Source organism: Pyrus communis, chromosome 8 (assembly GCF_963583255.1).
Source record: "Pyrus communis chromosome 8, drPyrComm1.1, whole genome shotgun sequence".
NCBI classification, from domain to species: Eukaryota; Viridiplantae; Streptophyta; class Magnoliopsida; order Rosales; family Rosaceae; genus Pyrus; species Pyrus communis.
This window is the reverse complement of record NC_084810.1, coordinates 15,706,752-15,850,395: the sequence shown is the minus strand read 5'-3', so window position 1 is coordinate 15,850,395 and position 143,644 is coordinate 15,706,752. Positions and strand designations below refer to the sequence as shown.

The window sequence follows — 143,644 nt, the reverse complement described above, 5'->3', positions numbered from 1 at the left end:
TTGATGACACATAATTTAGTTTACAAATTTAGGCTACAAATTTGGTCTACCTAATAGTGTTCAAGAATATATGCTTGATGGTTTATGTATAAAAACCGTTAAATACTAGATCATATAGGTTGTTTTAGGCATATTGGTCCTATTTGTCATTTTTAGAATGTTATTTTCCTTGGATGGTTTGGACTAATGTATCATGTTGGTATTTATTTTATAGACTACATCCTAGCCAATTGGGGAGGACTTGCTCCTTTAACCGATTAGAGGTTTTAACCATTTGGTGGCAAATTCGGATTAAACCACTGCAAAAAAAAAAAAAAAAAAATATATATATATATATATATATATATATATATATATGCTTACCAGACGAAAGGATTTTGTCTGGCACAAGAAGATTTCGTCGCCTAATATTTTGTATAACGGAAATCCTCAAAGATATGTAGAGTTTCTGATGATGTTGCATCTAAGCATGGACAACCCCGCATTCGTGGCCGCTCCAAGTCAAGAACTAATCGTCGTCGCCCAAGTACCAGGGGAGCTTTTATCCGTAAGAGCGCTTTAGTTGATAAAAGACGTAATAATTTCTACTTCTCCGGTATATAACTCTCGGGATGTGGACCCTTCGCCTCAAACGACTGGTGCGGATGCGTCATTTATCGAACAAGCTCTCATGGTGAAACCTACAATGGTGCCACTGCAAGCTATCCATCCGACTAAGAATATGATTTTCGCTGATTAGGTAGCGGGTGAATTAAATGATTTAGTTTATTCTGAAGCTCCTCCAAGTTTTAATCTTAAGACAATTTCGAAAGCTTGCAAGGACTCTCAAGTTGTGATAGATATGGTTGACTTATAGATCCTTTCAAAACCAACAGATGCAGGTTCTGTCTCTTCTGCGTTCACTCTGGTGGTTTCATCATATGTGGGTGATGATGGTTTCACTTTGGGTGTTAAAATAGTTGCTTCGGGTTCACGCTCCAGTGAGGGTGCGTATTTCTGATGATGCCACTCGTCGGGTGTTAAAAAGTTGGCTTCAATTCATGACGGTTCAAATCTTTTGGATGATCTGGTGCTATTCAAGATCACATTGTGTCTCATTACAAAAGTTTGTTTTTTTCAAGTGATGATACAGTAAATTCTGGGATTGTTGAAAGAGTAATTTCTCCTTGGTGATGGCGGAGAAGAATATTTCTTTGCTTAGGGTGCCCATCTTAATGAGATATTTTCAATGGTACAAAGTATGGATCCTTCTAGCTCTCCTCTAGGCCAGATGGGTTTAATTGTTGCTTCTTTGTTTCTTATTGGAGTATTGTTGGTGCAAATGTGGTTTTGGCTATTCAGCGTTCCTCTTCATTTTAATTCTAATTTGGTGGTTATCCTAATATTCCAAGTGCAGATTCAGTTTCACAACTCCGTCCTAATACTTTAGCCAACTTTGTTTTCAAAATAATCACTCAAATCCTCACTTATAGACTGAGGCCAATTGCACCCAATTCTTACTTTTGAATGCATGAATATTTTACATAAAAGATGTGTGGAGGGTAATGTTGTCCTAAAGTTAGACATTAGGAAAGTTTTTGACCTTTTAGACTGGTCTTTTTAGTTATGGGTTCTGTTAATTGGGTTGAGGAGTTTCTTCATTCTACACACACACCTCTCTTTTTATATCAATGTGCAAGTTTCAGGCTTTTTCTATTACTCTAGATGAAATTGGTACCAGGTGAAATATCTTGTATATAAAAAATTATAATCCGCTGGATTGACTAGTCAAACCCGCTAGTCAACTAAAATAGATTTGTTAGTCAATAAATCGAGGATTCAATTACCAATTTCAATGCCCAAAAACTATCCTAGTTATTAAGGTTGTAGTTCGTTGCAAGTTGTTAATGTGTCAAATGGGCAAGATTGTGAGCACATACCAATTTAATGATCAATAGATATATGTAGCATGTATGTGTATGTGAGATGTGTGACACAATAACAATAACTTGAATACAAGATATTTTTGGCCAGAAAAACCCACCTCTGGGTTAAAAAACCAGGGACTCTCCACTGAGTCCAATCCACTAGTGCAAACAAAGGTTCATACAATGATCACACAAGCTCAACTCCTAGATCCATATCTATGGAGTAGCTTTACCTTTGTGCAACCTCGTCTTACATAAGATGAACTCCTTCAGTCTTCATGAGATGGGGCAACTCCTTCTGAGCTATTCACCTTGTGGTACCGAGATCAACACGATCAATGATGTGATATGATTTTATGATATGCACATGAAATCTAAATTCAAATGACCAATCAGATTCTCTAGGCAAACTGTTGAAGGAAGAATCTAACTTGAAACCAAAAGCTTGGTCTAAAAATGAATTTAAAGCTTAAAACCAAACTAAGACATAAATCCAAAACCTTAAAACAATGCAACCCTAATATACAATGATTGGGTGTTTAATGCATGAGGAAGGTTTAGCAGCTAAAGTTTCATAAATAGAGAAGATGCAAGCTCAAAGCCTTAAAGAAACCTTCTCTAAAAATAAGTTCTAGATCCCCAAAGAACAATCTGCAACCCTAGAAGCAAATGTACCCAAGGAAAACTAATTTTCCATTAGCCAACTTGTCCCAAGGACACTTGTCGGTTGTAGATGAGATCTAGGCAGATCAATGGCCAGAAATTGACTACCAACAAAAAGGTGTCAGTCAACCCATGTGGACTGTCTTAATTTGTGTAACAAGACAGCTGGAAGGTAGTGCGCAAAATTGACTAGACAATTAAACTCGACAGAATGCAACACAAATAGAGATATGAAATGCACATGCATGAACAAACCCTTGAGTTGAAATGTGTCATTTCATGAACATTTCCTCCAGCAACAACAACCCATAATCAAAGTATATCCTAAAGCTAGATTGAGCATGTGTGATGGTTCAATTACAATATTTGACAAGGAAGGCTAAACACTTAAGACTAGACTTTACACAAAAAGGGTCTGCTAGGGAGATCCGTTTTCCCTCTTTAATCATGTATCATCGATGAGGTTCTTAGTCGTGGTTTAACTTTGTTAGTCTCTTCTAGGCATTTGTTGCTTATGCATGCCCATCGTGGTCTATTTATCGCTTCACACGTTTTTTTTTTTTTTTGCAAATGATATTATGATTTTCTTACTAGGAACTCATTGCAATCTTCATCGTCTCATGTGCTTTATTGTTGAATATGGACTCAACTCAAGTCAACTAATTAATGAATCTAAATCTTTAGTGTTTGTGGGTAAATATGCTCATCAAACATATACGTTTATTACGAAACTACTTGGAATTGGCTTAGGTTCTTTTCCTTTTAAATTTAGGGTTTCTAATATTTTAGGTTTGTTCCCTGCGTAGTTACTTTCAAGACATTACAAATATGCTTTCTCAAGTAGGGCATCTTCACCTTATCACTTCTGTCATTCAAAACGTTCTCATTTATAGCTTCTAGGTTTACGCTTAGTTGTGTGTTCTCCTAATTACAACGTTAGGTGGAGAATTTTTTCTGGTTAGCAAATCCTAATTCTCATGGTGTTCCTCTTGTCTCCTGCATTATGTTGTCATCCAAAGACTCTTGGAGGTTTAAGGTTGAAATATTTGTCAGTTATGAATCGATCTCTTTTTGTGAAACATTGCTCGGATATGCTTAAATCGCCTTTTTTTATGGCAGTTTTTATGCACGCCCATTTCATGCATAGAGGTTTGATTCCTTTATTCACGTAGAAAAACTCTTTCATTTGGCTTGGTCTTAAGAAGGTTATTCCCATTATCTCACCAAATTTGACATCAGTCCTTAAAGAGGGTTCACAAATTTCTTTTTGGTCAAATAATTAGGTAGGTAGGCTTTTAGTATCACATCTTGAGATTCCTAATGCTCCAGCTTATACTATTCATACTCATATATGTAACTTACTTCCTAATGTGGTGGCTTCAATTGATGTTACTCATCTTCCTTTACAAGCATCCACAAATTCGTTGTGTTAGTCAAGCTCTTTATCTTGCCTTCTTTCAACTAAAGAGGCTTATTCTCATTTGCTTAGTTTTGACAATCAGGTACCTTGGGGGAAGATAATTTGGTCTTATCGAATTAAGCCTCACAAAAGTCTTCTTGTTTGGAAGGTGTTGCAGGGACGCCTTCTCATAGGCAGGCCTAGCCCAGGCCCAGTGCCACTAGGGCAACTGTCTAGGTCCCAAAAATGAAGGGGGCACCAAAAAAAAAACCGAGTAACTAGGTATAAAATAAATAAATAAATAAATAATATGACCAAAGCCTAAATAGGGGCTGGAGGGCAAAGCCCAAATTGACAAAAGACGAAAAAAAAGGCCCAGGTTTTGGGCATTACAAAAAGAAAAAAATCAAAGAATTCTTGATTAATTAAATTATTTGATTTCATTTCAAACCCAATTTTTAGGTTCAATTTTATCAATTTTTATATGTTAGACTATGTGTTGGTGTTTTTATAATATATAATATGTGTTGGAATGATAATTTTGATAGGAAATTTTTGTTATATCATGTGTAGGTAATTTTTGCAAACAAATTATCGAAGCCATGTCTTTTAGGAAACAACTCGCTGGCAATATGAAAAGGAAAAAAAAGGCAAAGGATAATAAAATTGCCAAAAGTTTAAGAGGATTTCTTAATAAATTTTTCTCTACTAAGAATGAGTTGGTTGAAAATTTGAGAGAAAATGATGTTGGTGAAGAGTCACAAAATATTGTTGGGGAGTCTCATAATCATGAAATTGGTGGTTATGTGGAGAAAGATGTTAATGAAGAGTCTCAGACCATGAAAATGGTGGTAATTTAGAAGAAAATGTTGGTGATGAGTCTCAATACCATGAAAATGGTAGTGATTTAGAGAAAAATGTTGGTGATGAGTCTCAAGACCATGAAAATGGTGGTAATATAGATTTAAATGTTGATGATGATCATATTGGTGTAGAGGAAAATATTGTTGATGATGATGATCATGTCTTAAAGTAAAATCTTTTTTTGGAGCATGTCAATGCATATATACAATGTTTTCCAACTCTACAAAGTTTTAGAATATTTTGCTTGAACATATTGATGGGTTAACTTTGAAGTCATTGTTTCTGAAGACATACGTTTCAATGTTGCTATAAAGGCATTGGAAGCACTTGTTATCTTTTTTGAAAACTATAGAGAAACTGGTTTTGCTTCTACCATGCGTGATGCTAAAGAAATTGCACTTGATTTGGAAATTGACCCGTTTTTCAAACTAAACGTCATAGACCTAGAAACAGACATCATGATGAAGTTTATGGTAATGAGAGGGAACAACAGTCTACTGAAGAATCATTTCGAACATATTTTTTTCTTGTTATAATGGATATTGCTCTTTCTTAACTGAAACACAGGTTTGAACAGTTAAAGGCTTTTGAATCTATTTTTGGCTTCTTGTTTGATGCACCGAAGTTAATTTCATTGGATGATCAAGAGCTAAAAGAAAATTGTATAAATCTTGAAGCACATTTGAAACATGGAAATATCATGGATGTAGATGGAGTCAACTTATGTTCCGAATTACAGGTTTTGCAACTGATGTTACCTGAAGAAGCATTTCTCTCTAATAACCCTTGGACATCCATAGAAATAGCAAACTTTATAAAAGAAACTGACACGTGTCCTAATGTCTTGATTGTTTATCATGTAATGTTAACTGTACCTGTGACCATGGCATCTACAGAAAGAAGTTTTTTCAAAATTGAAATTATTAAAATCTTACTTGCGGACTGTAGACATCAAAATTTCGGTGAAATGAATGTTGACCAATAATTAAAATTTCAACGCTCACGTGTCACATAAATTTTACATGTAGCGTGTGACTCAACAAAAAATCGAAATAAATTGGAAAGGTCATCAAATAGGACACGTGTCATTACCTGGCAGAAATGATTTATTTCATCTGATTATTTAAATCCAAAAATCAAGTTTTAGAATTCTATAAATAGGAAGCCAAGGCATTCCTTTCAAGGGGAGAAAGAAAGGAAGAAAGAAAGAAAGAAAGGAATTTACATCACACCAAAACCTTGAAGCCTCGAATCTCTAAAGCTCTCAAGCAAATCCCGAAGGATCAAGAAAATACTCTTCATTCTTCATAAAATCCTCCTTCAAGGCCAAGCCCCAACGGCCCTTGAAGAACTCCAACTGACTCAAGATCAAGCCCCGACGGCCCCTTGAAGAAAGTGTTCATCATCCGTTCATCCTAAGATCAAGCCCCAACGGCCCTTTGGATCAACAACCTCAACAAACCCATACACCCATTCTTCAAGATCAAGCCCAACGCCCCTTGAAGATCCGTTCATCAACTATTCATCCTTAGACCAAGCCTCGACGGCCCTTTGGATCAACAACTCATCCACAAACCTACACCCTACGAAGATAGAATCAGAGGATCAAATTACAAAGAGATTGTAACCCCAAAATCATTAATACAAAATATATTTTGTACACGGTATTCTTGTTTCTTGTTGCAGGAATTTTTCGTGTTTACAAACCTGGCACGCCGGGTGGGATTTATCTCTACCTCTCATCTCTATCCTCAAATCATCGAAAAACGCAAATGGCATCAAGAAAGGATCAAGTTGTTCCTGCATTAACTCTGTCAAAGGAACAAGAGCACTTGAGGTACGAGCCTGTGATCACCCTAGCCTCGCTAAGGGCATCAAAGGGGGAAAGCCCGAGGAAATACTCAGAGTCCCTACTCTCCGACGCTGATTCGAGCGGTAGTACAACCATGCAAGTCATGACCACTGGAGCAACTTCAATCGAGGAGCAGCTAGCTCAGATGAATGAAGCAATCGCAAAGCTCACACGGACTGTGGAAGAGAAGGACTTGCAGATTGCCGCACTTGTCAACCAACTAGATGCGCTGCCCGACGTGAAAGTCGACCCAAATATTGGCCTATTAAAGAAAGAAGACGACGAAGAAGAGGAGCCACCAGTGGAGAAAGTTGAAGAGAAGCTGAAGCTAGACCAATCAACGGCATTCATGGGATCTCTCTCTATCCAGCAGCTACAGGAGATGATCGCAAGCACTGTCAAGACACAGTACGAAGGAAGTTCGCATGACTCCGTACTGTACTCAAAGCCTTACTCCAAGAAGATTGATGCTTTGAAGATACCAAGGGGTTATCAGCCCCCAAAATTCATGCAGTTCGATGGAAAAGGCAACCCGAAGCAACATGTCGCCCATTTCATTGAAACTTGCAACAATGCTGGGACAGAGGGAGACTACCTCGTCAAACAGTTCGTGCGTTCGCTGAAAAGTAACGCTTTTGACTGGTACACTGACCTCGAACCTGAGTCTATCAACAGTTGGGACCAGCTAGAAAGGGAATTCCTCAACCGTTTCTACAGCACTCGTCGTACTGTAAGCATGCTAGAGCTGACCAGTACGAAACAGTGGAGAGATGAACCTGTCGTCAACTACATAAATAGATGGCGCTCCTTAAGTCTGGATTGCAAAGATCGGCTTTCTGAAACCTCTGCCATTGAGATGTGCGTTCAAGGCATGCACTGGGGGTTAGATTACATCCTCCAAGGCATAAAACCAAGAACATTCGAAGAGCTAGCAACTCGTTCCCACGACATGGAGCTGAGTATCGCTAATCATGGGAAAAATGAGCCAATTACTAACTTCAATAAGGAGAAAGTATTCGCCCCAAATGTAGACAAGACCGGGAAGAAGCCCGCTAAGGAAGCTTTCACCGTCAACACTACCCCCATCAAGACCTCTTCAGCGCCCATCAAGACCTCCTCAGCGCCCATCAAAACCTCCTCAGCGCCCATCAAGATCTCCTCCAAGAAGAAAGCGAATGAGATAAAGACAAGTGAGCCTTCTCGCACCCAAGACAGATACAAGAGCACCTTGAGAGAGTTGGAACAGAAAACGTACCCTTTTCCTGACTCTGACATGGCTGCCATGTTAGATGACTTGCTGGAAAAAAAGGTGATTGAGCTACCCGAATGCAAGCGTCCTGAAGAAATGAATCGCACAAACGATCCTAGGTACTGCAAGTACCATCGTATTGTGAGCCATCCTGTTGGCAAGTGTTTCGTTCTCAAAGAACTCATCGTGAAGCTAGCACAACAAGGGCAAATTGAGCTCGACCTTGAGGACACGGCCGCAACGCATACCACTACAATTGCGTTTGGATCGTTTAATCCTGTGCCTCTCCAAATGACACCTGACCGTTCCCGTGAATGCTTAAGTTGCACGGCACCTCCTACACAACCATCACTGGAGAGAAGCGACCAAGATACACGTGCTGATGATGAAGAATGATGGATATTGGTAACCTACAAAAAGACAAGGAAACCAAGACCACAAGTCATACAGCCAAAGGTGGAACAAAGAAGAAATCACCACGGCCGCAACAATGCGAAGCCTAAAAGAAACATAAAGCATAATAAAACAACATATGCTAGGGAACCTATGGAGCAGGAGCCACGCATTCCCGTTTCCTTGCGTGAGTACTTCCCGAATGACTTTTTCCAACAGTGCACTACCGTGGCCTGTCACATGGTTGAAGTAGAAATAGAAGAGCCCTCAAAAGGCAAAGCTATCGCCACTGAGGTAGAAAAGACCCTTACACCTGGAGAAGGTCTGCCAACACACACTTTAGCATCGAGGAAGCGCTACCATTGCCAAAAAAGATGCGAAGAGCACTAGCAGCAGTCTTGGCAGGTCCCGACGACCACGAAGTGCAAGAAAGTAACAACGAAGGCTCAAAGCTTCAGCCACATGAATGTGCCACATGTTGTGCCACCCATGACGTAATTAACTTCACTGACGAAGACCTACTGTTGGGATCAAAGCCTCACAACCGTCCTCTCTTCGTCTCCGGGTACATAAAGGAATACAAAGTCAACCGCATGCTTCTGGATGGTGGGTCGGCCATAAACATCATGCCAAAATCAACAATGACCATAATCGGCATCAAGGTGAATGAACTATCCCTGAGCCGTCTGCTGAGCCAGGGTTTTAACCAAGGAGGACAAAGGGCGATAGGCATGATCCGAGTAGAGATGACCATGGGTGAGCTCAAATCAAGCACGATATTCCACGTGATTGATGCAAGAACTTCCTATAGCTTGCTCTTAGGAAGACCTTGGATCCACGCAAATGGGGTAGTGCCGTCCACCCTTCACCAATGCCTAAAATTTTACCGAGAAGGAGTGAAGGTGATCCAAGGTGATACCAAGCCATTCACCGAAGCCGAATCACACTTTGCAGATGCCAAGTTCTACATGGATGAAGAGACGGTACCCGAAGCCCTTCCGGAAGAGATCAAATCCACGGGCAGAGCAGCACCTAAAAAGCAGGAGTGGCAAGCCATGCCTAAAAAGCAAAAAGAGCAGGCCGTGCCATCTTCAAGCAAAGACGATGACGAGCTTGCTAAACCTGCAACAACCAAAGGGAGTAGGATGCCGTCAGAAGGACCGAACGCACCCATATTCCGGTATATCCCAATGTCAAGAAGAAAGAATGGTCAATCTCCATTCGAAACTAGAAAAGCCGATACACAGTGGCACACGGATAATGTGAACTTGCTCAAGACAAATGCAGTTTTGCCTTTAACACAGCTCGGGGGTGCTAAGGTCGCAAAACTACCACAAGGCTTCATAAAAGCTCTACCAAAGAAGGTGGAATCAAGCTTTCTTCCAACCAAGAGGACCGAGGAAGGTTTCGACCCTAACGCCTACAAACTCATGTCAAAGGCCGGGTACGACTTCGCTTCTTCTGCGGAGGCTGGAAAGAAGGTTTCAAACACTGTCAATGACGAAGAACGTAACCTCACCAAAACTCAAAAGAAGTTGAAGGAGCATGGTTACAGAGTTGACAACAACAAAGCCGAACTTGGTTTCACACCAAATGCACCTGTGACGATTTCAAGCCAAGCGAAAAACACTAGCACTCAATATGTCAGCATGAGCATTGAACAAGACCAAGAAGAGCCTAAACCCTCCCCTCGGACGTCGGTCTTCGATAGGATGAGCCAGTCAAGCTCCAGAACTTCAGTGCTTAATCGCATTGGTGGTCAAGACCGAACCTCTGTCTTCAAGAGGCTTAACGCGCCGACATCCCAAAGCTCTGTTTTTGAAAGGTTGTTAAAGCCTAAGAAACAAAGCAACACAGTTATCTCTCCTCTGCGACGATCAGCTTCAGAAAGATTTGAAGATAATGAGAAGCCTTTTGGAAAGAGAAAGACAACACCAAAGGGAGAAGAGCTCGATGGGTTAGGAGAAAAAGACGACGTTCGAAGCTTGATTCCTTCAAGGATGAAGCGCCAAGCAATCCTAGAGGTTGACACAAAAGGACCACTGAAGGTAAGGAGGCGCATCATCGTCCACACTGGCAAATCTTCATGCCAACAAACCCAAGAGAACGGCACTGAAGATGAAATCCCTAAGAAAGATGTCACTTCTGGCTCTTTCAACTCAAAGTCTTCACCTTAACCGCTGGGGGCATGCTCCAAAATCATGTCAGTCAAGTCAAGTGAAGATGAAGGATGGATTCATGTCACTCCGAAGAAGCTGCACGAGAAACATATGTCTTGTCCACAAGTTCACCAATCGGAAAGGGGGCAAAGCAGCTACCGTCAACCTTCAAAACTACATGAAAATGTTAAGGATGATGAAATTACAACACAAAGATCGTTCACGCGGGATCTTTTCTTCCTCGAAGACGTCTTCAATTTCTCGATCAAGGCTCCTTGTTATGAAGATTGTGAGGAATGCATTTCGAAGATCGCTTCGAAGAAATTGGACAAGCAGCAACCATCTTGTCCACAAGTTTATCAGTCGAAAAGGGGGCAAAACAGCTCCTGTCAACCTCCAAAACAATGTGAAAGTGTTGGAGATAATGAAATTTCGACACAAAGATCGTCCATCCCCATCACAATGTGCGACCTCTTCCCAGAAGACTTCTTCAATTACCCGGTCAAGGCTCCTTCCTATGAAGATTGCGAGGAACGCCTCTCCCAGAACACCAGACAATCCTTATGCCGACAAGCTCGAGAAGACAGCACCGAAGAGGAGATCCAAGATGTTTTCCACGTCACGGTTCAAGAAGGTAAAGAAGACGAAATCCCCGAGGAAGACGTCACTGCTGCACCACCACAGCTCGAAGATGGGGGGCAAGCCACAATCGATGATCTCGAGGAACTCAACTTAGGTACAAGCAAGGAACCAAAGCCTATCTTCGTAAGTGCATTATTAAGTACAGACGAGATAGAGGAGTATTATCAGCTGTTGTTAGAGTACAAAGACGTCTTTGCCTGGACCTACAAAGAAATGCCCGGCCTGGACCCTATCATCGCTGTTCATCATCTTGCGGTCAAGCCTGGAACACGGCCGATAAAGCAAACTCAAAGACGCTATCGATCTGAGCTTATCCCACAAATCGAGGTCGAGATTGACAAGCTAATCGAAGCAGGCTTTATTCGAGAAGTGCAATACCCCAAGTGGATCTCCAACATCGTCATTGTCCTTAAAAAATCAGGACAAATACGTGTTTGCGTAGACTTCCGGGACCTCAACGATGCTTGCCCAAAGGATGACTTCCCCTTGCCAATCATTGAAATCATGGTGGATGCAACCACTGGCCATGAGGCATTATCATTCATGGATGGCTCTTCTGGGTACAATCAAATTCGCATGGCCCTCGAAGACGAGGAACTAACAGCCTTTCGTACTCCAAAAGGTATCTACTGCTACAAGGTAATGCCCTTTGGTCTAAAGAACGCTGGAGCTACGTATCAACGCGCAATGCAGAAAATCTTCAATGACATGCTACACAAAAACGTAGAATGTTACGTAGATGATGTGGTGGTTAAGATGAAGAAAAGATCAGAACACTTGAAGGATCTGCGAATAATGTTCGAAAGGCTGCGAAAATACAACCTCAAGATGAACCCGTTAAAGTGTGCGTTTGGCGTCACCTCTGGAAAATTCCTCGGCTTCATCGTCAAGCACCGTGGTATTGAAGTAGACCAATCAAAGATCAAGGCCATTCAAAGCATGCCCGAGCCAAGAAACCTGCACGAGCTGAAAAGTCTACAAGGACGGCTAGCCTTCATCAGACGCTTCATCTCCAACCTCGCAGGGCGTTGTCAACCGTTTAGTCGCCTTATGAAGAAAGATGTTCCATTCGTATGGGACAAAGCATGCCATAATGCTTTTGAAAGCATAAAGAAATATTTGTCAAGTCCACCTGTCCTGAGGGCACCTGTGCCCGGGAAACCACTCATATTGTATATTGCTGCTCAGGAAAGTTCAATCGGAGCACTCTTGGCGCAAGAGAATGAATCCCAAAGAGAAGGAGCACTTTACTACCTCAGTCGAACTCTCACCGGCGCTGAGTTGAACTATTCCCCAATAGAAAAGATGTGCCTCGCTTTGGTGTTTGCCATTCAGAAACTCAGACATTACATGCATGCTTACACCATCCACTTGGTTGCTAAAGCCGACCCTGTCAAATACGTTATGACTAAGCCAGTCTTGACAGGGCGACTCGCTAAATGGGCTTTGCTTCTTAATCAATATGAGATCATCTACGTCCCAGCTAAAGCCGTCAAGGGACAAGCGCTAGCAGACTTCCTTGCCGATCATCCAATCCCGGCTGATTGGAAAATCTCAGACGACTTGCCTGACGAGGAGGTGTTCTACATCGACATCTTCCCGACATGGACGATGTTCTTCGACGGATCCGCACGAGCAGACGGAGCAGGGGCAGGAGTAGTATTCATGTCACCACAAAGGCACATACTACCTTACTCCTTCCAATTGAATGAGCTATGCTCCAACAATGTTGCTGAGTACCAAGCATTGATCATCGGGCTCCAAATGGCGATCAACATGGAAATCACAGCTCTTGAGGTATATGGCGATTACAAGCTCATAATCAATCAACTCTTAACTGAATATGAGATGAGGAAAGATGATCTCGTCCCATACTTCCGGCTAGCGACCCAACTGCTACAAAGGTTCGAAGCTGTGACACTAGAACATATGCCAAGAAAGGAAAATCAAATGGCAGACGCTCTCGCCAATCTAGCCTCAAGTATGACACTAGGAAAAGATGAAGTTGCAGACGTGCCAGTTTGCCAAAGATGGGTGATTCCGCTCGTTAATGAAATGTCACTAGATGATACAAATGTCATCTCAGTACTTCCAGTCGATGCTGAAGAGTGGAGACAGCCGCTGATCGACTACTTAGAGCACGGAAAGCTTCCAGATGATCTTAGACACCGTTCCGAAATACGTCGACGAGCACCTCGCTTCCTTTACTACAAAGAAACACTCTACCGACGCTCTTTTGAAGGACTGCTCCTGAGATGCCTAGGTGAGGAAGAAGTTAATCAAGCCATGGAAGAAGCACATTCAGGTGTGTGTGGGGCACATCAATCTAGACCAAAGCTACATTTCCAGCTTAAAAGAATGGGTTACTACTGGCCGAGCATGGTGAAGGACTCCCTGGAACACGCCAAAAGGTGTCAAGCCTGCCAATTCCACGCCAACTTCATACATCAACCGCCTGAACCATTACACCCTACAGTTGCTTCATGGCCGTTCGACGCATGGGGATTGGACGTTGTAGGACCAATTACGCCAAAGTCATCTGCAGGGGAAGCTTACATCCTAGCTGCAACAGATTACTTCTCCAAGTGGGCTGAAGCCATACCTTTAAGGGAAGTAAAAAAGGAAACTGTTGTTCGTTTCATCAAGGAGCATATCATCCATCGATATGGGGTGCCTCGCTACATTATCACTGACAACGGAAAGCAGTTCTCCAACCGACTCGTGGACGAGCTTTGCGACAAATACAAGTTCAAGCAGCACAAGTCTTCCATGTATCATGCTCCGGCCAACGGCCTTGCGGAAGCATTCAACAAGACGCTGTGCAACCTCCTGAAAAAGGTAATCGGCCGAACAAAGAGAGACTGGCATGAAAGAATAAGTGAAGCACTTTGGGCATATAGGACTACACATAGGACTCCTACCCAAGCTACACCTTATTCTCTCGTATATGGCGTAGAAGAAGTTCTACCGCTTGAAAGTCAAATCCCCTCATTAAAGATGGTTATACAAGAAGGCTTGACTGATGAAGAAAATGCAAAGTTGCGCCTTCAGGAGTTGGAAGCGCTGGATGAGAGAAGGCTCGAAGCTCAACAACACTTGGAATACTACCAAGCACGGTTAGCCAAGGCATTCAACAAGAAAGTCCGCTCAAGGTCTTTCCAAGCCGGAGATCTCGTGCTGGCATTGCGTAGGCCTATCATTACAACTCATAAGACAAAAAGCAAGTTCACATCAAAGTGGGATGGACCCTACGTAATACAAGAGATCTACACCAATGGCGCCTACTTAATCATGGCAGAAGACGGGTTGAAGATCGGCCCCATCAACGGCAGATTTTTGAAGCGCTACTACCCCTAAAGCAAACGCACCACGCTCCTGGCCCGCAAGAGCATAAACTGTGTACGGCAAAATCATCATCAAAACCATCACTCATTTGAACTATGTTATGACTTGATCTCTTCTTTGGAAGAGTACGTAGGCAACTTGAAACTTCAAAACTTCAAGTACAGTCACATAAAAAATAAAAAATAAAATAAAATAAAATAAAAAATAAAAAAAAAAACACTTTGAAGAATAAAGAGCAAATTCAAGAATGCAAACATTTTATTGCTTTAAAGGAAAAAGTCTGATTACAAAAGAAAAAAGGGCAGAAGACACTACTCGAAAACTATGTCCCTAACACTAAGGAGGCGGTCTTCAAGCAAGCCTTCCAAAGCCTTCAAAGTCTCTACCTCGGTGAGAGACAGGATGGGCAACTCCATAGCCATGTCTTTCTTTTGTTCTAGGCGTGAAATCTCCTCTTGGCATTAAGAAAGTGTAGCTCCCTGCTCCCCAAGAACACTTTCAAGTTTTGATGCCTCGGTGCCCAGCTGTTCTTGTTCTCGCATCAACGTATCTAGACGTATCCGGACGGAAGCTAAAGAAGCCTCTGTAGATTGATAATCTCCCGAAGCAGCTTGCTGAGAAGACCGGGCTTGGGTTAGTGACAAGTCTATTGCAGCAAGTTGGTGAGCTCTAACATCTGGACTCAACTTCTTCGAGGAAATAACACGCAGGGAAGAATACTCAGTTGAGGCGGCCATAATTTCGGCAATCCTGATCTTCAAGGATGAAGAATCAATGTTAAGATTGTCAATTGCAGAAATAAGCTTCGACAAGTCCTCCTTAAGCAACGCAAGGTCCTCCGACGGGCATTTCGAAATCCTCCCCTCAATATGGCTCTTGATATCCATTGCCGCACGAAGATTGATGCGATGAATAAGCTGCTCAGTACCACTAAGGTTTGGCCCTCTCAGAGAGATCTCAGAGCTAGCTGGCAAAGGTGTAGAATGCATGACGGGATCTTGCATGCCTCCACCTACACACGGCAAACTTGGGAAACTTGACGAACTTGGGATAAGCTCTGTAACAGGTGGATCCCCAATCTCCTCGCCTGTAGGTAGGTCGCCTCCAAATAGCATCTCCGTATAAGAATAAATACCTGTGGTCGCCAAGTCAAAAGAACAAGAAGGCCCAACCTAAAGAAAACAAAGAAAGCTGTTAGAAGCAAAAGCTAGAACAATGAAAGCAGAAGAATTCATAAGAGAGAAGAAGATGCATACGTCTTTCTCAAACGACACACTGCCATCAAGTTGAGGGAGCCTAAACACTTCTTTCTTCTTATGACGAAAATTGACATCGCTATCGGCCTGAGCGCCTTCAAGACGTCGCTTGTTTAAAACTTGTTGACCCTGCCGCAAAACAAGTCCATCTTCGTGCGAATCAACTTCATCACCAGCCTCTTCAGATACATCCAGATGTTGAGAAGACAAGCGTGGGCATTGAGGGACTAAAACCACTGGTCTATCTTGCAAAGTAGCAGCACTCGCGCAATCAAAAGATATCAGTTGTGTAGGAACCACAGAACACCCCTCCTTCAATACATTAAGGTGTGAATGAGAAGAATTGGTACCACTTGCCATCCCCAAATTCTCATAATATACCTTTGACCACCAACTTACGTAAGCACGGGTTACTAGACTACTCTTGAACTCGTCTTTGGCCGGCAGGGTGACAGAAGCATTTGTACATGCACGGGTACAAGACTCCCAATGCATATACACGGCTTGCAAAGAGTCTAATTGTTTTTTTTCCTTCAGCTTGCCTGGCACATGTTGGACAAAACCAAATTGCCTGCTGAAACGGTGGGGACTATACGGCTGAACAATGCATCGATCTTCTTGCCGCAAAGAAACATACCCTGAGCGAAGACTTATAAGGTAAGATAAGTCTGAGAAGCAAAGATGCGAATCGTCCATGATGCCTCGCCGCACCGAGCCAACTCTCGCCAGATAGTCCATCTTCAAGCCTTCGCAGCTTCTAAACAGTGCTTGCGCCTGGGAATCATCGAGGCTTTTCGAAGAAAGCACGCCAGAATACTTCGTCATCAAAGGCCCTAACTTGTTTAGAGTTGAAGAAAAAAAAATGAGTACCGAAGTACTCACCCAACCAACCATACACATAGTGGTAGGGAAGAACCGCGGCACGATCTTCAGTGTTTGCTGAGTTCGAAACAGCACTCAAGCCATTATAAATATTGGCCAAAACCGGGATAGCAAGACTGAAAGATTCACCTGCAGCCATCTTGCTAGCAACTTTGAAAACCCCAGGACGAACAAAGTTGACGTCGCCGATTGGAAAAACAAACTTACAAAGCCAACAAGCTAAGAAAGCAGCTAGGTAAGATTCTTCCACATGCTCTGATGCTATGCCAAGGTCCTCAAACGCTCTCAACTCGGCAGGGGAATGGCGCCTAGCTGAACCAATGGCACCAGATGGATATGAGTCTCCCTTTGGCTTAGTGGTTTTGTTGCAACTTCTTCTCTTCGAGGACTTCTTGTACCTTGTGTCCTCCCAATACCAGAAGCGGATCCATGAAGAAATCTTCACGCCTGATTTACTTCGAGCATTTTGGGAAAGCTTGTGATATGCCCAAAATAAACAGCGACAACTCGCAGGCAATCCTCGGTTATTGCAGAGAGAAAGTTCCTCCGCACTAGGAACGACCTCGTCATAAAACTTACCTTGGATTGGCAATCCCCCTATCTTGTGGAGATCCCAAAGTGAAATTGACATCTCTCCTTGAGCTGTATGACGCGTGTTAGTCGCTGAACACCAATGCTCGAAGAACGCATGAAGGACAGAATGATGGAGATCATAACTAAACAAAGACGCGTACACGGCATGGTAAAGGCCCATGCTAGTAAGCACATGTTTAGATCGGCCCAAGACATCTTCAAGCCACTCCCAATAAGACTCATAAAAAACAGCTTCTCCGGTAGTCGACAAGGCATCATTCCAAGCCATAGCTCCGCTGCGGATGTGATCTCCGAGAAGCTTAAACGAAGCCGGATGACTGTCATGAGCATGGTGCGAAGGGTTCAAGATAAGAATCCCCGGTGTGCACGCCTCCCTCTCCGTATTTGATCGAACAAAGTTTGCCACCTTCCAAGATACTTCAGAAGACCACGACTTAATATGCATGGAGTTGTCTTTTGTAGGAAGAGCAAGCGCCTTAAGGCCAGTCAGTGGGCGTAAATCTTCAACGTTGTTCCCCTATCTTGCGAATCATTTTCCTTCGCGAGAATGGTAATGGTGTTGCTCTTAAAACATTTGAAAAATACCATGACCGCAAAAAAAAAAAAAAAAAAAAAAAAAAAAAAAAAAAAAACAGCCACAAAACTTGAACAGTAGGACAACAGACAGTGCAATGGTGTGCAGCGAACAGTGCAGCGATGACGGTGCAGCAAGCAGCAACAACGTCACCACCGAGGAAAATTATGATCAAAAGGCACTACACAGCATAAACTCGCTGCAGTCTTTTGCATAACCCCACACGGTAAAAGTGACACACTGCAACAAGCTCCAAGCAGCGGCAAGAGGCACGGCAACGTCGCTAGCAAGGGAAGACTGTGACCAAAAGGCATTACACAGCAAAATACCTTTGCAATCTTTGCACAACACCACTCTTTCTACACCACCAATTTACGCGTTCCTGGGTTCTTCGTCGGTTTGGCAGCCTCAGCCTTGCAGATCACCATATAAAAAAATTAATAAAAAAAATAAATAAATAATAATAATAATAATAATAATAATAATAATAATAATAATAACAAAAAAAACAAAAAAAAATGCAAGAACAAAATATAAAAGACACAAAGATTTTAACGAGGTTCCTCCACAGTCAGTGTAACTGGAGTACGTCCTCGGAGCAGTAGGAGCTCACCCAATAATCCACTATCAACCAAATGGGAGTTTACAAAGTGTTGGCAATCTCACAGCCCAAATAACCCAATACACCCAAAAGCTCTCACACACCAAAGAAACAAATAGAGGAAGAAATATAATGAATAATTTCTTCTCTATACATATAGCTCAAAGCTATTACAAACAACAACTACTTTGGTAGATGATTACTAACCAAATGAAGCAGCAGCTTCTCTTCTCTATTTGCAGCTTCTTTCTTTTTCTCAGCAAAGTATTGAGCTCTCTCTTCTTCTCTATTTTCTCCAAAACCGAAATGAGCTATCTTCACTTTTTCCCTTTGCTTCAAAGGCTATTTAAACCAACGGATGTTGAAGAAAAACAAAAACATTTTCCTGTTTTTCCTCCCCAAAACAAGGAAAGATGTTTCTCCTTTTCTTCCTTTATAATTTTTTATAGCCAAAAGCATTTGCAAGTTGTTGTCTAGCTGAAAGCATAGCCAAGTTGGCCACTTTCCAAAAAAAAAAAACAAAAAAAAAACAAGATTGGAGCTTTCACAAAGGATGTTCATGTGAAGCCCCATTATTCGGCAAAACTCTCGGAGCGGAAGGCATCAGAGCGGGAGGCATCGAAGATAGAGCATTCGAGGCCTCAATACTTGGCCAAACGCTGGAAGACCCAGGAAAAATGTGCCTCTGGAGGAAAGACGAAAACCTTTGACGGTCACTTTGAATCCGACCTTCAGACTCTTGCAGCTCATCAAGCTTCCTCTTCATACCCGTCGAATAGTTGTTTGCAAGCACGTGCAAACTTCTATTCTCATACTTCAGCTGCTTGATCTCTTGCTTGAGACTTTCCACCTCTGCCATCAACGATTCAACCTGACGGGAGCGAGCAAGTAGGCGTTGGCCCATGTTGGACACAGAGCCTGCACACTGAACGCTGAGAGCGAGGGACTCTTGAACGGCCAACTCATCGGACCGTCCTGAAAGCAGCCTACTATCCTTAGGAGTGAGGAGGTTTCTAGCTACTATCGTAGCTGTTGTTGCATCCGTCATCATGGAGTCTTCACCTGAAAGAGGACCGTTAGAAGATAAAAAAGAAGGGCGCCATACATTACCTTGAAGGGGTGCAACCAGATCGCTGCTGAGACTCAAATCTAAGCAAAGGTTCGATGAGTTAGTCATTTTTCAAAAGGTGTTCAGAGAGAAGGGGTGGATGGAGTTAATTCTCAAAAGGCCGGAAACGATTTTCAAGAATGGGCAATTTTCAGAGTGTGTATGTTGGAGTGATCGATACCTCTGTAAAAAGCCAAGCGACACGACCACCGATTCAAAAATCCGGATTTTCCTGCGTGAAGTTCGGCGACGCGTTCGCGGCTTTTCAGAAAACGCGTTCAACTTTGTCAAAAGATATCTGACAAAGTCGAAAACACGTGGAGGCCATCATCGCAACTACACGTCTTTAGCCGACAAGCGCAAAGTTCGGCGACGCTTTCTCTGCTTTTCAGAAAACGCGTGCAACTTTGTCAAAAGTGGCGCTCGTTCAGAAATCGAAGAGGCGTCGTTCAGAAATCAAAGAGGCGTCGTTCAGATATCGAAGAGACGTTTGTCGACAAGGGTAAAAGAACAGTACCACCACTTGCTATTAAGAAATCCCTATATGTGTCGACCTTCATCTCTTATGGCAAGGCAAACCTGAAGAAAATGCCCAACTCTTCCTCACCTCTGAGGGTGCACTCCCAGCAAAGCCTTTCGAAATACTCAATTTTTTCTTCTTCCCCAAATATGATACCAGATGCCTGGAGTACAGATGACCCAGGAGGAAACGATAGATTGAAGCATGTGCCGATTCATTCACCGCTTCTTCAAAAGCAAAGGTATCTCATATCATGCTTTTTCCCTATCTTTTCCTTTGCCCTTATTCTCACCTGCCAGGACAAGGACAGAGAAAGCAATATGTCGGAACCTCCACTCAAACTTGCGCTGCCACCAAGAAGTGATGGTCCATTCAAATGCAAGGTTTGCATTCAACTCCTGCATCAGAGGACAAATACTACAAGAGAAGATGCCAAACCTGCATAAGGAAATACCACTTCTGCAAAGGGAGCAAGTAAGAAAAGTGAAAATGATACATCGAAGCATGTGGAGACAAGCACAACAAATATATGTGCTGATTCATTCGCTGCTTCTTTGAAAGCAAAGGTACCTCATATCATGCTTTTTCCCTGTTTTTTCCTTTGTCCTTGTTCTTACTCGCATGGCAAAGTGAAAGAAGCAATCAGCCGGCACTTGGAGTCAGTCTTCCAATCTGGAACCGACTGCCTAGAATCTATTCCCTGGTTGCTTACCTAGCGTTGCTCTCGAGTAGTCATCTTCAACGGTTGATACACTTCCCGAGAAGGGACCACTTCTGCAAAGGGGAGCAAGTAAGGCAAGTGAAAATGATACATTAAGGCATGTGGAGACAAGCAACAACTGCATATCCTGAGCTATCCTCTAACCCTCTTCAATACGAATTGGAGAGATTGAACAAAGAAACAGATAAAAGGAGTAAGCTCAGACCTTCGGGGGAGACCAAAAGAATCATGCTGCCCAGTTCAAGAGTAGCACAAAGGAAAATCAATGATTGGAGGAAACCAGAAAATCTTCCAGTCGAACTCAAGATCAAGCCTCGATGGCCCTTGAAGAAATCTCCAGCCCAGTTCAAGAGTAGCACAAAGGAAAATCAACGATTGGAGGAAACCAGAAAATCTTCCAGTCGAACTCAAGATCAAGCCTCGATGGCCCTTGAAGAAATCTCTAGCCCAGTTCAAGATTAAGCTTGTGGAAAATCAACGATTGGAGGAAACCAGAAAATCTTCCAGTCGAACTCAAGATCAAGCCTCGATGGCCCTTGAAGAAATTTCCAGTCGAACTCAAGATCAAGCCTCGACGGCCCTTGGGTTGACATCTACATTAAGGGACTTCAAAACGCATCTTCTACACGTGACAAGCACATGTCTACGACGCGCCTTGAAGTGGGGGCATTTGTAGACATCAAAATTTCGGTGAAATGAATGTTGACCAATAATTAAAATTTCAACGCTCACGTGTCACATAAATTTTACATGTAGCGTGTGACTCAACAAAAAATCGAAATAAATTGGAAAGGTCATCAAATAGGACACGTGTCATTACCTGGCAGAAATGATTTATTTCATCTGATTATTTAAATCCAAAAATCAAGTTTTAGAATTCTATAAATAGGAAGCCAAGGCATTCATTTCAAGGGGAGAAAGAAAGGAAGAAAGAAAGAAAGAAAGGAATTTACATCACACCAAAACCTTGAAGCCTCGAATCTCTAAAGCTCTCAAGCAAATCCCGAAGGATCAAGAAAATACTCTTCATTCTTCGTAAAATCCTCCTTCAAGGCCAAGCCCCAACGGCCCTTGAAGAACTCCAACTGACTCAAGATCAAGCCCCGACGGCCCCTTGAAGAAAGTGTTCATCATCCGTTCATCCTAAGATCAAGCCCCAACGGCCCTTTGGATCAACAACCTCAACAAACCCATACACCCATTCTTCAAGATCAAGCCCAACGCCCCTTGAAGATCCGTTCATCAACTATTCATCCTTAGACCAAGCCTCGACGGCCCTTTGGATCAACAACTCATCCACAAACCTACACCCTACGAAGATAGAATCAGAGGATCAAATTACAAAGAGATTGTAACCCCAAAATCATTAATACAAAATATATTTTGTACACGGTATTCTTGTTTCTTGTTGCAGGAATTTTTCGTGTTTACACGGACCACTATGACTCAAAATAGGCTAAATAAATTAGCAATCTTATGCATTGAAAAGGATGAGATTAAAGGCTTGGAGTATGATGATATAATTGATGATTTTGATTCAAAAAATGCCAAAAGACAATTTTTTAAAGGTTGAAATTTCAAGAAGCTTTGCTAGGAGTGGTTGTATATGATTGTATTTTTTATTATCGGGGTTTAGGTACTATGTCCCCCCCCCCCAGGGCCTAGCCCTCCAACTTCGATTGGGTTCCAGCCTTTTTTAAATATATTTTTTTAAACATATGTTTCTGTATTAAAAAAGGGCACATTTTGAGTTTTCGCACTGGGCACCCAAAAACTCAGGACCGACCCTGCTCATAGATTCAATTCTTGAATGTATGGGAATTATAAGTTTTGCATAGTTCTCTATGTAAATTCGGTTTCAAAGTCTATTTCGCATATCTTTTTGGAATTCCTTGGACAGTAGCTTTATGGCAATGGTTATTGGCTCTCTTCTGAAGACCTCCAAACATGGTGGAGTCTCTTACAAGGTTTTTTTCTAAAACTTTTATTGTTGGTTTTTCAGGCTCTTTTAGAAAGCTTTAGGTTTTGGTATTGTGTACTTTTAACTCAATTTTGTGAAGCAGCATTTGCGTGTTTCATTCATAGTAGTTCTTACTCAACTGTTCTACTTATTTACTCAGCTTTAGGTATCTCCCTAGCTTCTGTCGCTGCCCTGTCATTCATTCCGAGGATTTGGCATATGTCGCAATTCGGTGGCCTTAAGGTTAATACTTGTGGTTTTTACGCAAATGGATATGACGATTTCAGTGGGATTATTTTCGTAATTTGGATAAGCATGTGCTTGGTGCTTTCGCTTCAAGTATGGAGTTTGCCAGTTTAGTGGATGTGGAAATTTTAGCTTTCATTGAGGCAGTTCGTGATGCTTGGGTTCAAGATTGGAAACATATTTGGATTGAATACTAATTCCACATTGGTTATTCATTATATTTATAGATATCCTAATTCAGTTCCTTGGTTTCTCTTGGTCGATTAGAATAATTTTTTTTGGCACGTTCGTCTATGAGTATTGTTGGAGCAAATTTTGACCCACCTTTAAGTGAAACCTGCACAGGTCAAAGACAAGGAAACACGGTGAGTCCAAGCGTCAAAGACGGTGGTTTCCGCCGAGGAGGCTTCGATGCGCCTAAGTTAGTCGTGGTAGTAAAAAGGGTGTAAAGTGTATTTCTTAGGTGTTATGGGCTTGCCTGTGGTGAGGGGTTATGAGTCATATTTATAGGCCCTTTGCGGAGTTGGTCCACATGACCCGACATTCTCTTTCGTGGCTTGGAATAAAGGGTCCAACTAGGAGACCATTCTAACATACGGACGCCACGACAGAGAAGAACACTTGTCTTTTCTCCATCGTGGGCGGGAGGAGTGGTGCGCTAGATTGTGCCGCCTAACACATCTCATGGCCCATAAGGTACATTATATGCTAGCATGTGCAGCCTAGTACCTGGATAGCTGGCAGAGTCCGTACTCTGGATTGGCTTGGCCCACTCTGAGGGTATGTCGGTCGTATTCGGTCGTATTGAGAACCACCTGATCAGATGAGTCCGCTCCAGGGGTAGGCTTAGCCTTCTGTTCATTCTAGGTTGCATCTAATGGTGTGAGCTTATTTTATGTCCACACCGGAGAGGTGATAATTTGGGGTCTTACAAGTATTATTTTATAGATGGATTTATCAGGAGAGTAATCAAGTTGTTGATGTCTTGGCTTCTTTTGGTGCAGCTAGTAGTGCCTATTATTGGTGGACCACTATTCCAGATTTTGCAGCTACCCCCTATGCTCGTGACCTTGATTTTTGACCAATTTTTTGTTTTCCGTTTCGTTGATGTTTCTTTGTTCTTCTCTTTGCAGGTTTAGGCCTCATGCCCCCACTTGTATTCTTTTATTGTCGCTTTTTATTATTTAATTAATAAATTTCACGAGAGAGGTGACGAAGGGATCATTCTATTGGGGAGTTAGCCTTTTTAATTGCTCTGAGCGGGAAGTAGCCTACTTTGTAGTTGATGACTAATCCCGGGGTCCTAGTTCTTTCTATCCACCTTGTGCAAGTTTGGAGAGTAAGTCTACTATTATAGTCAACAATCAAGCCTTATATGTAGTTCAATTTGCCTGATCCATTATTCTCCTTTCATTAAAAAAAAGTGGGACCATAGTGTGTGCCATGTAAGTCTTAGCAGGTCAAAATTTAATTTGTTGATGAACATTTATTCACCAAAATTTACATATCTACAACGTGTTCGTGTATTGTGAAAATCTGAACCTTCAAATCAAACGATCACAAGTGAGGAAGAAGCCTCCAGTCCTTGGCTTCTGTGACATTTAAGTTAAGGTTGTGCTAATCACTTCACAAATGTGGATCTTCAGCGACAGGTTCAATCTCCGCCACATTGTTGTGAAATAAGAATGTACGCGGAACTGGGATCAAATTGAAAGACCAAATATACTCGACCATTATTTTGACCATCACAAAGAATCTGGTTTGGCCATGCTCGTGCGGAACTCTAAAAGTGACATGGGATTAACCAATCATGAACACCAAATTTTCCAACAAAGAAAATTAATAAAGTGCCCTCATGACAAAGCACCAGGAACGAAACTTTTTCAAAAGGTCGTCTTTCATCCGTCGCCAAAGACACACTTCCTCTATCCTAAAACAAGGTGTGTGTCAACCACCGAATGATTGTGATTAAACAATAGAGACACACTCATCCATGAAACGAGATGTGCCACAACGGAATAATCCTTCAGTTACGTTTCCTCAATCCTTAAGCAGGCTTTACTAGTTGCCAACTCGAACTTCTCAATTCTGAAACAAGTTGTCTCTGGCTAGACGTGAGAGATTTTGATAGCTATCCAAGTCATGTAGGCTCTAAGTAGAACGATATTGGAAGCGGTCCTAAGTTCTATTCAAATTCCAGTTTCTTGTTGATGAAGGGAAAAACAAAAAAAAAACAAAAGAAACCACAACAATTAAAAAAGTCATAAATCGGTCTAAAAACACTACGTTAAGTTGTAGTAAACTTGTCCTACAGTTGATACAAAGAAAACATGTGATCTACTGGAGAACAGATTGGAGACCCAATAAACGAGTTCTCTATTGACTGCGCCTTCTGGGCTCAATAGCCTTAATTGCATGCTCCATCTGTAGAGCGAGTTTTTGGAGTTTTGTTAGAGAAAAATGGATAAAAATCAGCTTACTAGAGCATTTCAAAATGAAGAACAGTCGCCACATAAAATATTGTAAAATCTGGCATCTTCATAAGGTCTTAAAGTACAAAGTACCACAATTCTTTTTTTTTTCAGTGTGGCATGTCTTCATTATTAATCAACGTAGCAATGACATCTATATACCTCTGCGTATTTCTTTATATTGCATATATTAGAACAGTAGACGACAAGATGAAGAAGAAACACTTCTGCAAAAATAAGCTCAGAAAGTCAAGATTCAGAATAAGTATTACCTGAAGAATGTGATTCAGACTCTCTTGCAGTTGAAGATACTCACGCCTAACCATGTCAAAGCCTGTGAAGCACCTGTAAGCATAACATTTTCCTTACAAGATTTTACAAGAGAAAGTCACCATGGTAGATTATCTAAGGTAAGTTGTAGAGTCTATCTGAAATAGCTAGAACCGTTGTTGGTTCTTTTAAAAACTGAGAAAAAGACACTGCTAAAATTCCTTGTCATACTGAAATGCGTGCACTATATCAACTAGAAAAAGAAAAAAAAAAGTGTGGAGGTTGTTCATTGATATTCTTTCTTTTTACCTTTCTTCTTCTATTTTACTTCATGACTTTAATTATTTTGCAGCTTCGTATAGGTAGGGTTATCCTTAACACTATGTTCAAATTTTTGTTCAATTAAATTTTGTAATATCCTCGTCGTGTTGCACTATTTATCTAGAACATAAATAAATCAATTGGAGATGAAGATATTAATCTTTACGAAGGAAAATTGAGAGATCCTTAAACTGCCTTTAATTCCTTGCTTATGTTTCTTTTGGCATAACCTTTGACAAAGAGTTATCTAATAGATGAATTCACTACAATTCTACAGAAAGCAAAATTTAAAACTCCGTGGGCTCGTAAATTAGCATCTAAATTGTAAGATAATAGTTTGGGATGGTAAGATAAGAGTTTGTACCCGTCTTTATTGAATGCTACACTGGCATTTCGAAGCACACAACAGGCGTCGGCCATCCGGCAACCACCAATACTGCAATGCCAAAAGCACCAAATGGGATGAATACTCTTTTATCAAAGTAAATGATGAAACAGCTAAGCCATTTGGGTTCATGATATGCAAGACACAAAAAGCAGAGGGTTAAAACTGAAATTAAAGTTCGTAACTCAAGTAATCTGTAAATATCGTGAAAGAAACTCCACCTTTTTCCAATGTCGCAATTAAAACGTAAGTAGAAAGTAGCCTTATGTGAACTGTCTTTGAATGCACAAGTTATCCTTGTCCATGACAACCATTTAGTTAAAATCTGTGCATTGGTTAGCCACAGATTGGAAAAGCATCCAGAGACTCAACAACTGAAACTTGGTTCGAAGTACAAAAGTCTTAGCGGGCACTAAGGATTAGCTAAGGGAAGAAACTAAGACTTAGGATGGAATTATTTGTGAGGTGAAGTAATGAGAATGCTAGAATAATCGGCTTTTAATTCTTTCAACAGTTATTACAATAGATTCTCCAAATTTTAAGGCAGGCCATGCAGAGTGCTGCAGGCAGCGAGGGATTGATCAGATATTAGAACCTACTGATGGCAGGGAATGAGATGTAAGTAAACTTTCTAGATCACACAGACGCAGCAAAATCACAAAATACATTGAGTGAATTGCATGTAAATGGGAAGCAACCTAAAAATTGACAGGTGATACTACCTTGCACTACTTCCTTTGAGCTGGTAGGCAATTTCTGTCACCTTAGGGTAGTTGATAAGAGGTGCGCCCCTAAAAAATGAAATCTCCAAAATTGGTCAGAATATTATAAAAAATAAATAATAAATAATAAATAAATAAACCAACTACTTAAAATCATTGAAGACAATTACAGAAGTCTGAAGAGATCTGCTATGGCTGCATCAGCATCACGAAGGAACATGGTTAACGCTTCTATAACTAAGCAAGGAGTTTGGCTTTCTAACTCTTTCATTTCATCAAAGTGATAGTCCAATATTCCCTGCCAGAAACATGGTGATTTGTCATCTCCAATTTATATGATCATTCTTTGTTAGTTAAAAGTTAAACAACAATGAAATATTAATCTCTAAAAAATCAGACTATCCAAATATTAATCCTACGATAAAGTTTTACAACTGAATTAAACACTGAACAGAAAACATCTGAAATGTCATCAATAGAAGTAGATATCCATAAACAAACATTTTCAGTACTCAATTAAAATAAAAACAACCTGGGGTCAACTGGTGGTACTTTGTCTTTTGTTTCCCTGGAAAATAATGGTCATATTTCTTAGCAGCAGATAGCAGACTTACCCTTATCCACATGATCTTACAAAAAAATTAACAAAACCAAGGCCGCCATCTTTTTGTTTTACTGTTTTCCCCTCTAAATTTCCTACCTTTATCATTAACAAAACGGATTCTGAACACTCAATTTCATCAGCATTACATGCAAATCAGAAACATATGTTTGTTTTTGACAATTCAGAAACATGTATGTTCGTTTTGACAGACACGCAAATCAGAAACTTATATTCTTTTTGTGCTAACAGTACTGAAAGAAGTCTATAAAGACAAATATGCTAAACTAATTAAAACCCAATTCTTATTCACATGTATTTCTGACAATTAAACACACAGAATCCTCAATACAAAAACTAAAAAAAGAAAAACGCAATTCAAGGTTATCCATAAACAAAAAAGGAATTGAGGAAAAGAAACAAATAATGGGGGCTCACCTGCTCTTGCAAGGAGCGGACGAAGTTGTTGAGTTGTTCGGTGAGCGGAGTAGTCCCAGCCATCTTTCTCCTCTATCTCCGACCCTGAGAACCCAAAAGCCTCTCTCTATCTCTCTCTCTCTATCTCTGTAGGGTTTGTAGCAGCTGTGACTGAGACTGTGACTGCGACAGTGATGAGGTTTCAAAGGGGGTGAGGCTGGCATGGTTATCGTGGTGCCAACTGCGTCACTATCACTACATTCCAAACTAGCGGTTTCGTCCAAGTTTGGAAGTAGTATTTTCTGCACTTTTGGGTGTTTTTGCTTCATTTGGAATCCCCATTACTCCCCACTCATAGGAGAGATTTTTTAATGGGACCAGAACATGGGTTACCATGTCATTATACAAATAGTAAGATATGTGTGTTAAAAATTTAATAACTTAGAAAATACAATTCTTCACTATTTATATAAAAATATATGATGTACCATCCGTGTTATAATCACAATGAAAATTTTCTTCACTACTAACTGTTACTCTGACACTGCATTTGCCCGCCCACGCGCGTCCCGAACCATTTCAGCCCCACCAAAAACCACAAAGGTTATTCTCATGTTTCTGTTCGGGGTGGGGCCGTACCCAACCTGAATGAAAAACCAAACCGGTAATACTATAGAAACCAAATTTTTTAATTAAATTTATAAATCAAATGATATAATGGATGATAATTGAATTATTATTTAATTATTAATTAACGTGTTTATTTATATTGATGACACATTATTTAGTTTACAAATTTAGTTTAAAAAGTTGGTTTCCCTAGCATTATCCAAACTAATATGCAGAAAAGGTTTTGTTTAGACCTGGTAATTTCCTACACGACCCGTTAACACTACACGAAAATAACGGATTTTGGATCAACACGATAACTAATCAGATCGTTATCAAGTCACCCATTAAGAATCCATTACTAACGAGTCCTTAACGGGTTTACACGCAGGTCATCCGTGAGTAACCTTTTTCAACCCGTTAAGAAAAAAAAAAATATTTGATGCTTTTGAAGTTAAACTACCAATTGACATGATTGTTGATGATTGAATTACTACTTAAGTATTGATTAACTGCTTATTTTCCATGTGGTGACACATCATTTAGTTTGTAAATTTGGTTTTAAAGTTTGGTCTCACTAGCATTATCCTATTGTATTATTTCTATATAAGTTAAAATTTTAAGTTTTATTTATTTATTGTTATTATGAGAGATTCTTATTATTATTATTGGGATAAATTTTACTTAACCTGTTGTCCAAAATTCAAATCAAATAGCATAGTACTAGTATAGGCAAAAATACAAATTTCAATTTTAGAGTAATTTAAAAACATCAAACACATTAAAAAAACTTATAATAATTAATTTACAAGTGCGAAAAATTGGAAAAAAAATATGCAAACGCTCATGATCGCATCATTTACGCTTTGAGATGAGTAGATCGTCGTTTGAGTGTTTAAAACCCTACAAACCCTCGTGAATAGTATTTTTGGGGAGTTCAAAATAAATAAAATTTCATAATAATTAATGTACAAGTGTGAAAATGTGAAGAAAATATAAACACCCGTGATTGCATCCACCACACATAGATGATGGTTTCATCATCGTTTAGATTTTTAAAACCCTCCAAACCCTCATGAATAGTGTGTTTTACTTGAGCTAAAAATTAATAAAGTTCATAATAATTATTGTAGAGGTGTGAAAAATGTAAAAAAGATATACAATCACTCATAATGACAAGCATTCCAACTTTCGTGAAGGGGCCAACTCCGAAATCCGACACCATAATCTGTAAACCTCATATTTATATTTAATCATCGGTTGTCGTTTATGCTTTATTCTTCTCACTGAATTTTGTTTTTTAGAATTTTCGAAGTTGAGCCCTTCATGAAAGTTGTAAAACTTGTCATACAAGCGTTTATATATATAGAAAACCTTTAAAGGAAGGGATTCCCATTTTTTTATAAAAACAGGGATTAGTTGTAGGGTCCACACCAGATCGAACTTTGACGATCCAAACCGTATATTTTTCAAGTTGTACCTCATAGATCATCCTTGCAAAATATTAGCCAAATCAGAAATGTTTAAGACATCTAATTGAGTTCAAAGAAATCAACGAATACTTTGTTATATAAGAAACAATGAAATTTTATCTTGATAATTAAATAGGCAAATGAGTTCATATTGAATTGAATTTTTGAAAGGATGATCTGTGAATCGAGACTTACAAAATAAATGGTTTAGATCATTAAAGTTCAATGTGGTGTGGGCTGCACATCTAATCCCCTTTTTTTTAAAAGATGGGGATCCCTTTGCGTAAAGGGCCTATATATATATATTATTTTTCACACTTCTACATTAATTAATATTTATGTGATACTTGAAGGAAAAATATGTTTTTATTATGTTTTGAAGTAATATTTATGTGATAATGTGATATGTATAGTAATCTATTTTTCATTTAATTATTTATTGGTTTAAAATATATTTTCTTTAACGGGTAATGTGTGACATCCCACATCACCCAGGGGAGTGATCCTTATATGTATATTACCATCCCTATCTAGCACGAGGCCTTTTGGGAGCTCACTGGCTTCGGGTTCCGTGGGAACTCCAAAGTTAAGCGAGAAGGGGGCTAGAGCAATCCCATAATGGGTGACCCAGTGGGAAATTGCTCATGAGTTCCCAAAAACAAAACCGTGAGGGAATGGTAAGCCCAAAGCGGACAATATCATGCTACGATGGTGGAGCGGGCCCGGGATGTGGTCCCGCCCGGGCCGAGATGTGACAATTTGGTATCAGAGCTTAACCCTAGTCGTGGTGTGCCGACGAGTACGTCGGGCCCCTAAGGGGGGTAGATTGTGACATCCCACATCGCCCAAGGGAGTGATCCTTATATGTATATTCACATCCCTATCTAGCACGAGGCTTTTTGGGAGCTCACTGGCTTCGGGTTCCGTGGGAACTCCGAAGTTAAGCGAGAAGGGGGCTAGAGCAATCCCATGATGGGTGACCCATTGGGAAGTTGCTCGTGAGTTCCCAAAAACAAAACCGTGAGGGAATGGTAAGCCCAAAGCGGACAATATCGTGCTACGGTGGTGGAGCGGGCCCGGGATGTGGTCCCGCCCGGGCCGGGATGTGACATAATGGGTCGGGTCATATTATATGTTAATATTAACAAGTCGAGTTCGAATTGACTTGTATTGCCCGTTCATTTTAATAGGGAATTCTACAACATGACCCTTTAAGATATTAGATATGACACGAAAACAACACGAGCATGTACAGGAAACACGACACGAGTGTTAAGTCTAGTTTTGTTGATCTTCCAATGCTCATATGTCATACTTGGGTTATAAAATTACATTCATATCCAGATATGATTTTTTGGTAATAGTGGTTTTTTAAATTTAAACTAATAAGTGCAGGGGGAGATTTAACTTCAAGTGCATGTACCTGAAGTAGTATTCAAACGAACCAATATGAATATTATAATATGCCCATTTCTACATCCAAATGATTTAGGATAATGTTAGGGACCAAAATTTTTAAACTAAATTTGCAAAACAAATGATGTGGTTGTTGATGATTGGATTATGACTTAAGCATTGGTTAACATGCTTATTTTATATTGATGACACATCATTTGGTCTGCAAATTTTGTTTAAAATTTTGGTCTCCCTAGCATACCCAATAATTTATATTCAAACAAAAATAAAGTAATATTCAAATCAAGTTAGATCGACATATGAGTTTAGGATTTAGGACAAAAGTCAAGGGTTTTCTACTGCATTGGAGAAGCCTACAAGTTCAGTCACATTTTAATAACTTACTGATTTTATTTCAAACCAATTAAAATTTATAATATTAAGAATATTTATTGTAAGTAACAACAAATTGTTACTTTGCAATACGGTCTAGTGATATTCTTTTCAATTTGTAAATGGATTTTTCTTGTATAGTAATTAATGGACCCAAACCAAACAAAACTGCCCCTTCCTCAAACTTCTAATATTTCCAAATATGTCAACCCAATGGATTCAGATTATCCATTGCAGTTTGGGGTGTAAATAGGCCAAGCCAAGCAAAATACCAAGGCGCTCAAGCTTGGCTCATAGAATATTATTCATGCTCAAGCTCGAAAAAAGTCGTAACCGCAAGCTCAAGTTTATCTTTAGATAATTTTTCCTGCTTGAGCTCAGATCGTCTAGGCTCGTTTTAAGCTAAATATAATGAGAAACCGTTAATTTTAATATTGCAATAGTATGTGCATAAAATAATAATTTAACATTTCAAAATGGCTTCATATCCAACATAAAAAGATACGAGCTGCTCACTAACTTTGTAAACTGAACATACCAAAGCTCAATATCGACCTATCAATGAGCCTGATATTTTGTGCAAGCTCAGCTCTTTTAACTTATGACCCAAGCTTAAACAAGCACTACAACAAAAAATGACCACTACGCACAATAAATTATCAGTGCCCTTTGAGGCCAAAAAGCACTAACAATTGTGCCCATAGACCAATAGCAACAATGCAGCAACTATATTTGTATAGGTGCCCTCTACAGGCGTCACCTTTGATTAGAGGGCACGATACGCCCATGTGTGCTCAAAAAGTTGAGCACAAATAAGGTTTATATTGTGCCCTGTTCTGACACATGCGTCAGATACCATTTCAGATTCACGGTAGCACAATTTTTGTAATTGTGCCCAATCAATTAAATATAAAAAAAATAACAAATAACAAATTTGAAATACCCTACAATCTGAAACAAACATTTGAAAACGTATAATCATCCTTTAAAACTTGTATTCATCCTTTCATGCAGTCATCCTTCCGAGGGAGGCGCATGTGCTCCGCGTGCCATCCACAACAGTGCCACACGCAGCGACAATGCGACCTGCAGCCACGCCAAGGGTTTCAGAGTTCGTTTTGGTCCAAATCACAACCATTTTCAACATTTCAAAAGCTAAAACAAAGCTACAAAGGTAAGTGTTCGAATTGTACCTTCTTCAGGGTCATTGGGTGGCCGGTGATATCTTAATATCAACCAGAAAATCATAGCCCTCGCTGGAAATCTGGGGAATTTGTCCCCTGAGTTGAAACTACATCCAAACTTAACCAAATCAAGCATGCAGTGCAAAACGTCTCTAAACAACTTAAAGAACCTAACCAAGGTGTTTTCGAGACTCACGCTACTGGATTCGACGGAAAATCTCGTCAGGGAGTCAAGCCACGATGGAGCTTGTCATTTCGTCGCATCGGTTTCGACTTCCAGAAAACAAAAGGTAATGGGGAGTCTACAGTGAGGAGAGGAAGGTGACACTGGTGGTTGCCTTGCTGGAGATCGCCAGCTCCGCCACCGTCATTGCTTATGTGCTTCTCTGTGTCAAGGAAGAAGCTGAGAGGGAAAGACAGAAAGATTGTGAGAGAGCGAGGGTGGCAGTGTAGTGTTTGGGTGGTGGCAAGGTTCGCCGGAGTGGCTAGTTAGATGGAGATGGATGCTGCAGTTTTCTGTGCAGTGAGCACAAAGATGGTGAGGCAGATGATAGAGAAAAATGTGAAAAAGTAGAGAGAGAGAGAGAGAGAGAGAAGATTGCGTGAAGAAGGGAGACGGAAGAGTGATGGCATGTAGAGAGGAACAGAAGCACGGGGAAGGGTGAAGACCCACGTAGGTGGGTCCCACGGTACACAAAAACCCATCAAAAAATTTATAAAATAATTATATACATAACTGTGTCTATACAACAAATAATTATATATACATGACCAGGTGGGAAGGGTGAAGACCCACGTGGTTGGGTCCCTGCTGCATCAGCATGCTGGGAAAGTAAAATGGGAGAAGTCTTTGGCTTCTAAAATACTCTCTCCCAAAATTACCATTTTGCCTTCTAACTTTAAAAATTCGTAACTTACTCGTTCTAATTCTGAATTCACATCCGTTTGCGATCACGCGTTCATTAAGATAAATATTATTTAAATAAAATATAATATTTATCACCAAGTGTCTTGAACTCGAAGGTCCCACAAAAGATGAAATTACCCACTATTTGTTTTCCAACGAGCTCCACATAATCATACAAAAATGAATAACCAAATCATGCATCTAAAAATACGTAAGGTATTACAAATAAATTGCATACATTTGTTTTATAGGTACTATGGGTACATTTTCATAATTTTGTTGACATTTGTACATTGATTTATATGGTAGGATGTGAGAATAAAATTGAAAAAAAAAAACAAAAAAAGAGAGAAAATTGCATGAACAATATGTGACAACTATTAACATGTATGTACAAAACCAAACACGACGTTCGAAAATATCGATGACTTAAACAGTTAATTTCCAGAAATATAGAAATATTAATCACTGTTTTTCAAGAATTGTGGTCCATTTATTTAAATGCAATGGCACCTAACGTAATTTTATAAAAAAAAAAAAAGGGCTTATGATAATCTAAATGGTGCCACATTTTAAGGAGCTAGTTTGATCAAAGGTCTAAAACACACAAATGTCAATCTAAATGCCTCACTAATAATTCAAGTTGATTGCAACTAGATATTTTCACAAATTGTGAATAGGGAAAAATAGTTGGGAATAGGAAAAAATAAATGTAAAGAACACAAAAACATTTTTTTTATTTAAATATATTAAAATAGAGGGCACAAAAGCCTTTATTGTGTCTATGTAAATTAATATAAAAAAAAAAATCTATCTCTGACATGCAAGTTGGACACAATGTTTTGTGTTCAAATTTTAATAGGCACAAATACCCGACACAAACTAATGTGCTTTTATGTTAGATGGCACATTTGAGGTATTTTGGTGCTCAATGGAATTTAAAAAGCACAAATATATATTTGTGCTCAATGAAAATGAGAAGGGCACAAATCAATTGTGTTCTTAGCCAATTTTTGTTGTAGTGAAGCTAAAAATGAGCCAACACGAGTTGACTCGAACCGTTTGAGCCTATTTACAAATCTAATTACAACTTTCGTTTTATTATTAGTCATATTAGTTACATCTCATATTGGAGTATGATTATTGACTTTGGATTCCCTATGATTATTGACTTTGGATTCCCTTTTATTTTGATTTTTTCACTTTTCACTCGAACATATTTTGCATCAGATTAGTATGGGGAGAGATTTTTTCATTCGATTTGAATAGCCAATCCCAGCCATTCCTAAAGAAGATAATAGAAACTGAGGTTTATAAACACCCACCGTATAAGAAAGACGGATGGTAACTTGTGGAATCAATTCAAGAAGACCTATTCCATGTTCAAATAATTAGTTATGGCTTCCCCTATACGCACTGTCTAACCACCAAGGCTACTGCTACTGGTATCTTCCATGTAAAAGATAAAAACCATCACACCATAATGCTCTATAGATCTGTTGCGGAGGAACAAATCATCCAGGATGTGATGCCGTTTAATGGACTCAGGTAGGTTCTAGTGGGTTATCTGAGACGTAGTAATCTTTTTGAAAAAGGATAGTGATCTTCTTTTTTGCCTTTGTGAAAGTGAAACACTCATTTTATGTTCAGCAAACTTTAATTGTAATTATCAATTTTGAAGTTCTAATGATTATGTTGGAAAATTAGTTTATTATTAGTGTTAATTTTTTTTAACTAGAAAACTAATAAACCCTAAACAACTCAGGCATGACAACAAAGCAAACTGACAACAAAGAAGAAGCCGAAGAGAGAGACAAGTGACACAGACTGAGTGCAAAGAACAAAAGAAAGAATAACAAACCGACTACAAACACTAAATGCAACTTTGTTAACTGAAAAGAAAGATTGCCATGATATACATATCATATGATGACATCATGACTGACTTGTTATTCTACAAGTTACAAAGCATCTTACTTATGGAGAAAGCTAAAACAAACCCTAATCCCTAACAAACAAGAAATCATAAACTTAATAGGCAAGAAAACCTAATCCTTGACCCATAAGAAAACCACTAAAAATAACAATAATGTTGCAACAGATTATTTATGTTAGCCTTATATTATGTGGTCAAATTTGTATAACTTTGCACTTCTACTTCAGCATTCCACAAAACATGAGATTATATGCAGAGGAACTTCAATCTTTCCAAGTTATGGTACTTACTGTATCATCGAAATATTGAGAATTAAGCTCCTCACAAGGTTTGAAATCAACCCGCAGATGTTGAATCCTACAAATGAACTTGAAGAAATCGAAGCTAAAGAAAGTTTCTATTTTTAGTAATAGCCGTTATGTTTAAATGTCCAATGACTAGTTTAAGTTACTATTTCGGAAAGGCGAATAGTTGTGTTTGTTCTTATCCCTTGAATGTACTGTGTTGCTGGATCCATCCCTAAGTGGAAGGACCACAGCTCCTGATGCTCTAGAGGGCTGAGATTGATCCCTAAAAAATAGGATCTCTCCAAGCCTCTATATGCTAGGGTTTTAATGAATGAAACACTGTGAAATTTTACTCTCTCTCACTCTAGCCTCTCTGCAATATTGTTCTTCGAATCCCTATTTTCCAAAAGCCAAAACCTTAAGAAATTAACACAAAAAATAGTGGCCTGGTACCATTTCATCATGGTATCAAAGCTCTAGGTCTGATTCTAAAAAAAGGCATGATACTGTGAATGAAATCCATCTTGGAAGGAAACCCAAAAAACCTTAAAAGTGGTTCATCTGGTGGAGATTTAAGAACTCCACAGTTTAATGGCACCAACTATGACTTCTAGGTCGTTAAAATGGAAACCATTCTCATATCACATGATCTATAGGATGTAGTCGAGCATGGCTTTCTTGCACAACCTGTTCGCAGCAATGAAACCTCAGAAGATGATGAAAGGGAAACTGCTCAAATCCCATTGGAGGCACATGATGTTTCAAAGGAAGAAAAAATAAAAAATGCCAAAGCATTGAGTCTCATTCAATGGGCAATTTTTGATGAGTTATTTCCTCGAATTAGAAATGAGAAGACAGCAAAGGGGTGCTCGAGAAATTCTAAAAAGAGAGTTTAGAGGAGACAAAAAGGTAAGAACTATTAAACTTCAAGTTATTAGGGATGAATTTGAGTACCTAAGAATGTCTGATGGAGAAACACTAGATGATTATTTGGCTAGGTTCTTTGAAATTGTGAACAATCTGAAATCCCTAGTGAAGATATGCCTAAAAAAAGGATTGTACAGAAGTTACTAATAATGAGTCTAAGTAGAAGATACAAGTTTATAGTGTCTATCATTGAAGAAATTAGAGATCTTGACAGCATAAAAACTGAAGAAGTACTAACCTCAATTAAAGTGTATAACAAGAGAGAGGAACTGCATGATGATATAAATTCTCTGGTACTGAAAGGGCATTTAGCAGTGTAAAAGTTGGAAGTAACAATAACAATAGTGAAAATTATAAAGGCGCACAAAATAGGTAAAACCAGAAGTGGGGACAAAATAAGAAAGGAAGAAATTGGTCTCATAATAGTAACTGGAACAATCGTGGAAATACTAGCTGGAACAATCAAAGTGGTGGCTATTGGAACAACAAGAACTCCTTTCAAGGAAAGAAAGGAAGCAATAGTCAAGGAACTGTGTAACCATAATGCCAAACATGTGAAAATTATCATTTTGGGTTTTGTAGGTACAAAGGCAAGCCAAAATGTGGCAAGTGCAATATATTTGAGCATATACTGCAAAAGACTCTGACTACAACAAACAAGTAGCTAACTATACAATGAAGAAGAAATAACTACAGGGGCAATGTTTTATGCCTGTCACTCAGCCTCAATTGCTCAAGACAGATCAGTGTGGTTTGTAGACAGTGCATGCAACAACCTCATAACTTCTCAAGAATCTCTGCTAGTAAACCTTGACAGTTCAATCACCTGCAAAGTGAAAATAAGGATTGGGGACTGGTGACTTGGTACAAGCAATAGGGAAAGGTACACTTGTAATGGATACAAAGCATGGGAAAATATTCATAAATGAAGTTATGTTGGTTCTAGGGTTAGATGAAAACTTATTAAGTGTTGGTCAAATGATGGAGCATGGCTACTATGTTCTGTTTGGTGGTAATATGGTAGTAATCTTTGATGACTGCAACCTTGAGAATGTGGTAGCTAAAGTAATTATGGTTGGAAATAGATGCTTCACCTTGTTTCTAGAATCTTTAAACCATATGGCAAGGAAGGCATCAATTGAAGAAAAATCATTCATGGATATGGCACAAAAGGCTAGGTCATTTGAACTTTGTTAGTCTAAAAATGATGCTGAAAGAAGATATGGCCATTAGATTACCTATTCTATCAGAAATTCAAGATGTGTGTGGCCCTATGCCAAATGAATCTATTGGTGGAAACATATACTTTATCACCTTTATTGATAATTTTTCAAGGATGTGTTTGGTCTACTTTCTCATAAATAAATCTGATGTGTTCAATGTATTTAACAAGTTCAAAGCTTTTGTTGAATTTCAAAGTGGCTTTACCTTAAAAAAGCTGAGAAGTGATAAATAAGGTGAATATATCTCACATGAATTTCTTGATTTTTGAATAGATGTGGGAATAGAGAGGCAATTGACTGTTGCCTACTCACCTTAGCAAAATGGAGTTGCTGAGAGAAAGAAACATAACAGATGGAGAAATGGCAAGATCCATGATGGCTGATAAGAAGATCCATGTGAAGTTTTGGGTTAAGGCAGTTGTACTGCAGTGTATCTGCAAAATAGGTGTTCTACAACTATAGTGAAGGATAAAACACCATTTTAGGCATTCACAGGTAGAAGACCTGGTATAAAACACCTAAGAGTGTTTGGATGCATACACTATACACATATCCCATCACAGTTGAGGCAGAAGTTTGATGAAAAGATAAGCAAAGGCATCTTTATGGGTTATGGTAGCTGTGAGAAGGGATACAGAATCTTTGACTTACAATCCAAGAAAATTATATGATGTGATAGAAACTACCACACAAATTGAACCTTTTTTAGACAATTATAGTATACGTAAGTAGGGATCGTTCTAAGCCGGGGATTAGAAGGAATGTTAATCAACACAAATTAGACTTAAAACACAAAACTAGACTCTAATGACTCAAAACTGACCAGACGAACTCAAAACAGCGCAAAACAAACAAACTGACTCAAAACAGGAACTAAAGGGTGATTTGGACGAATTCTAGACTTAACTTGACTCAAAATACTAATGGGGACATGTTTGAACGAATTTTAAACTAAAACTAAGTAGGTTGCAGAAACAAAGTATTTGATACTAAATTAGGGTGAATGAAGGGGGTGAAAGGCTAGCTACAGGGTCCTTCTCCATACATGACACATATGCATACAAATCGATTTCCAGTTATTATTCCTATAAACCATGAATGACAATGCCCCAAATTAATTGTGAACTGCACAAATTAACTCTCAAATTTTCCTAATTTCATTGAATTGGACTCAGGACGCAATCAAATTATTCTTATCAAGTTCCCTATATGAACAGCATGATAGAGATACATATCAAAGATCATTAAGTTCTATGAAAATATTAAGCATTGACAAGGTATTCATAACTATGAACTACATGATACTTCTACCATGGATTTACTTAACACAATCATGACTAGTGATTTCCACTACTTATAAATATAAGTTCATAACTATTAGGTGAAATTCCCTTATATTTTAGCATCAGATTCATGCATGCAAACTAAGTATGCATCCTTAATCAACATACAAGAATAAGTTATCAATCAAACAGATAAGTAAATCGCATTCATGTTTTACGAAACAATAAATGGATGTAATCAATTCATATCACATATATGTTCATGGCTTCGAATTCACCTCTAACTAAAACGAAATTAGTTCCACATGCCTATCATAACTGAAAACCAAATTAAAACAAACATTGAACTAAAACTAAGGATAGAATAAACCCAGAAACGCTCTAGCACTCCAATGGCCTTGGATGGCACAATCCTTGGATGTAGCACGGCTCAAAACTCCTTCTCTCCTTCCTTCCTTGTTGCGGCATAAAATATATTTTCTCTCTGAATTCTCTCTATGGTTTTCTCCCTTTTGTGCAGCATAAAGTATGTATATATATGCTAGGGTTCATGGCACCAATCCTTGGAGAACAAGGATAGGGCACAGCACAAGTCCAGAAGGAAAAGAAGTAGGGTAGTTCGGCACAAACTTAGGGCTTCTAGAAAGGGGTATTGTGACAAGTTTCTAGAAGGACAAGGGATAAGATATGCGGCACAAATCTAGGGCAGAGGATAGGGCTTCTAGAATCAGATATTTAGGTGATTTAATGTGAAATTGATTCCCCTTTGCAGCTAGAATTAAGGTAGGAAAAGATTAGGATAGGATAAGATAAGGTAAGGTTGGATAAGGTTTGGATAAGATAAGGTAGTTTGGATAATGTTTCCTTCTTTTTAGTTGATTTCTTATCTTCCAAGTCTTGAATTAATTTCTTCAAATGTTAAACACATTCCTAGCCTCTTTTGATCTTCAAAAACGTCCATCCACCTTGCTCCATGCATGTGTTATCCATTCCAAGCCCAAAACTGCTCTAAACTGCTCTAAATTGCCTTTTCTTGCCAACTTTGCCATTTGGACCTACAAACACACGAAAATAGCTTAAAACACTAATAAATAGAAACTAACTGAGTAAATGCAAGGAAATAGGCTAACAAAGTCGCATAAATATGCTCCTATCATTATACTCTCCAGAAGTGTAGTGTTTAATGAAAATCAATCTTGGAATTGGGAAAGCAACAAGGTTGAGTCACTCTCTGTACCTATCAGTTTTGAGAATGACACTAGTGACAATGAAATGCAAACAAGTTCACCTCATGAAACTCAAATTGAAAATGTTGCAAGTCCTCAATTGGTCTCAGATATTGTTGGTTAATAAACAAATAACAGTGAATGTTCAAGTCTAAACTCAACTCCTAGCTCTACAACCGTGAAGTGGAAGAGCCTAGATGAAATATATGCAAGATGTCATATACAAAATCATTACTTGTGAAGTTTAGCCTTGAAGACTGTAAACCTATGTCTATTCCTCTACTTACTGGTGATAAGCTCAAGAAGATAGATGAAAGTGGATTGGCTGATGAAAGCATGTATAGAAAAATTGTAGATAATCTATTGTATTTGATGGCAACTAGACTAGATCTGATGTATGCTGCTAGTTTGTTGTCAAGGTTCATGAACAATTCCACAAAGAAACATTTTGGAGTTGGAAGGAGAGTTCTAAGATGTGTGCAGGGCACACTAAGTTATGGAATTGAGTACACAAAAGACAAAGTTGCAATCCTTGTAGGATTTTGTGATGTTGATTGAGCAGGAAGTGAAGATAATTGTAGGAGTACCTTAAGCTATGCCTTTAGTTTTGGCAGTGGTGTCTTCTCTGAGACTTCTGTGAAGCAAAACACAGTTGCTCTATCAACTGCAGAAGCTGAGTATGTCTCAACTCAGGTGGTTAAGGTTTGTACTTGATGATTTTGGGGAAAAGTCGGCCATAATAGAATAGATAGGCGAAGTAGCCAATAGCAGTCTGTTCTCGCCTATCGATAAATAGTAGGGTGCTTCAAAGCTCAAACCATTTGAAACTGAATTGATGCAACACCCCTATTCTATGATAACATGTCTGCAATCTCTATGGTGAAGAACCCTGTCTTCCACCAGAAAACTAGACACATAGATAGGAAATTTCACTTCATAAGGGAAGCATTACAAGAATGAGTGATTGATGTGAAGTTCTACAGAAGTGAAGAACAACTTGAAGATATCTTTACTAAGGCATTATCTAGAGAAAGATTCAACTACTTGAGACTCAAGTTTGGAGTGAAACCAGTGAGCAGCTTAGGAGAGGCTGTTGAGAATTAAGCTCCTCACAAGGTTTGAAATCAACCTGCAGATGATCTTGCAAAGATGAAGAAAGTTTCTATTTTTAGTAATAGTCGTTATGTTTAAATGTCCAACGGTTAGGTTAAGTTACTATTTCGGGAAAGATGAACATCTATGTTTGTTCTTATCTCTTGAATGTACTGTGTTGCGGGATCCATTCCCAAGTGGAAGGACCATAGCTCATGATGATCTAGAGGGCTGAGATTGATCCTTGAAAAATAGGATCTCTCCAAGCCTCTATATGCTAGGGTTTTGATTAATGAAACACTATGAAATTTTACTCTCTCTCACTCAAGCCTCTCTGCAATATTGTTCTTCGAATCCTTATTTCCAAAAGCTAAAACCTTAAGAAATTAACATAAAAAGATCATGGCCTGGTACCATTCCATCACGAAAATCAAAGTTACAAGAGTATAGATATAGAAGCAGTCTCCAATTCACTTAGCATGAACTTATTATAAAGCACCAAATACAACACTAAACAAGTCATAACCTGCTTATAAAAAGATACTAAAGTTCAGTTCCAGGAAACGTATTTCACAGCCGATATAAACATCTGATCTTCCAAAGAAACTCTCCTAAAAGCCCGAACGAAGAACTAGCTCTCTACTTACAGCGCTTTTTGGTATCATAAGGATCAATAATAGTGCGTTCCATCTGTACCCGGTATATGTCCAGAGTATATTTGGAAAAGAAAAAGAAGAGAGAAATAAGCATATGAGGATATACTGAATGGAAGAAATCACCACTGAAATTGTTTAGTAATATAGTGTATTGATGCTGGAAATGACCAATAACTCTATTTTTTTTCCTTCTGCAAACAATTAAAAATAAAAATCCGCATGTTCATAAGTTGTTAGAAAGTACTAAAGCTCAAATATTATTTTTTTTCCTGGCAACAGGTTCTCTTATTAACCCACATATATTTCTTTCCATAGCAGGATGCATGGACACGGACACGGATACGGCGATACGATACGATACGACACGGGGACACGTCAAATTTCTAAAAATGAAGACACGATACGTCAAGGATACGGCAATTAAAAATATATATAAATAAATAAATATATCTAAAATATTATAAAATAAACATTCAAATTTATTACTCAAGTTTAAATGTATTTCAATAAACTCCTAACAATTAGAAAGATAGTCCATCCAACAAGCAATTAGTCTTCAAACTTGAAAAATTAAAATGAAAATCCAAACGAAAATTAAAAAAAGCAAAGTCTCATTCAACTTCCACATTCATGATGTCTCCTCCAGTAACTAAAGTAGTCTCCAATGACGGTTCATCAAGTGAAAGGTTAGCTATTTCAAGCATCCCGACACTTTCTTCACCCAAGTTTTCAAAGCCATCTCCTCCAACATCCCACAATTGAGTAATACCTTCCTTGTAGGTTGAGCTATTCCTTGATAAAAGACGAAGATTATTATGCACAAATACCAAATCCTCAGCTCTTTGTGGTGTAATCTTGTTCCTTCTTAAAGAGTGAACAAAACTATAAGTGCTCCAATTTCTTTCACAACAAGAGGAGGAACAAGGTTGTCCAAGTAGCTTCAACGCTATGGATTGGAGACTAGGTGTAGAAGCTCCATGGACAATCCACCACATCACTGGTTCCAAATGAAATCTATCATTCATAGAATCAATAGCTCCAAAGTCATTCAAGCACATAGAGAAAGAGGCATACTCCACATTGATATTTCTTCTAATTTCCTCATTGGAAAAGTATCTCTCAAAGCACTTTTTCCTTTCAATTGTAAGTTCAACATCTCGGTGTGGAGCAAGACGACTAGGGTCTTCTTGGAGCCATTCTGAACTATAATACCTAAAATAAAAGAAATAACAGTTTAAAAATGTACTCATAACTAAAAATTAATCTAGAAGAATTTATAAGTAAGTTAGCAAAATCATTACCTTGGATTTAATGAATGTGCCAAACAATGAAGTGGTGTGCTACTTTTAGTCCATCGCTCCAATAAAATGCGATACACCGCATCAAAAAAGCTGCTTTTTTCATGTAATGCCTTGCGCTCATTCCTGTATATAGCAGCTTTCACCTTTTCAATCATAGCATCCCACCACTCATACACCAAGTGAAGACAAGGTTTATCTGTGTCAGCCATTCTAATAACCTCATATATTGGAGCTGTAAAGAAAAGAATATAATCAATCTTCTCCCAAAAATCCTCATCCAATATCTTTTGCTTCACCATCATTGCTTTAACCAAATCATCTTCTTTGTACAAAGCCCAATTCGGGCTAATCACCATTTGTTGTAAACCTTCCTTTATTTCCTTCAATCTTCTAAGCATCACAAGTGTGGAAGCAAATCTGAAAAATTTAAAAATTAGGACAACTTATAATTAAATAAGGAAAAAAAAAAGTGGAGAAAACAAACCTTGTTTCGGCAATGGAAAGTAACTTTAGTTTGCAATGTTCATTAAACATGGACAATCTCATGCTATGGTTCATAATAAAATTTTTTATGGACCAAGCATCACTAGCAATAGTTGAAATCCAATTGCAGTCCTCGTAGGAAACTTCTGTTTGTTTCGGAGTACATATACTCTTCAAAGCAAGATTAAGAGTGTGAACAACACAGGGTGTCCAAAAGATATGGGGATAGTGGGCCTCAATAAGTAACCCAGCAGCTTTACAAACAGGGGCATTATCAGTGATCACTTGAACAACATTTTCATGACCAATTTCTTTAATAGCTTCTGTAAGAAAGTTGGCAATACAATGCTTGTCTTTGTATTCACCTTCACAATTAATTGCTCTCAAGAACATTGGCCCACTTTCACAAGCTGCCATAATATTAATAAGTGGTCTCCTTTGAGCATCTGTCCACCCATCACTGCAAACACTTACACCTTTAGTGCTCCATGTGCGCTTGATTGGTTGGAGGCACCGCTCAATGTGACTCTTCTCTTGTTGCAGAAGAGTAGTTCTCAGTGCGTTGTAACCTGGTGGAACATACCCTGGAAGTGTAGAAGCACGAACATATGAGTTCCGATAGTGCGGATTTCTTGCAAGGTTAAATGATAAGCCACCTGTATAAAACATCCTTGCAACTTCGGCATCACATTGATCTCGAGCCTCCTTGTTAAAAGCTTTACTGAGAGGCCCACTTATTCCCTTTCTCTTCTTTGGATCAAGATTTGTTTCAGGTAGATCATAACAGAATGAACCAGTATTGGGCAACGAAACATGTTTAGGAGCAGAACTCTTCAACTTGTATTCACACTCTCGAACTAACTTATTCATTTCCGCAAGAGTTTCATTAGTAACCTTATTGCAAGGCACGATCCCATTTCCAGACATTTTTAACAAATGAAACTTGACCCTAGAGTAGGATCCTTTATAAGTTTTTTGACAATAATTGCACTCAAATTTAGTATTTCCTCCTCCTCTATTTCCCACTTTTTCGAGCTTTTTGACATACTTCCACAGCGGAGCATTATAATTTTCAACAATCTCATCCAGATTAGCATTATCATTCACATGATTATCAGGGTGATTCATCTTCCTAAATTAACAAACATATAAACAATAAAAGTCAATTCATCGTATAATCGTATAGACAAAGACTAATACATGAAAAATTTATATTAACTTAAGAAATAAAAAATGCATCATGAAAGCATATACATAAAATATTATAATCTAAATATCTAGAACACTGTATTCCCAATTTACATAACAGATTAAGCTAAATATCATAAAAGTACAATAATATCTAGAACAATGTATTATAATCTAAATATCATGAAGGGCTCCAATAGAAAAATGTTGGCGTAAGGATATATGGAGGCCCTTTTTATTATATTATATACAAAAAGCAAAAGAATATAAACAAAAGCTTTGAGTGCTTCCACGGACAGTGCCACAAAGCTGCATTCATTCGACTACTATATTAATTTAATATATTATATACAAAAAGCAAAAGCCCTTTTTCCAACCTACACATTGAATCAGGACTCAAAGCAATAGCCTTTAACTTCGAAATTAAAAACAGGAAAGCAGCTTTCCTTTCAGCTGCAGATCCGGGTTCTGCTTCTGGGAACCAAATTGAGCTTCAAAATTAACATAGTGAAAACGAAGTCGAAAGCTCTTACCAGCAGTTGCAGACGGAGACTATGGAGACGACGAAGCAGTTGGACGGAGACGACGAAGCAGTTGGACGGAGACGACGGAGCAGTATCAGACGACAAGTCTGATTTCTGAATTCTGATTTCTGAGGTTCAAGTGAAGAAAAATAGGTAAATCATTATTTTATACCCAAAATCGTTTTGGGTTTTAGCCAAACAATCGTTTCAGTTTAGCTAATTGGAATCAATCACGATTCTGTGCGGATTTCTTGATTTATTTTTTATTTTTTTTCTTCTGATTATCCTCTGATTTAGTTGGATTATCCTCTGATTTAGTTGAAAACGTATCCGAAAAGTGTGATACGCGTATCTCATCAATAAATAACGTATCCCTTCATTCCGATACGTATCGGGCTCGTATCCACACGTATTCTATGCGTATCCGTATCCCTGCGTGTCAGATACGGGATACGCTGGCTGTTACCCGTGTCCATGCATCATAGATAGAATGTAACGGCATGGATGGTTCTAAAGAAGAAACATTTCTGCAGATTAAAGCTAAGATTGATCAAAATTCACTCTAAGTACTACCTCCAGAATTTGATGAAGCTTTTCCCTCAGGTAAATATATTCACGCTTGACCACGTCAAAGTGCGCAAAGCACCTAAAAGCATAGCATTTGTTGAAATAGTGTTAATAGAGAGGATTTGTATAAATCTGAGTGAATTGCGAAGGTTGTTTAGTGTTATTCTTTCTATTCACCCTAAACCTAAACCTTTTAAAACCCTGGCTTATTTTTTGTCATAGAATTGCATCCAGTCCTATTTTCCTACATGGAAATGAGGGGCATATGGAGTGCTTTAAATTTTAAGGATTATAACTGTATGATGTGGACACAAGTAATTTCATTTTTAGCAGCTTGGTGATGAGAGAAAAATTCTTACTTTTCCTTATTATAGGCAAGGCTTGATTCTCGGAGCTCACGACAAGCAGCAGCCACCCGGCAACCACCAACACTGTAACTCCAAATGCAGCAAACATATCAATATATACTAATTAAGTGGAAAAGTAGATATAAAAGTCGAGCATCCTTTGGAGCTCCTAATGAGAATAATAATATATAATACTAAAATGCAGAAATAATCAATAGATGGAAATAATATCTTCTATGTCAGAAAAGAAACTCCATCCCCATAATCCTTTGTCTTTCCTTTGTCACATTTAAAACTTGACTAGCAATTTCTCTCTTGTAGATAATAAACCATTTATTTAATGTCTGCTTATAATGGATACCCAGGATTAGAAATGGATTTTATGAGGTATAATATTCACTGCGGGTCTCAATTAAAAAAACATTTCGAGACTCAAGAAATAAGTGTTCGCTATCCCACATCGGTGGGGAAAAGAAAAATGATGAGTTTAAATACGATTGCCATACTCTAACTAATATCGAGTACTTTTGTGATAAAACCTCAAACTCCTCTTAGGAGGGACCTTTAAAACATACAAAAAAAATTAAATTAAATATAGCAATATCAATAATTGAAAAAAAAATTAAGATTTTTATAATTGGCGTGAAAAAAATTTATAAAACAAGAGTAATGGGGCTTTAAAATTTATGAAAAATTGAGTAATAAGATGATTCTATTATAAGAGTAGAATTTGTTTATGAGCTTTAATATAAAATTAAAAAATGAAGATTCGAAGAAAAATTTAAGATCATAACTCAAAACTATTGCTATGAGATTACCTTTGTTTTATATGAACTGACAGAAAAAAAGAAATTAGTTTTTACATGGTAAAAGAGAAGGCTAACTATAAGTTTGGTTTTATGAACTGATAGAAAAAAAAAAAAAGAAAGCATCTTTGCAGTTCTACCTTGATCATTGAAGGTCTTACGACATAGGTGTATAAAATTCACACATTTCTTGACTGAAATACATGTAAATAGGCAGAAATCTGAGATGTAATCAACAATAATATTACCTTGCGCTAATTCCCTTGAGCTTGTGCGTAAGGTCTGTAACCTTAGGATAGTTGAGAACAGGTTTGCTCATAAAACTGAATTCTGTCAAATAGTCAATATGTATAGGCAATAATTAAACTTAAATAGCAATTACTTGAAACCATTGAAGAAAAATACAGTTTTCTTTCAAGTCCTTCCATGCCATAGTCAGCATCACGAATGAACATGGCTATTACTTCCACAGCCAAACCAGGAGTTTCATTGTCTAATTCTTTCAGTTGATCAAAGCGGTCGGCCAATATACCCTGCCAGAAACATGGCGATTAGTTTGTAAATTAAATTTAATACGATCCTTTTTTGTTTGTTGGGAAAAAAATGTTACCTGTTACTGCATAAACAATAATCACCCTAAAAACCAGTGACCAGCCCAACCAAATACTAACCCTACGGACCTACGGTGAAGAGGAAAACAATGATGCAACACCTAAAATAGAGAGATTATGTGAAATTTCATAATAAAAAAAAATGGGTAACGTTTGGGAATTACCATTTTCAACCATATTTCTTGGGTTTATTTTGTGGCATTGTGATAAAGTTAATTACTTCACTATAGAGACACACCCCATCCAGAAAAATCTACAAAAATTAGCAAAGCCATCGCAGGCTTCTTGTTTCCCTCTCTCCCTCTAAATTTCCCTCCTCCTTCACCAAACAAAATAGATTTGTAACACCCAAGTCTTCAGTATTACATGCAAATCAATCAGAAACATGAATAGACATTTAGATTAACGTATAAAGCTCACCAAATTTCAAAAAGGAGTTTTTAAAAAACCAAAATTAATTAAATAATTAAGGATTTCGAAAAGACAAGCTAATTAGCATTTAAGAAAAGCAAAGGAAAGAGGAAGGAGTGAGCTAACCTGCTCCTGCAAAGAGCGGGTAAAATCATAGAGCTGTTGTTCAAGTCGAGCCCCATACATTTTCTTCCTCCAGAGAGAGAGAGAGAGAGAGAGAGAGAGAGAGAGAGAGAGAGAAGAAACAAGAGAGCGAAGTGGAGTGTTTCAATGGCTTTGCATGTCTGTATAATATCACAATCTGAACTGGCGGTTTCATTCTGCACTTTGCTTTGGCTGAATTCTCTCTCTTTGTCTCTCCTACCTGCACTTTGCTTCACTTGGAAAGCCCCACTTCCTTACTCCTTTAGGCGCCTAGCGGTTACGAAAGAAAGACAACTCTCTCTCTTGCTGTCACTCGATGTGTGAGATTTTGATATTGTTTCCCACGCTCTCATGGTGCAAGTCTGTAACACGCGTTTTCCCAATCTAAGGCCCAAGGATTATCTGTTTTTACTGGAAAATGGGCACTTCGTGCTAGAATCTAGTAGTATTCTTCTTATAATTTACGTTCAAATCTCGTAAATAATGTGTTCAACACCAAAATTGTTATGGTTGTCTTATGGTGATTAGTTACTACAAATATATCATTATATTAGAAACCGGCTAAAATTTAAGTCAATGTCGGTTCAATATTGTATTGGACCAAGTTACTTTATGTTTAGATGAGGACATTTAAAATTATTAATAAAGAATTTTTAAAATGATGGAATTCACATTTCTTTGTATTTGTGAAGTTGTTTGACTAGTTATGGTGATGTTAGTGACTTGGTGGGTGGTGAAGGCGGTCCTGATAATGGGCGATGACCGCGGCAGTGTTGGTGGTGGGAGTGAGGGTGGCGACAACAATGGGAGTGGAGGCCATGGTGGTGTGGGGGTGGAGGCGGTGATAGTGATGGGTGGTGACGATGTTGATGATGATGGGTGAAGGCATTGTTGGTGGTGGAGTGAAGATGACAATTGAATAAGTTTCTATCAGAAAACTAATCTCAACTACTTATATAAGGTCCCTTGTTTCTTCGATGTAGGATTCACTCTCACGTTCTCAGCACTCCCCATCACGTGTAGGGAATTTTCAAGACTAACACGTGGACATTACAAATCGAGCGACGTTGAGCATTGGTCCTTCTTTCGTTGGACCACATGCTCTGGTATCATGAAGAAGTTGAGGTTTCATCATAAAACCAATTGACAATATGAAAAGTAGCCCAACTACTTGTAAACACATATAAGGTCACTCAACGACAATGACAGTGGAAGTGGTGGTGAAAGCCATGATGCTAGGGTGGTCGCAGCGATGGTGGTTGGAGTGGGGTGATGGTCATGGAAATGTGGTGGGGGTGGCAGTACATAGCATGGTTGTGGCGCTGGCAATGATGGTGGAAATGAGAATGGTGGTGGTGGTGGTAATAGTTGTGATGACATGGTAGGAGAGGTGGTTGTGGTGGCGTGATGGTGGGAGTTGCAACGAAGACCACGATAATGGTGGGGGTTGCAATGTGGTGGGCATGTAATAGTGAAGGTGGCATATATGGAATTAGAGCTGGGCTATGTTAATTTAAAATTTCTTACTTCTGAAATAAAAAAACTCTAATACTTATGCTAATTGTGCTAAGAGAGAAACTTGAGAAACTTGAGAACGATAATGATGATATGAATATAATATTATGCTAATTGTGCTGCTTTGTCTCTGCCTAACCCTACCTTTGCCCTAAATCCTAATCTTTTGTAGCCAAATTGTACTGATCTTCCTCTTGCCTTTGTGAAAGTGAAACTCTCCATTTTATGTTCAGCAAACTTAAATTGTAAAAAATCAGTTTTCAAGTTCTGATGATTCCTTATATCATTCCAAAAAGCATGAAGTTATATGCAGAGGAACTTCCATCCTTTTCCCTATATGGTTCTTATTAATTCATCCAAAAGGCATGAAATTATATGCAGAGGAACTTCCATCCTTTTCCCTAAAATTTACAAGACTCTGTTGATTTCTGTTAACTGATCACAGAAGTTGAAGCAATCCAACGTTCTAAATCTCTCATTCTAACTATATTGTCTCTCTTTCTACCAAGAACAGATCGAAGAAGAAGAAGAAAAGTTCTGCAAGAACTCTACTCTCTCTCATTATTTTGTCTAATAGAAGTTCTGCAAGAAGCATTTTTTCCTATCCAACAGCAGTCAAATTTACTAATACATGTTAAAGGCGATACGAAATCAAGTCCAAACTTCATATCACAACATAAGACAGACAAAGGCAGTCTCAAATAGCTAAATACTATGTTCACTAAACAGTAGTGAACTTAATTAAAAGTACCAAATACAACATTAAACAAAGAAACATCTGATCTTCCGGAGAAGCCATTTCTAAAGACCGAATGAACAAACCAGCTGTCTACTGACGACGGCTCTTGGGCTTGTTGGCATTGATTTCACGTTCTATCTGCACTGCAGACTATTTCCAGATTATTTGTTAGGAAATAACGAAGAGAAATAATCAATTAGAACATTTTCGATCGAGGAAATTATCAATGAAAGCATTTAGTAATATACTATAAATAATAGATCACATGATAAAAAAAAAAAAAAAAAAAAAAAAATTTCCTTTCGCAATCAGTTGGACAGTAAAAATCTTCCCTGGTACTTAATTATTCAAAAGTTTAAAGTTCTATCATTTTTCTTTTGTCCGGCAACATGTTCCCTTCTCTTCATTAATCTACATATGACCAGAACCTCTATGTACCTCCACGTATTTCTTTATATAACATACTATGTAACAGTATGGGTGAAAAGATGAAGAGATACATTTCTACAGATTAAGATTGAGAGTGATCTAAGTTCACTACAAGTATTACCTGAAGAATGTGATTCAGGTTTTCCCGCAAGATAAGATATTCACGTTTGACCACGTCAAAGCCCGCAACGCACCTGAAAACATAGCATTTCATTAAAAAGAAGGTTAGTAAGAGAACCAGAAGGTCTCTACGGTAGATCACATAAGATGATTTGTATAAGTCTGAGAGAATTGCAAAGGTTGTTGAAATGTAAATATTCTTTCTCGTCAACTTTTGAGAAATTGAGTATAACTACTCAACTGGAACCGAAGATATATAGTGAATTAATAGAAGGCAGAAGGGAGAGAGATCTTTAAAGAGTTTAAAAACCCTGGCATACTTTTTGTCAGATAATTCTCTTTCGCTCCCATTTAGTTTTGTTTTCCTACATGGCTATGAGGGGCTAAAAGACCTACTTTAGCATTACAGTTCTGAAAAATGAAATAATTTGGAATTTTCATAGTTGTGGAATGTGAGTAGCATGTATTCCTAAAACTTGATTGAAGATGTGGTGCGGTAAAACAAAAGAAATAGAACTGTATGATGTAGTAGTAAGAGAACAAAATCGTACCTTTCCTTGTTATTTGCAACATAAGCTTCTCGGAGCTCAATACAAGCTGCAGCCACTCGGCAACCACCAACACTGTAACTCCAAATGCAGTAAACCAAATTAATATTATCTACCTATGTAAAATGCAGAACAATTTGAGCATCTATAATCTATAAAATCATCTATGTCATGAAAGAAACTCCAATCCTAGAAGCCATTGTCATTTACTTGCTATAATAAAGCGTTTAATTTATGTCTGCTAACATTGTTTACCCCTAGATGTAAAACAGACTACGTGGGGTAAAATAGTCACTAGGGGGTCTCAGTAAAAGAAAAAATCGAGAGTCAAGAGTCGAAACTCGAACACAACTATAGTCGGAAAGGAAATAAGTCCTGCGATGCCCAAATTATGTGCTTCAAGAAGAAACTAAGGTATATAGTTGAAGAGTATATGTGAGGTGAGTATGACGACACCACAAATTAGTATCAGTTTTCGAAGGGCTAGCACCTTCAACATTCAATGTGATAGATCTTGCCACAGATTCAGGCAGGGCATATATGCAGAGTGTCACAGGAAACCAGTCAATTTTTCTATTCATATGCTTTTCTCCCTAATTCACGTACGGACTAGAAAGATATGAGCAATACATGCACTACCATAGTAGGTTGTAACAGTTCTTACTTTTATTCTATTAAAGGTTGTAATAGGAATTATTTGGAACTTGAATCGGCATATGCCGCGCGTGAGCGTGGATAGGATGAATAGATTACATGCCGCGCATGAGCATGGATAGATTATATGCCACGTGTTAAACACACTACGTGTTGACTTCAATGGATTTCTTAGTTAGCACCTTACTTTTTCCATGTTTTCAGATATGCACGGCTTCATAAATAACCAATCATATGAATCTTCATCCACGCGCTACGTGTTGCTAATTATCAATTCTGTTAAGTTAAATGCTTGCAAATGTGATCTCCATTTCACGTTCTTTCACATCCAAATCGGAAATTTAGTAACCGACTATATATCTTCCAACGGTATTAATATGCAATGAGCTTGGACACATTCACTAGATTTTTCAGTTCTCACTTGCAAATTTGCTTAACCAAAATTGGAAATCCTTTAACTAACGGTATGATAACTTGCAAACGTTTACATCCAAACAAGAAATTTTCTAACAAAATCTTCCGAATCTTAAACAGGTGCAACAAATATTACAAACATCCAAGTATACTTAAAAGGAATTTCTAAAGTTCGTTTAGTCACTCTGTTGGATATCTAACATGAATCTCATTTCTCATACACAAAAACATCTTAATTAGTAAGAACATCTTAGCAACTATGCCTTGATAAATTTGGCCGTATGACACAGCGGATGTATAAAAATCATAAATATTTTGAGTGAATTGCATGTACACAACAAGATGTAATTGGCAGTATTACCTCGCGCTAATTCCCTTGAGCTTGAGCGTAAGTTCTCTCACCTTAGAATAGTCGATGACAGTTCCATTCCTGTAATTGACCTCTCCAAAATGAGTCACTATAGATAGGCAACAGTTATACTAAAACGTCATTTAATCGGAGCCACTGAAGAGAATTACAGTTTTTTTTCAAGTTCATCTATGGTAAAGTCAGCACTACGAATAGCAACGGTTAGCACTTCCACAACTAAACCAGGATTTTCATCCTCTAACTCTTTGATTTGATCAAAGCGGTCATCCAGTATGCCCTGCCAGAAACATGGTGATTAGTTACGACCAACCAATATGTTAACGTGTTGATGCATTAACCCTAATCACTAAAAGAACCAGCGACCAGTCCCACCAAATACCAACTGTGACTAAGGCAAAAAACAATGATCCAATACCGCAACAGAGATATATCTCAAATTCATCAATAAAATCAGCATTACAAGTCCTAAATAAGTTGACCATATATTAGAGCTAAACCAATTAAAACCCTTTTTCACCACTCTTTCTGAAAAATAAATAAATAAACATATAAATTAGCATATGAAACTCCACAAAATTCAAAAAGAAGTACTTACAGCGAACTAAAAAAAGAAGGCAAAAAAGAAAAGGGGGTGGAGTGTTGATCTCACCTGCTCTCGCAACGAGCGGATAAAATCTATGAGCTGTTGTGTAAGCTGAGCTGCAAACATTTTCTTCCTTCAGACAGAGAGAGAAAGAGAGAGAGAGAAAGGAATCAAGTGGAGTAACAGTAGCCTGCCCTTGCATGTGTATATAATGAGCTTCTTCAAAGGGGTCGTTATGCTCGGAAATGTACTTTCATGACACGAATATACTATGGCGTCTGTATACATTGTACGATTAGCACAGGACGCCACGTTGGCAGTACACACACTCCACGCCAGATGCTCTCTCGCTCTGCTGAGGCTGGAAATTGGCATGGACTATGGCCATCAACTGGCAGTTTCATCCTGCTTTGTTTTGGCAGCATTCTCTTACCTGCAGCAGCGGTTACGAAGAAAACTATAACTCTGACTGGTATATTGATTATGGTACTGTTTCGCACGCGTTCCCATGAAGCGCATTTGTAACACGCGCCGTCCCAATCTGCGTTTTTGTTTGGAGTACGGGAACTGGATCTAGGGCTCATATTCTGGCTCCACTCAATAACACTTCCAGTTGAGTGGGCTAATATTACAGTTAGCCCATGTTTTATTTGCTTGTAACTATCTATCTCTATAAGTTTTGGACCAGCCCACTTAGAATTGCTTTTCTATTAATTAATTCTGAGCTCGTTGGCGTAAAGTGATTTTTTTTTCACAAAACACGTTCCAAGTTTTATTATAAATCCAAGTGCTAACTTAAAAAGTACTTCCAGGTGCTTCCTAAAAAAACTGGGATAATGCTAAGGAGGTTAAAGTTTAAAACCAAGTTTTGTAAATCAAATGATGTGGTTGTTGATGATCGGATTGTTACTTACATGTTAATTACCGTATTTATTTCTTATGGGTGATACATCATTTGGTTTATAAATTTGACTTAAAATTTTGGTCTCTCTATTATCCAAAAAGCTGATATCTTAAAAGTGGGCCAAAAGTGATTAGAGTTTAAATCAGAGTTATTTCCTCATTTTCCCCTTCTCCCCCACTAATGTGTCCTACTTTCTCAATCTTTTGTAATTAAGTTATATTGTGCCTAAAGTTAAAAGAATTCGTATTACAAGCATGTTACCCTTATAATCTATTTGTATCATAATGTTATCTATATCTATGTTTATAAATGAAGCGCCCCAAAATGATGAAGCTTTCAAAATACCATAAATTGCCCCTCAAAACTTTCACAAATTACAATTGAATTAAAAAAAGTTAAAGTAATTCAACACATTTTTATTGTGAATGAATTTAAAACTTAAAAAAAAATAACAAAAACAAAAATCTCCCACATTAATGGGTGGTTTATGCTTGACTTCCAATTTATTTCTAAATAAATTTTAAATAAGAAAAACTTAAATTCCTTTTTTTTTTTTTTGTAAAAAACCATGGAAAAAAACTTTAAATTAACATAAGTGTATGATAAGAGGCTAGTATCATCTTAAGTGGCATCTTAGGTGAACAGCCATATTATTTAAACTGATATGAATTTTTATTCAATAAAAAATACTTCAAAAAAAAAAAAAGAAAAAAAAAGAAGGAAATACCATAAAACCTAGCAAACATGAAACTTTCGCGTTTCTTCTTATGTCGTCTCCTCCTTCCTTCACCTACCTTTCTCAGTCACCATCTTTCCTACGCCCTACGAGAACACCGCTCCCACTACTATCTTTGTTTTGATTATTGGTAAGCATTTATCCTATTCCGCGTTCTAGGAATCTACATAAAAAAAAGGAATAAGCAAGACAATTATTCCTTTGGTTGTTTACGACAGGGTACCTGGCGAGTTTGATGGCAACGGTTTCCTTGCTAACATAAAAGAAGGTTATGAATAGCATACCTAGCCAGTTTCTTTACAGGAACAATTATTTCAAAAATTGACATGGAAAAGAATAATGAAGAAATGTAATGTCCATAGCGGTGTCAATATAATCAATAGTAGAGATGTGAAAATATACCAATAATATTAAGCCAGGCTTTTGGGATTCACAGTCAATAATTCTTTGTTTGGGTAACTAAGAGTCTGTTTGGTACTAAAGCCTTTTATAAGAAAAGTAAAAGGCTGGAATCCGAGAAGAAAAGACTCTCTAAAAGCGTATTGTAAACCAATTATTCAATCTGGAGATCTATTTGAATCCAAATTTTTAGACTTAAAAACACTTTTTAAGTTTTACACCTTGAATACTTGTTTGGTTGGATTGTTTTAAAAAAACTGAACTCAAAACTAACTTAAAAATTAGGAAAACTAATGAAAAATGCTTGAAAACTGTGAGTTTTAACGATAAGGACAAAATAAAGGGTAAAGTGAATAGTACCAAGATTAAATTTTTAATGTAAAAATGTGGTTTTTCGTTACCATAAGCTTTTCGTTAAAATTCCCAAAACTTAGCCTACTTCTAGAAAACCCAAAAAGTGAGTTTTTAAACTCCAAAGCACTACTTTATCTCTCCTCTCCTCTCACTTCCGATCTTTCTCTGGCAGCTCTCTATCTCTATCCTATCTTTATCTCTCCTTTTCTTTTCCTCTCTTTCGTTTCTTTCTCTCTCCTCTATTCCGAACCTCTCTCCTCTATTCCGAACCTCTCCTATTTTTCTCTTTTCTTTCGTCTCCATCTCCTCCAACCCTTTCTTTGCATCTCTTTACATGTCCAATTGAATTCAGTAGTAATTTTTGAATCCTCGAGAGTTGTTGTAGGTTTTTTTTTCTTTTTAATTATTAAAATTTAAAGACAATTTTGAATCTCATACCAAACAAATTTTTTATCGTAAAGAAAATTGTTTTTAAAAGTTGTTATAGGAAATGTTTTGAAAATTCTAAATTTTTTTTTTAATACGATACCAAATAGGCCCAAATAGACATTCATTTTTTGGACCATTGATGATTTCCAAGTTTTTCTGTTCTTTAGAAAAAGATCTCTAACCTTGACTAAATTCCAATAATAAAGCCATGTTTTCCTACAATACATAATATTTGTTTCAAAGAACAAAATTAACAACAAGAGTTGAAAAATATTGCCAAGGGACAAAAATAACCAAAATTCATAACTTACTTTAGCACTGGGAGATATAATACATTGGTTGCTAGCCATACAAAAATGAACACCTTGAGATTGAGAATCGTACATTACAAATGGTGGAAGTAAATACAGTTACAAAGAGGTGGACCATCAATATCTGCAATGATATTGATGCGGCGGTTGCTAATTTTTGGTGGGGGCAAAAGGTGGGAAAGCGGAAAATCCACTGGGTGAGCCGTGAGTCATTGTGATTGCCCAAACAGGAGGAGGGGCATAGGATTTCGGAACCTGAAAGAGTTCAATCTATCGTTATTGGCAAAACAGTGTTGGCGCCTTATCCACAACCTCAAGTCACTGTGGGCCCAAGTTATCCAGGAAATATATTTTCCTAACTGTTCCTTCTTTAAAGCTCTAAAGGGAAGAAGATCCTCTTAGGCCTGGGCTAGCCTTCTTTCAAGCAGGGATATTATTGCAAAGGGCGCGCAATGGCAAATTATGTATAGTGAGTAGGTTAATGTTTAGGTGGATCGTTAGATCTCAACCTTAGACGTTGGGCACTCGGCTCCGACTCCGGAAGTTAAGGTGGATCTCTCAAGGCGGGTTTCCTCTCTTATTGATTCCCCCTCCTGAACTTAACGGATGGATGCAATTGTGATGGATGTGGAAAACGAGGACAGACTAGTGGGTCTTGATACTCCAATTGGCGTGGGTGAACAGAGGGATCATTTGATTTGGCCGCATGAGCATAGAAGTTGATACACGGTAATATCTAGGTATCACTAGATCCATGATACTACCCAGCGGATGCAGAATCTACTTCCCTCTTCCTCAACACTTGTTGATTTGGGGGTATGGAAAAAGGATATAGTCTACTATAACCCCCCCTCCAAAATTAAGAACTTTATGTGGAGAGCTATCCATGTCGTTATCGCTACAAAGTTAAATCTTTTCCGACGTAGGTGTGCTTCTTCACCTTTTTGCCCCTTTTTGCTTTGAGCAAGAGGAGTCGATTGGACAGGTCTCACTTTTCTGCCCTTGGGTGGATCGAGTATGTTTTGGGGGTGCCTTAGGGTTGCGGGTTCATAAAAGCTAGATGTCTACTCTTCACTCTTGGCTTGAGGAGGTATGGCACAATCACCCGTGACGGAATGAGGATAGGAGGAAAAAATGTCTTATATCACATTCACCTGTTGGGTTATATGGAAAGCTAGGTGCGATGCGGACTTTCACTCTTGACAACCATCCCCATCGAAAACTGTGTTTGCTACTTCTATGGCTGCCTCTTCTTACATGGAGGCATGCTCAGAGCATAGGATCGTGAGGACTGCGACGGACCAAGGTGTCGGAGCTTCTCCCTCTTGCTCTCCTCTGATGCAGGATGTGGTGAAGGTTAACGTGGATGCCAATTGGAGGAAGGGGGTTGGGTGTTGCCATATTGGTGTCGTACTCCGGGACTTTTCTTCTCGCTACTTGGCAGTACGTAGAAGACAGATCGTGGCCTCTAATGCATTGGTGGCTGAAGCAAATGGTGTTTTAGAGGGATGTGTGATGGCCAAGCAGAGGGGTTTCTCGAATATTGTGGTGGAGTCGGACTCAAAAGAGATTATCTCTTGGCTGAATGGATGTATTGACCAAGGAAATTGGGAAGTCTTCCCAACCTTGTGGGAGATTCACAGGGGAAGTGAAGACTTCAGTTCGTGTGTCTGGTCTTGGATTCCAAGATCAACCAATAGAATGGCGAATTACGTGGCGTCGCATGCTAGAGCGGAGATGTGCAATTTAGTTTGGGTTCAACGACCCCTATCTTCGTTTGTTTGTGCTTTGAACAAGGACGGTCTACCTTGCAAAGAGGTGGACCATCAATATGACAAAATACATCACTTTTTATGAGGTTCTACAAAAATTGCAAGTGAAATGAGCAATGCTTTACGGATTTGGATTCCATTCGAATCCAAATTGTGAGGATCTTAGGGATCCTCACATCTTAGCTATTCATCGTGCATCGTGCGGTCAAAAATCATTTGATTTTTTTATTTAAAATTAAACACAAATAGTAACTGACGAAAACTGAGCGCATGATGTACGATGAACGGGTAGGAACACAAGGTGGATCCACAGAGGATCCTTTTCCATGCTTTACCAACTTGTTAATTATGTAAAACAAATAAGTTGTAGTTTTTAAAATGTTACATGGGTTCCTCCTCCATCAGTATTGTCTTAAGGAGACTGGATCTTTTTGTGTACTTTTAATTAGGCCTGACAATTTCGTGCATGACTCGATAACTTGACACGAATATAACAAATTTTAGATCAACCTGTTAATAAGTCAAGACATTAACAAAGTGTCCCGTTAAGAATCCGTTAACAAGTCAGGTTATTATTGGGTCATCTGTTAAGAACTCAATAAGATATCGTTTAACAAATCTAGACATTAGGCATGCAAATTTCTTACATGACCTCACACGAAATGACACGACCCTTTAACGAATCAAGCTACCTGTTAGGAGCAGGTTAAGATAACGGGTATGATATGAAAATGACACAAATACAACAAACACAATCCATTTGTCAGACCTACTTTTAATGACATGCTCAAGTCTTAGATCAATAGCGCCTTGCCTTACGCCAACTGCGACGTCCCCGCCTCCGTAACGTCATCGGCCGTACGTATATTAATATATTATAGTTCTTTTTTCCTTTTCATTCTGTACGTATAAGTTTCTTGGCAATCAAACATAGTCTTCATATTTTTTATTTGTTTTTGTTGGTTTCGCATGCAGGCGTTTTGAGTTCCTATGTCTTTGCACCAGGGTTGTCTCTAATATTTCGGGATTTTGTGTGAAATTTATAAAATGATCTTTTTTTTTTGTCAAGAAACAATAGTTGCCACTTAGTACTACGGTCTAGTCATATTCAACTTCACTTGTAAGTGAGAGGTCTTAGGTTCGATTATCGCTAAAGATGAATTTGAACCATATTATTATTAACCAATGTGAGGCTTAGCCTACTCTCATGGTTTATGTGAAAAATAGGCCCGGGGGGGTGGGGGTGGGGCTTTGAGAAAAAATTGGTGGAGCCGTGAGAATTGTAGGCTTGTGTAGCCTGTAGGATAATATTTTCATATTTTCTTGTGCTCTGACTAATATTTTATATAAATTATTTTTATATAATATTTATATGTATATATATTTATTACTTATTAGATAAGAAAAATATTTTGGGGCCTGTCCCGTGAAACTCACACCTGCCTAAAGCCGGCTCTGCTTCGCACGGTACTGCCGTCACGAGGGCAACAATGCGGTATACATATGCCGCCGGACTGATGAGTACGTATGGCACGGCCACCGAGACCAAATCCATGGAAGACAAACGTAGAGCCCCAAAAGAAATCTGAGACAAGTAATATTCATGGTTATTTATTCGAATTGGTCAATAATTTGGTGAATCGAATCAGTATTCATGGTCATTTGGTCTTAGGAAGTGTATGCTAATGTCAATTTTGGTCAATTAAGTACGATTAATAGTTCACTGATCGTATCAAATCTATGTATTTGTCAATTTTGGTCAATCGAATTGGGTTCGTGGTTAATTGGTCTTAAGAAAATCCATGCATCGGTTTTGTTTTTCGTTAAATCTGCTGCCGGAATCTGCCATATACGATTATAACTCCAGACAACACCTACTTTTTCTCCGAAATAGCACTTTGACAGCGTAAAGGTCGAAAATACCTTGCATTTATTCCCACTATACAGACACCATCCTGAAACAGGACTCAACATAGAATTTGTTCGAAGTACACCTTGTAACGGACTGCATATTCTGCACAAAGGTTACAGTCATCATATTCATATATACATACCGATACAGGTATGGAAACTAAGATGTAGCACATTCGAGTATAGTTAACAACCCAAGTTTCGATATATGCCCATGAACTGCAGAATGTCAATACGTAGCTATTTCGCTGGATTTATAGCCATCCACTCCAGATGCATTGACGTCAACCCAAACTTCATTCACACGACCAATAAATCGGAATGGGGAGTTGTACTGTGCAACCGAGTAAGCGTAGCTACTTTCTGCTGATGTAGAGTTTGCCCATGGAGACCTGCTCAAGCTGGTGGCGAGTTTCTCTGCCTCTTTCACAATGTTAGTATCTCTTGCGAACCCAGAGAACTTCCTGACGGCAATGTAATGACTGTCCCATGTGTAGGATTTCAAGTTGAGTTCGGGGAGGGGTGTGGGAGGGGTACTTTGGAACTTCGTAGGCAAGTAGAATCTGACAAAATAGGCTGACGAGTGAAGGGGGCCAGCTCCCGGGACTATGCTTGTCAAAACAGGCGCTGTCATTGCAATCCGAGAGAAGTTCAAATTGGCACCTTGGATGTACTGGAACAGTCTGTGAGTTAATGGGTCGGGAAACTATTACCAAAGTGCAACGGACAATTAAAATTAAAATAAACTGAGGAAAGTATTGACAGTAACCAACTAGCCAACTAGCCAACTACGAAAGAAAGCATGGATAACCAAGTTTACACATTAGCAAAAGCATATATAAGCGAATTGTATGCTATGTGCTCCTGCAGCGTTGTTAACAAATAAACTGCATATTTTCCAGTAAGTGAGGATTAAGTTGATAAATTAGTACATATTAAAAGCTTTATTTTGGACAGTCACCAACACATTGAGCGGCTGCTAGCCGTTGATGTATGCGGGACTCACAAGAGGATCCACATTTATCAACTGCTACCCACGGATACTCACGGGCAATGGTCCAACACACCCATGACTCATCTACAAGTAAAAAACAATGTATCTGTTGCTAAAAGAAGTTGCACATGATTGTGAAGGTGATACAAGGACACCGAGAAATGGGAAATATATCGAGCTTGAGCCTAACTGAACCCGGAATAGTGGCACCCTAAGATTATAATCTGAAGAAATGATTTCACCATATCTTGCCTTATTTCAAAGGGAATTGTTATTGGCACTTCAAAATTCTCATTCTACACTCCAAACTTTCTATATTTAGAAAGAAAAATACACTTGTGAGAAGTGTAGAATGAGATTTTTGGAGTGCCAATAACACTTCCCATTTCGAAAATCAAAACTATCTCAAATAGCCTTCGATTCTTTTAGCATCTCTCAGATTTTCTCCACTTAACAACACAAAATCTTACTGTTTTCCAAAGACTACACCTTAGTTCCGAGAAATTTCAAAATATCACTTATGAATAGATCATTATACGGTATGAATTCCCTCTTACTCTTACAGCTCAAAGAACTGAATTTGCATAACATGCAAGGACCATAAACTGAGCAAACATATATAAATTTAACAATTACTGGGTGCGGAGAGAAAATCATGGTGTGTATTTAACAATTATTGGTCCGAAAAAGAGAACCAAACGATCAATTACAAAGGAATTTCATGGCGGATATTCACAATTAATTAACGAAAATAAAAACCCAGAAAATAAAATAAAAAACGCCAAGGTGGGTTAATGTGTAAAATACCTGTGGAAGCCATTTTTGGTGGCTTTCTCGAAGGAGATGTCCGTAACAGGAGCAGACATCCAGGGGGTTAGTCTGTAGAGTCTGATCTCGAAGTCGGATTCCGAGTGAACCACGGAGTACTGAGGCGACTCGATCGCGCTGCATAGGCAGAAAAAGTTTGGGAGGATGAAGATGGATAGTAGTAGAAGCGCCATTGACGACGACCTTGGAATCTCCATGCCTTCTGATGACGGTGGAAGGCCGAAGGCCAGCCTTTTCGTCTCAAATAAACTTGATAGGTTTGACGAAAAGGATGAAGGAGAATTTGGGCCAGGCCTGTAAAGGTTTGGGCTTTTATATATTAGACCACATTTGGTCCAAATTTGAACCGAGGACCCAAGAATTGGTTTTTAGCGTCTAGGGTTTTACATATTCGCCGAAATTTTGTTTTAGCATTGTCAGTCATGGGAGATTTTGATTTGGTTATGAGCCCCTAATATCTTCCAACATGCCTCAATTGTCACCAAGGTCTAAAATATCGATGATATCGGAAATTTCAGTAGTCCAAAAACACGGAAATTTCGATAGAAATATCGGGATATTATCGATATCGATAAAAATTGAATAAAAACCACGGAAATTGTAAGAAAAACTTGGAAATTTTTATTGAAACTTTGCAGGATGTTTATTTAGTCAATTATCTATTAGTTTATCACAAAAAATTGGAAGAAAATGCATTGCATGATGGATTTAACTGATTTAAGTTGATTATATAGCGAGCTGGCAAACATTGTAAGTGTAGAAAATATGTAGTAATTAATGAAAGAAGTTTAAACACACCATAATCATTTATATATAATGATTTAGTACAATATTTTACACTTTATACATTGCATGGTAAGATACATGAGTGACTTAGTACCACATAGAGTTCCTATGAGGTTCAAAATTTTCACTATTTTCATCATCTCTATGTGCTAAAAGTAGATACTTGAAAAGAAATTGTCAAAGATTCATTGTCAGGTGCAAATTTGTTTATTGCAAAAAGAATTCAAAACAAAACCATGTATATAAATATTTTAGCATATTTTCACAAAAACATAAGTGATATGGTGGTCAAGGTGTTGAAGGAGTAAAATGGGAGGGATTCGAATCCCTCTATGCTCAAGATTGAGACCTTTTAGCATTTTCAAGTATTTTTGGGCAATATATCGTGATATTATCGACAAAAATATCAATATATTGACGATAATTAAGTGGATAAGTGTGAAAATATCGTCTTCTCAAAAAAACAATATTATTGCCGATAATATCGATATTTTAGACCTTGATTGTCACTCAATTCAACAGTCCAATATTATTCATTTTCACTTGTGTTGGGGTAAAAAAATAATGGTTCCTCAATTCAAGGAAAGTGGAGATGATGTTGGCAATTAAAATGGTTCCTCCAACGTGCAAAAGGGAGTTGGTGAAAAACTACCCATTTTCTCACCCCCACTATTCTTGTCACCCTAAGTCTATAAAAAAGGGGATTGACTGCAAAAGCACAAAGAAATCGACAATAAGGGAACAAAAAAAAGAAGAACAGGACACGAAGAAGACAACAGAGAAGAACGGATGGCAAAGAAGAACAAAGCAAGAAAGCAAGGGAGAAACATAAAGATAAAGAAAGAAAGAAAAAAGAGCAAAGAGTTTGCGGCAAGGGGAAAACCAACAAATTTAAAAGGTAAAGATCCACTTTTTTTTTTTTTTAAGTTTCTTGCTGTTAGTTTCTCTTTAATTTGTAGGAGGAAGAGAAGCTTTTTGCTTCTCTCATTCCCGAAGCAAAAATAGGGTGGTGTCTTCCCTTTCGCGGATTTTGTTGCAACAACCGCCTAACAGTGGCAATGGCGCCGAAGGAGCAGGGATAGCAACAACAGGCAGCAACTGCAACGGAGCAACACCGGGCAGCAAGCAAGCCATAAGGAACAAAGACGCAGCCAATAGCAGCGAGGGACGGAGAAAGCAAATACAAAGATGAAAGTCAAAGACACAGCTGTAGAAAGAGAGACGACAACGGAACACGAAGCCAATGACGTGGTTGATGAGCGGAGAAATGATGTGGTAGAAACTAACACATAAATTAAAACCCTCTTTTTGATAGTTGTAGTATGTGAATGTAATGATCGTTCTAGGCGGGGGATTAGAAGGGATGCTAATCTACACTTATTTAACTCAAAAATAAAAAACTAGACTCAAACAACTCAAAACAAGCTAAACTGACTCAAATAACACAAAACTAAGTTAAATTGACTCAAAACATGAACTAAAGAGAAGTTTGGACAAAAATTAAACTAAAAAGACTCAGAATATTAAATGGGGGTTATTTTGACAAATTTAACTAAAACTAGGTAGGTTGCAGGAACAAACTAAAGGTTGCACGAAATTGGGTGAATTAAAGGGTGAAAGGCTAACTAGAGGGTCCTTCTCCACACATGACACATGCATACAAATCGTTTTCCAGTTATTATTCCAATAAACAATGAATGACAATGCCCTAAGTTAACCGTGAACTGCACAAATTAACCATCAGATTTTCCTAAATTCATTGAATTGGACTCAGCGATGCAACCAAATTATTCTTATCAAGTTCCCTATATGAACTGCATGATAGAGATACATATCAAAGATCATTAAGTTCTATGAAAATCATAAGCATTGACATGACATTCGTAACTATGAAAAACATGATACTCCTGCCAGGAATTTACATAACGTGAACGTGACTAGCAACCTCTACTACTTGTAAATATAAGCTCATAATTATTAGGTGAAATTTCCTTATATTTTAGCATCAAATTCATGCATGTAAACTAAGTAGGCCTCCTTAATCAACATACAAGAATAAGTTATCAATCAAACAGATAAGTAAATCACATTCATGTTTTATGAAACAATAACTGGATGTAATCAATTCATTTCACATATATGTTCATGACTTTGAATTCACCTCTAACTAAAAAGAAATTAGTTCCACCTGTCTATCATAATTGAAAACCACATTAAAATAAACATTGGACTAAAACTAAGGATAGAATACACCTAGAAACGCTCCAGCAACCCAAGGTCTTGAATGGCAGGGACGGCTCCAAGCTCTTCTCCTTCATTCTTGCACGGCACAAAGTATATTTTTCTGATTTTAGGCTCTTGTATGTGGTAGTAGAATTATGTGGCACTAAGTGGTATTTATAGGGCTAGATGTGGCACAATTTTTTAAGGGAAAAGGATTGCACGACATAATTTGTAAAGGAGAAGGATAGCACAATCCTAGGAGGAAAGGGAATAGGATACACGGCAGATTTCTAGGTTTCTAGAAAGGGTGGTGCGGCGGAGATTTTAGGACTGAGGATAGGGCTTCTAGAACCTGATATTTAGGTGATTTAATATGAAAATGAGTCCCCTTTGCAGCTGGAATTAAGGTAGGAAAAGATTAGGATATGATAAGATAAGATAAGGTTTGGATAAGATAAGATTGTTTGGATAATGTTTCCTTCTTTATAGCTGATTCCTTATCTTCCAAGTCTTGAATTAATTCATCCAGCTGTTAAGCATTCCTAGCCTCTTTTGATCTTCAAAAACGTCCATCCACCTTGATTCATGCATGTGCTATCCATTCCAAGCCCAAAACTACTCTAAAATGCTCCAAATTGCCTTTTCTTGCCACCTTTGCCAATTGGACCTACAAACACACAAAAATAGCTTTAAACACTATAATAAATATAAACTAACTCACTAAATGCAAGGAAGTAGGCTAACAAAGTCTCATAAATATGCTCCTATCAAGAAATAAAATGCAGAGAAGAAAAAGATACACCGTTTGAAGCATGAAAGATGCAGTCTTTACCTGGAGAAACAAGATTCAAAGTGGAGGACTCATGTTCGCTCTCTTCAAAGTGGTGCCCTCCGTTCATACTCTTCGTCTATGCCAAGAAGGAAATGAGCAGTTTGTGCCATCTCCACCGAGCTTTCGTTGTCATGAATTTCTAAGTGGTCTAGACCACTCGACGAAGTTCAAGATGATGTTCCTGTTGGAAATGTGCCCTAAAACCAATCATATGATGATACTTTATGGACATTTCACATGTTAAACTAATCTAGTTTAATATTAAGGGCAAAGATTATTGTTTGAGCCGTCTCATATAAATGTTATATGCTTAAAACGATAAGTCCAAGGAATATGTGATTGGAAGAATGTGATCTAAAGAAGTTAGATTCATGAGACCATTCTTTCGTTGACACATCCTAAACGTTCCTGATCATAGGATTGTCAATAGGGCATTGACAGTCCGTTAAGATCAGTACGTGCTATGTCTTCTCTCAGGGAGAGTGACTAGTCTCGAGTCATTGGTGTGTGTGACATCAAGACAAGTACGTAGGTGCTCAATAGAGAATGAGTTCACTGAACACGATCAACGAAGAGTTCTCATATTCATGTCACATGAGAACTCATGGTTGGGATAATGCAAATTAGTCTTTTGACCTGAGGCATCACAGTTGTCTTGTGGTTAGGTCCTTAATCTTTGATTATGTCAAAGTCACTCCATCAGGAGGGTGTCCACGGCATCGTTGGGGTTAAGCCACTTAGCCATGGAGGCAAGTGAATGCGCAATAAGGGATCTCTAACCTTCAAACTGTTTGAGGGAGAATACTCTATGATATGATTTAGAATCTCTAGCCAGAGTATGAATGAGATGTTGGAATGCGTTCCAGATCACATTCAAGGTAATCATATAAGCACAAGACTCACATTGGATAGTAGACATGAATAAACTATCAAACCAAACAATGTGGTCAAGAGTATTGTATTAGAGAAAGACCGTATTGCATTTGTAATCCTAAAACTGAATAGGTTCTCCACCTCTTCTGATTAGCTTGGGTAACCATGACATGCTGCTAGGCGTCAACCATGGTTTGTGGAAGCCCTAAAAGTGTATTATCACTAACGGGAGAATTGAAAGTAAGTTCCAATTCACAATCGATTTGAAAGAGTTTGAATCGCCCACTGCCTCGCTAAAAGGAACCTAATGGATCGTACACCGTGTAAGGTAAAGATTGAAGATTCAACGGAGATGAGTAAGAATAATTAAATGGTTTAATTATTTATGGCAAGGATTAATTAATATGTTAATTAATCAAACGAATAAGTTCGTTAAAGACCTCGGGATAGTTTTGGACATTAAAGCCCAATGGGCTTCGAACGTCAAGTCCATTGACTTAAGTTGTATGCCAACTTAATGAATAATGATTCACAAAGGCCCAAATAGCCCAATAAATCCCATGTTAAAGAAGGAGTGGTTTTGGACTTATTTACAAGTTTCCCACTCAAATGAATTAAGGAATAAGTATGACTTAATAGCCAAAATTCATTAAGGGTAATTTTTGGGGAAAGGATGAGAACACAAACTCTCCTTTCTCTCTAAAATTTCAGCCTCCTTGGAGGGATCATCTAGCAATCAAACTCCTCCAAGGTCACTCATTTCTTCTACAATATGCCTTGGTGTGGAGACTTAGAGGTTTTCAATTTTGGGAACTTGGAGAAACCTTTTCATCCATCCAAATCCATGGATCTAAGATGCAAGGAATGAAGGCCCTCTCTTTGGGTGATTAGCCTTTGCTTATGCAAAGAGGAATCTACAAAGGTATTGATTTCTCAACTCACTTTGTTTTGAGTTGAGTCTTGGTTCACTTATCTACTAGGCTTTGAAGTTCATGGGTTAAGTTTTGTTTTTGAGTGCATAAAAACATGATTCCGCCTTTTAATTGTTAATTGCATGTTGTTGATGTTGCTCAAATGAACTTGTTTTTCACAAATTTTCCTTCAGTTCCATGGCCAGACGCCCTCCACCATCGTCGCTGGCTCCACGAATTTCCTAAGAGTGATTGATGCTCTCCGTCATCCATGCTCCATGCCGAGAAAGAAACATCTGAAGTCCTCCATCGTCACCACAACCTAGTCCCTAACTCTTTTAAGTTGTTGGAGAAGATGGAAGGAAATAAAATTCCTCATTTTCGGTGGCAGTAATCAAAGGGCAACTTCAAGTTTAGTCACCAATCACCGTTCGTGTCTTGAGAAAGCGCGCAGAAATCTACTGCACAAAAGATTTTGGTTTCCTACCGTTCGATGAAGTTTGTCACATTCACAAACAGGTGCAAGCTTCAGACGCAACCATTTCACAAGAAATCAGTAGCGCGAACAAAGTCTTTCTCACGAGTTGATCATTGCTCCAAATAAACAAGACATGTTGCTGAATCGAAGTTGATGACATGATGTTGTAGTTTTCTTTTCATCAAAATCTCTGGACCTTGTCCATGAAGAAAGGAAATGCAAGTGTGCAAATAGCACGTGATGAAGAGAAAAACAAATTGGGATGCCATGTATGTGGTTCCCTAGAAAAAGGGACAAGTTTGCTGCAAAACAAAAGTTTGCCAAAGAAAAATTGATATAAGATTTGAACCCCACCAGTGAAAAGTTGCAGCAGGAAGAAGAAAAATAAAAAGAAGAGGTGGCTTTATCCTTTATAGAGTCCAACTTGGATTTAGAAAGTTCCATTCCCAAGAAATAAAAAGGGCTTGATTACCAAACTAAATGAGAGAGCCACGACTTCCTACATAAGTTCATATAGGTTTGGCAAATTTAAACCTTATGAGTTGGAATTTGGGATGAGTAATAGAGGGCAAAAGGACCAACGATGTGATTGAGGCACACTAGTTGCAAACTGGTTTAAAACAAAAAGTGTTGAGACAATGGTGATGGCATCAAACTTATGGACGCATATTACTTCATATGTCTTGGACGCAAACCATCTCAAAGCACAAAGCTTGATGAATTTACCACCTCAAATTAGTGGACTCAAGCCTCATCAAATTTCAAATGGCACAAAGCCGCATCAAATCTCAGAGGCGCAAAGCCCAGTCTCGCCTCAAATGGCACAAAAGCCATGTCAAATATCAAATTGGCATGATGCCGTGTCAACTTTAAGTGGCACGAAGCCACATCGAATCCCAAATGGCACAAAGCCGATACAAATGGCACGGAGCCGCGACAAGACTCAAATGGCACGAAGCTGCGTTTTGCTCCAATGGCACAAAGTCCTTATCCGCATGAGCTGAAACTGCACAAGGCATCAAATGCTCCTCGCCTACATAAATTGAAACTGCATAAGGCATCAAATCTAAACAAATTTGTGAACTACGTTAGTTTGATTCTGCCAAGGATATGTAGGCAATCTAGTACCATATTCTAGACACAACTGCAAAGCTCAAACACAAAACCGGATCCCTGGTTCATTCAACCAAATTCACCCAAATAAACCAAACACCAAATCCTTTTTACTGGGGTCATTCACTCACTAAAAATCCACATACCAAATCAAAGGAACTACAAGTGACTTGATCCCTCAAGAGGGTATGTAGGCAATCTAGGGCTCAACCTAGGTGCAGTCGCAAAATCAAATAAACACCCAAATCCCTAAGTTACGATTTATTCATATTGGAATCAAAGGGTTTTTCCTTTTTAATGAATGATTGTAATTAATAGACACATAGTCTAGAATGAGTCGAACTCAAATTAATAAAACCCTCTTCAAAAAAATGAATGAGGGTGAAATTGTGTTGGAGTGGATTATTTGTTCTCTTGACAATTTTTGCTCAACAACTTGTAGGTGAGGTTATAAGTTAGAATCTCGTAAATGGCGAATTCGATACCAAATTAGATTGCTCATTGTGTGACTTAGCCGAACTCCCATCTCCCCTTGGTGTAAAATATATCTTTGACTAAAAAAAACCAACCTCAATGTCTAACGACTCTATGTTCAGATGTGTAACTAAATGTGCACTAAATCTTTCTTAAAAACGATACTCGTTCTCATATAAAAATAGGGAATAGTTGAAAAAGCCACACTACTTCACTTTTTAACGATACAAACTATATATTTCTTAGAGTCGTATAACTGATATGTAAACAGGCACTGCCCTAGAACTTTTTTTTTTTTTTTGAACAAATAATATTATCTACACTAAGGTAAGGGAGTACGCTTAGCCTCACAATAACAATAATAATGCGGTCCAACTTCATTTTTGACGATATTCAAATCTAAGAATTCTCACTTACTAAATGGCTAACCTAGGACTTAACCAAACATAATTTCGATGAGTGGCACTATTCAGAAATTTCTCATCTTAAGGGGCACTTACGTCATTGAACTGAAATAAAATAAAAATAAATAAGGCAGGTACAAGGGCGGGAAAACGCTTTCGTCCCTCCAAAATCCTCCCCTCACACACAGCTTTTGTCTCTCAGAAGTCTGAAGCCCAAATCTCAAACGGATATCCATTTCACCAGCCTAAAGAAATGAGCGGCTACCAGAGCCGAAAGCGGGACCACGGCGACTCATGGGTCCCCAGGAAGAAGAAGGTCATGCGCACCGCCGAGGAGGAGCTGGAGTCCAAGCTAGGGTTCAACCTATTCTCCGAAGGCGATACCAGGCTTGGCTGGTTGCTCAATTTCGCCACTGTAAGTTGATTCGCTACTGGTCGAAATTTGCCCCATTTGATCTTCCATTTCAGAAATTTGTGTTTTTATTTGAGGTCTGTTTGGTTGCTGAGATAGCAAAGGGGAAAGTGTCAATTTGGGATTTTTAAGGTTAAAGTTGTGTTTCGAAGCGATTTGTATATGGAAATGGGATGAATTGAAAAGCCCTTTTACAATCACTCAGCTTTTATTTATTTATTTTAATTTCTTCAACCACATGATGGAAATTTGAGTTCAGTTATAATAAAGTGTTGTCGTTTGGGAATTTATGGATGCTTCCTTGTAATTTTGCAGTCATCTTGGGAGGATCAAGAGACCCGTAAATTATATAGTTGTGTCGATTTGTATTTCGTTTCACAGGTAAGACATTGTGTAAACAAGTTTTGGTATAGTTGGTTAATGTTTTATGGTGGTTAATTGTTTTTGGTGAATCACTTAGCTGTTTTCTACTTTAATTGCAGGATGGTTCTACTTTTAAGTCAAAATACAAGTTTCGCCCTTATTTCTATGCAGCAACTAAGGTTTCTATTTAAACTTGTATGTTTGCTTTGGCAAAGTTTCTTTGATCATCAGTTCTCTTTACAGTGAGAATGACTTTTTCATCTTAGGAGAAAATGGAAATGGACGTTGAAGCATATTTGAGACGGCGTTATCAAAATCAAATTGCTGATGTTCAAATAATGCAGAAAGAAGATCTTGATCTCGTAAGAAACCTTATAAAACTTGACCAAGTTTATTAGTCCTTGGTACTTATTTTTCCTTTTTAACTATTTTGACATTCAATTATGACAAGTTTGGGTCGCTCGACCTATGCCTGGTAGATCCTAGGCATGTTTTGCTTTGGCAAGTTTGAGTTCGATTTGACATTCTGTCTACTGCGAAAACATTGTCTATTCATTAGCTAGTTGGAAGTATTATGTATGTATTCATGATAAGTATCTGTCTTTTTTTTCTGTAAAAATTTTCCATTTTATGGTGCTTGATATACATGATCAATTTGTTTTCATTCAATTCAACAAAGCTTTTACAATTAATTATATGTGGAAACCATGGGTTTCAAACTTCCAGGCTGACTTGTTCCAGTCTTAGTTCTTCCTTGCTTGATATGCATAGGTGGCCTAATGGGTTTCAAACTTTTTGAATTTATCCTTTCCTAGACTTTTTCCAAACTTGCCTCAAGCCCTTGGGCATGAATTTTGTTTTTTTTCCGAAAGAGATTTCTATAAACTCATCTAAAGAGATTACATTTGACTGAATTTAGTTGTCTTGGTTTGGTTCTTTTGTTTTGCCATCGGAAAAACTGTGTATGGATGGCAAGCATTTCAAGATAAATGGATAATTGTTTAATTCTGGTCTTTCAATAAGTTATAACTTTTCACCCTTTCAGACAATTTATCTGAGATGTCTCCTTGTATGCTTGGTAACATTAGCTTATTTGAGGCTTTCAGCATGTAAATACTTAGAATGGATATCCAATTTTCCTATCTTTGCTGCTATTGTAACTCTCATGGTGCTTCATTATTTCTTTCACATATGTATCTCCCAATGTGTGCGTTCAAATATGTTTCTGCACTTCACAGAAAAATCATTTGTCTGGCCTTCGCAAGTCCTACCTAAAGCTATCATTCGATAACGTTCAACAACTAATGAATGTCAAGAGTGACCTACTGCATGTCGTCGAAAGAAATTGTGCCAAATTTGATGCTGCAGAAGCTTATGAGTCAATATTAATTGGGAAACGGTGAGGTCATGTTGTCTTGATTCTTGTTACCTTTGGATGTTGAGCTCACTTTGTGTAGATATCTTTATTTGGTTAGAATGATACCTTGCCATTTTCTTTCGGTAGCTTTTGGTTTTCTGTTCAATTAAGCTGTAACTTATTTTTGTTTTCTGATCCTCTTGGCGCTTGTTTTGTAGAGAACAAAGGACTCAAGATTTTCTAGATTGTATTGTTGATCTTCGTGAATATGATGTTCCATACCATGTTCGCTTTGCCATTGACAATGGTGATTTACACTATCCTGGTTCTTTCTGGACATTTTTGTTTCTTTATTTTCTGAAGTTCACCTTTCAAATTCCATGCCACTCAGATGTACGATGCGGGCAGTGGTATGATATTAGTGTATCCAGTACTGGTGCTGTGCTTAAGATGAGGACAGATCTTCTCCAGCGTGCTGAAGTTCATGTCTGTGCATTTGATATTGAGACGACGAAGCTACCTTTGAAATTTCCAGATGCTGAATATGATTTAATAATGATGATTTCATACATGGTTGATGGACAAGGATACTTGATTATTAACAGAGAGGTAGGATTCATGCCCTTTTAGTAATTTCTTCCCTTATCCAAGTTTAGCATGGGATTCCTCTTGTATGTGGATTGTGGCCATAAATAAATGTGCATAGTTGTAAGGAATGTTAGCAGCTGCTATATTTGTCTGTTTAGATGCTCCTTTTTAACGTCCTCTGTTTTGGACCTGCATAGCTAATTATCTTCAACTTTATTCAACAAACAGTTTGTATTTTCATTTGGCAAGGATATGAAAGAATTTTTTGAAATCTTTCTTTATAAAGGGTTACCATCAAGGTTTTGCATCTATTTTCTTTTTTCAATCTTGTATTTTCCTACTAGGTTAAATGGGTGTAATTAGTTTGAACTTTGAAAGGTTGATAGGTTTAAGTTTACCATGAAAGGAAAAGAATTTATATTTATGTATTGATAGGTTTAATTTTCTTGTTATCTACAATTGATTGGGATACTAAGTTTGAACATTGAAGGTTGATAGGTTTAGGTTTCCTATAAAATATTTGAATGTATGTAATGATAGGTTGAATTTCTTTGTTATGTGCAGTGTGTTGGGGATGACATAGAGGATTTGGAGTACACTCCAAAACCAGAATTTGAAGGGTTTTTCAAGGTGACAAATGTGAAGAATGAGGTATTGACATCCATGGCAACACCCCCACATGCCGACAAACACCCACCTACCTCTCCTTAAATGCAGATAGTATAATTAGTTTGGTTCGTATTAGGGGTTTTAGAATTCTAATTACATGTCATTTTTGCAAATGATATGGTCTTGTTGCAGATAGAGCTTCTAAGAAAATGGTTTTCCCATATGCGGGAGGTGAAGCCTGGAATTTATGTCACATACAATGGTGATTTTTTCGACTGGCCTTTCCTGGAAACCAGAGCCGCGTATCATGGGTTCAAACTGAATGATGTATGTAGCTAATTTTGTGAGTTACTTTATTTAAACAAAACAACAATATAATCCAAGACTTCTAGGCTGTCAACTTCCCAAGAAGACTAGAACTAAAATTTATCTTCAGTGCTTGCATAAGTTGCTTATTCTTTGTGTAAATAACAGTGGGCTATGGCTTTTAACTTTCAGCAAAACTTCTTTACTGTCCAATCAGAAAACTTATGAACGTGACTAACATACTGATTGATTTATTTCCATCCATCTGTGCTTTTAATTTAAAAGTCTATACATGAACTACTATCGTTTTGGTACAGTTTGCTAGAAGCTTTCTACTCATGTTTAGATTTAAAGCATTAACTGTATATGAAATGTATATGAAGCTTTTTACTTCTTGTTTTATTCAGGATGAGGTGCAATCTTACTTATAACTTCTTTACACTTGTGTTGTCTATCTTTCTGTATCCACATCATTTATTAGAAATTAACAATTAAACATCACTCAGTTTAAATTATTTCAGGTATCAAGCTGACATGAAAATCTTGAATTAACTTTGAAACCTCGTTATCTGTGATACTTGTGCTTTTTATCAATTGACAAAATTTCGCAACACAAAGGGCTTGTGTGACATTGATATTGTCATTTTTCTAATGTTTAATGATCTCTGAGATATTGTCATTTTAAATTTCCACTAATTATTTCTTCTAATTTAACTCCCCCTGCGCTTGAGCTTGCAGGAAGTTGGATTTCAATGTGACAAGAATCAGGGGGAATGCCGAGCTAAATTTGCTTGCCATCTTGACTGTTTTGCATGGGTCAAACGTGATAGTTATCTTCCTCAAGGAAGCCAGGGCCTTAAGGTATGATTGTCCAATTTGAGCTCATTGTTTTCTTATTCAAGATAGACAGCATTGAGGACAGTCATCCACTTCATTATCACTCAAATTTGTCCTAAATCCCAGATCCCAATTCTTTGCGACAGTGCTTGAGATAAATTGATTTGTATGTCTAGACAGATTATATATTTTAGGAAATAAGGCCATGAAGAAATTCTCCCAGTCCATGGATCCTTTCAGAATTTAATACCCTCACCATTCCCCAACACGGACTTCCAGCTGCTCAAGAAAGAGTTGTAACGACTAGAATATCATTCCAGGGGAACCAGTTAGAGCCCCTCACAAGAGTCTTTGAGTCCCACTCATGGTGGACCTGTATTTGCCCAAAATTACAGAATGCCATAAAGAATTTCTCTTAAGGAGGAACCTACACAACACTTAGCTAATAGATCTCTGTTCTGACCAGAAAGTTTCCAATTTCCAGACCCCCATCTTTGGATTTAGAAATCAACTCCCTCCCAGTACAATCAATAGCTTTGTAAGAAAAAAGAATGATCTTTGAACTTCGATTATGCTTGTGTAAACCAGATGAAAAAGTATACATTCATTTGTTTCCATGTATTTGTTATGCGGATTGAAAGTTTGATTATGTGTAATTTAAATCTTATTTCAGGCTGTTACAAAGGCAAAGTTAGGTTATCATCCGCTGGAGGTAAATCCTGAGGATATGGTTCGCTTTGCAAAGGAGAAGCCTCAGGTGAGGATGAGTGGAAATGATTTTCTGTTGTTTTCAGAAATGTTTTGGCATGGTGTGTTTGAGATAGAAAAGGTTGAATAATTGGTAACGGTGGCATGAAATATGAGCTGGAAATTAGTGCCACAGATGGTATTGCAGCTCGCATGCTCATATCCATTAATTACCTTGGCAGGTTTTCCTTTTGTCTCTTTGTGGTTGTAGAATTTGGCCTCAGTCAAGGGTTAAATAGTGATGACTGGACGAATGTAAAAAGCTCACTGGAAAAAATTGATTAATCAAATTGTTAGTTTGTGTATCTGTAATTCTGTATGGACATACTCTTAGTTGGCTGATAAATTATCGATTACCCTGATGCTTGAGCACTGCTATGATGGTATTTGGCTTCCATATTGGGTCGATTGATTCTTTTCTATGATAGTTGGGATGGTATTAGGTTTCCAGTTTGTATTCATATCTTCCTTCCATTACATGCTGGTGGATATGTATGTGTATGTACATACAATTGAAGTATGTTTGCATTTCACATTCTTGTAACAGGAATGTTTCTGATAATCTTTTTCTATTGGTTGAACATGTAATCGCAGATGATGGCCTCCTATTCTGTTTCTGATGCCGTTGCGACTTATTACTTGTATATGACTTATGTTCATCCATTCATTTTCTCTCTCGCAACTATTATTCCAATGTCTCCGGACGAGGTTTTGCGCAAGGGTAGTGGAACTCTATGTGAAATGCTTCTCATGGTCCAGGTGTGTTATTTTGCACTCATAGATGCTATTCTGTCTTTTTCAAGCAAACTTTCTATGGTTTTCTACCCACAAAAATAATCTTTGATATTTCAGCTATTATCTTTATCTCTCCACCACAAATATTTTTTGCATTTTATGCAGGCATACAAGGCAAATGTTATTTGCCCTAATAAACACCAATCTGATCCGGAAAAGTTCTATAAAAATCACCTTTTAGAGAGTGAGACTTATATAGGTGGCCATGTTGAATGCCTTGAAAGTGGTGTTTTTAGATCTGATATTCCAACTAGTTTCAAGCTTGACGCCTCTGCCTATGAGGTATATTTTCATCATTCAGTAACGATGTTTCTTTCCATTGTTTACTCGTTGTTCTGGTTTCATTGATTGGCTTGCCATCATTTCTAAATTTTCATTGTGCATTATCATTTATTTGACATCACTTCTTATTAAAGATTGATGCATTATCTCTCCATACTACTGATGGATTGCATATGACTAGAAGCTCATATTTGTTATGCTATGTGACATCCTTAAGCACACCACATATACTGAATTTGATTTATTTTCATTGACTCAATTTTCTGAAACAGAAGCACCTATGTGCTGGAAAACTGCCCATTTTCTATGAAGCTGGATTTGTCTACAGGGCACTAAAATCAAATACATGTCTTTTTTGAAATTGAATTTTCTATTTTTCAATGAAACAGGTGGCTACACATTATTTAGTCCACTAATAAAGAATTTGTTAAACCATCAAGATGTAATCAAAACCCAATTGGGGTGAAGGGCAGAATATTTTGACAAATCTAACATTCAATGTACTTCCTAGAACCAATATAATCTGAACTACTTCTGGAGTGGAAAACGTGGAAACACATGCTAAGTCCTTACTGCATTATCTGTATTTGCCTCTTGCAAACTTGGAATATTTTTCACAAATCATGTTTCAGTTTCACCTACCTTTATCAGTGTAAACAATCTCTTTTATTTTTATTTTTATTTTTTTTAACAGAAAATGTTAAAGAAAGAAATTTATACAAAAAATGTTAATCGCACTACATTTAGAATCCATGTATCGATAATTTCCATTTGAAAACTTGGAGAATTCTAGGTATGTTGTTTATGCAAGCAATCACATATGTATGCAGTTTTCTGTTTTTCCCATGGATTGCATATTATTCAAACGGTTTGTTGGTGGTAGTAGTGTGCATAATCTGTGTTCTCTGCCTGTAATTTTGGCCTATATGAGTGTATAATGATCAGTGCTTGTTTCTGCAGTTATTTGTAGGATAGCTTTTTCTTGATTTCATTGCTATTTGTAATATTTCCAGATAGTCAATTTATCCCCCTGTGGATGACGATGCTACGCATTTGAGATAACTCTGCTACTAACTACAAATGCTACAAAACCCATTATACATTTGTAATTTTGTATTTAATTTATGGTTTGGGAATTCTGATTTCCAGCAATTGATCAACAATCTTGATCGAGATCTTAAATATGCTATAAGAGTAGAGGGTAAGATGGACTTGGAATCAGTATCCAATTATGAAGATGTGAAGAGTTCTATATTGGAAAAGGTACTGTTCACTTTGTTTTCGAGCAGATATTTTCTTGTATGATGATGCCTGGACACATCTGAGTATGTTTTGTGAGTTTCAATTATAAGATCTATCATGTCCAAAAAAGTCGGTTTTTGGTGAGTAGTACAAACTTCCTCTATGGATGTTTTTTTTTTTTTGGGGGGGGAGGGATTCATTGGTTCTAAAAGTTCATTTTTATGCTGTGAATTGTGTAAACGAATCCAAACCTATTCGGGGTTTGGATCGTATCCAATCTGATACAGTTGACATGAATTAGATTGAATTGGATCATCCATCGTTTAATCAAGCAGTATTTAGTTGGAACATAGCACAATGGCGTTTTAGAATTTATAAAGCTGACCCCACTTAGTGGGATAAGGCTTGGTTGTTGTTATAAAAAAGATTATCATGATATCATCAAATCCAATCCAATTATGCATTTTAATAATATAAAGTGCACATAAAAATTGAATACCAAGAAAAATGCAATTGCAAATACCCAAATTAATTCCATCACATCTGTCGTGATTTCTTAGTTTCAAAAACCTATAAGACCAAAGAAGCATGTGGCAGACTATATTGGATTAAGTTGGATTTCATGGGGATATCCGTCATCCTATGCAAAATTCATTGAAACAGTTGGATTGGATATTGAACAACCCAAACTTTCTACTGTGCTGAATTTGAATCCTTTTCTAATTAGTCGCTAGTTTTCAAGACTGAATGTTCATTGAAATATGCTTAGGGTGGTAATATTCTTTTCAATATTTTCTCATTAGTGACTTCCTTTTACTAATTTGTAGCTTATGGGGTTGCGAGATGAACCTATACGTGAAGAGTGCCCCCTTATTTATCATCTGGATGTTGCTGCAATGTATCCCAACATCATTTTGACAAACAGACTTCAGGTGTGCTGGTTAATAAATTACTCAGCAATTTCTGATCTCAATTTTATATGATTCACGCATTTTATCTATCTTTTTCAGTTTATAACTGCTGTTTGCCTTTTCATTTGTAGCAAACAGTCCACTAAAAGGGGGTCATTGATTTATGTTGTTCATATCTGTTATCTAATTTCTATGGGAATGATGTTAACATGTGAACTTTTTATAGAAACTTCCATCACCAATATTGTCATCAAGATTGTACTCTTTCCCATTTGCATTGTCAGATTGTTGCTGTAGGTGTTCTGTTTGCGTGTTTGAAGATTCCATAAATGTTACATTGTAATGACAGTTGTTTATTTCCAGCCATCATCAATAGTTACAGATGAGATTTGCACTGCTTGTGATTTCAACCGTCCAGGCAAAACATGTCTTCGCAAGCTTGAATGGGTTTGGCGTGGAGAAATATTCATGGCAAGGAAAAGGTATGTTCTTCGAATATGTTCCTTTTTTTTCTTCTCTCCTTGTCTGTACTTTTGGGTTATCAACTGAGTTACTAATTATTGTGTATGAATATGGTTTGAAAAATTTCAGTGACTATTATCATTTGAAGAAGCAAATTGAGTCTGAGTTTGTTGACTGTGGCAATTCCAAGCTGTCAAAATCTTTTCTTGAGCTGCCTAAAATGGAACAACAGTCAAGGCTCAAAGAGCGTCTTAAAAAATACTGTCAGAAGGTATATTCTTTACTCTTCACAATATTTTATCAAGTAATACCTAACAGTCCTAAATTTTGGATAGGCGTATAGACGAGTAGTGGACAAGCCAGTCACTGAAGTTCGAGAAGCAGGGATATGCATGAGGGAAAATTCATTTTATGTTGATACAGTTCGTAGGTGAGCAGCTTGATTTTGTTATATTATAAATTTTTCCATTGCATCTTATAAAGAGCAGCCATTTTCTGCTTGAAAAACTAAATAAGAAGAAAACTCCTTCGGAAATATATCGAATCTACTAATCAAATTTTGGAACATAATTGATTTTGTAAAATTTCTTTTTCTCTCATTTGTGCTGAATTGTGTGTTCTTTTAATCTGCTTCAAGCTTTCGAGATAGAAGGTATGAGTACAAAGGGCTTAATAAGGTTTGGAAGGGGAAGTTGTCTGAAGCCAAGGCTAGTGGAAATTCTATAAAAATCCAGGAAGCACAAGTATGAAAATTTTAAACCCCTCTCTCTCTCTCCCCTTCTTTCCTTTTCTGTTTTTGAATTTTACTTGCAATAAAGCTTATTAAATAGAACCTGGTCTCATGTTTCTATTGGCTTTAAATTGTTTGCAGGATATGGTAGTGCTTTATGATTCATTACAACTTGCACATAAATGTATACTTAATTCCTTTTATGGATATGTCATGCGCAAGTGAGTTGAATATCCTTTCTCTGTTTTGTATTCTTTTAGGACATTTGATAGTCTCCGGTGTTATGCAAACTAATAAGATGATGCTTCGCTAATATATGAACAATAAAGTAAACACGGCACACACAAACACAAAGAATTTAGCAAGGTTCAGCGAGTTTTGCTTATTCCTCATGTGATCTCTCTTGAGAAATCACCTGCACAATGGAGAATAACAACTTGGTTACAAATATTTATTGAAAACCCCTTGTGCTAAACCCCAAAACCTTGCTTTAGATATCTCTTTCACTCTTGATTCTCTGCCCTTGTATTCACTCTGCTGTTCATGTGAATAAACAGCCCCCAACAAGACTATAAATAGTGTATTGACCGACGGTTACATGCCTTACAAGTATAGTATTTCTAAATCCTTTTAGAAAGGGAAAACTAACCTATTCCCTAATCCTTAACTGATTGGGATTTCTGGAGAAAACTTATTTGCCAACTCTTATGGGAAAAACCTGTGCACATTCCTTTTTCTCCTTTCCCAACACCAATTGGAAACCTACACCTGTTTGGCCTTTTGTATTTTGACGAGTCAAATCACAACAATATTTGTTTTTACTTGGTTTTCTCTTCTAGTTATCATTTGTTGATGCTTTTGTACGTTAATTCAGGGGTGCAAGATGGTATTCCATGGAAATGGCTGGAGTAGTTACATATACCGGAGCCAAAATTATTCAGAATGCTCGCTTGCTGGTTGAGAAAATTGGAAAACCTCTCGAGTTAGACACAGATGGTATCTGGTGTGCACTCCCTGGATCTTTTCCGGAGAACTTTACATTCAAAACAAAGTATGATTTTTCTCTTCTTAGTTCACTTGGTTATATGGATACCATAAGGTAATCCAGCTTTGGTATGCGTATAACCATTGATTATACTCAAACAAAAATAATCTAGGTGTTCTCTGGTCATTTAATTTGTGATAATAGTTTCCCTTCGAGTAGGTAAGTGTTTATATTATTCCTCCAAAGGTGCTCACTAACATGGGAGATTCATATTCAGAGACATGAAGAAGCTGACTATCTCATATCCATGTGTAATGCTTAATGTTGATGTGGCGAGAAACAATACAAATGACCAATACCAGGTCAGCTTGGAACATTTTTTTTATGTTGATTCTTTTCACTGTGTTGCGAACCAAAATGCTTAGAATAGTGCAATTTGGTTTCTCATGTTTGTTCAACTATAACATTCCTTCCAATTCCATACCACCATTTTTACCAGACTCTTACAGATCCTGTTAAGAATACTTACACGACTCATAGCGAGTGTTCAATTGAATTTGAAGTGGATGGACCATACAAGGTAACGCAGGGTAGTATGTTTTTATTTTGTTTTGACCTTTTCTTTTCATGTAATTTCAATCTAAACTATTGCTCTCATGCAGGCAATGATTCTTCCTGCTTCTAAAGAAGAAGGCATTCTAATTAAGAAGCGATATGCTGTTTTTAATGATGATGGGACCCTTGCTGAACTTAAAGGTTTCGAGATCAAGCGTAGAGGTGAGCTGAAGCTCATCAAAGTTTTCCAGGTATCTCTTTTACTTGTAATATCAAATGAATATGTAGGAGATGATTAAAAACCAGAAAAAAGGTCTTGAACTGAGCCATCCCATAGAGCTGCCTTTTAAAATTTCAATTCCTAAATTGTGGCCAAACTGACTTCTTAATTATTAATCTCTTCAAGAGTAGAAACTTATGTAATAGATTGTACGTTGCTACCCTATTGCTTAATGCTTATTAGTATTACATATTTGCGCTTTTGAAAATTCATGAGGCTTGTAATTACCAACATGTAAAATACCTTTCTTGTTTTCAGGCTGAGCTTTTTGATAAGTTCCTTCACGGTTCTACTTTAGAGGAATGCTATTTTGCAGTTGCTTCTGTTGCCAACCGTTGGCTTGATCTCCTTGATGTATGTAAACATTTAGTGTTCTGTCTTTAATCATCGGAGTTGCTTTGTTTAAAAGTGGAAACATTCCCCAGCATGTGCTTGAGGGACTTTCTTTTTCATAACTTAATACTCAAGGATGCTAATAGTTGTTTGATTAAATCAAGATTGAAAAAAGATGTGTAGTTTAAAGTTCAATGTTTTTTTATCCTCCATTCTCTCAGAATCAAGGAAAGGATATTGCAGACAGTGAGTTGCTGGATTATATATCAGAGTCAAGCACCATGAGCAAGTCTTTAGTAGACTATGGAGAGCAAAAGTCATGTGCAGTGACCACTGCAAGACGTCTTGCTGATTTTCTTGGTGATACGATGGTCAAAGAGAAAGGACTGCGTTGCCAATATATAGTTGCATGTGAACCAAAGGTACATAACTTGGAAACTTGTTTCATTGGATGATCTTCATGAAATTGAGAGAACAGCTAGTAATGCATTGGAAGGTGGGTAAGGGTACACACCCTAAGTCCAGGTATGGTTATAAACTTATAAGACTAAAAATAAAAAAGGAGAAGCAAAAAGAACGAAGGAAAGAAAGAAAGAAAAGAAACATTTGGGTCATAGCGTGTCTCCATAACTTCCTTATCTTCACCTGAATTCTTGGAGCTTAACCTTCACAAGGAATATGAATGATAGGGAATTCAATATTGTCACAGATTAAATATATCTTGTTGAATAACCCAATTTGCTGACCTCCTCCAAATTGGGTCGAGCGTACCGATTCATGGCACATTACTGCATTAGCGACCTGAAACGGTAATTTCTGCAAATTCAACTACCCAAATATATAAACAATAGAAGACGGAGCTTGAGGGATTGAGATGGAGGGAGCATTTTAGGAATTGATTGTAATTTTAATCTTTTTTTCAATAAAGGGTTCTGTGGACTTTTCAATTTGGACTTGCTTTCTTGCAACATTAAATTTTTTTACTCTTTTTGCAATTTGGTTTTCCCCGTGCTTGTATGGTTCTCTTTCCCATTGTAGATATATCTCTCTAATGACTTGGAGAAAGAAAATGGCATTACTATTGTACTGGTTTTTGAATCTCTTTTCAACTCTTGGTCATGCGAATCTAAAAGTTTGTTGTGATGTTAACTTGAGTAGGGCACACCTGTTAGTGAGCGTGCTGTTCCAGTTGCAATATTTGAAACAGATGCTGGTAAACTTCTGTTGTTATTTCTGTTATTGCATTTTCTTGCTAACATTCTAAAGAGTGATCGTATTTCAACTTATCAGAAATTATGAAGTTTTACGTAAGGAAGTGGTGCAAGGTTTCATCAGATGTTGGCATTCGTTCCATTATTGACTGGTCCTATTACAAGCAACGCCTTGGTTCAGCAATTCAGAAAATTGTCACCATTCCGGCTGCAATGCAAAAGGTATTGCTTGTGAACTTCTCTCTCTCCCTCTCTCTCTCTCTCTGTGTGGCTGTAGTTGTACGTGAATCAATTGAATTTTCTTCAGGTTGCAAATCCTGTTCCTAGGGTAGCTCATCCTGATTGGCTGCATAAGAAGGTTCGTGAGAAGGACGACAAATTTCGCCAGCGCAAGTTGGTTGATATCTTCAAGTCATTGAACAGGGATCATTTGCTAGAAAAGAGCAGTGATGCTATTGACTCTAATCATGTGATTGACCAAGAGATTGTGGATGATTTGGAAGATTTCAACAAAAAAAGCAGTTCCATAAGTGGACCCAGACCAATTGTTCGCTGTTATGAAGTCAATAGCAAGAAATATTCAGTCGAGACAACTTGCCAAATAAATTCACAGCAACAACAAACTACTAATAAAGAAAATGAGTGTCAAGAGCAAAATGGTGTCCCTTTAGAATGCATTGACAGAAATGTTGATTATAATGGTTGGCTTGAAATGAAGAAGAGAAAATGGAAAGATACTCTTGACAGGAAGAAGAAGCAAAGGTACTTTCTTGTCTTTACCGTCCTATATATTACACATGTATAAAGCCTAGGGAAATTGTTAGTGCAAAGTGCCATCTGCTAAAGGTTCATGAACTTCTAGAAATTTTCTTAATACCTCCCTGGAATGAGATGCATATCTTATTAACGGTAGAAAGGTAAAGTCAAGTATCTTATTTCAGGTGCAAGCCGCGATGCTGTGTACATATATGAATGCATTCTATTGTTTCATTGATGCTCGAAATTATGCCTAGAATGTTGATCACTACTTTACTTTTTTTTTGAGAAAGATCACTACTTTACTTAGGATCTCACATTTATCATTATCTGTTGGATCTCATAATGTTCAATCCTGTTTGTCAGTGTCTATGGGTTGTTATGGGGAATACTTGTCATACAAAGGACCCTCAGAATTCCATTGGCTCTGAGGAGGCTCACCAATGAAAACCAAGTCGGACCTGTTTCGTTGTACATGCTATGCAATAACTTGTGAATTCAATAGTAGCCATAACCACAATAATCTCAGTAACTCTTAAATCCGATAATATTCAATCGTTTATGGAGATACTTGGACTTGGTGTTGTGATTGGCTAATTAAAACCAGTCAGTATTATGATTTATTAGAAGAAATCCAAAAGCAAAAATACAATTGGCGCTTAAGGTTTCTATTGGTTTTACGAGACCTATGTTCTTTTGTTTTTCTAGTTGGTTTGGGAGTAGAGTTAGGAAAGAAAGAGTACTACCCTAGTTCTACTAGTTTTAATTATCCTAGTCATACATGGGTTTGAGATCTAAACTTTTGAGAGAAAAATCTGCAGCAGGATTTTGGAGTTTTATGATTTATATAGGGTTTCAACAAGTTCATGTAATCTGTGCGATTCTACATAGTGCTTTGGATTTCCTAGGGATCAAATGGAGACGTAGGCAATGTTAGCCGACCCTCAATAACAATTCTTTGTGTTTTGTGTGTGCTTTTATTAGTCATAATAATGCAGTCCATAAATTACCAAGATCTAAGAGGTTCAGAAAAACTACAGTTGGTTGCCTCGTTTAAGAGGATGGATGTGTGATTTGGGTATGAATTCAACTGTTGAAAATTCATGGGAACCAGATACTATCATTTCAATCAGATACGATGATTTCTGTCTTGATTTCAGTTTGAGGTAGCGCTAACCTCACCATCTCTGTTATCACCCTTGATGTGATAGTACTTGTCATCCCTAACTCTTGCCAACTCGATCCAGATCTTCCAATGAAAGCATCATGTGTTATTTTGTGTTCATAGAATGGTACTTATATTGAGCTTAGATCAGATTTTCTTAATGGTGTTGACGAAGTAACATTTAGGAAAATTGCCATCCAACTTGACAGATTAAATAACGCAAGGTCTGCTCACCATGCGAATAATGAGCTGCGTGGTGGTGGTAGAAAGCAGAAAGGAACTCAGGGAAAAATAGGTGTGAATTCATATTTTACAAGGCATGAAGATGCCCTAACACGCTGTCATTGGCAGGTATTTCTCATTTAATTCATCAATTTGGCTGGAAAGCCCTGAATAATTATCTAATCACTACTTAATTTCTGTGGTTCAGATTTTACAACTAGTGCCTAGTTCTCAGGGTGACCAATTTTACGCTTGGGTGGTTACTGAAGGAATCATGATTAAGATTCCTGTTACTGTTCCAAGAGTTTTTTACATTAATTCTAAAGCACCTATTGAAAAGATATTTGAAAAGATAGGTGAAGAAATACCTCCAGGAAAGGATGTCAAAAAGGCTCTTCCTCATGGAAGGCATATCTACCACCTATATGAGGTACTTATGGTTGCTAAATTGTGGTTCTTTACTTGTTTTATTCTGAGGTCTAATATCCTTTCTTTTCCTCTACAAATATTGATAGGCTGCAATTGATGAGGGTCGGTTTAGGACAATTAGTAAAAAGCTTGCAGCTCTTCTTGGCGATCCAGAAGTTGAGGTCAGTTCATGATTTTCATATCAACTATCCCCCTCACTTTTTATTAAGTTTACAATTTTGGTATCGGTCATGAATTACTTCATCCTTGACTTCACCTTCACAATTTTCGTTCAGTCGATTAACCCAAACCTGGTCAAGATTTCTCTTTTATAGTTCTGAATACTGTGATGACTTTTGCTTCTAAGTTTGTTAAGATTTATCCTCCGTAGTCCTGAATTAGAATTCTCTTTTCTTGGCAATCAATGATACTCAAGGCTATGCATTTTAGAATTCTCTCTTCTAAGTTTGTTAAGATTTATCTTCTGTAATTCTGAATGGTGATATCTCTTGATAGATTCAGTTTGATTAAAATTCAAATATTTGTCCAGGGAATATATGAAACAAAGGTACCTTTGGAGTTCAATGCAATTGTTCAGATTGGTTGTGTCTGCAAAGTGGACAAAACTGCTAAGAAGAGAAACGTCCAAGATGGTTGGACTGTTAGTGAACTGCACATGAAGACAACTACGGAGTGTTCATATCTTGACCAGTCCATCTCATTCTTTTACTTGTATCAGAGGTGAGTTTTTGTAGGTTACCAGTAAATCAGTTTCTTGATTATAAGATATTGTGAAACAATGTTTCCATGTCGAAAAATTTCACAGTAAGCAACTTTTTTTGTCTTCTGATTTCACATGGTACCGTTAAATACTTCCCATACATTAACGAGGCAGCTCCACCCACCCACTCCCTCCTTTTCTATTGTTTGTTGGAGGGGGCTGGGATATTGATTATACAATTCAAAACAATAAAATAAGGTCACCGTTTGCTATTTCTGATGTGAGAGGTAGAATTAAAAGTCTTTCAAGACTTGAATTATAAAAATATAACAGTTCTAGTTTTTTTGTTTTTTTTTTTTTTTTTAACAAACAATCAGTATAATTTTACATTAAACTATGGGGAGTGAGATTCGAACACGGGACCTCGGGTGCAAGGGAAAATGCTCTTAACCGACTGAGTTACAAGCCACTCACAAATTTGCAATATAGCAGTTCTAGTTAAAATTGTGTTGAAATTCTCAATTCCAAAAAAGAGAAATTCCACTTGTCATTCTATAGAGCCATTGCTTTGTGCATTTTATCCAGTTGAAGGCAACTCGTTGAGGCGACTGAAAAATCATCTCATGGAGGTTTTCCCCATGCAAATGTATTTAATATTTGAATCAGTGGCGCATTAATAACCATAATTTGCTCCATCATATCAGGGGCAGAACTTGCGGAAGATTTGGAAAATTCCAGTGGGTCTCAAGACAGTAGCCAATTCTTTTGTGGATTTGGATTTTTTTATACAGAAATACATTGAAGAAAATGTTAGTAATAGGATTTTTGTTTAGTTCTTTTACTGCTTTCAAAGGGGGATAAATGGTTGACATCCCATGTATTTATTATAGGGGGTTAATTTCTAGTATTAGAAGTCAATGTCTCTTAGTCACAGACTACAGAAGTCCTTTATTTAATGTCGCACTCCGGCTTCCTTTGATTTTGTTTTCTCATATCGTGAGCAACTTGCTTTGTTATCTTCTTTGTTGACCATTTTCATTCTTTTCTAATCAGACTTGATGCATTTTGATCATAATTTGTCTGCTCTTCCAAATCCATATCTGTTCTGTGCTTTCATCTTCTTCAGAGAAATATATAGCAATTAATGTTAAATTTTATTAATGTCAGCACATCTGAAGGGCGAGCTATATATATTGCCTATTTTCCTGCATCGGCAACAATAATGGTTGTGGTGGTAAATCCTTATCAAAATAAAGATTTGTCACCATCTTTTCTGGAAAAACTATTCCGTGATGCATGCCAAACATTATCAATTCAGCCACCTCCTAGGAATGGTATCATTATAAAGGTAAACATACCGATTTTTTCAGGTGAAGATTTCCTGGTTTTTTATTATTTATTATTTTTAACTTTCAGTGGCTCTTATATTCATCCTCTTTATCTTGTGAGCTAATTTTAGGTGGACTATGTTGGATTCGTCAAGGATGCTGAAACAATTTTGCACCGTGCAATTAATGAGTACAGGTTTGACTCCATATGAGTTTTCATTGTTGCAAGGAGGCTATCTCAAGGGAGAAATCTTGTTTGCTTTCCATGATAATAGCATTCTATCTATCAGAGTTTCTGCCTGACCATAAGGATAGGTTTCCAGGCATCTATATATTTGAGAGAAGCTCTGATTGGGCTCAAAGTGAATGGATAATAATATTTCTCAATTACAATTACAATCTTGCTAATTTACCAATATATGTGGGTGGGTGTAAACATATGTTTTATAAGACACTTGTGAACTACAATTTAAGTTGCAGGTAAGCTAGTGCTCCTTGGTCAGAGAATGTATAATAGTTTCTCACGGTTGGAAGCAAATGTTAATTATCTTTCACTGACTATTTAAACGTTACATTTTATGATTTCTACTTGGAGCTTTATTGATATGCCATTCGACTGGGTTGGTTACCAATTTTCTTGCAGTTTATACAGGAATGTTATATAGAAGCTTGGTTAATTCCTTGTGTGGTTTTGATGTCCGGCAGACATGAACATTCCGGACCTACAATTGCTGTTATCGAATGCCCAAATTTTCAATTGATGAAGTCATGTATAGGAGCTCTTGATGATTTTCCTTGCGTGAGCATTCCCTCCAATGCTCGTGATAGTCTTTACCAGGTAATTTATTTCGATCTAACAGAGTTCACTCTTCAAGTGCATTTTTTATATGCATCAGACTGAAAGGATTTTATTGCTTCATATAGGTTCTTGGGTGGCAGCAAGTGGCTGCAAAAATTGGAATGCAGCGCTGTGCTGCATCACCTCAGTGGTTGAATGAGAGAATTTCACTCTCAAGATATGCTCATGTAATAACTATATTCCGTACAAAAAAAAAAATTTCTCTTAACTTCTTTGTTTATAGTGGATAAATAAATTTCTCAAATTTACTGGGGCAGGTTCCATTGGGAAATTTCGAACTCGACTGGCTTATACATACAGCAGATATTTTCTTTTCAAGAGCACTACGTGATCAACAACAGGTATTTCTTTGACCCAATATCTTATACATTATCTTTAAGCTTTCAGATGTACTACATACTTTTGTAGCAATAAGACTGAAGCCCTTCAACGTTAGCTTGATAGTTTGATATAAATTATTGATTTATTCTCAATCAATTAATCTTGTGCCATCGTAACTTACTATCAAACCTTTGGTTTGCCAGAGGTTCTGGATTCAAATGTCCAATTCCACTTTCCACTTTCCACTTTTCTTTTTTCTGCTTGCTTTGTTCTTTGAAACTTTTCCCCATCCTTAGAATATTGAATATTGAGTTTACAGGTGCTTTGGATATCTGATGATGGTATTCCAGATCTAGGGGGCATTAATGAAGAAGATTCATGTTTTGCTGATGAGGTTAGTCTCAAAATAGATATACAAGGGCATTAAGGTGTTAAGAAAAGAAAATGGGACCCATCCCTTCTAATAATGTATTTAACTAATATACAAGTATTAATTGTCTCTCAGGAAGAAAATATTTTGATTCTGTGTTACTTGGCTTATTTGTGGCTTTCGTGAAACAGGTCTGTGAACTTAATTTTTCTTACCCTGGAGCATATAGGAAGGTCACCGTGGAGTTAAAGGTTGTGAAATATTGTCTACCTGTTCTTTTCCAAGTGTGAAATATGAGTCAGTTGTACTAAAAAGCATATGATGTTTCCGTGTAGATACATCACCTGGCTGTAAATGCTCTCTTAAAAAGCAACCAGGTGAATGAAATTGAAGGAGGTTCTTTGCTAGGATTTGAATCAGATGTGAACTCGGGAGTTCATACTTTTGATGCACATGTTGGCTTTGATGAAGCTTCCTCATGTGCTCCTACATTCCGAGTCCTGAAACAGTTGATTCAGAGGTGTCTTTCAAATGCAGTTACGTCTGGAAATGTTTACGCTGATGCATTATTGCAACATTTATATCGATGGCTTTGCAGGTTTCCATCTCTTGTTTAATACCTCATTTTCTATCTCACATACTTACTACTTCCCCTCCTTTCAAAATACTATAATTATTGCTTTCAATTTTCTTTTTTCAATATGTAGGATTGTTCCAATTTTTGTTACTCGTTCCTCTAGTTCTGACACATATACGTGCTGGTTCCTTCGTAATGCAGTCCCCAGTCTAAGCTTCATGATCCAGCTCTTCACCGCATACTTCATAAGGTAAATCTTTAGTAAATAACATCCACTTTTTACAACATTCTATGTTTCCTTAACATGCAAAAAATGAGGGAGGGGGAGTTGCACATAACTCAGGACCTTGGGTGCAAGGGTAATTTCTTTTAACCACTTGAGCTACAAACCTTTTGACATTGTATAGATATTATAGTATGAATTAGGGTTGTAATGCTTTAGATAATGTTTACAAAATATTGTAGGCCTTTTCACAACGTTAAGAAGCTTTGTCAAAGTTATTATTCTTCTTAAAACTGGTTGATTTAATGAATATAAGTCCGTTTGTGTTTGAAAAAGGACGTAATCAGTTGGTTTATGGTTTATTCTGCTGTTAAATTTTATTAGGTCATGAAAAAGGTGCTTGCAATTTTAATGACTGAGTTCCGCAAATTGGGTGCCAAGATAATATTCGCGAATTTCTACAAGGTCATCATAGACACAGGAAAATTTGATCTGTCAGCTGCCAAAGCTTATTGTGATAGCTTGCTTAAAACTCTGCAAACGAGGTTGGTATTAGTTAGGAGTTGTTTTTCTTGGTTTTTGTGTCAGGTAATATTTTCTTGCCAAATGTGAATCTAGAGCACAGATTTAATTAAGAATCAACCAATTCAATGGTCCATACTTTAGATTCACAATCTAGCAGCATAAGCAATTTATGTTGTCAGATTGTCTGGCAAGTGAACATTTCTTTGCATACTTCATCTTTCTTGTTGTAATTCCCTGTGATTGATATGTAGAGAACTATTTGAGTGGATTGAGCTTGAACCACTACACTTCTGGCATTCTTTTCTTTTCATGGACCAGGTTCTCTCTCTCTCTCTCTCTCTCTCTCTCTCTCTCTCTCTAATTACGAGCAGAACTGTCAATTTTTATTTGTACAAGGAAGATTCGAGTGACAATGTTTGCACTTTAGGAAAAAAAAAAAAAAAACTTCATATCTCTATCATGCATTCAAATGAGCAGACGTGTCCAATTTTTAGATTATCCTTCTAGGATGATCCATGTGAAAAAATATTATGAATCCGAAATTGTTTAACCATTTGGTTAGGATCATGACAGATTGTATTTGTCAGCACAATATTATATGACCAAGCAGTTTCTGATATGGCTGATATTTTGCATGGATGGCTATAAAGGCGATTACAATTTTGAACTGCATTGTGGGGTACTGCCTTTCATTTTTAAACAAGAACATCCTTACTTGAAAGTCTTCAAAAGTTCTTCCTTAATGTACATAAGTTTATAATGATACACTAACAGATGATTTCCATTTCTGCCATGAATGTCAATTATTAGTGGGTTTGCTCTATTTTGCGGGCCCGTTGGCGCCTCATAAATTGTGTCACTTTGGAAGATAAATATTGATTAAATTACTAGGAAAGCATAAAGATACTAGTGGATATTAAAGTGTTTGACATTTATGCATTTAATGGTTGAACTAATAAGTTAGAACCTTTTTTGTGTTCCCCGTGCCTTTCTTTATCTTTTCGCTTTGGTCTGAGTCATCATGGCTTTCTATGATAGTATAACTATGGTGGAATTCCGGTTAGAGATGAAGGAAGCATGGATGGTGAAGCTCAAATGGATATTGTATCAAGCTGGAATATTGCTGAATACTTACCCACGAAAATTCAGGTTAGTTACTGAAAAATAATTAGTTTGCCCTAGTATACATGCTGAACGACCAAGAAATTGTTATAATCATACTTCAGGTTTCAATTCAAGCAGTAGATCTTGAGATCATGGTTGGTTAATAATATACAGGTTTCATTTTGCAGGACCACTTTGTTTATATTGTATCTCAATTTCTGTATATTCCCTGGGACTACGCACAAAAGCAGGCAGCAGTTAGAACATCTTTACAGAATGACAGCATTTGCACACCATCAATCACTGTAGCAGATGCTGAGACTTTTGAGTCTCATATGATAGATTTCCTTAAAGGACAGGTATGAATGATGACATATTCTTGAAAAAGTTGTGCAGCTTATTGGTTTACTGTCTAAGATCTGATTAGTTCTGGTTTATGTTCCACAGATCAGCTCATATTTTACAGATAAACTTCTGGGAATTGTTCATGATACGATACTTCATATGAAGGAACTGAAAAAATCAGAGAATGACCATGATACATCTCTTGGGCTGCCACAAATTGCCGGTAATATCCACCAAGGGGATGCAGCACTGGAGTTCATTAAGCACGTCTGCGGTGTTTTCTCCATTGACCAAAATGTTATCCATGATGTTCTGGTATTATTTGCTCTACTGAATCATATGCCATGTAGTCCTAATCACATTTGCACAAAATTGGATGATTTAATTATAGGGAAACTCTATTCGCACTCCTTTCACTGATTAGTTTGCCATCCATTTAGCTACTAAGTCACACATGTGGTAGTCTCCCTTGGACCCGAATGTATATCTGAACATGTGAGGGAACCAATTTTTTTAATCTGTTGGTGTAATTTCCTTTTTATCTTTTAAATCGTCTAGGTGCAACTGAAGATTATCAAACATCCAACTGCCTTAACTTTTACCCACATTAGTGAAGTTTTGGAATTGTTTTGTATTTGTTCTTGCAAATGAAGTAAAGTTCACTTTGTGTCCTTACCCTTCAGGTAATGAGAAAGAATCTGTTGAAGATTGTACGTGTGAGGGAGTTTGCCCCTGAAGCAGAGTTTCGTGATCCCGGCGCAACCTTCACTTTACCAAATGTCATTTGCAGGTATATAAGTAAAAAAGCAATGGCCTATTGTAATTTACAGATTCCACTCGATAAGGTTTCTTAGTGCTTGTGCATTTTCAAGCCACATAATGGTATTGGTAGTTGGCCTTCGAATGGTTGCCGCTATTATTTTGAGGAAACACATCCGGTTAGATGGTGGTTCTTGACTTTGTCCCGCATTTATAAATTAGATTCCCTGCAAAATCTACTTGATTCCATTGTGCAAACACAAGTCATCCCAGTGTTTCATTTATCGTGGTCGCTTTTCAAGCTTATCCATAATCTTAATTTCTTCTTCGTTTCTTTCATAAATTGGAGAATTTTAAAATCTTTCCGAGTTTGCTTTAATTTCTTGGATCTAGTTAACGTGAAATTTTCAAGTTGATTGATATCTACCCTTCTTTTTGCCATATTGACAGCTACTGCAACGACTGTAGAGACCTGGACTTGTGTCGCGACTCAGCTCTTCTAGCCGGGGAGTGGCGTTGTTGTGTACCACAATGTGGGCAGCTTTATGACAAAGAGGTGATGGAGAACGCCCTTCTTCAAATTGTGCGGCAGAGAGAGCGTCTCTACCAACTACAGGATCTCCAATGCCTCAGGTGTCACCAAGTTAAAGCTGCACGTTTAGCAGAGCAATGTGTATGCGCTGGCTCATACAAGTGCAGACAAAACGCAACTGAATTTCATACCCAAATGGAGTTAATTTGGAAGATTGCCATTCATCAGAAATTTCAACTTCTCCAAGAGTGCATTGAATGGATTTTAGAAATGAATAACTCTTAAGGGAGCAGCCAAGATTTCTTATATTTTGAAGATGAACAGAAATGTGTGACGCAGAAATGATGGGCATTCAGCGAGGACTATAGCTATCGATTTGTAGCACAATCTGTGCAAGTAATTTGTGTTGAGCTCAAATGCCGCAATCAATAGAAGGAATGTCCTCTGTAGGGAGCACTACCCTTTCACTTGTACATAAAACGTGTAACAGACGATATTGTAAATGGTCAAAATACTGTTAAATTTTACAGATGGTTAACACTCGCTATACATCTTTCTTAACCCATGCCAACTGATTTCTCTAAGTTATCGCCTGCTCGAATTCGAGGAATCAATTGACATTGATTGGAATTTAACGGTCGATTATTTTACCTGTAACAATGCTTGGCAATATGAAAACTTACTGTCTGTGGTTCCTGTGGAGGTTCCTCCAAAGGATAAAGGCGCTCGTGCGATGATGAGTTCATCTGGAGGCCTCCTCCCTCTAGTTTTTTCGATTTAGGAGGGTCTATTCAATTAGGAATCTACTAGAGTTTAATGCAATTATTAACTTTCACGGATTTCATGAATTTTAATTGATTCACACAGAATCCACTGAATTATAAAACGATTTGATATGAATTTCGTTTCGAAGTTTAGTGGATTTTTATGGAGTCCAATGGAGTTATTGGGCAATTTGTTTGTTTTTTTTTTTTTTTGGTAAGTAAAATCTTTATTGAACTCATTGGAATGCAAGCCACAAATTCAATTCTTACTCTAATTCTTCATCCTCCATTCACTTTCTTGCTCATCTTCCTCAACTTCTTCATCCCCTATTTCCCCTCGATGTCTTCCTCCTCCAACAAGTCCTCCTGAATTGTTTATTACCCCATTCATATTTCGAGCCATTTTATGTACATAATCACTTAAGAAAAATACATGAATAGAATATTAAAAGGTTAACAATTTGCATATCATCAAATTAAAGCCATCTATTTTTTCATAATTACAACATTGATAAAAAGAGAGATTTATGTAATCAAATTTATCGTACTCAAAATGCAAATTATTGACACAAACACGTAGCATATTGTCTGTATAGTACCTAGAGAAAGGTTTTTGAGGATGCCGTTCATATTTTATCAGCTTGGAATATGGAGGAGGGGTGCCTGATTTGTGAGGGACTTTGATATTTACACCTCACACTCTAGAATGCATCAAAATCAACAAATTTATTAAATCCAACAAATTCCTTGACTTTTTGAATGCTCTCAGATTTTAAAAATTATTCTAAAATTCTGGATTAAATACCACCATACTTTGACCGACTCTTTTCAAATCCAAATCAAATACAACCTGCATTGCACTAATTCGATTAACATCTTAATTGAATACCCATAAATTTTCGAACTCCTTTAAAATCTCACATAATCCTAATTGAATACAACCCGTAAATCAGCTACTTGACTTCAAACTAAACACATTGAACCTCACCCTCAAGCATCATCCCACAAAAAGATGTGTTTTTTCGAATCAAGATTTTTTTTGCTGGCTCTTGCCATAGAACTAACGATTCCCTCCGTCGGTTCTTTCCCTCCGCCGATCCTAGTGGCCCCGCGTGTGTTTTGGGACTCTTGATAACCTTCCGTGCACTTTTGCCCCTTTGCTGAAGTTGTCTGCACCTAAGTTTCTTATTTTCCTACCCCTCTCTACTAATTAACCTTTTCACCAATGGATTTCTAATGTGGGAATTCACCTCCTCCCCTCCTTTCTTTAGCATGGTACTAAGTTCTTTTCCTTAGTTGGTAAATCTGGCAATCAAATATTGTACACAGAATTTTTTGTTATTCGTTTATCAACGTGGCGCCAACTAAGATCACACGTAAACAAAACTTGTGCCACGTCAACAAACATATCAGATGTTGGCAATGTGAGACTCGGAAGTTAAGTAATAATGTTAACTTTAGGTACAGGGCTGTCACTAAGAATTTAGAGGTCCTAGGCAAGCCTTTGAAGTGGGGCTCTAGAGTTATCTAACCTCATACCCTTTGTAAATTGATATGTATAAAAGAGAATTTGCTAAATACATGAAAAAGGTCTATTTTTATGTCAAATGTCATAAAAATTAATATAAAAAGAATAAAGATATACAAACATTACTTAAATATTATACATCTTGCGTTTATAGAAGTAAATGTATTAATTAAGTTTACATAATCTAATTTCTCAACTAATTCTTTTCATTTGATAACATAGCTAACCCATTCAATATTTCTTGTGACATAGTTGATCAAAGATAAGATTTGTACAATTTTAATTAAAAAAAGAAAAACTTCTTTCTACAAAAGCAATTGTACTGTTATTGTTTAACAAAATTATATAAAACAATTAAATCTTACAAATGTTCGATTCAGCCGTTCAGCTCAATGTTCTATTGTATTTAGACAAAAACTCAAAGTCTGTAAATTTTTAATTTGAACAAACACAAGATTTGAAATATTATTATTTTACACACACACAAATATATATATATATATATATATTTTTTTTTTTTTTTTTCAGAGAGTGGGGGATTCAGGCAGCCGCCTACTTCAGCTATCGTTAGAGCCGGCCTTGTTTAGGTGGGAAAGTGAGTTTCAATTCAAATGCTAGTCCGTCTCCGTCCAATGGGCAAAACGTTAAGCCTAACTTTATTATATGGCTAAGAGATTTCAAGGGGTACTCCAACCAAGTGGAGGAAATAATATATTTTTAAGTGTTCCTCCACTTATTTTATGACACGAAGTACTAGCTTAAATACCGGACACTGAAAAACTTCTCCATATAATCAATGTAAACAACTAATTTCCAGTTAAATTCAAGACGTTCGCTAATCTACGCTCGGCCGCTGGCCATTCACTTCTTCATTGTGGTTTTCTTCATTGTGGTTTTTTCTAAGTACATTATTGCACAATTATTCAAGAGCACAAGATTTTCTAATAAATATGAATCCTTCGAAACTGAGTATATGATAAAAATATTAGACACACCGACATTAGGCACACCGACAGGTCGATTTCCACAAATGCAGCATGAAACTTGACCGGGAGAACCATATTACTATAGTCATATGCCCCGCCACTCGCTAGCCTAGTCCTTTTTCCTGCTTTCCATTCCCTGCTTCAAGGACTCCAACCTTTTCCTGCACAGTTATTGCAATGCTATTGAGGATAGAGGTCCATACATTACTTAGACTGTATGATGAACAGGTGATGACTCATCAAATATGAATCAATTGGCATGGTTGCATGGATAATACAAAGATTTAACTATAAGGAAGAAGAAAGTTTACAAACGGAATGAGTAAATGATTATAGTTCATCAAATACTGAATCTATCAACCGATTATTCACAGATTCCGAAAAAGAGAAGGGAAATCTAGAGACCGTCATCTTTTACCATAAGACATACATGTGCAGTAGAGAGCAATCAAGTATTGGTTGTCAACAAAAAAAATCCTTTCAAGTTTACTCACGAAAATTTAATTATTTGCAGGATAACATACTTGGTATCTGTAAGGCGACCATGCAAACTCCATCTCTGGCGAAATCCGTCTATGCCTTCAAGTCCACTAGCAAGAATCAAACGCCTATAGAAACATAATGATTTCCAAAGTCAATTAATGCTTAAGATTCATATAAATAAAGGCGATAAAGCAAGACATACTAAAACAATTATGGTTCTATAAAGATAAAAGGACAACAGTACTGGTGTTATCCATAGCACAGGGTAATCAGAAGACTTTAAGATTTCAAATACAATGCGAAAAGGTACTTATGCAACTTTTAGATCATTTAGCTCTCTACAAAGCTTATCCACAGAACTTTAAAAAGGATATAGCTTAGGCAGACAATGAAGAAAATCATACTTGGAAGTTGGAACTAAAGTTTGTAAACAACTCTGGAAATTTGCAATTTTTGTGAACTCCTGAAACATAACTAAAGCAAAAACTAACCATAGGGAATTATATAACTATAAACCCATTGGCAGATGCATAGCGCACATGAACGTATGAATGAATGAATCAAGGAACCATTATCAGGAAGACTACTACAAAAAGGAAATAAGGTGGAAGCTAGGCTGACTGGTGAGGCCTACAACTCATTGCTTGAACTAAAACACGACATGATAGTACAACTATCAAGCAAGGACCCCTACACTAACCATTTGAGAACATACCTATCTAATGATGTGACCTCTTTTTCGAGTTGAGAAGCTCTTTCCTTTGCTTCATTTAAAGGCATTGATAACCCTAGTTTGTGCTCACTGTCCTGAAGTCGTTTTCTTAGTTCCCTATCCTGCAATTCAGTGCAAAAAAAACGAAACAGCAGAAAATGAAATAATCAATCCTGCCTCAATACACGAAATGAACATTGTAGAGAAGCAGAATACAAAATTCATAGTAAACATCTCACCCTTTTTTCAGCGCACTGTTTATACATAACAAGCTCATCTTGACAGAAGGGCTCAATATCATTGATTTGCAGGCCTGCAGTGTAAAGTATAATCACTACAATATACTACCTACCAACAAAACCTTATGGTAATCAGGAAAGTACCATATCATCATAGGTGTCTCTGACAATTTTTCCAACAGTCAAGAAACTGGTTCAGCCTATGTATATTTTTAACAATGTTTTAAGAGGCGAAGGCATAGGTGAGGCATTTCATGAATAACCCTGCCTAGGTGAAAGCCTTGAGGCGTGAGGCAAAGCCTTACGGGACCTAAAATTTAATCAACAATCAACCAAGCAATCAACCTGACCAGTGACCATATTAAAATTAGAATACTAAAAAACTTACATGAATTTTGAAACAAATAGTGGTGGTGTGGATAATTTTGGAACAAATTGAGGTATGAGATTGGGATAAAATTGGGGAATTGGGTGAATTGTAACTGGGAGATCCCGGTATTGGGATGGGGAAGAAGGGGGGACCTGCTCGGGGTCATAAAAAAAATTTAGACTCGGCCAAAACAACGTCGTTTTGGGGCAGTTTTTAAAAAAAAACCCCCAATCTTTCTTCTTCCTCATGGTCATCTTTTTCATGAAGACGCCACTGTAGCACAACACAGAGCCAGCCCAGCCATTGACTTCGAGGGTCCCAGGAAATTTCAAGCAAGGATTCGGATTGATGAAGGATCCTGGGAACTCCTAGCCAAACGCCTCAGGCGCGACTCAGCCACCTAGGCACGCCTCAACCACGTCTAGGCATGTTTAAGCCTTCTTCCACAGGGCGTAGGCGTTTCCACCACCGCCCCGCCTCGAAAGCCGCCTAGGTGCGCCCCGAGGAGAGTTTTTTTAAACATTTTATTAGGATGTAAAAAGGGGATATAAACAAAAAGTTCAATCAACTTTCAACGGTGTCACTTGTAGATCCAGCTTTGGTGTAGACTGGAAGAAGAAGTTGACTTATACAGATTGAATTTCAGGCTTATTGACAAGGACTACGGATAACCCCAATTCCAATTACTTTAAAGGCTTAACACAGTGATGACCTACAGACTAGGAATTTGAAATACTCTCATTTTGAATTTTGGAAAAAGCAGACCCCTCAAAATATCACAACAGAAATAAAAGCACAGAACTTACACAAAAATAGATTCCTCAAAACCCCATCACACAAGTCAACACCTTCAAGCACATGAGAAGCAATTTCGGGTGGAATAACTGGTGATGGTGGGCCTGTCATCAGGTCATCGCCGACCATAATAGTTTCCTCCATAGATGGCTGTGAATCAACTGAAGCCCAAAAAGGTAACAACAAAATGTTGATTATAACTCAGTCACAAAATTTAGACAATAATAATTGCCTTGAAAATTTTCCGTCATTCTCATCAATACAAAAAAGGAAAAAGGAAAACATAACAAGATATTTTCGGACATGAAATATTTCGATTGAGGTGAAAACCTCGAAGCAAGAGCTTGTTATTAATTGTGCAGACTGCAGGCAATAATTGAACAATCGGATACTGGATGGTTTTTCCAAAACTCTTAATCAATTCAATAATGTGGAACAACCCCTAACCATCATCAATAGATTAATGCTGAGAAAAACTAATAAAGATGTGGAACGAGCCCTTGTCAAAGAAAGAGTTCCCTTTTTTCAAATTTCATTTCCAAGCCACTGGAACCAAAAATCTCTAAGCATCAAATAGCCTATGCCAATTTATGTCTCAGCATATTTCTACATACAGGCAAGTATAATAAAGAAAGAAATCGTCCCGAGTGTAAAAAGTATAGACAATATGGGAAAATCAGACCATTACCGCAGCACTAAGGTGTAATTTTCATCAATTAACGCATATGAAAAGTAAAAATTGTCAGAACGAACACACATAAATTACACAGCAATGTAACAGTTTTTGCACATACCATCCATGGCTGCTTTCTTGTTTGCGACTTTCCACGACCAAAACCCAAACCCAATACAGACCTAAGTACCGAAAATCAGTCCAACCTGGAAATCAACGAAATGAAAGAAAATTGAGTAATTCTGTGAAGAGTGGTTGGGGCATTTCATCAAACACATTGAGGGCATTGGGACTCTCGTCCAAACCCAATTAAATCAGGTTGTCTGGATAATGTGAAGTGTGATGATAGAGGGAGAAAAGAACCAACCGATAGGTAGTAGCAGAAATTGCAGCAAAGATTGTTCAAAGCTACTCGTCGCTACTGATGGAGGAGGAGCACTTCAATGACCAGAGACTGGTATTGTCATGGAGGGAGGCGTTCTCAAGTAGCAGCCGTTGGATCAGTTATTAGATATATATATATATATATATATATATATATATATTTTTTTTTTTTTTACAAACAATATTATTACTAAGAGCACTTTCACTATAGGAAGCCTTTGGCCGCAACTCAATTTTCTTAAATAAACAGTAACTGTCTTCAATGAATAGTAATTGTCAAGTGCATATTCATCTTTAAATTGAATAGCCAGACAATTAGTATTAAAATATTAATATTTTAATTTTATAAAATAATAAAAGATAACTTTATTTTTAATTTCGGATAATAATAAAAGAGTGGTTGAAAGTATTTGAAAATATTTGAATATAGTGTAAAGTGGAAGAACATGGCTAGGTAAATATAGAGTGGTGATTATTGCCTGACTTCTCCTGACTTCTCCATTGGGCTCGCCTTGGGTTGAATTGCCCAAGTGGGCTGGAGTGTTTTGGGTTGCCTATCCCCAAGCCTAAGTAATGGTGGAGTTGCTCTTCCAATGATTCGGTGTAATTGAATGTCACATTTTCTCTAGACCCAACAACAACCTTGGCAGACTAACACACCTTGACCCGGAAGGTCCACCTAGACTTCGAATTGAGCTGTGCTGGCTGACATCGGGTGGTAATGAAGCCATAAGTGTAGTGATGTGGACAATGTGAATAAATTTAAACCTAAAAGTGATTAAATGCAAGAGTGTGCATGTGAGCGGGAATGAACCCATTTCACACGTAATGTAAAACATAAGTAAAGTATAGTACAAGTATAATGAGAATTATACCATCGGAGGTAATCTCCTATTCCAACATTTGCAAAAAATCCTCGTTGACACGAAAACTCTGCCACTAAAACTAGGATGGGCAAAAAATAAGGGTGAACGGGCCTAAAAATAAATCTTTGTAAAACACTTTTCGAAAACATGATAACCCCTCGCTGTAATACAAGTATATTTTCTAAATATAACTACTACGTATAGATAAAAATACTTACCGGAGCCTGCAATATCTCAAGAATTCAATACGTCATAATATTTCGTAAATAAACACCTAACGTCTGGTAATCACATAATCTCGCATAACAAACATATCATATCGAGTGCTCATCGACATATGCTGACACACGAGTTCATGCAGAGATATTCTGACATGAACATGACTGGGTGCAACAATGATTTATGCTCTAGTACTACAATCACCTGAAGACTGGCACTATGCACATCACATACGAGTCCTAATTGCCTATAGCAATCTAGGACAGGATTGACACCTACAATGGATCCAAAGTGAGCATGCGATGTGATGTGAACATACACGTGAAGCCTGGTCCTGGCCCGGGCAAGTACAAACACCAGTGTAGCACACGATAAGTAGAAAACGTAAATATGGTCATGCCATAGTAATTCGATAATTCTAGTCAATATAATACTATACATAGACATAAATCTAATTAAGGCATCCTGTAAGATTATTTTATAATTTCGTAATTTCCATCATTTCGCTAATTTTTATAAACGTTAATTTAATCTAGGCGTAACGTAGAAAATTCTTTATTAATCATATATGGAAACTAAATAAATATATAATATTTAAAAGCAAATACCCAGTCACAGATACTTGCGAGATCTCAACCGTTCGAACTAGGAAAGCTAGAGTCTCTTATAGTAATCACACCTCAGCATAATATTGGGACCCATTAGTAAAACTCAACTAAAATGGTTAAGTTTGGGAAAACGGAGTGCATATTTGGAATCAGGGCGTCGAAATACGCTAAAAAGGGTCCTTGAGCATTTTTCGTAAAAAGTCAACAGTCAACCTAGCCGCCGAGGCGGCCAACTACGTTAAAGCTTTGGAATTTCACTAAATGGATGTCAAAAATGGACTTGGGGCATTGAAATTGGCCTAGGAAAGGTACCGACGAAAACCAAGTGCACGTTTATGCATATTTTGACATGATGCCATAAATATATTTACGGTTATGGACATTATTATTTTATTGTTGTGAATTACGAAGTTTCTGTAGAATGATCATATTTATATTACTGCTCATCATGCATGCACACTCTTGCATTTAGGCACTTTAGGGTTTAAATTTATTCACATTTTCCACCTCGCTACACTTTATGGCTTCATCACCTTTCGGGTGCCGGCTAGCACAGCTCGATTTGAAGTCTAGGTGAACATTCCGGGTCAGCGTGTGTCATAGACCATGATGGAAGGCCGTAAGTAGTGGCTCGACGTAGATGGTTCGAATCAAGTGAAACCAAAGGCATTTGTTGACACCCTAGATGCTAAGGATCGAACATTTTTATGACATGGAACAATACTTTAAGGTTGTTTGTGTTAGGGGGTGGGGGAGTAGGGTAAGCTCCACAATGGGCTAGCAATAATATGGTTCAAATACGGTTTTGGCGAGAATCGAACCTAAGACCTCTCACTTACAAGTGAAGTAGAATACCACTAGCCGTAGTACTAAAAGATATGATTGAGATTAGATTTAGAACAACACAAAGTTGCTTTTCAGTTTAACGTCTCATGAAAATGTCGTTGGGCATCATCTTGATTACGAGTAGTTTATCAAGTAACCTAAAATTGCATGATGGCTCCCTTTTATATTTGATATTGATTGTGAAAAGGAAATAAATATGTTTTTAATATTTTAATTTTAAGTTTTGATGTGAATTTAAAGGGAAATGATAATGAATTATTACTCATCGGATAAATAAAAGATATGTCTTTCTAATAGGTTTTTCTATTTTTATGACACATTGTCAATGTTCCTTAATAAAACAAAACAAATAGGTGTGGTTGGTTATAAACACAGTTCTAAAAATATCACCTAGCATGCTAGGTAGCTACCCATCGCCCTGATTAATTCCTAAGTGTTTCAAAATTAAGAAATGGCACCTAGACCTGCCCACCTAGGCACTCGTCTTATCCGCCTAAGCCCCTAAATTGTGACTCTCACTTAGATAGAAAATAGATAACTTTCATTTTGCATTTTATTTTTTCAATAAATTGTAAAAAACTTGTTGAATACTTGAATGAACACACTTATATGATTGTTCCACATGTTTTCAATATGTTCTAATACTTATATTTGTTTTCAATATAAGTAGACATCTATTTATATATTAATAGTAAATTTAATTAAAATTAAAAATATTGCCTCGGCCCTTAGCCCCTGCTTTCTGCTCGACTAGAACCTAGTGGCTTTTAGAACCTTAATTATAAAGAATTAAATAAGAATGGATAAACAACTATTTTCAATATATGTTAAAAGGAAAAATGAAAATTTTGTTATTAACTCCAATCCTCCCCGAAATGGGAAGGAAATTTCCTTCACATTCTTTTAATCATTCTCCTCTACCTTTTGAATACCTTGAATTAAAGGGTTATCTATTTTGATTTGATCCAATCCTCTGTACAAACGAGGCCATAAGCTTTACGCACCTGCTTCTGATTTTTGTTGTAAACAAATTGTCTTTTCCAAATAAAGTTATTTCAATTCTGTTATAGGTATAATTTACTAAACAATTATAGAGGACATAGAGAGAGAGGGTGCGACATAGTAGAGAGAAAGAGAGAGATGTGTAATTGTGAGGTGTGAGTTATCTCACCTTATTGTGCCTTTATTTATAGTAGTATGAAAGGTAAATTCCTTAGCCCAATATGATTACAACTCTAATAGAATAATATCTAGTCTAATAGATCTAGTAGAATCCTATACGGATATCCTAGATATGATAGGATTTACACAATCATATTCCTAATCTAATAGGACTGCAACACTTTCCCTTAAGTGTATAAATACTCAACTAAATGGCGGATCAGGTTTTCAGCGATGGAGTAAGTTTAGTTGATGAAGTTGTCGGCACAATGAACGAATGCAAGTTTTAAATCAACAGAAGAATGCATAAAAGGTAAAACTCATAAAACCTCGCTATAGTGAAACTCAAGGTGGGATAAAGCTCATAGATTAAGGAGAAAAGTGAGAAGTTGCATTAAGTCAAAACTAAACATCTTTTGGACACAAGTAGAATAACTCACAAGGGTATGACTAGCCCATGATGGGTGTCTCGTCAAAACTTAGTTAGGTAGCAAAAGCATAATGGGAAAAATGCTCCTAATCGTAGGGGAAAATAGTACATTAAGATCAAGTGAGTATACTTCTGGATACTCCTCTTGACTTTGAAAGAACTTCCAAATGAGAACTACAAGCATTGCATATTAATAGTTAGGCATACCAATTCCTCGAACAAACTTATGGAAGGTTGACTTCGGCAGCGACGTTGTGTAGAGGTCGGCAAGGTTGTTTGGGATAGGCTTGCATGACTTCAATCTCCTAATGCTTTGTTGATGTAGATGTAGACGCAATATGCCTTGGCATTGCCTTCGTTGATGTATCATGTCTTGGTCGGGTGGATACATGCGGTATAGTCTTCATGGATCGTTGTTACGACTCAACGATGGATAAAAACAACAAGTACTGCAAATATGCTCAATAAAAACTCTCAACCATGTCTCACATGTGGCGTAGTGAAGTGAGGTGAGCCTTGGAATGGTTTGAGGATTTAGCAACTAAGGTCATATCGTGGACTTCCAAGATATTGTGATATCCTTAACGGTAAAGACGTAACCATTCAGAGATGTACCTTATGTGGGTTTGATAAGTAACCAACGTCAACATAACAAATAAGGCAAGCATCATTTCGAGCATCAAGGCGGTCAGATTCATTCGGGATGCGTTGGGATTAGTCCAAATTCGTAGTACCTTTCAGGGCAGCGAAAAAACATCTTTAATACCAATTTAGTGTCTATGTGTAGGTGCAGTGTTACATCTTTACCAATAGATCAATGGCGAATGAGACGTCTTGACTAATTGCAATGAGCTAAATAAAACAAAGTGCAAAGTTGAACTCAGATATGGAACTTCAGATTCCATAACCTCTTCAAGGATCTTATTTGCATATAGTGTATGGAAGAACATAGGTATACTCAAAGGTAACACCTTTGGGTGTAGTTCGACAAGTAGACCAAAATACCATCAAACTTATGCTTCAACTTTAGGTCCAGGCATAAATGAATTTTCCTAAGATCATTCTTCTCAAATTCCGTCTTCAGGTGCGAGGCAGCTTTCTCAAGCTCTTTGAGAGTCTTAGTGAGATTCATGTCAATGACATAAACTATAACTCTAACAATTCGGAAAAAGGCTTCATAGTTTAACATGGAAGGGCATAATTCACATTCCTAATTGATCAAATAATCACTTAGACGGGTATATGAAAGTCCTAGGATGGGTACTAACTTAATCTATAAATGACAACTTAACGCTAAAGCAAATTATGGTTTCAATTAATCAGTTATGCAAAATTAATCCTACACAAATATTCAACATGAATATAAAAAGCACACACATGATGTAGGATTTAACGAGGCAAAACCCACCACTGGGAAAATCCTCGGGCTACCAAGCCAGGAAGCACTAAGAAAGAAAGAATACATAAAGACTTACAAAACTCATCAACTAGACACTCATACCAGTTGGCAGCTTTGTCTTCGCGCTTTGCTACTCGATCTTTCTTCAGTCCTCGAGTTGAAGTGGTACGATACTAACACAACCGTCAATCACCTTTCCCTCGAACTTTGCACGATGCTAACTCGATCATGCAGAATGTTTATATGATGAAGTGTTTGTTTGGAAAACAATCAATTACGAAAATCACAAAGCTCATTTCCATAATTGATATTCTAGTTAAAACCTCAAATAAAACAGCATGAAAAATAATATCTTATTTTAAAAACCCATGCTGTTGGAACCGTAAGCTAGCAACAACATTCAAAATGTTTTTCTGCGAAGAACCAAGCTGAAGCTCCTTAACCAAAAAACCTTTTTAATAAAAATAAGTTTTTCATGCATATATGGCTCCCTTTAAAAACACATGCTCATCAAAAACCACAATGTGGCAGCCACTAAAAAATAATGTTCTTTTGAAATCACCAAGCTGCTCACTGTATCTTTTGAGAATAACATGCATATATACGACTTCACAAAAAAACTGAGCACTTCCCTGACTTCCCATATATTAATCAAAAGCACCACTCCATATTGATCAATAACTCTACCAACGCCCAAACACCTTTTGATAACACGGTTTGAAAAGTCTCAATACCACCAGATTAGTCCTAATGCAATTAGACTATTTTGCATGCTTTAAAATCTCGAATATAAAGGAATAAGATATTTTAAAGAGATAAACCACACAATGGTTAAGAGTCCTATATCAAGAACAATAACATGAGATATAGATGAAAGTAGTTGGATGTATGCATGCAAACTTACCTGAATATTTATCGCATGTAGGTAACATCTTTGCATCGAAAGTGTGAGAACCCTTCCTAGACTTAAACTATTACAATTTAAAATGTATAACAAATCTAAGCTATTACAGACTCAGGCATTATGTCAGGGATTGCCAATTTTACCCTAACAATCTCCCCCTTTGGCATTTCCTTGACAAAACCCTCAATAACAACATTTTAGAAATCTTAATCCTTATGCACTGAAGTCTGTAATCTGCACACAGTTAAACAAAACACCCGTGACGTACAAAAATATAGATGTTGCAAGAATGTTAAGATAATCATTCAAACATATCAACATCCCTCATCGTTCAACAATTAAAAAGAGACTTTATTAAGAAATCCAAATAAGAACATAAATATGGAAACTCTCACAACTAAAAACTAAAAAGAACCTGCTAGCTAAAATCTCTCCCCCTAACTAAACTGTCTAGTTAAAGTCTCTCCCCCTAACTCTAGTCTCTCCCCCTTTTTGTCACAGGGAAACGCCAAAGCCAAAAATCAATCATGCTTGGCAACACCATCGTTGTCCGAAACCCAGTAGAGATCATAGTCCATATCGTCTTCGGGATCTTCTTCGGGATCCTCTTCTGGATCATCTTCTGGAGTACGAGTAGGCAGCGGTGAGTGGGCCGGAATAGGTGGACAAGGAGGACGAGGAGACGATGGAACACAATCAGGGTGGGAGTCATCCTCGTCATCAGAGGAAGAAATATGAATGAGAGGAGCAAACAAGTGATTGGGAAGGCGATGAAAACATTGCTCCAAATTAGAAATACGATGACTGAGATCAGTTGTGGAGGACTTAATGAAACGTTCGAGCAAAGAAAATTTCTTGTTCAGATCAAGCATTTGTTGGAAGACCGCTTGGGAAAAATTAATATCAGGCGAAGCTGAACAATCAGATGGGGAAGAAAACAATTTACGTTGCACAGAACGTGTACGGGGAGGAGAGAAGGAAGGAGTAATAGCAGGAGTCTTGCCTTTCAGAACAGGAGGACATGCAGACTTGCGTGAGGATGCCATGACAAAAAAAATGTTTTTTGTGTTCAACATGCAAAGAACAAGGAGACAACCCGTCTATAAATAATAGAGAACCACAAAGTGACTCCAATTTCAAAGCAACCAAAAGACCAAAAAGATAAAAAATAAAATAAAAGATACAATGTAATGGCCACAGAAACATAATACAACCAGGAGACTGCCAGAATAGTCGAAACCATATACATGCAATATGATTAAACAAGCCATCTCAACATCAACCCCTAAACTCACATGGAATATGATCAAATATCACTCAAGGTGTTTGGGTTGAAGTGTTTACACTAAAAAAAATCATTATGTGAATGCTCTACCATAGGCTTGCAGATTAATCTTATCTCCACACATCAACCACCTACCCTCAAGAGATGAAAGAAAGTCTTACGAAGGGTAGTAACTAGGCTTAGGGACTGGATAAAGTTAAAAGAGAATAAGGAGAATAGGAATTCGAGAAGCTATAGAGTCCTTGAGACACAAAACTGGAGAGAGTTTGATGCAGAGAGAACCACTAGTGCATTATAGAGTGGTCTGCACAGTGGATATATTTGTGGTTTTCAAGTACAACTGGACCTTTGAGGATTGTCAGAGAGACACACCCACCATGTATGCATACATACACCTTTTGATTCCCTTTGTCGTGTTCCTTTTTTCGTTTTTTTTTTTTTTTTTTTTTTTTTTTTTTTTTTTTTTTTTTTTTTTTTTTTTTTTTTTTTTTTTTGGGAATCTTTTCTTAACTGGGGAGGGTGCTATCAGCACTATATTGTGGTCTTCAGTAGTGAACCAACCGTGGACCTTTCTTAAAAAAATAGTTGATGCAATTGTCTTTGATGTTGCAACGGAGGTGAGAATCAGTGTATAAAAATGGAAGAGGATAAGATACACTTAAGGAGAGACTCAATAATGCAGATAGGGAAAAATAATAAGGCACTGGCTTTATATGATAATGATGAAGAACGTAAGTCATAATTTCATCTCAAGAGGAGAGTAAGTAGTGATACAAAGCCTTGAGAGATCTCAAAGCAAGTTCTAGAGAGTCAAATCACATAAGATATATCACACAGAAACAATTAAGAGTGTATGAAAAATGCATACACTAATGGAGGCTCAAAAGCTCACAGGGTGTGGAGTTTCTGGCAAGTAGTCATGTTTAATCAGAAAACATACATATAGTATCAACCACCAAGGCAAAATATATCATGTTTAGCACAAAGCAAAGAATTTTGTGGACAAAAGTTGTGCATAAAAAAAAATATGGAAAACCCTTTTTTTTTATTTTTTTTTATTTTTTTATTTTTTTTTATTTTTTATTTTTTTTATGAAGCTAGAAAAATGAAAAGAGAGAAAAAGAAAACATGAAAAATGAAAACCAACAGAAGTTAAGACACACGACATATTCCTAAAGCCTTGCGAAGGGTTTCAAAACGATGAGTGTCTAAAGGCTTAGTAAACAAGTCTGCAAGTTGATGTTCAGTGGCAATGTATTCCAGCACTAAAACCTTCTCTTCAACCAAAACACGAATAAAGTGATGACGAATGTCAATATGTTTGGTACGAGAATGTTGAACAGGATTCTTGGAAATGTTTATGGCACTAGTGTTGTCACAGAAAACAGAAAAGGAACTTTGATGAATGCCATAATCACGAAGCATTTGCTTCATCCAAAGCAATTGCGTACAACAACTGCCAGCAGCAATATATTCAGCTTCGGCAGTGGATAAAGAAACACAGTTTTGTTTCTTACTATGCCAAGCAACGAGATTATTTCCAACATAGAAACAACCTCCAGAAGTACTTTTTCGGTCATCCGCATTTCCTGCCCAATCGGCATCGGAAAATCCAGCAATTTCAGAATTGGTTTCAAAGGAATAATGAAGACCATAATCAATTGTACCACTCACATACCTGATGATTCTTTTGACAGTTTCCAGATGCGATTCTTTTGGATCAGCTTGATAACGTGCACAAGCACCAACGCTGAAAGAGATATCAGGCCTACTAGCAGTAAGGTACAACAAGCTTCCAATCATGCTTCTGTAAAGTGTTTGATCAACACTTTTTCCATTTGGATCCTTGTGAAGTTTTGTGGTTGTTGCCATGGGATTTGAGACGGGTTTTGCTGAATGCAAGCCAAATTTTTTAACTAGGTCACTAGCATATTTTGTCTGAAAGACAAAAATACCATCTTCACTTTGTTTGACTTGTAATCCCAAGAAAAAATTTAGTTCTCCACACATGCTCATTTCGAATTCACTCTGCATGACCTCAGTAAATTCTTTTACAAGTGTGGCAGATGTGGAACCAAACACTATATCATCCACATATACTTGTGCTATCACCACGTCCTTCTTGATTCTTTTGACAAACAAAGTCTTGTCAACAGCTCCACGTGTATAACCTTTCCTTAACAAGTACGATGAAAGTTTGTCGTACCATGCTCTCGGAGCTTGTTTTAAACCGTACAAGGCTTTCTTCAAACGGTACACATAATCAGGATGCTTTGGATCAACAAATCCTTTTGGCTGCTCCACATAGACTTCTTCTTGAAGTATTCCGTTTAAGAAAGCACTCTTGACATCCATTTGATATAATTTGAAACGCAGATGACAAGCAAAAGCCAGTAACAACCGAATGGACTCCAATCTCGCAACGGGTGCAAACGTCTCATCAAAATCCAAACCTTCTACCTGAGTGTATCCTTGAGCCACGAGACGAGCTTTATTTCTCGTGATGATGCCATGTTCATCAGTTTTGTTCCGAAACACCCACTTTGTTCCTATAACATTTGTTTCTTGGGGTCGGGGAACAAGGTACCATACATCATTGCGAACAAATTGATTGAGTTCCTCTTGCATGGCCATAATCCAGTCATCATCTAAAAGAGCTTCCTTGGCATTTTTTGGCTCAATCTTTGATATATAGCACGAAAAGTTTACTACAGCAGTAGTTTTACTTCTTGTCAACATTTGATCTTCTACGTCACCAATGATGTCTGACTTGGAATGATCTTTTTGCACTTGTTTGTGTCCTTTCCTCAAAACTTTTGTTGAGTCAATATTTTGGTGCACTTCTCCCTGAGTAGCGGATAACCCATCAATTGATTTGCTTTGAAAGAATTCTTCATCTGAGGCAGGTTGTTCAACATTTAAAAGAGAGTCATTCACAATGACATTAATGGACTCCATAACATTTTGTGTTCTCTTGTTGAACACCCTGTATGCTCTACTTGTGATTGAGTATCCTATAAAAATTCCAATATCACTTCTTGAATCAAATTTTGCTAACATTTCTCTATCTCTGTAAATGTAGCATATACTACCGAATACTCGCAAATGCTTAACATTTGGCTTCTTCCCTTTCCAGATCTCATAAGGTGTGCATTTTGTACCGGGTCTAAGATAGACTCTATTTGCCGTATAGCACGCAGTGCTAACTGCTTCAGCCCAGAAATGCTTTGCCAAACGAGCGCTTGTCAGCATGACACGACTCATGTCAAGTAAAACACGATTCTTTCGTTCCACAACTCCGTTTTGTTGAGGAGTAATAGGAGCAGAAAAATTGTGATCAATACCTTTTTCATCACAGAACTTAGAAAACGATATGTTTTCAAATTCAGTTCCATGATCAGTTCTGAGTTTTACCACACGATCATTTGAATTAACTCTATCATTTTGAATTTTATTCAATAAACCGAAGAATGCAGTGAATGCATCAGATTTCTCTCGCAAGAAGGCAACCCAAGTAAAGCGTGAGAAATCATCCACCAAGACAAGTATGTATTTTTTTCCCCCAATGCTTTCGGTTTGTACTGGTCCAACCAAGTCCATGTGCATTAGTTCTAAAGGCCGTGAAGTTGAGATGTAATTTGTGGATTTGTGTGCACTCTTTGTTTGCTTTCCCACTTGACATTCTCCACAAATTCCAAGTTCTCCAGTCAACATCGGTAAGCCCCTCACATACTCTTTCTTGGAAAGCTTGATCAAATCCTTACAGTTCATGTGACCTAATCGTTTATGCCATAAATCCAAAATATCATCAGTTGCCTTATTGCATATGTCAGACACATGTAACTCATTTGCATTCACACAATAACAATTGTCCTTAGACCTTTTTCCTTCAAAACTGTCAACCTCTTTAGCAACCTTTACACTACATTTCAATTTATTGAAAAGTACTTCAGCATCATCATCGTCACAAATTTGACTAATGCTAATTAGGTTAGCTTTAAGTCCATCCACTAACATGACATTTTTTAAGCATGGAATTCCTAGTGTTTTGATTTCTCCTTTTCCAACGATCCTTGCTCTTTTTCCATCTCCAAACGTGACTGCTCCATTTTTACAATCCTCGGTGAAAGATGTGAACCATCTTTTGTCTCCAGTCATGTGCCTTGAGCAACCACTGTCTAGATACCAAGTATCAGACTGACAAGATGAGAGAGCAGTGAATGCCACCAAGCATGTAAAATTGTCTTCCTCAGATGAAGGTGACACCTTATCCAATAGACAAATTTGAGTCTTTTTTCTTCTCCATACTTGCTTTAAGTTTGGAGTAAGGAAGTTAGGCATTATTTTTGAAATTCTATTCATTCCCTTTGGGTGAGCCACAAATCTCCCTTTGAGATTTGATTTTTCAGAAATCCAAGAAGTTTTAGTCTTATTTTCCTTTTGAAGCTTGTAACACCTAGGTCTAATATGTCCTATTTTTTCACAGAAGTGACAAATAGGAATAAAATTTTTTGACCTAATGAACTTCTTTGGTCCAACAAAATTTCTTACGAAATTTGACTCTTTTGTAGTGATGCACGAATTTCCAAAAGGTTCATCACTACTCACTTTCATGCTAGGTTCTTGTAACGCTTTAACAAACTTGGTAACAGAAGTGGACGAACTTCCAGTTATATCAAAACCTAGACCGCTTTTATCACCTGAAATCTTTCCATAGCTCAACATTTTGTCAATTTTGCTTGAGCCAATGCTAAACTCTTCAACTTTCTTCTTTATGTTACTTAATTCATTTTCAAGACCTTTGTTGTCTGATGCTAGCATATGTAACTTTTCCAACATTGACTCTCGTAGCTTTTCTGCATGTTCCATTTGAGATTGATGCTCGATTTCTGCTTCATTCTTCTCACTTTCAAGCTGCACGAGTTTATTTTTCAGTTCTTCATTTTCCTTCTTCACTTTCATGGTGATATCATACAGTGCAGTGTACTTTTGTAAGACTTCTACGGAATCAGGCTCTTCAACTTCCGAATCATCCGTCTCATATCCATCAAAAGTTCCAAAAAATGCAACCACTTCCTCATCATCTTCAGATTCCGTGTCTTTCTCTGAATCACTGTCACTCCACGTGGAAGTTAAAGCCTTGTTCTTTTCATCCTTCAGCTTTTTAAGAGTATTGGCACATTCATGAGCATGATGTCCATACCCTTGACATTCAAAACACTTGTCTCTGTCATTTGAACTTTTCTTTTCACCAAGTTTGACAAACTTAGAAGAATTTCCATGAGAAAAATCTCGAGAACGAGGAACTTTGGAATTTGAATCAAAATTATTTCGATTTTCACGTCCTCTGGAACTTCTAAGTTTCAAAAATTTTCTAGCTTGTTTGGTGAGAAGAGCAAATTCATCTTGAGTCAGGTTTTCAAATGAATCCTCATTCACTTTTTCATTATTGACTTTGAAGGCTACATTTTTTCCTTTCTTGACTTCGGTAAAGTCAGACTCATATGTTTGTAATGACCCAATCAATTGTTCCAACTTGTAGGTGTTTAAATCTTTCGATTCTTCTATAGCTGTCCTTTTCGCATGAAACCTAGAAGGAAGAGACCTTAGAATTTTCTTAACAACTCTATGTTCTGGAATGCTGTCACCAAGATTGTGACAACCATTGACAATTACACTAAGTTTAGCATAAAAGTCAGAAAAACTCTCATCATCTAGCATTTTGATATTTTCAAATTGTGTGATGAGATTTTGAAGCTTGGATTCTTTGACCGTGGAGTTACCTTCATGAGTAACTTCAAGAATATCCCAAGCTTCTTTCGCCGTTGAGCATTTACTGATGTAGTTAAATTGCTCAGGCGAAACGGCAGTGAACAACGCATTCAATGCTCTTTGATTGAATGTGCTAGAGTTGCGTTCATCTTCACTCCATACCTTTCTAGGCTTAAGCATAGAAATAGTAACAGAAGATTGTCCTTCGCCTTTGGTTTCTTCAACTGTTGGAGGTTCCCAGCCTTCTTCAACCGCAAGCCACACTCTATCGTCAAGCGCCCAGAGAAATGATTTCATCTTTGCCTTCCATGCAGCGTAGTTGTCGCCATCAAAATGTGGCGGATGAGAAACTGAACCCATAGACCGATTCATCCTAGACTACCCACGGATCTCACTAGATATTTTTAGTGACCTGCTCTGGTGCCAATTGAAAGTCCTAGGATGGGTACTAACTTAATCTATAAATGACAACTTAACGCTAAAGCAAATTATGGTTTCAATTAATCAGTTATGCAAAATTAATCCTACACAAATATTCAACATGAATATAAAAAGCACACACATGATGTAGGATTTAACGAGGCAAAACCCACCACTGGGAAAATCCTCGGGCTACCAAGCCAGGAAGCACTAAGAAAGAAAGAATACATAAAGACTTACAAAACTCATCAACTAGACACTCATACCAGTTGGCAGCTTTGTCTTCGCGCTTTGCTACTCGATCTTTCTTCAGTCCTCGAGTTGAAGTGGTACGATACTAACACAACCGTCAATCACCTTTCCCTCGAACTTTGCACGATGCTAACTCGATCATGCAGAATGTTTATATGATGAAGTGTTTGTTTGGAAAACAATCAATTACGAAAATCACAAAGCTCATTTCCATAATTGATATTCTAGTTAAAACCTCAAATAAAACAGCATGAAAAATAATATCTTATTTTAAAAACCCATGCTGTTGGAACCGTAAGCTAGCAACAACATTCAAAATGTTTTTCTGCGAAGAACCAAGCTGAAGCTCCTTAACCAAAAAACCTTTTTAATAAAAATAAGTTTTTCATGCATATATGGCTCCCTTTAAAAACACATGCTCATCAAAAACCACAATGTGGCAGCCACTAAAAAATAATGTTCTTTTGAAATCACCAAGCTGCTCACTGTATCTTTTGAGAATAACATGCATATATACGACTTCACAAAAAAACTGAGCACTTCCCTGACTTCCCATATATTAATCAAAAGCACCACTCCATATTGATCAATAACTCTACCAACGCCCAAACACCTTTTGATAACACGGTTTGAAAAGTCTCAATACCACCAGATTAGTCCTAATGCAATTAGACTATTTTGCATGCTTTAAAATCTCGAATATAAAGGAATAAGATATTTTAAAGAGATAAACCACACAATGGTTAAGAGTCCTATATCAAGAACAATAACATGAGATATAGATGAAAGTAGTTGGATGTATGCATGCAAACTTACCTGAATATTTATCGCATGTAGGTAACATCTTTGCATCAAAAGTGTGAGAACCCTTCCTAGACTTAAACTATTACAATTTAAAATGTATAACAAATCTAAGCTATTACAGACTCAGGCATTATGTCAGGGATTGCCAATTTTACCCTAACAGTATACCACATTCATTAGATTGCTTCAATCTGTAAGCAAAAGCCTCAAATGAGTTGAAAGGGTGTTATGTGGTTTTGGAACTATTTGAATCAATCCATGTAATTCTTTAGGAAGTTAAATGTAAATCTTCATATTAGTATCCCCATGGAGACACCCTAACCACATTTCATAATGCTGATATCAATCACAAGGCATTTGAGAGAAAACTATTTCATTATCTCATTACGCTTCCTTTCCCACTTGTAACACAACAGGGTTACCTTGCAATATGTAGGAACTACATTTTCAAACACACTTTGGTAAGGAATTTAACCTGAATTGTAATTTCAGTTATTCAATCAGTTCTACGTGGTCAATAATTAATGGAACCTGGTTCGATATTGTTGTTTTTCATATATGTTGGTAGCTACCATATAAGTGAAAACATCATCGATGATAATCTCATTCCAATTCCATTATCTCATCCCAACTAGTATACTAGATCAAGAACTTTAAGTCTCGGGAGTAATTCAGATTAATCTCATGAAATAGAAATGATTGAGACAACGATTAAGTATAGATTCGTTATGTGTCGTGTTCTTCCTCTTCTAGGGAAGTGAATCCTATGAACCGAGTAATTTGTCATGCTTCAAGCCGAGACAAATTGATTGGCTATCCGCCGGTATCGGGTCATCCAACATTGATGGCCAAACCATCTTTTAGCACGATACACTATTCGGGGACGTTAACTCGAGGTCCGTTAAGTACATCTATCCTTGCATGCATGTTTGGAACTGGTATATGATCTTGTCATTTTAGCTAGATCAGAGGAATATGTCTGGAGCAACACTCTGAAACCTAGAATACATCGCACTTGCTTATCATACTTGTGCGGTACATGGATCGAGATGAGACATAGTAGGTAACGTCCATGAAAGTTCGCGTCATTCTACATGAACGTTGACATTCTTATCTCCCCTAACAGTGGGAAGACTGTCTCATTAAAGTGACAATCTGCAAATAAACGGTAAAGAGATTGCTTGCAAAGGCTCTAAGGGGGCTAGTATGATGGAGAATCATAATCGACAAAGATTCTCATCCTTATTTGAAGACCCAAATTGGTACGTTGCGGTGACACAACTTGGCACATGGAATGCACACCCAAAATACGTAAGTACGAAATGTCAAGTTCGTACCCAATAACTAACTGTAACGTCGAAATTGGTTTGGTGGCAATGGGCCTCAAGGTGGACTAACATAGCCGTGTACAAGATTGCATAGCTCCAAACAAAAACCGAAAGCTTGGTGCGTTCACCAAGGTTTGAGCGATCATTGAAATTGCGCTTTATGATCACTCTGTCAGGCTGTTTTGAGATGAACATGGGAATTCGATGTTCAATTATAAACCTAAAAGATATGCAATACTTTATTGAAAACCTTCGATATAAACTCTCCGACATTATCTAGTCTTCCAGACTTTATGGGATAATTAGGGTGGTGAACCCTTAAAATCAGCCAGGAGGTTTAGCATCAATATGTGTGGACAAACATGTGACCATTTGTCGATACATCAACCAAAACCATAAGTATTAATATGTTCTGCATTTTGGTTGGATTAGTCCACATATATTCCCTTAAATCCACTGTGAAAAGAAGGTTGTGTCGTATCTTTGTGAGGAATGATATAAAAATCAAATTTCTCAAACGAGTGGGCTTGGCAAAGGGTGCTTGTATGCACAAGATCCTTACTTCGAGTAAGGAGATGCATCGTAGCATCATTGTTCGACCTAAGTGACCTAAAAGGTAGTGCCACAAGCAAGTAAATTGCTCAATCACCATGCTTTAGGCCGGCCACATGTGGCGTGTTCTTAGTTGGAAGACAGGTCATTGGCCTCAAAGAAAAGCTTTAAGCTCATCTTTGGAGGTGGTGCAAAGATATTCCACTCTATTTTCTTTAGTGGTTTCATTCATGATTATTGTCGTCTCGAATATCCTTAAATCTTAATAACGTTCTTTCGGAATGGGGAAAATATAAGGTCTCATAAATGGTAATTTAGTACCATTCATACAACGAGGAGCGTGCCAATACTCTTAATCAAGTTGGATATACTTGAAGTCGATGCTAGAGATGTGATTTAGGTATAAAGTTATTGTGTGTAGTATCACATTCATCCAGACAACTAACTTTCCTACATTCGTACCTAATCACGTGTTTAATTGAATTCAGTTACATGTATACAAGAAACATGACTCAATTAACTTATATTCGAGGCAATATCGATAAGATTATTCGTAATAAAAAACAAACACCAAACGTGAATTCAAGAACATAGAAGAATGTTCACAAAGTAAACCAAAGTTACTAAGCGTATTCGGCCAACAAGGCCATTCATGTCAAAATTCTGCTATTCCAACGGTGTTTGGTGGAGCAAAATTAGTCTCGCATATTAGCTACTGAAATGGTACTCCTTAATGACATTGGTAAGGGCACGAACATGTGTGTAACCAATGATCTTATTCCATCGAGACGGAAGTAGATTCTGCAGGGTTGAGGTTCGGGAACAATATCCTTAATTCTTGAAGTTTTAGGCCTTAGGTGCCAAGGATCACACTTCGGGCGTGATGCCACACCTTGGCAGGCCCTGGTTATACCATATGTTGTGAAAACAAACTCGAAATTAAATTGTGAGAGAGACAGACCTAGACTTGGGTTTTGTAGACTTTAGTCGAAGCTGGAGGGGTCTGTTCGATAGGCCTTTACTAAAGTAGAGCACTACCGTTTGGTGCGCCTCTGTTGAAGCAAAGCATGCACGTCGATGCATCCCTACCGAAGTAAGGCACCACCATTCGGTAGACTCTAACCGAAATTAGGTCTATATTGTGCGATACCTCTCAGCCGAATTACTAGGGGTACCTTTCTCTCACAAATGTGGTAGTAATCAAATCCAAGAATTTTGGTAAACTTCAGTTCTCTACATTATTGCTTCGAGAGCGAGTTAGAAACAAGAAAGGATGAGAAAAGTATTCTCCAGTCAAAATTCGATCAGATTTATAACTTCAGAATTGTACTCATTCATGGATGTAATCATGGTGTGCGTCAGGCAATATCTTCATGATTAGGTGGTCTGTAGAAGCAAGCCAAAAAGCCATGGAATCCTCATTCGGGAGGTATTGCTGTATTTAATGCTTCAGGCATAAGTCTTCAAGTGAAGATCATGGCAGAGGCTTATTTAGCTCTTCCATGTCATTGTTGGCTTCAATGGTTTCTCTGCTTCTTGATAGTCAAGTGGAGATTCACGTCTTGTGCCCACATAAAGTGGTTAATGTTAAGAAACATCCCAATCAGTGAAATCGAACTTGTGATGGTTCGACAATCCACTGAATGGAGGGAACAAGATTGTGAATAGTGCTATGGGAAATAAAACATCCATTGGCATCAAAGTTAGAACATTCGGGGTTCTAAGACATGGTTTACATAAAAAAATGTCGAGTTTTCTTAGGTGTATTGTTTTATGAAAACTTCGGGGTTCAAAGGCACTAAATTCGATACTACAAATTCAATTTAGTTTATGAACATTTAGTTCATAAAAGAGAGGTACTTGTAATAACACATAATACATGGTACTAATTTAAGTACAGTGGTTTAAAGTTGCTTTGGGAACTCAAGTGTGAGTGTTTCGAGAATACGAAAGGATGTCAACGGTTCAAAAGAGAGAATTAAAATACTAAATTGTTAATGGCAAAAAGTGATATTCAGGTCAATAATTTTGGATTTCTTATCAAATTAATGGACTGCTGGTCACTTCTAATCAATTCAATAGATCGAGACCATTCGGGGTCGATCGTGGAAGCAAGATAAAACAAATAAATTTATCTAGGCCCATAATTTAATGTTGGCTGCAAGCCACACAAAAAAATCAGGCCCAAATTGGGCTCGATAGGCTGCCATTGGTAGCCTAATAACATGCGAAGCAAGCTCCATGCTTGTTGCAGTGTCAAATGTCGTGAAAAAGGAGCAGCCTAGTAGCATTAGGCTACTGGCTGGGTCCTAGGGAAGGCTGGTATGTAGACCAAAACAAAAATGAAGCCTAAGTGGGCTTTTAGGAAAAAAATCAGCCCATTTTCAGGCTGGCTGCTGGTTGAGAGGGCAACAGAGCCATAAGGAAAGTAAAAAAACTAAAGCCTAGTTGGGCTGAGTCTGAACAAGGCCCAAATAAGTCTGGGTTTGAATCGGGCACCCCAGCCTTGCTGGGTGCGTGCTATCGCCAGAAAAACGGAACGGCACCGCCATGATTTGGTGTTGTTTTCAGTCGAGGATGACTCGGGGTTCAAGAGAGCCCTTAAATTCACGACGGAGACTCGCTCGACGTCGGAATCGAAGCAAAACAATGAGTCGGTTGTCCAAATCCCGATGAGATTCAATTTGGAGTCTCAGTCAAATTGATCGTCGGGGACGAATAGGCTGTCAACTAGACAATTGCAGGTCATTGGTTTACACCAGAATTGGTGGAAGAATGTCGAAGGGGCTCGGCTTCAGCGAGTGCAGGTCCAACGGAGAAGACAACTGGTAAAATGGTGTCGTTTTGCAATTCAGGGATTTTCTGGGCAACAACTCAAAAATAGTACGGCTTGGCTTGAGCTTGGCGCGATTGTGGTTTCAAGTCGTGGCTCTGGGGCCTTTTTTTTTTTTTTTTTTTTGTTTTTCAACGTTTAGGGTTTTCAGAACCCAAAGGGGATTAGGGCTCATCATAGTGAATGTTTATATGCTTCATAGTTGTTTCAAATATCTTTCTTTATTTAAAAAAAAACTTGATTGGTAGAAAACAATTAAGCCTTTGAATTTGTAAAAGATCCTTCTCGGAAAGTTGTGAATCTCCAATGCGTTGTATCACATTCAACATAGAAAAATTAAATTGAATCAAATGCATGTAGATTAATTCAATAAAATAATAAATTAATCATGAAAAGAATGATTAAAACGTAAAACTCCTTTGATTGAAGATCAAACTCTCTTTAGCGTAGCGTAAAAAACGTGTTAATAATGTGTTGTATGCATAATTTACTGAGCAATTATAGAGGACATAGAGAGAGAGGGTGCGGCACAGTAGAAAGAAAGAGAGAGATGTGTAATTGTGAGGTGTGTGTTATCTCACCCTATTGTGCCTTTATTTATAGTAGTAGGGTAGGTAAATTCCTTACCCCAATATGATTACAACTCTAATAGGTTAATATCTAGTCTAAGAGATATGGTAGAATCCCATAAGGATATCCCAGATATGATAGAAGTTACACAATCGTATTCCTAATCCAATGACACTGCAACAAATTCTAGTTTATTATGAAATCAAACATTGTTGTGGCCTATATGTAACTGACATGGAGAAAGAGAGCCGGCAACACAGAGAGAAAATAAAGAGAGATGTGTTTGTAGGGTTGTGTAGAGGATGTGTTATCTCCCTCTATGCAGTGCCTTTATTTATAGTAATAAGCAATATAAGAAATCCTTCTCCTCCAAGGAATACAAGTCCTAATAGGAAAGAATAATTAGAATCAAATCTAATCTAAGATTTACACAATCACACTTAAATAAGAAGTTTATAACACACCCCCTTGAGTGTGTAAATACTCAAGTAGATTCGGCATCATGTATAGGTTGAGGAAGGCGACTTGTCGACATTGATTTTGGGAACACACTATTCTCAAATAAGGTAAGAACTTGCATAAGTAAGTAAGTCTCACAAAAAACCTTATGGCTATGGTAAAAACCCGAGCAGGGACAAAATCCATAGTCTAAGGAAAAATGTGTGAGAAATGCAAAGTCAAATAAAATGTCTATGGGACGTCATCAGGGATATGATCAACCTAAGGTGGATGCCTTGTCAAAACCTTGTTAGGTAGCAAAAACCCAATGGAAAAAATGCTTCTAATTGTAGGGAAAAATAATACATTAAGATCAAGAAAGTATACTTTAGGATACTCCCCCTGAGTTTGACATAATTCCAAAAAGAACTAGCAATGTTACAACTCAAAAAGTTTACGCATACTAATTACTTGAACAAGATTTTGAAACGTCACCTTCTGTAGTGATTTGGTGAAGAGGTCGGCCATATTGTTCTGTGAATGGATTTGCATGACTTCAATTTTCTGATGCTCTTGTTGTTGATGTGAGAAGAAGAACTTAGGCGCAATGTGCTTGATGTTGTCTCATTTAATGTAACCTTTCTTGAGCTGTTTGATGCATATTGTGTTGTCTTCATAGATCATCGTCGGAGCATCAATAACGGGGTAAAAATCGCAGGAGCTTCGAATACAGCCCACAATTGCTCTCAACCAAAAGTAAATACGAGTTGCTTCGTGTAAGGCGAGAATTTCAGCATGGTTAGACAAAGTGGCAACTAAGGTCTGTTTAGTTGACTTCCAAGAGATTGCGGTGCCTCTAACGATAAAGACATAACCTGTTTGAGAACATGCCTTGTGCGGATACATAAGTATCTTGCATCGGCATAACCAACAATGAAAGAATCGACTCGAGATAAGGGGGTGCGGCATCACTCGAGGATCCGTAGGGATAGAACAAGCCCATATCCGTAGTACCCTTAAAGGTAGTGGAAGATGTCTTTAACACCAATCCAGTGTCTGCATGTTGGTGCATTACTATATTTTGCCAAAAGATTGACAACGAAGGAGATGTCAGGTTTAATGCATTAAGCTAAGTATAATAAAGCACCTATCGCACTTAGATAAGGAACTTCAGGCTCTAAAATCTCTTCATCATCCTTATTCGGACGGAAGGGATCTCATTTTGCATTTAGCGATCAAATGACCATAAGAGTACTCGAAGACTTCACTTTATCCTTGTTAAAGTGGCACAACACCTTATGGGTGTAGTTCGATTGATGTACTAAGATTCCATCCGAATGGTGCTCTATCTCGAGACCGAAGCAGTATCAAGTCTTTCCTAGATCTTTCATCTCAAATTTCGACTTTAGGTGTATGGCAGTCCTCTCGAGCTCTTCAGGATTTTCGATGAGATTTATGTCATCGACATATATTGCAATAATCGCAAAATCAGAATGTGACTTCTTAATGAACACACAAGGGCATAGTTCATTGTTCACATATCCCTAACTAGTCAAATACTCACTTAAACAGTTATACCACATTCCTTCGGATTGCTTCAAACCGTAGAGTGAACGCCTTAACCGAATTGACAGCGTGTTCTGGGATATAGAAATATTTGATCCAGTCAATGTAAGTCCTTTGGGAACTTTCATATAAATTTTTGTATCAAAATCCCCATAGAGATACGCAGTTACTACGTCCATCAGCTTCATACTCATTTTTTCGTAAACTACCAAATTGATAAGATAGTGAAAAGTAATCGCATCCACAATGGGTGAATAAGTTTCATCATAGTCAATCACGGGGCGTTGTGAGAAGCCTTGCGCAACAAGATGAGCTTTGTAACGCACAATTTCTATTTTCTCATTACGCTTCTGAACGAAAACCCACTTGTAGCCAACAAGCTTCACATGTGGAGGAGTAGGAGCTACAGGGCCAAACACCTTACATTTCGCAAGCGAATCAAGTTCGACTTGGATTGCTTGTTTCCAGTTTGACCAATCGGTTTTACATCGACATTCATCAATGAAACGGGGTTCAATGTCATCGCTCAACATGATCTCAATAGCTACTGCATATGCTAATGCATCGTCAACGATCATCTCATTTCTATATCAAACATTATCCAAGTTAGCATAATGGACCGAAATCTCACGATTCTCAGGAGGTGGATTCGTCTCTTCAAGGACACTTTTGTAATCTAGAATTTCCTCATAAGTTGGATAGGATGAGTAGGCGACAGTCGGATTCAAGGTAGGCTTTTCAAGGGCCTATGCCATGGGTTTCCTCTTCCGAGGGTGTGAATCCTTTGAACCAAGAGGTCTGCCACACTTTTGTGTAGGGGTAAATGATTGGCTAGCCGCTAATGTACGTGGATCGACCAAATTGGCATCCCGGGTCTCCAGGAGGGAAGTCTGTTGTACATTTGGTATATCCATCTTTGCAGGCACATTCGCAGCTAGAATATGTGATCATGTCACTTGCACTAGATCAGAGAAACATTCGGTATGCTCTGAGATACGCTATGAAAATCTAATATACGCTGCACTTCAGTCTCAGACTGAGCTGTGCGAGGATTGAAATAAGACAAAGTAGGAGTCGTCCATGATAATTCATGTCGTTCTTCAGGAGCGTTGATGTTCTTATCTCCCCCTAACGACATGAAGACTGTCTCATAGAAGTGACAATCTGTAAAACGAGTGGTAAATAGATTGTCTGTCAAAGGTTCTAAGTAACGAATAATTGAAGGAGAATCATATCCGACATAGATTCCTATCCTTCACTGAGGCCTCATTTTTGTACGTAAGGGCGGTGAAATCGGCACATAGACCGCCCAACCAAAAATGCGTAAATGCGATATGCTAGGTTCGTATTCGATAACCAACTGAAAGGCGCTATATAGTTGGGTCACAAGAGGCCTCAAGCATACCAACATGGCTGCATGTAATACTGTATGGCCTCAAGCAATGCTCAGGAACTTGGTACGTATGACCAACGATCGAGCAATCATTTGTAAGCACTTAATGAATACCTCTGCCAGACCGTTCTGGGTGTGACATGGGGTACTGGTTGTTCAACTTCAACCCTAACCGACATGCAATAGTCATCAAAAGTTTTAGATGTGAATTCTCCAGCATTATCCAATCAAATAGATTTGATCAGATAATCACGGTGGTCAGCCCTGAACTTGATAACCTGAGCCAACACTTTGGAGAATGCAGCGTTCCTTATGAACAAGAAGCACGCGTGTGACCAACTTGTGGAAGTGTCCATAAAATATGTAAATGGTCCGCATAGAGGGTGAATCAGTCCACAAATGTCATTCTGAATTCTTTGTAGAAAAAATAGGAGGATTCGAACAAATCTTGTCATAAGAAGGCTTAATAATAAACTTTCCCATGGAGCAGGTTTGACATGCGATTCCTTGAATTGAACTTAAACTTTGGGTTAGCGGATGCCCATGTGATGATTTGAGGATACGACACATCGCTGCTCGTCGAGGGTGTCCCAAACAATCATGTCAAAGTGTAATTTTGTGTACGGTCTTAGAGGTAAGGCCGGCCACATAGTGGCTTTCTATAAGGCGTATAGTCGTAGTATACAGACCACTTAGGATACGCTCCATCTTCTCTAAAATACGTATCCGGCCATATTTGTAGGAAGTTATGCACATAAATTCAACTCCATTTTCTACATAGGTTTCAGCGTGGTAATTATTATCTCTAATGTCCTTGAAACTCAACAATGCTCTTCCAGAATGTGAAGAATAAAGTACCTCATCAATGGTCAAAATTGTACCATTTGACAACATTATACATGCCTTACCATATCCTTTTATCAGGTTAAATGGGCCTGAAAAGGTTGTCAAAGGTGCATTCTTAGGTATAAAGTTAGTGAAACAGATGCGTTCACACAAAATAGTGTGTGTGGTTGCACTTTCTGCCAGACAACTAACTTTCCCACTAGTCATACCTAGAAAAAAAAATTAATTTGAATCAGTCACATGCATAAAAGTTCTTAAAAAAAAAAAAATCCATTCAAAATAATTTAAGTATTCAAGGATGGTGATTAATTAAAAACTTAATATCCAAAAACAAATCACCAACAAATAATCCAAACATAAAGGAAAATTGTTCAAAAATTAAACCAAAAAACAAAGGGGGAGGGAGGTTCGGCCACTAGGTGGAATTTGGCCCCATTGTCTAAATTTCAAACTTCTTACGATGAGAATGATATTCAGTTACAACCTTCTGGGGAGCACGGCAAACATGGGACCAATGGTCTTTTGAACCACTATGGTAGCACATGTCTGCATTCATGGTTTCAGGTGTTTTACCCTTATTCTTGAAGTTTGGGGCCTTAGGAGCGAGGTTAGGGCACTTCTGGGCTCGTTTTCCTCCCTCAGATGGGCCGTGGCTTTGTTGACCTTGATGGGGTGGCTTTTGGCTTCCCCTACGGGGCCTATTTTGTATTTTGGGCATTTGTTTGTGCTTTAATGTGCTTCAGGCACATCAGTCGCCCTAGTAGGTTGAGCTTAATGATTTTTCATCAACAGTTGATTGTTCTTTTCAGCGAGAAGTAAAACATAGATCAAATTCGAAAACTTAGTGAATTTCTGAGCCCTATATTGTTGCTGTAGGACAATATTAGTAGTAGAGAAGGTCAAATAAGTATTCTCCAGGAGATCATTTTCGTCAAGGTTTTAAGTCTTGGAAGCTCAAATGCTGCCAATCACGTCTTGCTTCAGGCAAGAAGATGTCATTTTGGTGATCAAAACGATTAGCCAAAGCAACCTAGAGTGCTCGTAGATCCTCATCCTCAAGGTATTTGGTATGTAGTGTGTCATGAATATGTCTTCGGATGAAGATCATAGCAGTGGCTTTCTCAACTTCGCCAACCGGGTTGTCTGTCTCATCTTCAATAACGGGACGTAAGTTCTTTGCAGTGAGGTAGAGCTTCACATCTTGGACCCACTTGAGGTAGTTTATTCTAGAGACCTCTAAAGCGGTGAAGTCGAGTTTGTCCAAATTTGACAAGTTCCTATCACAAAATAAATGGACAAGATGTGGTTAGTGTAATGAAGAAAAAAAATCAATGCATTCACATAGGAGTAGAACATTCAGGTTCTAATAGACATGTATTGATTTAAATTTACATGAAAAAGCTTCGGGTTTTCAGGGGTGATGTTTTTAAGGAAAACTTTAGGTTTTCAAACAACGCATGTTTTTAGAAACTTCAAGTTTCGAAATAATTATGAACTTCAGGTTCATATGCTCCTATAGACAAACATAAATATATATAGAGAAATATGAAACAAGAAAATATGCAAACAAAACTTTAGGTCTTTTATAATCGAATTAATTATTTGGACTTCGGGTCAAATTTAAAGTGTGGGTGAAAAAATTATAAAACCCAAAGTGCCTAAAAAATAGGCAATTAAAACTCGAGGCCCAAAAAATTTGGACCAAAGCCACGAGTGGGCTGAGTGAACTAGTGTCATGAGGTCCAAGCCTAAAACTGGGCTGGGTAGGCACATGCTTAGCATGTAGACATGCCTAGCATCACAGAAAATGGGCTGCAGGTGCAAGCCAAAAGACAGAGGCCTAAACGGGTTCTGATCTGGTGCTTTGCAGACACGAAAACACCATGGCCAAAGAAAGCCGGTGTTGGGTCGGGAAGAGCTTCAAAGCCCAAAAGGCTGGTGCTCACCGAGAATAGCCCAAGCCCAAGTGGGATTGAGATTTGGACCAGACACCCTAGCGCTAGCTGGGTGACCTCGCCGGAAAAGGAGACCGGCGCCACCGCTCTAGGCGGTCATGTCATGGTGAAAAAATCACGGCAAAAAAAACCGTGGGTTCGACGGTGACCCATAAAGGTATAAATGGAGAGTGGAGACTCTCAACGTTTTTAGAAACTCTAGGAAAACTAACTCGGAATTTCGAAGAAAAACCGATGAGATTTGAAGGAATCTCGATCAAAAACCCATCGGGGGACGATCTTCAGGTCGTCGGGATGAGGACCTAAGGTCAGGATTGGGCTGTAGGCCCATTTGCGATGGTGGAGATACCATGGAAGGCGTCAGATTTTCTGGGTTTCAAACTAGGAACCCATGGCTCCTGCTTCGTGGTCTTGTGGCTCAGCTCAACCACACAGGCTGCAAGCTTGGGGCTAGTGGCTTGTCGGCTTGGCGGCTCATCGACCGTGACTCACATAGTGGAGGGGTTTAGAACGAAACCCTAATGCATAGTTTAATATTTTTTTTTTTTTCAATTTCCAGATTAATTCAATGCATATTCAAATATAATTTAATGCATGAGTAGATATTTAATGCAATTCATGGCAATATCAAATTCACATAATTCAACAATTATGGATATAATGCATATACAATTTATGTAGAATCTAAAATTCGAAAAACGTAAAGTTGGGTCATGCATTATGGTGAATGTTCATGCTATAAGAGTTGCAAAAATATCGAGATAAAAACTGTTGTTTTGAAAAAAACCTGATTGCGTGATGATATTGATGAACTGGTTTGATGCAGAAAATTTCCACGTCAAATTCCTAAGCACATCGGTAGGAGTGTGCTGATAATGTGTTGTGACCTATATTTAACTAAAAGAAAGAAAGAGTTCGCGACACAAAGAGAGAATAGAGAGAGATGTGTTTGTAGGGTTGTGTCTAGGATGTGTTATCCCCCTATGTAGTACCTTTATTTATAGTAATAAGAAAGAGAAGAAATCCTTCTCATCCAAGGAATACAAGTCCTAATAGGAAAGAACAGCTAGAATCAAATCTAATATAGGATTTACACAATCACACTTAAATAAGAAATTTATAACAAACATACTATTTTTATTATTACGCTTCTCTCATGTGGCAAATATGGATTTGCCATTGCATAATGATAAACAAATAAATGGAAAATCGGAATTAGGAAGTGAATGTCCATACTATCTTTATTATTACTCTTTGATGACATTCTTTAATTTCTTTGACTTGGTTACTCATGGAGACTTCTCAAAATCTAGAATCGTCTCCAAAATTATAATCCTAAATTGTGAGCCCTTACTATCACCGATCCACATGCTAAGTCATCGTCTTCAAATATTGCGTCACTTCATCATGATTCTGCTTCAAATGTTATTGATCCACTTGCTAAGTCTTCATCTTCCAATATTGCGTCATTTCATCGTGATTCTGCTTTAAATGTCAATCAAATAGCAGTTCAAACCGTCTATAGCATGGTTTCAAGCTCGTGAATTATCTCCCAAGTCTGTTCATTTTTGTTCTTCGAAAGTATTGAGTGCTTTGCCTTGTCCAGAATATTTCCTGCGTGATAATCGTGTTAGTCTTTCTGACGAGATCAATCCTGAGCATGCTGCGTGAATTGATTACGATCAAAGTGTTTTGATACGGCTCAATTTGACAATTTTCAATTAGGATATAAGATTGATTTCGCTTGAACAATTTGTGTTACAACGGTACCTTAGTAAGTAATAGAAAATACTAAAACGCATGCCTGCGCGTGTGGCGGGTGGTAAAGTGGATTTTTCAAATTGCTTATGAAGGATTAAAACTGACATACAATGTTAAAGCGCACATATGAGAAGAGAGTGCACTTTTCAAATTGCCCATATCCTATTTTTTACTAAGTTGACCACAGTAAATTTTTCCATCACAAATCTCAGCATGCAAGTATGAATAATGGTGAAATAATGTGATATTTTCATCATATTGTAAATGGAATATGAACATTGATTCTGCCAAATCGTAAATTGAGAATTTTTTTTGCGTCAATGCAGAAATGAAATTATAAGAGCTAAAAAGTGTCAAAATTAGTAGCAATAACCCATCCAACTCAATTCTTCAAACGAAAGGGTTCATTGTTTGCATTATTGTGCTTATCATCCAACAAAAATGGCTGACACCCCCTTTTTTAATTTAATATAGAAAAAGGATATGTTACTGTAAATTATTTTTCATTTGCCGAATTATTAGGATTTGGAGGTGAATACATAGCGTAGACTACCAACTTGTTTAGATTTACACCTTTACCAAAAACACGTAACTCATTCTTGTTTTCTCTATTTGTGTGCATTTGATGCACTGGGTACTGGAGCAGTGTGAAAAAATGTCAGTTTTGTTCCTCGAAGTTGTTCTTGTTTTCGATCTCTAACCAATCTTCTTAATTTTTTATTTTTTTTTTTATCAAAACTTCTAGAATATCTTATTATGTTTGATCAATCTCTTTCACCATTTTATTTGTTCTGAATCACAAATTAAATATAATATCAATAATAATATTCATTTTGGGTTAGTTTGTAGGTCAAAGTACCAATATTGTTAAAAGTCTTAAAGTATTGCTAACTTCCTCACATTTAGCTTGACCACATCACAACTATCACGACTAATAGTTCATATTAAAGTATAGTGTTTGTGCAGTGCAAAAAGTAGCAGCAAAATTCTGATCCAGTATGTGTACAATAAATACATAATTTACGTTAGAATGCTTGTAAGTTAGAATGATATTTGCAAATGTAGGCACAGGTGAACAAAACAAATCAAATCTTGCAGGGACAACCTAGGTGGAGCAAATCAAATCTTGGTTCAACCCTTCCTCACTCTCTCTTCGTAATTCTCATTTCTCTCCTACGTCTATGTCTCTACGACCCTTCCCCTCAACCCTACCCTTTTGAGCAATTATACTCCTCCCTCAATTTGTCCGCGTAACCCTTTCCATCATAACCATACCCGCCGCTTGAGCATCACCACATAACCCTTCCTCTTTCTCTCTCTAGAATCCCTACGCATACCCCTCTTTTTGCATCCTCTCCCGTCAACCTTCTTAGAACCATCCCTCAATCTAATTGACACCAACCGTAAACCCTCGCAAGTGTACAATTTTAAAACAAACCCCAATCTTTGAGTCCGATCTGTTAGACATTGGTTGAAAATAGGCTAAAATTTTTTTTTTGGGTGAATTGTAGTTTAGGGTTTCCAAAAAAAATAAATAAAGAGAAATGGGAAGGAGAGAAGCTTCTAGAGAGAGGGAAAGAGAGCAGCTAACGTCGCAGCTAGAGTTAGAACGAAGAAATGACGGGGAAGGGTTGAACCAAGGTAGCCTCAAAACAAATAAATTGAGATGACAAATAATTTTGTAAATAAACAACCCAAATTTGGTTCATATCTTTTATTCCCCAACCCATGCTCAAGCCCACATCGAGCCCAAACCCAGCAGCACAGAACCGTGCATTTTTGCGAAGAATGGCAGAGTTGTAAATAAATCAAAATCAGTCCCTTAATGAACAATGCTAGTTCTTCCTCAACTTTAGTAATTGCATTTAAGTTTGCTCCAATATCCCACCTATATAATTTTTCACACAAGAATCAGATTGTAGATGAGGATTCATGTTAGTATTACAGGCAAGGTGCCCCATTTTACAAAGCACCACAATTTATACATCTCAACCCTTTAGATGGCTAGTTGGGAGTAGCAGTTTGACATTCTTCCAAAGCGTACAAATCATCGGTTAATACTAGCATTGTACCTTACTCATACATTCTTCCAAGATTATAAAGATGCTTGAACAAATGATTGATACATGCTTCAAATGCACACTAAAAACATTCCAGACGATCAAGCATGCACGTTGTATTTTGAACTGATGCATGGAAGCAGTATGATCCCTCTCACAATTTAGGCAAGAAATAAATTGGCACAAATGTGTGTTGATTCTTTGAGTTGAGAACTGCAAAAACGTAATCCGACTAATATCAATAAGAATACAGCTATTCCCGGTACAGTTACTAGGCTATGTTCGTTCAGATGCACACATCAGAACTTCCATGGCAAACCACATATCAGTGTACCAATACTCAACGAGGAAAGGAAACACTGTCTTACTCACGATGTTTTTAAGACCATGAGGAAAATCTTACTAGATCAAGGAAGAAAAAGCATTCCAGCATCAATGTTATCAATGTAATAACCTCTCTAAATAATAATTTTTCTTAATCCCAACATTATTCATCTATAGAGGCTTTACTGTACTATGATAACACAGATTCGGAAAATGAGGTTTACATATGTTAGAATCACATGCTATTACAATAGGATTAAATACAGACAAAAACTAATTAAAGGAACTAATTTTGTGGTTGAAGGAATAGAACATGATAGCAGCTGGAATGAAAGTGAAACCTTAAGAACAGAACGAGGTGAGCTGAATGTGAAGGTGAAACTGGTGGTATAAAAGGCCAATAGATGCATCGGCAACAACCCAATGCTTATGCTTATTTAAACCCCCCCAATGGTTACAAACGGGCCTGATGACACTGTTTGCTTGAAATTAAATTAATTATCACTAAATAAGGAAAGGGAAGAGAAACATACATACTTGGTCACAGATATTTCAATGGTTGTGCTCGTCGTTGGCCATCAACTTGGAGATTCTCTTCGCGTATCAGATCTAGAACTCGTGACAAACCACAGTTCTAAATAATATGCAGTATCAGTTAACGGTAAAGATCCATTCAACTTGTATCACAGAAATTATAAACACATTCAGGTTTGTTATGCAGCATCAGCCATTGGTAAACACACGTTCACTTTGTTTCCACCTTTTAAATTATCATAGTAAATACAATCCCCTTCAGGACTCATTGCAACGAAAGATCAGAAACCATTATCAGTTAAACATTGAAATCTAAAAGTTGAGCATTTTTCAAACACATCACTAAAACATGCTAAAACGAAAGATTGAAAAACTAAATCAGCCTAGTCATTTAGTGCATTCAAACAATTTATTACCAATTCTGGCTCCAAAACCTGACTTGCATTCTGTCCATGTAAGCATTGGAAACAAGGTAAATACCATAATGATAATGCAACGAATAGAACCTTTTATCTGACTATGTGCGGCCAAAAAGCTATGAATTCCTAAACTACAAAACATCTTAACAGTGGTCTTGCAGCCAAAAGATTGTGAAGCATCTGTCAAAGCCCCTCAAACTATCTTCTCATTGAGGGCCTTTTGCGCCCAAAAGCTTGAGATGCCATTAGGGCCATCTTAAGTGGCTCTGACGGAGCAAAGCCCTGGGCCTCCATCAGACCGCGTACCCTATGAGCATCCTGCACAAACCCACCAGCTATAAGCCCATTTATGATCCTCTCAAACTCCTCTGAACCCAATTGATCCTTCTTAGCCTCCAATACTCCCAAAGCTTGGAGTGCCTTTTTCTCGACTCCAGCCTTAGCGTACATATCAAAAAGGCCTATATGAACTTTTAGTGGAGGAGCCTCACCCTGCTCGGCAATCTTTCCCAATAGTTGTTCAGCCTCACCAACTAGCTGCAATTTACCCAACCAATCTATAAGAACAGAGTAAGTGGCAACTCCAGGCTCAAATCCATCCTTTTCAAGCTGTGTTAACAGATTCAGCGCTTTATCCAGTAAATTCTTTTTTTCATAAGCTGCAAGCATGCTTGCAGTGCATCTGTCATCAGGCCTGTGCCCAACTTTCATCATGTAATCGAAGTTGCTCCTTGCCTGATCAGGGTCGCCAGCTTTCCCATATGCCTCTACAAGCAGTGTACAAGACTCCAATGTCGGCTGGAACCCTGCAAACTGCATAATATTGGCAATTCGTCCCGCTCCACCAATATCACCCTGTTGTGCAAATGACCGAAGCAATGTCATGAAGATTTCTTTTGTGGGTTTGATGTCTCTTGCTTCCATCTCTCTCATCAATGACTCTCCAAATTTCGGTTGGCCAGCATTTACATATGCCATGATCATCAGATTGTAGACCTTGACATCTGGTTTGAAGCCCTGGCTCCTTAAGCTTTCAAATGCTTGTTTGGCACCGTCAAGATTGCCTACCTTGCTGTACATGTGAACCAAACTAGTGGTAGTTAAAATATCAGGCACGATACCATTTTCATTCATCTTCTTCAAAATTCTCTCAGCATCTTCTAGATGGTTCTCTTTTGCATGGGCATCGATAAGAATTGAATAGTCACGAATGTTTGTCTGGAAGGATTTCTCATCCAGTACAAGTTCTGCGACCTACAAAACAAACTTTTCAGCATCGTTTGCTTCGGGATAACCAATATAAAATTAATGAACCCACAATCAGAAGGTGCATTTCCTTATACTAACCCGCTAAAACAAATAATTTATCTTATCAGCCACATATATGTATAAACCTCAACTCACCCACCATATCCCTACAACTTTTTCATCAAAATAGTGGTGTGTACCTTGAAGTACAAGGCAGTGTTCTGCTCTTTCAATCTATCGAGCAAATTGAGCCAATCAACCCTACTAGGTTGAAGCAGCTCTATCCATTCAGCCAGAAGCGGAGACTGGTCATCCGCCACATTCGTTTGAATAATTTTCTCAGTTACCAATTTGCATTTCCCGGATATGGATTTCGGTTCCTGAGGCCAAGTGATCTCTTCAGCCTCATGGATTCTATCAGCCACATCTACCCACTTGGGGTCAGACAGATCAAGACCATATATATTGTACTTGATCTTCCCTCGCCTCTTCGGAAGTGAAACAACCTTAGACTTCACCTCTTCCCCTGTGGCTTCACCTTGCATTCCCTCTGCTTCCTCCCCTGCTTCCTCCGCCTTCTTGTCCCCCTCTCGAAGCCGCTCCAAGCTCTGATAAAACTCAGTTTCCTCCATCTTCTCTTGCGCCCACTTGAACCTCAGCTCCCTAAGCATATCCCCTCGAATTCCCACTTCACCGGCAAATCTGCACATCTCCTTCACCTCCTCTTCCTGTAAAAAACCCTTCATTTTCTCCTTTTTCGCCTCCCTCCTCATGTCCTCCAACACCATATTGCTCACCTCCCACACCGTCCTCCACAAATCCTCACTAAAATCATCGGTGTACTGCGAAGAACCGAGCATCTGCTCAATGCCGCCCTTCTCCATCTCCGCCACAACTCTCTCCACAATAATCAACAGCATGCCGTCGACGGTTGCCTTATCGGATCCCGGGTACGATTCGGAGAGCTTCTGTCGCATGATCCACACGAACCGGGACAGGAAATCGCCAACGGCTCCGTCTTCCTCCTGCTCGGAATCCTCGGAATCAACAGCTTGTGCTTGAGCTTGAGCAGAGTGAATGTACCGGTGAAATGGGGAAATGGGTTTTGGGAAATTAGGGTTCTTGAGTGGTTTAGAGCTGCCATAGCCGGGTGGACGAAAGTAATGAGGTACTGGGTCTGCTGCTATGGTTGTGAAAGCATGCAGCGATCGCAACGTTCCACTGACTTTTGAAGCATTGTTTACTGCTTGCCTGGAAATCAAGTGCCGCAAATTCATTTCTCGGAGGAGAGAGAGAGAGAGAGAGAAGAGAACGCTTTGATGTTCAAATGAAGAGAGGGATGCTGCCGAGAGACGGAGGTTTGCGGGGTTTTTTAATTTCTTTATTTCGTAGGGTTTTAGGCTTATGTATTGATTTGTTAGTTAGTACGGTCTGTATTTCTTATTTGAATAACTTCGACTCGTTGATTGTAAGGTGTAGTTCATTTTTCATTTTTTAGTATAATAATATCATTTGTTTAAAAAATATTGTTTTTTAATCGAGTTATTTCATACTATTTACTTCCATATCAGCAGAGGATTACAAAGATTTAAAAATTTTATACGTCATCAACTGCAATGACATATTTTTGTCAAAATGAAAAGAAATATTAATACTTAAGTAATAAATTAATAATGAACTTTCATATCTTTTAATTTTTTAAATTTTACTTATAAATTTATTCTTTTTAACATTATCTATTTATTTAATATCTGTGAAATAAAATTGGCGAAATAAAGTGAAATGATTTGATTTTCACAGCAAGCAAAGCAAAGTGAAACTTAACTTTCAGAAGATAAAGTGAGAGTAATGTTTAATAAAGAAGTCTTCAATTATAAAGAGTAATATTAGGTATATTAAATTTAGGAATTAAATTCGTAAACTAAATAATTTATGTATGAATACGTTTTTCAAAACGATTTTACCTTCAAATTTAATATCTTTAGCATTATGTAATTATAAAACCTTTTATATTTTTTTATTTTGTTTTCGAAAGGTTTTAAGACTCCGCAGTCTCTCTTATTTCATTTCATCACTATCTTCTCCGTCGGCCACTAACGATTTCTATCAAATTTCGATCCGTTCAATTCGCCGTCCGCCACCTGAAGGCCCGATTCTTCACTCTCTCTTCCGTCGTCTTCCGTTCTCGAGCCACCATTGCATTGCTTTGTCGCAATTTTGCAGGTAAGGTTTCGATTTCTCCGAATTTTCCATATTTCCGTGGTTTAAATTTGGAGAAAAACATGAAATATTACTGAAATCTTGTGATGATGAGCACTTACTGGAGATTTGATGGGTGTGGTATAGAAAATTGTAGTCTAATTTTTCTGGGTTTTTGTTATTGTATAAATTAATGATGATAATTTGTTGTTCTCCAGTGAATTTTGAAATTTTTGTTAGTATAGTTGTACTTTCTCTTTGCATAGGAAAACCTCATTTGCGATTCGAATTAGGGTAAGAAAAGTAAGAATCCACTATTTCAATCCATGATTATTTGTGGATGAATGTTTCATATGTACCAAGTATTTTTCAAAATTCGATTGTTAAGATCGATTGCAGCGTTTCGATTCGTTTATAGCTACCAAATCAATTGAATTTTTTTGCTGAGCAATGGATATCATTGGGCTCCTATGCTATCGGTTCAATAACTCGTTATCAAAGGAATTGCATTAACTTGAATTGAATTCTGGAGGTTTGCCGAGAAATACGATGTAGAACTAAGAACCGTTTTAGTTCACTTGTGAGCTAGTTGGACGGTACAGTTTAGGGCTAACTGTGGTTTGACATGATTATGAGTTTGAGTATATGTTCGATGTGAGATGCTCAGGGGTCAGCGGTAAGCTGTTGTTCATTAGGGTTTAAAAGAGATGAAGACGGTGGTAGGGATGGTGGTTTCCAATAAGATGCAGAAGTCGGTGGTGGTGGCAGTGGACAGGCTGTTCCATCACAAGCTCTACAACCGATACGTGAAGAGGACCTCCAAGTTCATGGCCCATGACGAGCAGAATCATTGCAACATCGGTGACCGAGTATGTCTCTCTCTCTCTCTCTCTCTCTAGTTATTTAGTTATTATTAATTTAAATTTAAGCAAACTATTTAATCAGGTTCGATTGGATCCATCGAGGCCTCTGAGCAAGCGCAAGCATTGGGTTGTGGCTGAAATCCTCACGAAAGCACGCATCTACCAGCCTCCTGTACCATCAGATTCACCTCCAGCTTCAACACAGACTACGTCGTAAGGTTTCACTTTCATTCCAGCTGCTATTGTGTTGCATCTTTTCAACAACAAAATTAGTTAGTTTTTAGTGCCTGAGATTATAACAAGTCAACACTAATTTAAATCCTGGTAATTAAGGCAACAAAATAATGTTTCTCGTGTAAATCTAAGAAAGGATGTCATTCTTTTAGAAGTTGAAATTGAATTCTCCATTGGCGTTCACCTCTTGTGCAATTTTGTTGTATTAATTTCGTTCACGTTCTTTTAATTTGCAACTACGAGACTCCCAAGTGTGAGTTGTCAAGTCCCAAAGCATATGCGACACAAAATATGATCCTTTCCAACATTAAGAATTGTAATCTCTGTCATTGTTGCTGGCAGGTGAAGCTTTTTGTTGGGACTCTGAGACGTTGACAAGACAGTAGATTTAGCCAAAAAAAGGTTCCCGTTCTTTCTCGAGTATTTTGTTTGTATGGGTGAATGTTTTCCTCTTATAATCCAGAAACTAAGACAGGAGGGATTTATACCTCCAATCCTGTCTGAATTATCAAACCAGATACTCTGGATAAATCCCAGAATTGCATCCGTGTTCTTTAAGAAGTCCATTTTGTTCAAGCTTTGTTTTAGCGACGAAGTTATTGGTTGATTTCATTGTTACCGCAAAACGTCTAGATGTCTTGATGTGTATATACACATGGTACATATATGTATACATGCATATGTATGTCTATTCCATTTTAGGAAGAGGCGTCGTGCCATTCGCAGTTGTATGCATTTTGGAGTGTTCCTTGTCTATAGTGAAACCCATTAGGTGAAAAGTATCTCTGCTGCAACCGGCAACTTGTACATTTTGTACCACACGGGTTGGAATTGGGGTGTCCGAACGAGGTCTTGAGAAAGGATATAGTTGGAGTCCAAAAGATGCCCCCAAACGCGACAGCTTGAGCCCTTAATGCTGCCCTTGTCAAAAGATTTCAAATAACAGACCCCTTTTACAGTGTTGAAAAGTTGAAGTTCAGCTTAAAGTGATTGGAAAATAGTTCATAAATCCTTGACAGTTACATATTACTGTGTGATGGCAATTCTATATCAATGTAGTGATACTCTTCTAACGCACGAAAAATGTCGTTTCACTCCCACTTACGTAACGAAAAGTCTGACGGGACGATTGGAGTATAATTTGGGAAATCTCATCAACGCCGGTATTCATCTCCGCAGTCCCCAATCACTTTAAGGAGATTCTTCCCTTTCTTTGTGACTTCTTTTATGCCGTTTACATCTTCCTCATCGAGAGCAAGTGAGAACACAGCATTGCAGTCTTGGATGTGTTCCGACAACCCGAGTCTAACACCTACCATTGATCCTGCAACTGCTTGCTGCAATTTTTTACAAGCCAGACATACTCAAATCATGAGTTACTGCAACTGATGTAAAAGAATTCCAAGGTTAAACAGAATCCAAAAACTTCGGATTAGTTGAACTTTACCTGATCTAGAACGTATTTCACCGCAACATTAGCAATGGAGACTCCGTGTTTAGTAGCAATGCCTTTGAGTGTCTGAAGAAGAGCTTGGAAAAGACTCCAACCTCCCCAGGCATCAACCATCTGCCTCACGTTACAAATCGAGTAAGAACAGATCAAAACAGATAAAATGCACACAAAATATGAGTGCTAAACACCAACTAATTAAGCTTATTCCCCTTTTTATGACAACACCCACAATCCTTTGCTGGATTTTGTATCTAAAGCTGACTTACCAACATCCTGGGGCACATCTTAATAACCATATTAATGAATTAAAGTGTTAGCGTCAATAAGTTCAAGACTCCATACTCGTTTGTACTTTTGGAGGGAGGGAGTGTTTAATGGAGGCCCGGCAAAAGGAATGTTCAAGTTGGTATCGAGGAATTTTTCAGATAATAGACCGCCCATTACTGTCCCATACCTGCAACAGAAAGTGCTATGTTAACACCTGAAAAGGCTACGGCAGCTATACAACGTATCGTGAAAAACAATTGTTTGAGAGAGAGGGAGAGAGAGGGAGACGTTATAAGTTTGACTCCTGTGAGCTGACAAAGCTCTGCCATTTTCTGTTGAGGACGCATATCAACAATGGAATGCTGGACCTGATTACGTTGTATGAATGTGATTATAAAGCACAAGGAGGTGCAAAGCATATTACCATGAGAAAAATCAAATAATATACTACACGAAGCATGTACCTGATTGCTTACAACAGGAATCTCATTTTCTAGGATTATCTGTAGCCTCTCTGTATCGAAATTTGTCAAGGCGACTGTCTTAATTTTACCTGCAAACCAGTATCTCAAGTAATGCAATGAAACCTTGAAATGATAGTCGACGTTTAATTCAATTTACAACGTCGATAATACACTAACCTTCTTCTTTCAAATCTGTAAGGTGTTTTAGTGCATCAAGGTAACCAGTATTTGCATAATCCCACCTATCGCAAGTAGAAAGAGAAATTCACCCTCACGAGTCATTCACTTAATACCACTTGGATTCCGACAGAGCATGTTATACAAATACAAATTCGAACAACACATGATGAAAAGGTTGCCATGTTTTGCATTGAGAAAAGAAATTCATACCAATGAAACTGAAGCATGTCCAAGGAAGCCACGTCCATTCTCTTTCGTGAAACATTAATACTGTCCCTTACAAAACTACTTGTCATCTTAACAGGCGGTGGCACCCATTTCGTAAGACTGCATCACAATTAGTGGGGAAAACAAAACTTTAAGACTTTCCATTCTGCACTCTGACTTAAATATAGGGAGTTAATCAGTTTCTGCATGAAAAGGATTGCTCTATGCAACCATATGTCGAGGCTTCAAAACAATAGCTGGCCAGTAATCCTTACAATCTACAACTTATCAAGTGGAAGAAACTCACCCTCTGACCTTTTCCAAGTACTCTGGTGGACGCTCCTGACGAACTCGATTGATAAAGATGCCATATAGATCTTCAGCCGGTCCATCTACAAAATCCCAAACTATATGAATCACTACCAACCCTACGAGTAAATTCACAAATAAGAAACAGAGAAAAAAAAAGGATTAACTGCCTGGGATCTATTCACAACGATAAACAGTTCAACCACTACTAACAACCATCCAATAAATACACAAAAATGGTATATAACTGTGTAGTTTAGGGTCGAGCTCACTAGAAAGAGTTAACAGCGAGAACCTCACTAGCAATTGGATCACAATCACACAAATATTTTCAGTGAAAATAATATATATGACTCTTAAATGTGACACACTCGGATGAGAAATGATAACCAATGCGCATATATACAAGCATAGCACGCAAGCAATGAGCTATTGATAATTGAGTACAATACATATATCTGCCATATCAAAAGTGGTGAGTCCAGCATCAGCATATTTAAGCATAGCATCAACTGCATTGTCTCTATCAATTTGACCCCAGCCACCGCTCGTCTGCCACATCCCATTAACAACCCGACATATGTCTAGCGAATCCTTGCCATTCTTAACCACAGCCTGTCGGTTATCTTCAGTTAGCACACCCTGGATTGGCCTCCAGCTGAGTTTCTGAATTCTTTTGGTTGTTCTTCCCTTCTTGATCGAGCTAAACGTAAATTTGCTTAGAGCATTATGGTGCAACAACTCTGCCATTGCAAATAGGACAGCCTAAATACGCAAATAAATCGAAACAAACCCGGTTTCTCTTCTTCTACATCAATTTCACACACAGCAAAGATTATCTTATCAGTAGCTCTCCAGCTTCTCCTGCACCATTGATTTTACTTTTATTTATTTTTTAAAATATTGGGTTTTTGCAAGGTGTTGCAGTTTTGCACATAAGCCCCCATCTTGTTGCATATTTTCACATATTTAGACCAGGATACAACAAATTCACATATTATCTAAGGGTACTATTGTAAATGAATGCTACTGCATTTCCAGGTCAACCAATAAATAGTTTCCACGTAAGCACATCCCTTAGTGTAAATTGAGGTTTTGACTTTATTTGACTTACAGTGGTCTGCCATGTCGAAGGTGGAGAGGCCAGCGTCTGCGTAGCGGAGCATGGCCTCGACGGCGTCGTCTCGGTCGATTCTGCCCCAGCCACCACTCGTCTGCCACATTCCGTTCAGTACTCGGCATATGTCCAGAGAATCGTTCCCGTTCTTCACCGTGACTCGGTGGGTCTCGCCGCTGACCTGAGTTGCCTCGCCGCACCTGACCGAGTTGGCTCGGCGCCTGGGTGGCTCTCGCCGAGTTGAAATCTGGGTGTTTGTGGATTTGAACGGCGTCGGGTTAGCTAGGGCGCTGTGTAAATGTAAAGTTGCCATTTTAGTGTAACAGCAGCGGAGGAAGCGAAGCAATTGGGGGAATTGAAGAGGATAAGGCGTACGACGCCATGGTTGTATGTGCGGTGTGTCTATTTTGAAACGCTAGATTGACGTATATACCCCTGTCATACGCTGTCAATCTGTGTGCTTTTTTTAATCATATGGCAGGTTTGAGAATTGAGATGTTGTGTTTTATTTATTTATTTATTTTTAAATTGTTTTTTTTTTTTGTTGTTTTTTTTTTTTGCGCTTTAAAAATAATCAAATAAAGCGATTGACGTTTAGAAAATTGTATTTTTATAAGTGTTGTAAGTATGAAAAATACTGTCAAAGCATTTGACAAATTTTAATGTAAAAGAATTATATTGTGTTTGATCACAGCTAACGGAGGTGAGCGAATTTGGTTCCAACAATTTTCATCTTGGTAAAATACAAGTTGATGATTGTTTGGAATTGTCTAGTATTATAATGTACATAGTTAGTCAATATGGTAACATCATCTACCATGAAATTAGTAACTTGGCACATCATGTGTAATCACTTGTTCATGTGACAATTGATATGCTAGATCATCAATTTGTCATCCAACCCTTTGAGTGGTGGGTTGTTATAGAGAAGGCATCGATTGTGATAGTCATACATAGAGAAAGTTTAGGAAGCCTACAATATTAGTTATGACTTGCACAGAAGTAGACTTGAATTGTTTGGAGATGCATTGGCTTACTATAATTGCATGGTGGCTTGACTATTGTCCACCAAGCATTCAACTTCATTGAAGATGAATCGTTTTAATACAACGGATTTCTCGGTACTATGATGTAGGTCTAACGTAGAAGCATTTAAGCGAAAAAGTCGTAGGTGTGTGTGTGTAAATGTATTCATATTGATTATTTTGAGATTATTTATGAACAAGATGGAACTCATCTGGTGCCTTGGACATCCAACCAATTATGGGTTTTTCATTATTGATGAAAATTTCATTATTGGTTTCTAATGGCTAATTGTTTAAGGCCTAATTATAAAAAGTAATTTTGTGGGCATGCCATGTTTATTGCTGGTTTTTCTTCTATATAGCGACTGTACAATTATACATGGAGTTAGTCAATGGGATTGCTAATTAGATTCAAAAATAGGTTTAGAACACTTTGTTATGGAGAATTTTGGAAGTTAGTTAATAGGATTACTAATTAGATTCAAAAATAAGTTTTAGCAACACCTTGCTATGGAGATATAGTGTAAAGATTGAGATATCCTAACACGCCCCAACCCCGATATCCCCACATACCAGGGTAGGCACATGATGACCGACACCCGAGGGGTGACGAAGCCATTTTGAACATGCTTACCGATAAAATATTTAATTAGAAAGATATAAACCGATGCAAAATCGTATTCAAAACATACAACTACTAAGAATAATATGAAAGGATTACTAAGAAAAGATATGAATAAGGAAATGATACCTATACTGGGAAGACTCGAGGATAACTAAGCTGAAGTGCCCTAACGCCGGGATCATGTGTCTCGGTCCTAACTTTTTAAGGGGGCGCAAAACAAAAAAGATGAGTAGACCAGAGTTTATAATATTAGTACTAATAATAGGAAAACATTTTATTTTTGAACATAATAACCCCCTGTTTTGAAAACATATATATAATACTACATAGTAAGTTTTATGAAAACTCTAGCATGCAATGAAAAATGTTTGTAAAATTGATACGTGTAAAACCATACTAAAAAATGCTAAAAACTTCGCCCAAAGGCAAATTCGTAAATCTCATTAGTAAAGTACCCAACTAGGGGTATCATAGTCACCCAAAGGCAGAACCTGTCCATCACTCGAAGGTGAAGCTGTATAACCTGTCCATCATCCAAAGGTGAAGCTATATAAAA

General features: G+C 37.8%; 10 protein-coding genes across 13 annotated transcripts; 2 read left to right on the top strand and 8 right to left on the bottom strand.

The window, feature by feature from the left end:
* Positions 1-25,209: 25,209 nt before the first annotated feature.
* On the bottom strand, positions 25,210-28,206 carry LOC137741709 (histidine-containing phosphotransfer protein 2-like). Its single transcript, XM_068481417.1, has 6 exons — positions 28,144-28,206; positions 27,275-27,402; positions 27,105-27,173; positions 26,362-26,433; positions 25,679-25,751; positions 25,210-25,359 (listed from the first exon to the last, which is right to left on the bottom strand). The coding sequence occupies exons 1-6, from the start codon at positions 28,204-28,206 to the stop codon at positions 25,312-25,314; spliced, it is 453 nt and encodes a 150-aa protein (XP_068337518.1). The 3' UTR covers positions 25,210-25,311.
* Positions 28,207-43,097: 14,891 nt separating this feature from the next.
* On the bottom strand, positions 43,098-45,725 carry LOC137743912 (uncharacterized). Its single transcript, XM_068483840.1, has 3 exons — positions 44,498-45,725; positions 44,014-44,430; positions 43,098-43,924 (listed from the first exon to the last, which is right to left on the bottom strand). Exons 1-3 carry the CDS (start codon positions 45,622-45,624, stop codon positions 43,324-43,326), a joined length of 2,145 nt encoding a protein of 714 aa, XP_068339941.1. The 5' UTR covers positions 45,625-45,725; the 3' UTR covers positions 43,098-43,323.
* A 488-nt stretch (positions 45,726-46,213) lies between these two features.
* Positions 46,214-49,136, bottom strand: LOC137743022 (histidine-containing phosphotransfer protein 2-like). Its single transcript, XM_068482944.1, has 5 exons — positions 49,077-49,136; positions 48,311-48,461; positions 48,177-48,258; positions 46,782-46,854; positions 46,214-46,336 (listed from the first exon to the last, which is right to left on the bottom strand). The coding sequence occupies exons 1-5, from the start codon at positions 49,134-49,136 to the stop codon at positions 46,214-46,216; spliced, it is 489 nt and encodes a 162-aa protein (XP_068339045.1).
* Positions 49,137-51,438: 2,302 nt separating this feature from the next.
* LOC137743021 (histidine-containing phosphotransfer protein 2-like) lies at positions 51,439-54,592 on the bottom strand. Its single transcript, XM_068482943.1, has 6 exons — positions 54,533-54,592; positions 54,033-54,160; positions 53,875-53,943; positions 52,449-52,520; positions 51,899-51,971; positions 51,439-51,498 (listed from the first exon to the last, which is right to left on the bottom strand). Exons 1-6 carry the CDS (start codon positions 54,590-54,592, stop codon positions 51,439-51,441), a joined length of 462 nt encoding a protein of 153 aa, XP_068339044.1.
* A 6,686-nt stretch (positions 54,593-61,278) lies between these two features.
* On the bottom strand, positions 61,279-63,353 carry LOC137742435 (uncharacterized). The gene is made up of 2 exons (XM_068482301.1): positions 63,084-63,353; positions 61,279-61,965 (listed from the first exon to the last, which is right to left on the bottom strand). The coding sequence occupies exons 1-2, from the start codon at positions 63,299-63,301 to the stop codon at positions 61,512-61,514; spliced, it is 672 nt and encodes a 223-aa protein (XP_068338402.1). The 5' UTR covers positions 63,302-63,353; the 3' UTR covers positions 61,279-61,511.
* An 8,023-nt stretch (positions 63,354-71,376) lies between these two features.
* LOC137741652 (DNA polymerase epsilon catalytic subunit A-like) lies at positions 71,377-94,945 on the top strand. Its single transcript, XM_068481345.1, has 49 exons — positions 71,377-71,613; positions 71,926-71,991; positions 72,093-72,152; positions 72,240-72,335; positions 73,212-73,372; positions 73,549-73,637; positions 73,722-73,939; positions 74,483-74,569; positions 74,720-74,854; positions 75,572-75,694; positions 76,344-76,427; positions 77,012-77,176; positions 77,318-77,494; positions 78,644-78,757; positions 79,564-79,668; positions 80,011-80,129; positions 80,239-80,380; positions 80,445-80,539; positions 80,747-80,852; positions 80,981-81,060; positions 81,714-81,890; positions 82,102-82,186; positions 82,324-82,404; positions 82,487-82,630; positions 82,918-83,013; positions 83,214-83,414; positions 84,151-84,205; positions 84,283-84,425; positions 84,511-84,965; positions 86,334-86,475; positions 86,555-86,776; positions 86,862-86,936; positions 87,305-87,495; positions 88,643-88,823; positions 88,935-88,999; positions 89,509-89,641; positions 89,728-89,829; positions 89,920-90,003; positions 90,303-90,377; positions 90,545-90,604; positions 90,689-90,951; positions 91,132-91,180; positions 91,538-91,698; positions 91,930-91,996; positions 92,717-92,827; positions 92,971-93,141; positions 93,230-93,442; positions 93,811-93,917; positions 94,337-94,945. The coding sequence occupies exons 1-49, from the start codon at positions 71,452-71,454 to the stop codon at positions 94,701-94,703; spliced, it is 6,660 nt and encodes a 2,219-aa protein (XP_068337446.1). The 5' UTR covers positions 71,377-71,451; the 3' UTR covers positions 94,704-94,945.
* Positions 94,946-97,551: 2,606 nt separating this feature from the next.
* LOC137743745 (uncharacterized) lies at positions 97,552-101,468 on the bottom strand. Its single transcript, XM_068483688.1, has 7 exons — positions 101,336-101,468; positions 101,090-101,174; positions 100,307-100,456; positions 99,131-99,204; positions 98,895-99,013; positions 98,221-98,304; positions 97,552-97,857 (listed from the first exon to the last, which is right to left on the bottom strand). Exons 2-7 carry the CDS (start codon positions 101,094-101,096, stop codon positions 97,806-97,808), a joined length of 486 nt encoding a protein of 161 aa, XP_068339789.1. The 5' UTR covers positions 101,097-101,174; positions 101,336-101,468; the 3' UTR covers positions 97,552-97,805.
* A 31,238-nt stretch (positions 101,469-132,706) lies between these two features.
* On the bottom strand, positions 132,707-135,437 carry LOC137743694 (pentatricopeptide repeat-containing protein At2g32630-like). The gene is made up of 2 exons (XM_068483627.1): positions 134,346-135,437; positions 132,707-134,151 (listed from the first exon to the last, which is right to left on the bottom strand). Exons 1-2 carry the CDS (start codon positions 135,420-135,422, stop codon positions 133,096-133,098), a joined length of 2,133 nt encoding a protein of 710 aa, XP_068339728.1. The 5' UTR covers positions 135,423-135,437; the 3' UTR covers positions 132,707-133,095.
* Positions 135,438-136,221: 784 nt separating this feature from the next.
* On the top strand, positions 136,222-138,036 carry LOC137742608 (uncharacterized). 3 transcript variants are annotated; one of them, XM_068482518.1, is made up of 4 exons: positions 136,222-136,368; positions 137,012-137,213; positions 137,290-137,420; positions 137,784-138,036. In XM_068482518.1, exons 2-4 carry the CDS (start codon positions 137,052-137,054, stop codon positions 137,785-137,787), a joined length of 297 nt encoding a protein of 98 aa, XP_068338619.1. In that variant the 5' UTR covers positions 136,222-136,368; positions 137,012-137,051; the 3' UTR covers positions 137,788-138,036. The 3 variants fall into 3 exon arrangements, with proteins under 3 accessions (XP_068338619.1, XP_068338618.1, XP_068338620.1); XM_068482517.1 differs by having other exon boundaries at positions 137,290-137,425; XM_068482519.1 differs by having other exon boundaries at positions 136,233-136,368; positions 137,040-137,213; positions 137,290-137,425.
* A 304-nt stretch (positions 138,037-138,340) lies between these two features.
* On the bottom strand, positions 138,341-141,914 carry LOC137741651 (uncharacterized). Of its 2 annotated transcripts, none has more exons than XM_068481343.1 (9): positions 141,436-141,914; positions 140,320-140,404; positions 140,016-140,132; positions 139,803-139,867; positions 139,626-139,714; positions 139,450-139,529; positions 139,237-139,348; positions 138,889-139,008; positions 138,341-138,778 (listed from the first exon to the last, which is right to left on the bottom strand). In XM_068481343.1, exons 1-9 carry the CDS (start codon positions 141,749-141,751, stop codon positions 138,596-138,598), a joined length of 1,167 nt encoding a protein of 388 aa, XP_068337444.1. In that variant the 5' UTR covers positions 141,752-141,914; the 3' UTR covers positions 138,341-138,595. The 2 variants fall into 2 exon arrangements, with proteins under 2 accessions (XP_068337444.1, XP_068337445.1); XM_068481344.1 differs by lacking the exon at positions 141,436-141,914 and adding an exon at positions 140,774-141,397.
* Positions 141,915-143,644: the final 1,730 nt, after the last annotated feature.

Excerpts from the sequence above, each read along its gene's own strand:
- LOC137741652 (XM_068481345.1), top strand. The coding sequence starts at position 71,452 with ATGAGCGGCTACCAGAGCCGAAAGCGGGACCACGGCGACTCATGGGTC. Across the intron at positions 87,496-88,642 it reads TTCTTTTACTTGTATCAGAG|CACATCTGAAGGGCGAGCTA; the intron begins GTGAGTTTTTGT and ends TATTAATGTCAG. Across the intron at positions 90,004-90,302 it reads CACTACGTGATCAACAACAG|GTGCTTTGGATATCTGATGA; the intron begins GTATTTCTTTGA and ends TTGAGTTTACAG.
- LOC137742435 (XM_068482301.1), bottom strand. The coding sequence starts at position 63,301 with ATGGAGATTCCAAGGTCGTCGTCAATGGCGCTTCTACTACTATCCATC. Across the intron at positions 61,966-63,083 it reads ACCAAAAATGGCTTCCACAG|ACTGTTCCAGTACATCCAAG; the intron begins GTATTTTACACA and ends ATTAACTCACAG.
- LOC137743694 (XM_068483627.1), bottom strand. The coding sequence starts at position 135,422 with ATGAATTTGCGGCACTTGATTTCCAGGCAAGCAGTAAACAATGCTTCA. Across the intron at positions 134,152-134,345 it reads ACACTGCCTTGTACTTCAAG|GTCGCAGAACTTGTACTGGA; the intron begins GTACACACCACT and ends TTTGTTTTGTAG.
- LOC137741651 (XM_068481343.1), bottom strand. The coding sequence starts at position 141,751 with ATGGCAACTTTACATTTACACAGCGCCCTAGCTAACCCGACGCCGTTC. Across the intron at positions 139,715-139,802 it reads TACAGATTTGAAAGAAGAAG|GTAAAATTAAGACAGTCGCC; the intron begins GTTAGTGTATTA and ends ACTGGTTTGCAG. Across the intron at positions 139,530-139,625 it reads TTCCTGTTGTAAGCAATCAG|GTCCAGCATTCCATTGTTGA; the intron begins GTACATGCTTCG and ends CAACGTAATCAG.
- LOC137743021 (XM_068482943.1), bottom strand. The coding sequence starts at position 54,592 with ATGTTTGCAGCTCAGCTTACACAACAGCTCATAGATTTTATCCGCTCG. Across the intron at positions 53,944-54,032 it reads GATGAACTTGAAAAAAAACT|GAATGGAACTGTCATCGACT; the intron begins GTAATTCTCTTC and ends GGTCAATTACAG. Across the intron at positions 51,972-52,448 it reads GTTGCAAATAACAAGGAAAG|GTGCGTTGCGGGCTTTGACG; the intron begins GTACGATTTTGT and ends CTATGTTTTCAG.
- LOC137741709 (XM_068481417.1), bottom strand. The coding sequence starts at position 28,206 with ATGGCTGGGACTACTCCGCTCACCGAACAACTCAACAACTTCGTCCGC. Across the intron at positions 25,752-26,361 it reads GTAGCATTCAATAAAGACGG|GTGCTTCACAGGCTTTGACA; the intron begins GTACAAACTCTT and ends TTATGCTTACAG. Across the intron at positions 25,360-25,678 it reads GTCTGAATCACATTCTTCAG|ATGGAGCATGCAATTAAGGC; the intron begins GTAATACTTATT and ends CTCGCTCTACAG.
- LOC137743745 (XM_068483688.1), bottom strand. Across the intron at positions 99,205-100,306 it reads TTTGAGGAATCTATTTTTGT|GCCTGCAAATCAATGATATT; the intron begins GTAAGTTCTGTG and ends TTTACACTGCAG. Across the intron at positions 97,858-98,220 it reads GGTCGCCTTACAGATACCAA|GAAAAGGTTGGAGTCCTTGA; the intron begins GTATGTTATCCT and ends ATAACTGTGCAG.
- LOC137743912 (XM_068483840.1), bottom strand. The coding sequence starts at position 45,624 with ATGAATCACCCTGATAATCATGTGAATGATAATGCTAATCTGGATGAG. Across the intron at positions 44,431-44,497 it reads CTTTCCATTGCCGAAACAAG|ATTTGCTTCCACACTTGTGA; the intron begins GTTTGTTTTCTC and ends TAAATTTTTCAG. Across the intron at positions 43,925-44,013 it reads GCACATTCATTAAATCCAAG|GTATTATAGTTCAGAATGGC; the intron begins GTAATGATTTTG and ends CTTTTATTTTAG.
- LOC137743022 (XM_068482944.1), bottom strand. The coding sequence starts at position 49,136 with ATGTATGGGGCTCGACTTGAACAACAGCTCTATGATTTTACCCGCTCT. Across the intron at positions 46,855-48,176 it reads CTCAAGGGAATTAGCGCAAG|GTGCTTTGCGCACTTTGACG; the intron begins GTAATATTATTG and ends CTATGCTTTTAG. Across the intron at positions 46,337-46,781 it reads AGCTTCATCAAATTCTGGAG|AAATCAGAATTCAGAAATCA; the intron begins GTAGTACTTAGA and ends CTTGAACCTCAG.
- LOC137742608 (XM_068482518.1), top strand. The coding sequence starts at position 137,052 with ATGAAGACGGTGGTAGGGATGGTGGTTTCCAATAAGATGCAGAAGTCG. Across the intron at positions 137,214-137,289 it reads ATTGCAACATCGGTGACCGA|GTTCGATTGGATCCATCGAG; the intron begins GTATGTCTCTCT and ends CTATTTAATCAG.